We start from the raw sequence: 144179 nt of genomic DNA on the forward strand, positions 1-144179 counted from the left end.
TGTAACAATGTCAGAGCTCCTTGGAAGCAATTTCTCTAGTGGGGGAAAACCAGTGAACAGTCTCATAATGTAGAGTATCTTTGACTGTTAACCCAGAATTCAAGAGTATAAGCCACAGGAGAAAATCTCTTGCATCAGTTAAAGGTCAAAATTTCAAAGTCTTCTACCATACATTAGGCACCATCACATCCCTCAGCCACATCTCCCTAATTTTACCAATGTCACTGAAGATCTGAGACTCCCTGCTCAGTGCGGAAACCTTTGCAGAACTTTGCATGCACCCAGTTCAGAACGGCTCAGTGCAGTTCTGCATGGGAATGCTTTCTGCAGACGAAAAAGGCAAAGCTCATGTGCAAGTCTGCCAACAATGCTCTGGTAGTCTGTGTCTGAGACCAGAACCTCCGCTTTCATTGACTTTAAGAGGGTGAGTAGCATTTACAAAGGAAGCTGAGTCTGGGGTAAGAAGGAGAAGATCACCTCAACATTGGATAGGAAGAACTCTACCTCAGAGTCAGGACCCATACTGTAAATCATAAAGACACAGGAGTCCAGGATTTCTTCAGTTTTCCTCTTTCAAATTCTCTAAGTATGCTACTGTATTTTTTATTCTACTCCTACTCATAACTTTCAAAAGTGTCTTCATTTGAGCACAGATTTTGAGATATGCATCTAATTTTTGAAGGGAGCATCCTCAACAATTTGCAAGGCCTCATCAGGAGAAATAAATTGGACATATCCCTAACCATCAAAGAGTTGAAAACTTTAAAAACACAAAAATACGTCTGCATATATAAATATAAAAAACCTTATTGCACAAAGTCCCTGTTTCAAAATACAGCTGACAGCACAGCATTAAGCAAATATACCAATAAATCTGAGTGTAACCATTCTTATGCAAAGGAAAAAATAACTCCTGCATGCTCAGGCTAATAAAACACATTGCCAGATATTTTAGAGCAAATCAAGAATTTGTTGCTATTGAGAAATGAAACATGCAATCTTTGGAGCTAGACTTGTCACTGGTGAACAGTAAAAACTTAATAATGTCCATATTTATGATGTAATCTACTGCTGTTTACCCCAGAAATCACTGCACATAAAAAATGACAGGGACAGAAAACAAACCAAACCAAACAACCAACCTGAGAAATCTTGCTGTATGCTTCTATCCCCTTCTGTTCTTCAAGGAGCACAATGGAAACAAACATGAAAATATTAGATTTCTTACATTGTTATTGCAATAATGCAGAGATAAATGATTATAAAGAGAAATGAAACTCTGTCCTTTTCACTTTTTTCTCTGTCAATATTTCCAAAATGTCTTAATTTAAGCAAAGGGAAGGAAGGGTTATTTTGTAGAGGACAAATAACAGGAAAGGAAGAAGAAGAAGAAATAACCAAGAAAGGAAGATGTCTATGTATCTTTTTTCTTTACCCCTATTTATTTTTTGTTATAGTACTTCATAATAGCCTCTACCATGTCTGTTCTACTCTTAGCTTACAACTAATTTCCATTAGCATTAATAACTGATGTGTGCTCCCATCAAAAGAAGAATACACTTTACTTTCTCAAGTCTTAAAACAGAACAACAGGTTTAAATGAAAAAAAAACCAGCTTGGACAGGCTTGGAGATAAGTGAAGCAATACATACATGTCTATAAAGGATAATGAGGCATACTCAGCATACCTGAAAAGATTTCACACCAGTGGTAGAAGGCCTAAATAAATCATGCAAATGAATAAAAGAAGACTATAAAATCTTTATAAAGCAACACAAGGAGAGCAAGTAGAAATAGCATATAATATTAAATTATTGCATTAAAAAGCAATCAACTGAAAATACCTGGAGAGCTTATAAACATTTACAAGATAGCTTATTCTTATGAAGGATGCTGGGGAATGAATATGTTGCAATTATCAGTCAAAACTAATGGTCAGAATTTCATATTTTTTCAGCCATGAATTCATATTCTGCAGTATTAATCCAATCATTTACATTCTTTGTTTCCCAACTTTGTCGTCTGCATTATAGCAGGAATATTCTCACATGTATATCAATCTACAATTAGATAGATTAACATCTGCAAAAATACACAGGTCTATAGAAAGATGAATAAATACAGATATTGGTATTTCCCAGTTTGGAATGTATAGGATCTTTCTCTCTTCACACCTGAAACTGAAATGTCCGTATTTTTAGATCCACTGCCCCACATCCCCAAGAGTGACATTCAAAAAACAGTATAAAGGTATATATTTGTGTTTATAAGTATGTGTTTGCATACACTTATGAATATATACACACAAATATATTCACTTATACATGAACATATATATGAACCATAAGATAGTACCACCAGAACGGACATAATTCTGACTACCCATTACACCTATAAAAGTGCGGGGAAGCCTTCTGGTTGCAACCATGGTACAATATATTTACACAAAACACCTTTTTCAAAACTAAAGCAACGCTGTACCAGCGGTAACTTAATTACGTAGCAGTCAGATTCCAAAGAAATTAGAGCTATTTTAAAATATGAAAAACAAGCATAACTTTCAAGCTAAAAAAAGCCACCTTGTAGAAAAGAGATACATAAAAATATGTGCTAGAAAAGGCCTTTTGAAAATGAAAAGCTCATATTTCTGACTCAGTGAGGGAACAAGAGGCTGCTTCCATGCCCTGCTAGCAGCCAGGGTGCCCTGCTTGCTGGCAACTGGGAAACCCCCAGAATCCTGTGAACACCCCACCATAAATTTCCCTTTGCTTTTATTGAAGATTATGATAGAGGAGACCCCAAAAGCTCCAACTTACTGTTCTTCCATCCCTTGGAATGAAATAGTATTGAATTTCCTGCCTGTGAGGAAGTCCATCCATAGAAGGAGCCTCCTAACCCTTCCATCGTGGGACTCCTATTTTAAAATATCAGTGGTGCATTTTTACCTATATGAGGAAATGATCACACACTATTGGAAATGCCCAGTTAAAAATAGTTCCTGCTTTTAAATATCTAATGTTTTATTGCTAAAATACAAGTGAGTAAATGTCTACAGAAACAGTGGCTCATATTGTGTTACTGCTCACGCCTGGCCACTTTACCAGTGGAGACCGATGCACAGTTCTGAGAGATGTCACAACAATAACGTGTCAATGTGCAGCGACTCCCTTCTAGATGGGAAGCCTGCTATGTTAGGTGCTGTATGTTCACCATACACACCAAGGAGTCCACAGCTTTAGCTGTGCATCCTTGAGGAGGGCAGGAATTATTAAAAGGCAATTTAAGATATACAGGTGAAATAGCACGAGATCCCCTATTGTGGAACAAAGCTTTCTTTTTAGACAGTAGTTCCAAAATTATTTAAGTGTTTTTGTTATTATTTTTATCATGTTGCTGATCAGCACAAAGAACACAGATTCGTCTTTATAACCCTATATTAACAGGTAACATGAGCATTATCACAGCAGTATTTTCAGCTTCAGTTAAAGAGTTCTAAGCCAGTGCCTGTTTTTACAGGTGCCTCATATTCCTTTTTAAAATTTTTTTTAAGTCTCCCATCTGTGACAAGCAAGTAGCCACTTTCATTGATTGAAAAATGTATTTTCTGCAGCCTGCATTACGTAAACAGATGTGTGCACAACTATGTGCCTCTGTATCTGTTAGCGTGTGATTAGATATGTGGTAAAGATGGAAGCATTTGGCATCATCTAAACAAACATTTTTCCATAGAGTTCCAAAACCCCAAACAACTCAGCTTCAGTGTGCACATTCTAGGGATGGCAGGTACAATATGACAGACATGGGGCTATAGCTTGATAACAAATCCTGGCTCAAGTAATGAGGCTGTGTAAGCTGAGTAGTATAATCTGGTTTAGCTGTGCATATTACTAGCCAGGTGCAACCAATGCTGAGCTGATACTACCACATGTGTAAGTCTCAATATGAATTTCCCAGTGTCTGTTAATCCAGCTATTCACCCTCTATTCCACATCCCTGTTTCTTTGACTTGGGCAATGGTATTTGTATTGCTTGGGCCAGCAAACTAAACATCCTCTTAGTCCTGTTGACTAAAACAAATTTGAATTTAACCCTCCACCTTCAAGGAAGAATCTGTGCAGGCAACACCAGATGGTGTTATTCTCACCAGACCTCTTTTGATACAGATGGTAACTCAACACATTTTTTAAATAAAAGACTTCTAATACAGTCCTCCAGCATTTTCTGATTCTTACAGAGTACATCTATGCATGTCATGGATCGTGAATGCAAAAGCATGCACGTAATATGATCACTTTGGTGAGGGTTACCAGATACACGACATTCTAACAAAATGAACTTAAAATACTTAATTAGCATGAATCTGAATACAAAAGATTAATGTGACAAAAGCCAGGCCCAGGACACTGGAGGCAGCTTTTATGCCTCCTGCTCAGACCATCCTGCGCCCAGGAGGAATTGCAGAAATTCCCAACTGCAGGCTTTGAGATGACAACCTGCATTCTAATCCAGGAGGCAACCTGCAGCATGCTGATGTACTAGCCATCAGATTTCGTTCACTTTAATCAGTCCTACAGTCCCATCAACATCTTTTATTTGCATTTAATCACTTTCTCTTGTTGCTACTTTCATAAAAAGAGAATGTTTTGATTGCTGACACAGTCCATGGCAGCTGCTATGGGTTTTGCACAGCAATGTAAACAACTTTTAGTTATTCATTATTTACGGGGCAAATTTTAGCCAATGTAGCACAAAGCTGCTCTAGGGTTTGTTTGTCAGTATGTCACAGTCAGGTTTCTGAGTGTCACAGTCATCTACCACAGTGAAGATTATTATTAAAAATATCAGTAATAGTCCCTGAATATATGCAATGTTAAATAGCATACTGAAACTTTTTTTTTAATTGCAAAGGGCATACGGAAATATGCCATGTGCAAATGCAATCAGAAAATTTTCATAGATACCAATACAAGTAAAGGATTAATCCAGGGGGACTCATGTGATTATTTTGGCAAATAGTATACTGCAAAAAATAGCTTTTAAATACAAGTTCAACTTCGCAGATTTTTCCAACTGTAAAAAAGGAATACAAAATAAACCATTTAGGCTTTTTGTTTCAAATGACCTTTCTTAAAAAAGGTTTTAAAAGAGTAAAGCAATAAGAAGATGGAACGAAATATTTAGTTTCATGACAAATTAAATGTTTCAAGTCAACCCAAAACATTTCCAGGCCAGAAACCAAACAGAAATATCCCGGAATCCCATAACGCTCATGAATAACACTGAAATAGGTATGGGTTATAAATATGAATAAATTTTTCAAAATGTGACACCAGTGCTATTCTGAATCCATTATCTTGATTTACAAATTGTAAACTTGCATTGGTGTTCTATCCAGACTGTAGTTTGGCTCAAGTCTAACGCAGCTTTCCCCTGAGGTATTTGAAGAGCTTATTATAGCATAACACAAAAAGGAAAAAGCCAAGCCCAAGTTTCAGATAATTATTTTTAGAACAAAATAAGACTAATGGTTTATGATGGCCTAAAAGACGATTTTGTCTGACCCTCTGACTGCCTGTAATGGCTTTATTCTGGACTGCTGGTGAAAAACGTTATTATTACCAGCTACTCATGAAGCAGAACACACCTAATATTTTACCCCAGAAGTTACCACTGCACGCACAAAAGCTGTAACCATGGAAGAGTAAGAAATAGCATCAAATCCACTCAAAACCTACCTGTCGCCACTGCTGTTCAATACTAGAAGGTGAAAAATCCTGAGAATCTTGGAGGGAAAGCACTAAGGTGTCAGTAGTGGCTGGAAGAAGTGGCTGGGTCAAGACAGGGATTGACAGGAGACACACGGTTAAGCAGAGACAGCTGGGGGTGTAAACAGGAGGAAATATGTCTCTTTGTGCCACTAAGAAGGGTCACTATTTCACAATATTGAAGCAGCAAGCTCCTGCCAACACAGAGTAAGAACAAAACATATAGAAGGATCCTGTTTCAGGAATACCCAGCTAAATTATAGCTAGCAAATCGATAACTACTTCTAGAAAAGCCAGCCTCCATTCATGTGAAAGTATCAATGAAAAAAAAAAAAAAAAAAGAAAAAAAAAAGAGAAGTTACTATAGGGATGGCATATGGTAAAAAGAAGAAGCTTAATGCAAAGAAAATGCTGTTAGAAAACAAATGGATTATCCAGGGAAAAGCAGTCTGGACTCCACTGTAATAAGTTGTGATACGCTACTGTGAAGTTGATGTTAGAACTCCAGACCCACGCAACACTGATTAAAAAGTACGGAAAAGAAACTCCTTTAAATATAAAACTGCAAAGAAATACTGTGGGCATATTTCGAGGGTATACATTACAGGAGGAAATGTAGACTTGAAAGACAAATCTGTGAATCAAGTTTCACCCCAGCACCACTACAAAATTACTCAGCGAAGGTGAAATCCTGCCTGGGTGTCCTCAAGTCCACCACACACTTCCTAAGGAGACACTAAATCCTTCTCTCCAAGTTGGCTCACAGCATAGGATTGCTGCCTCTCCAGCTTGTCCCTAGCAGTGGAACAAAGTGAGTGAGGATTTCACCTGCAGTCTTTTTGTCCAGAAGACGTTCAGATCAATGCCCTGCTTACCAAAACCAAAACCAATGCTCATGCAGAACTGGTCTGATAGGCTTCAGGAGGTAGACGCTCCCCATTTCATATCTTTCCTAGCCACATACACTACAGCTGTAGTGGCTCTACCTTGCTAGAAACCACAGCCATTTTGTCAGGAAACTAATATAATTCTAAAAAGTAAATGCAATTATTTAAAAGACTGCAGTGCACATACCACCACCTCTGGTGCCATTGAATGTTTGCTAAAGAGTTTTGTAAGAAACACTGTGCCCTAACATACCAATCTTATTGCACCCCTGAACAGATCATTAGAGATAAGGCATGAAATTCAAATAATTTAGGTCTTGATGTGAGACAAGTCAATTCCATAAGAGCTCTGCCTGTCTGGCAACAAGGAGACCAAGAAAAACAAATACCATAGGCAGCCTGGAAACTGAAGAGCCTCCAGGGAGCTGCTGAGGAGGAGTGTCTTCTGACAAGGCAGCAGGAGAGCTCAGGGCCTATACATGTACCAAAAAAGTTGAGAAACAATTGAACTGAATTCTGGGCACCTATGGAGAGCATGAAGTAATGGGAACCTCAGAAGGTTATCTAGCTAGGAATGGCAAATAGCAGCAAAACAGAGCTATAGCAACAGAGCCCAAGGGTGTGAGAGCTGGGGGGTCATCAGGAATGTCACGCTGTAAGGACACACACAAGCCAAGAGGGAAGCAGCTTTGTCCAAAATGAATTATTGCATACAGGGAGTGGAATCACTCTGTGGGTTCTGCCAGTGAAATTCAGGCTTACAGTTTCACTTCTGTCTCTTAGGGCATGTCTACATTGCATATTTGGCCTGAAGCCTGAGCTCAGGGGCTTTGGGCTGGCCAATCTCCTGACTGATTGCTGTTTGAGTCCAAATTAGCACACAACCAGCATGCCTCCCTGCTGAGAGGAGGGAGCCGAGAGGCAGTAAGGAACCATTTCTTAACCCACTTCTCAGCTGGGTTCAGAGTCCTTTCTTCGCTCCACTGCAGTCAGTATGGGTTAGCCCGAATTCCTGTGGCACGTGGAAGGGCAGAGGGAGTGCCTTCATCAGGTGGAGCTGAGACTCACTGAGAAGCTGGGCTGTACTCTCTGTCAGCTGCCGCTCTCTGCTCTTAATGCAAATTTCTGTGTTGACATTGCATCAAAGCATCTGAAACCACCTCAAGTCCAGGAAGGCTGGATCTTTGCTTCTCAGAAGTGAAACTTCAGTGTCACTGACCAGGCTGAGGGCAATGACACTATTTATTTAACAATGTGGATGGTTGGTAAATGGTGACATAAACATTGACTCAGGCCCAAGCCAAACTAAGAATGCAAACCTGGCCCAAGTGGGGCCCAACTTACCAGTTAGTCTACTCTGCCAAAAAAGCAGAACAGCAATTAAAGAGGGATGAACTGACAGTGGAAAAGCACAGCTAAACAAAGAAACATGTCTACAGCACACCATTACTGCCACAACAGAGGTAGTACTAAGCAAGCCTATAAATACTCCTCAAATCATGAAGATACTGGCTGGACACAGATATTTAATTCATATCAGGATATAGCACAGCTAAATTAGCATTGACTGCTTCCACGAACTATTTAATTGGGTAGAGTGCCCAGCAGCGAAACTGCACACCTTACAGCCTTTCCAAACAAACCTCTCCAGCCTCTTGCTTCATTTGCCTTACCTTTTGATGTTCTACCAAACAAGTTAACAGGCAAGAATGTTCCCAACAACAAAAAAAAAAAGAGCAATAATTAAACATTGGAAGAATGCTGATACAAAGTAAATATCAGATTACTATTTATAACATTTTTCTAAAATCCTAACTACAAGAAACAGAGTGTTACAAAAGGGTTTTGATAAGTAACGGGATTATGTGAACATTTGAATCTGGTCAAAAATGCATCTTATTTTAGGCTTTAAAGGGTTATAATGAACTGTGTTTTGGGTGCTTACTGACCAAGAATAACGCAGTGAATAACAGTAAAATAAAAAGCCAATTTCAGAAAATCATGATTTTATACAGGTTTTAATGAACAGAGAAGAGGCAACAGTCACCGAATAAGTTATTTTTTAGACAGTATTCACTTAGCTGCAGCCATGCTAATTAATTACAAAATTAACAGAGAGGTGACAAGAGACTGATTAGGTTTTAGTGTGCCTATCCTGGAATATAATTAAGGAAAGAAAACTGTGATAACAAGTAACTAACTTATACAATGAAATTAGATCTTGTCTTTTAATTATAAGAAATGGTATCCTCACCACCCTGTCCAATCAGTATCCAGGGCAATCACTACTACCAATCACTGCAAAAGAAGAGACAACACACTATGGCTACAAAAGTTATAGAAAGTAGAAATCTTTGTCAAAGAATACACACCAAGTCTACAAATAGTGTATGTCTTCTTCACTGGCCCCAGAAACTGAGTATTAAATACAGATATTATAGACCAGTAACAACATTTGAAGAATAAGAATGAAAATACTATACCTGAGGCTAGCAATTGTGCTCTCACTTGCTACAGCCAGAACAGACAGCAAGGAAGTATTGTAATGCTAAGAAACGTATCTGAAGGAAATTCGATCTGCTGTTCTTAGCCGATGTCCAATATATCACGCCTCAGTCCTATTTAACTGACTAACATGAGGCAAGTTATACCATGATGGTCTGTCTTGTCAGAATTAAATGCAGTTAACTACAGTACTTTAAGATGTTGGAAACTGGCTTGACTTTTAAGACTGGGCATCTACTCAGTGAAGCTTTCGCTGCAGATGAGGGAAACACTAATAAAAACAAGCAAACAGTGCCATGACATTCGAACCAATAAAATTTAACTTCTGCAACCAGATTTTGCAAACTCTGACAGAAGATTTTTTCAGTGTTTGGGACATTTATAGAGTATTGCTCCCATATGGACACTAATGCTAAGTAATGTTTAAACACAGCCTGCAGCCTTTTGCATTGCTAGAAAACTCACAGTACATAATTATGGAAGATCTTATGCATACTCCTCTGATCTATTACTCAAGCCTTTGTTTCTCTGATATATCCTCCCTGTTAAACTGAAATTAACCACGAAGTACAACTATGCAAGCCTTATCTCCTTAGGAAACCAGACTACAAAGAGGCATCCAGATTCATCTGTTTCTGAAATTCTCCCTCCATTTGTGTTTCAAGCTTTTCAGTTCATTCTTGCAAATCCAGGCATCTTGAATATTCCCCTGAAAACAATGGAACTGGGGTTCTGATCACATCACAAACTCAGAAATTTCAGAGATTCATTAAACGCCAAGGAAAATACAGCACTGTGAAGCAAAGCAAACATTTGAAATGCTAGCACTAAAAATTCCACTACCAAAATATCCCAGTATATTTTCAGATTGATGCCATTCCTATGTTGCAAAATCACAACTATTTTAGATTTTTGCCTTTTATTTCTTTTTTTTCCCAAGGCTATCAACTCAATAATTTCTCTCAGGGATTCGTTCATTTTGGCGCTTTTTTAAAAATGTATCTGCCTTTATACAGATGTTGGATTTCTCAGTTTTGCTTACACATTTAGTGCTTGGATGATTTGCTCTGATGGTGCCGGTAATCTGTGAAACTGAAATATGTGACAAAAGCTCATGTAAAAAAACATTCAGAAATAAATCTGAAAACTGGAACCAAGGCAAGGGATGATGACATGTCCATATGCATTTTACAGAAACACAAAAGTGTTGGTGGCCTTTAGTTCATCAGCACTCGCATGTACAAAATATGAGAGCTAGTTTAGACTTTAACCTCACCCATTTGCTCCAGCAGCCTCTATGGATCAAAGGGGATCCAACCCTAGAAAACAGTTAGGAAGACTAAAGACAGTAGGATTTTCGACAGCAATACTAGAACAGCTGGTGCAAAGACCTGCTGCATCTCAAATGAGCACAGAAAAAAAATTATTAACCCCCTTTTCTGTGTTTACAGAGCGATGAGGATGGGGAATAAAATAAAATTCAATCGAGGAAGTACCCATAAATAAAAGCAAACATAAAAAATACAAAACCCTCAAAGGTGAGATTCTGTCAGGAATAGGCTTTCTGGAAAGCCAAGATCTTCAAAATCATCACACTTCTTAAATGAAGGCACACTGAAATGACACCTGCATATTTAGGTTTAGGGCAGTGTGATTATGACTTCAAATCATTAAAATGAGAAATGAGTCATTTAGAACACTGATCAATGAACATGACATTAATGAAATAGTGCAGCTCATATTTCTTTTTTCTTTCTTTTGACATTAAGAGCCTTGACAAGCATCTAGAGACAGTGTACACTCTATCAATATTATCTGGTGATGATGATCCTTCTTTCATAAATGCATGAACTGAGAGATCTGAGTATTTCCATGGCAACTTTAAGTCTTTGTTTGCCTAGTGAAGAAATGCATCATCAAGAATACGAATGGCAGATCAGCCTTCTTTACTCGCATGTAGGAAGAGAGATGGAGAGAATGACAAATATGAAGGCTGTCATACTTGAGATAAACATTTTTTTAGTAGTATAAATTGGTTTCTAGCTACTGTACGTACAACAGTTACATGCTCTCTGTTCTATGCAACTTGTAACTCCCATCCGTTCCCTGGCCATTAATACAGAAATTAAAAATGTGTAAGACCTCCTCAGTCTTGATTTGCTTTTACACACTCAAATATAGCTTTAAAACTCCAAATGTTAAACACTTAAGAGAAAAAGGATTATGGTATCATTAACTGCATCCTAGCTCTCTGAAAACCCTTTTGTGTCACGATCCATTAGCTGCAGCAGTGAAGATTCAGATGACTGACTTCACTGTACACTGTGCTTAGGTTAAAGTAAAGGACAAATATTTTCTGTGAAGAAAGGTCCAGGGTTTTTTGAGAGTCAGAGTAAGTGAAATATGAATGATTGAGAATAAGAAATCATTCAGTTATTGCTTTAGCAAGGAGTTTGGTTTTTACTTAGAGCCAATAGAGTTTAATATATAAGCCAGTTACAATAAGCATGTAATGGTACAATGGGTCTAGATGCACAGAGTGAATGCACATTCATTACCCATGTACTAAGCTGGATCATGCCCCACAGTACAAGTTTTAATCTTGCCATGTACAGCGACAGTCTTTGACTGGAAAGGAATGCCTTGCCAAGCAAAATAATGTGTTTAGTAAATGAAATGTTCTAGCATTCATCATTCTTACTGTGGTAACATTCTGTATGTGTGCATTTCTTTAGATGAGTTCTACCTGCAAAAAGAGTCCTAGCAATTTTTAATTAATTTTCTGGAAATGTGTGATGAGCATTTTCAGATTATTCTATTAACAGTGTTGCCTCTTATTTGATAAAGCAGACATACACCAAGTGTATGTAATTACTTGTTTAAATGTTTTTTTTTGCACAGTTTTTCTTATAAGCAATTTTAAGCTTGGAGGAAAATCTGTTTTCTGTCAAGTTTTCAGTCCTGTTCCCCATCTCACTTGTTTATGAACCTGATTTATTATGGTTGACTCCTTAATGATATGCTTCATGGCTCTTGTTAGTTTATTTTTTAGTGAGAGTAACAGCTTTTTTGAATACTTGAAAAAAATTAAATGGGAGCAAGCTGTCCACTGATTTATGCTCTCATCTTTCTGCCATGCTTCAACCAGATAGTAATCATTTAAACCAGGTACTGATTTAGTTCATAAAAGAACTTGAACAGCAGGTAGAAATACTACTCATTGTGAAAAAAATAAAATGAAGTCTAAAAGCTTAAATCCTACCCTTTAATAAAAAGGGAAGCCTACCTTAGGTACATTTTATGACTAATGATTTAGGAGATTGGGGTAGTACTTGCACCATTATGGATGATCACAAAGGCATGTTCATATAAAAAATAAATCAGCACAACATCATACTCCCTTTACAGCTTGAGAGATGCAAGCAGGACACTACAGGAAGCAGTCTCTGGTGGGGAAGGAATCCCCAGATTTCAGCTTATGGCTTAAAGGATACTTTTCATATTCTGCACTACCCAGAAGCAAAAATGTACAAATTTTTCTGGATCAACCAATTTTCCTCTTCCTACGTAAATAGAATGAGAATCACTATTTCTCTTTGACCTAAAGAAGCACAAGAGTTCTGAAAAGAGGGGAAGAGAGAGACTGATGATCTACAACTGTCCTGTACCAAAATAGATTATAGCCTGTTGGACAGAGCAGATGAGGGCACACACTTTGCATCTTTCATATGATTCAGTTTGCCACACAGGGCAAGAGCTCCATCCAGGACAGATTTAAAAGGAAACCTAAATGGGAGATCTCCTTGCTACTGCTTCTCTGACTTGCCTTTGGAGCTTGCAATAGCTGTGCAGTTTGCTTCCCCTCACATGTATTACTGAGGCTGCATCTTTCCCATTGCAATTAGAGAGGTAACAGATTGCAGGGAAGACCCACTGTGGTTTGTGCAGAGCCTTCAGTTCACTGAGCTCTCAGCAGGCAGGTGAGCCCTCACAGCTCACCAGGTGTTTCAGTTCTGTCAAAGCACAAGCACCAGACAAATTTCTGGCTACCTGGCAGCAGAGCTCAATGTGATTCAGCAGCAGTAGAGAAAGTGTCAGGGGAACTTACAAACCTTGGTCAGAATACAATTAGGCACCTTCTTGATGCACTGGAAAGTAGAACAGAATTTTAGGAACTGCAGTTGGAACTTAATTTTGTGTTCAAAGGGATGTTTATCCTTCAAGCCACTGTCAGGTCCTTACTTTGTAAAATAGTCCTAAACAAACCAGAAGTGACCACACTGTTTTGGTTTATGTGTTTCACCTGGGGTCATTTACCTTGCTTATACCAAAAAGAATTTAGTGCCATCTATTTGTCCTGTCAGGCATACATCCTTACCACCAGACTATAGCTGTTTACTGTGTCTCTTCCACCTCCTTTTTCTGCATCTGCTGTGTAGACATTTCCACCTACCATGTGGACCGAATTAGAGACATGCTTAGTGACAAAGGCAAAATGTCTTGCTGTAGACCCAATAGCTTTGCTCTAAGCTTGGTTCAAGTTCTGCTCACCTGAAAAGCTAAATCCTGGTTGATTCAGCTGTCAGTGAATACCAGATATTACAGCTGACCACACGTTTCTCTGGATGTCGTTAGCCCTGATGGGCTGCCTAGTCTAGGATGGATGTTTGAACTCTGGAAAACCCCACCTGCTGCTGCTCCTAACCCCTTGCATGGTGATTATGGACCTTCTTAAATCCTTCTGCAAAGTATTGTCCTCAGGGAGCTACATTTGGTCTGAAACATCCGTATTACTGAGTTTATTGCACAGTCAATTGAAACCACTGCCTGTTGTTCCAGAGAATAACTTTGTTTCAGACTGTAGGCCTCATGGGTCTATGATGCTCAGGGGAGTGAGCAGAGATAAGCAGAAAATAAACAGTTTTATCTGAAGTTGATGAAGTGAGCCGTGTTCACATATATCTGTGTCTCCCAGGAAGGTCAACATATCTGCATTTATGAATTCTTCATGAAAAGATTTGGGCAGACCGGGGGAAATCTTTGTACCATCACACTGCTGATGCAGACACTATTACCATAACAGCTGTGAAAGCCCTGTGAAAGGGCTCTATCTAGCAGAAAATTACCATCAGCTCAATTAACTGCTGTTCAGTAGTCTCTGCAGATAGGATGATAATCAGCAGTTGTTGCTGGAGACACAAGACAGTTCATGCACTTATAGATCTGTTAAAGCCAAACACAAATACTAGCAGTCAAGAGAATCAAGCAGATTGCAGCTGCTCCTTAGAGAATAAAGCCTTCAAGATCTTGTGCAGTGATGGCTACTTGCTAAAGAAATAAACTAGTGCGTGAGCTGTATATATAGCTCACATGAAGCTGCAGGAACATGTCCTCATATTCCTCACTCAGAAAAGTCCAGACAATCATGTCTCAGCCTGAAAACCTCTTAGAAACAGCTGATGAAAATGACTTTTCATCATCATCAAAAAAGTATTCACACCTCAGCAAAAAGCTAAATAAGGACACTGTTCTGGGAGTGTCCCAAACACTGAACTATTGTTTTTAATCCTCTTAAAGATGCACAAACACAGAAATCTCTTAAAGTGCTTAGCAATGTATTTGACAGAAACAATCCATGCCTGTACAAAGGTAAGGGAAAAGGAGCTAAGCAGACATGCCCACACTCATGAGCAGAGAAAGTTCATGGACTGGGTCAGCAAAGTGCGCACACAGAGCAGATCAGCACATGAGGGAATAGGCATCCTCCCTGCTTTCTGACAGTATGGCTGGAGATCGTAACTCAGGAGGCTCATACACAGTCTAGGATTCAGATCCCATGAGGCACTGGGACCTCACGTGTAATGCTAAGCTGGCCTTTCCTGGCAAATCCACTCAAGAGAGACAGCATGAAGGGAGATCATCTTATGAAGCAGATTCTAGACTAACAGCAAACTCTTTTATTCTTTTGGTTAGATTTTTATTGCTTTTTGTTTCTGAAAAAGGTCACCTAAACCCAGCAAACTCCGCTACATACACACAGCTGGATCTACCCACTATGTCACTGTTTTCTAGAGTAACTTCAAACAGCACCCTAAGCAAGGATGAAAGCACAGTACTATACGTAAAAACAGCTGGATCCACCCAATACATCACTGTTTTCTAGAGCAACATAAAACAGCAGCCTAAGCAAAGATGAAAACAGTTCTGTACATCTGCTTCCTTGCCTTCTCTCACATTTTCTTTTTTCCCCTTTCTTTCCCCTTTTATTTTTCACTCATATTTTTTCTCCTTTTCACAATTTTACCTCCATTGCCACCTCTAACTCATCTTCCCTACCTGTGCTACTTCAAGAATAGTTTATGCTACCCTGTCACTAGTTCCATGTCTATAGGAGGCACAAACTTTCCTGTTAGGTGTTGGATTCTGCTTGGACTTATGTCAAAACAGCAATCTGGATTACTGAGATATAATGAGAGACAAAAAGTGAAACTAAACTCAGATGCATGACTTCAAATACCAACTATGGTTTGTTGGTTGGTTTGGGGGGTTTGGTGGATGGGGAGATAGGATTGGTTTTGTTGGTGGGATTTTTAAAACTCTTTTCTGTAGTTATTATAGGTTACTGTTAGGAAAAGCAACTGAATACACATCCATGGGTCAGAAATATACAATTCAGGGAAAATATGGCATGCAGGACCAAAAAAAAAAGACTGCGTTTGAAAAATCGATACAAAATATTACGAAATCTTGGAGGGGGAGATTTAGCTGGTTTTAATACCCTGATTTAATTTTTCTACCTCTATAAAGATTATTTTCTAGGTCAAATTCACATTGTGAACATCAGAAACAGCAAAAGCACATAAAACTAGGTGCCATGAAGAACATTTGTGTAACTTTGAAAAATGTCAGAAATGAGCAGAAAATAAGTTTTGCGTGATGAGGCCCAGAAAATCTGTTTGTTCCTGGTAGCTACTCCTTAGCATCCATCAGCTCTTCTGTAAAACCAAACATCAAAGGTCTGAAATTCCACAATGACTTTTGATGTCGGCACAAGTTCAGTAGTTAAAGTTGAACACTTGTCACATGAGGAGCTTATGCCAATTATAAAGCATAAAAAAGAAGTCACACACATGCAGGCATATGTTTGTTATTAAAACAAGTCCACCAGCTCTCCTCTTCTGAATGTTTGGCTTATTTTATGAGAAAATAAAGATGAAAAATAGCTCTGGTTTTCAAGGTAAAATGCTTGAAAGACACAAATAAATATCAGTAGTCACTTTGCCTACATGTATAATCTTCCTGGGCTCCTTTTCAACTGAACTGTGCTGCTACATTTTCCAGCTTAACCTTCACCTGCTGTGCCCATTTTTCTGTAATGGTTATTTTTCCCTCTTCAGATACAAAAGCCTGGTTTTCTATCTTTTAAACCATTGTTCAGTAGCCAGATTGGTTCCCCGTGGCAGAAAATGGAATAAAATAAGTTTCCCTATGCGTTAAAAAGATGATGACAGGTTGTCTAAATTTTGCCTAGCATGCATCTCTTAACTACCCCTTAATACTGCTAAAACTTCATAAGGCTATAACTGTCCCACAATGAGTGAACAGACCCTCAATTGGTCCAAAGCAGCATAGCTTTTCTAAAAATCATTTTCCAAATGTTTTCACAGGCAAAAGCTATAATGTCTTGAAGTTTATGGGTACATAAAATATGGGCATGAGGAAAGATATGCTGAGAAGCAAAAATGCAACTGAATCAAGCCCAAGTGCTGCACTTCCCAACCAGGTGATGGGGCAGAGTAGGGAGGCCTGTGTTTACCTGAAAAATTATTGTTAATGTACTCACTTTTAACTTCAAGTGAAATTGTCCAAAATGTCATAATAATTGGGAATCCAAACCTCACTGCCTTTCCAATAATATCTTGTGAACTTCACAAAAAAAAAACCTGCTTTCCCATGGGGAATATTCATGCATTAATATCTCATGGAAATAGTGTGACATTCTCCTAAGATAGGCAGACTGCTGTTGGAAATACAACTGCAAACCCTTCTTCCCAGATTCTGCATCAGACAACAACTTTGCCACAATGACTGCCATAGCAAACCAGAGCCATGGCTCCAACCTGAGCAACCCTTTGAACTTCAGGGAGCTTCCCAATCTGCTTCCAACAGGAGCACCTTGAGTCAGAAGTTATGAGAGCTGACAATTGTTTAATTTAGGAAAACTTGAAATACATTTTTTTTTATTTTCCTGAACTGAAAATTTTCCCATTTTCATTTGAGTGAAAAAAATCTGAAATGTCACTTTTTTTTCCAAATTAGTACAAACCATACTGGAATTCATGTCCCTTCCAGCACCCCTCCCCATCATGAAACTTCTGAGTTTCGGCTTGTTTTTCAGTGCCTTTATGCCTTTGAAAAATCAACCTTTAAGCTCTCTCCAACGAAATAGTGAAAGTAAGCATGTGCAACTATTTAGTCAAACACCAGATGTTTATGTATTCTCATCATATTCAACACACAAATATCTGTTCAAAAGTTTTGGTTCACAGTATTGTAGGAATGACTCTTCCTCATACAAATGCCCATATTAGAATGCTGGAAACATAATTCAGGCATAAATAAGAGCATTTATGGTTATTCATTGTTTGTTACTTGGTGTTCATTATTCTTCCTGTAAAACAATTTTGTTTATCAAGTAAAAAACAGCCTATGATTTCTGTGACTGACCACACACTACACATAATGAACAGTGAATGAAGCATGCAACCTATGTAAGTAACAACTTGGAAACTTATTTCCCCAAATTGATCTCTAAACACAGAAAAAAAGTTATTCACAGAAAGTTGGAAGTACAGAAAAATGAGAAAATTAGCTGCTAAACACATACTACCAGTTCTTCCACTAACTTTAGCAAAAAGAACAGTGAGGAATTAGCTCTGCCACCTCTCCCTATCACCAGGGCATGCCTTGCCACCTGGGCCGAGGAGAGAATTTTCCACAGCTGCCTCTGGTCTCCCACTGCTCCCTGGATCATGGGAGCTACTGGGCTGCTCAGGAACACACCATTTGTGCTGGAAAGTATCCTAAGGCTTTTGAAATCCCAGCTGCCACAGGCAGCTACTGGGAAAATAGGATCCATACAATCTTGGTGCAAAACTGTATCACCACAAAATAACACAAAAGGTTTTTGTGCTACGGTAATTGGATCCTATCTACAGCATTCACTTTAAGACAAATAGGAAGATATGAATGAGACTTAAATTTTTTTTTGGTATGCACCAACAGCCTGGATTTTGTTAAGACCAGAGATATAGATAAGGAATGCAGTGGCCACAGTTTCCTTTCCTACAATCTGTTTTGAGTGGTTCTCCTAGTATTTCTTTAGCAATGAACTCGGGTCTGCTCTTTGTTTTCTGGACAATTGCATCAAGTAGGCCAAGATGAAGATAGAGGCCAGGTACAGTGCAGTGTCCTCTCTGTGCAAATCATCCAAGAGCTATATATTGAGGGGGCCATGACAGTGACATCTCTGCACTGCTCCACTTCACAGTGACATCCATAACCTGGAATATTTATGCACTCTTATGCAGCTTTCAGTACTGCTGGATAACCTCGAGAGCCTGCTGGCTTTTATCAACAGATAAAGGGTGCTGAGCAGTTCACAGGATTATGCCCTATCAGATAAAGAATGACCAGCCATTAGCTAATATTTCTGACTGCTACCTAAGTCCTTTTAAACATGCACACCCCATTTTCAGGAGGGGAAACCACAGCAATCCCCTTGCAGGAGGCAAAAAGCAAGCAATGAAACCATGAGCTCATGAGCTCCTCTGCCTCAAATAACACCTGAAAAGTCTTTGGGGGTAAAGAAGGAGAAGCAGAAATAGCATGTTTCTGTGGATCTTTGGAAGCCTTCCAAATTTGGCTTTTCAACTGATTCAGATGCATTGCAGTGTATTAGTTACAGGGTTTAGCAAGAACATGTCAGGCTCCAGAGATGCAGTAGCAAGCTGTGAGGCTGTTTGGCTCACTCTGTGCTCACCTGTCTCACACAAGGAGAAATAGAGCACAGCCACTGCTCCAGTGAGTCAGCGCAGGCTCCTTCTGCAGGGGGTCCTGGCAAGCGTCCGCACAGCAAGCAAAGCTGAGGTTAGTGTGTCAGAAGTTAGGCTGTTACTGAGCCTTATATATCCCATAGGAAACACAAGCAAATCTTCTACCATTCTGAGAAATACACATAGCTGTCCACGCCACAAAAGCCTCAGAGGATTACTTTATCATGAATCAACAAGTTCATCCCAGAACCAGAGTCAGAACAGCTCTATGTCAGTTGCAGCTTGTCAGAGACCAATTTTGGCAACAGAAGAGTACTCATCCCTGCTTGAAAGACACCCTCAAACAAAGCATCAGTGTCACATCAGAGGAGGTTTTGGTTGTGGGCTGGACGGAACAGCAAAACTTTCATACAGGTTTTCTCAAGTATGGTATTGGCTTTTAAGTAGTTGCGCTTATTATGACACCAGAGAAAGTATAAGAATATAGGAAGCATTTTTGCTGCTTCGTATTTTGCATACTTAATACTGGCTGTGGTCCCTTGGGAATTTAAAGTTTAAGCCTTAGATTGTCAATGTACTAGCAAGCCAGGCATATATCTGCAGCAGCAAAAGTAACACGAATACAATATGAAACTGCAAACTCAAAATTCAGGTGATAATCACACCTGGTGGAATACCATAAAAGATATATGTTAAATATATTATTCAGCAAATTTGACAGATTTAAGAAGTTCAACTGCGATGTAATATATTAATTATTTTATTGCTGAAATAATTATCTGTTGAAATATTATTATGCATGTATTTTTGAACAATTGTAATAATTTATTCAAGACCAAAACAATTATTATAAATCGAACTACTGCAAGAACTGGAACATTATAGGTCACTGAGCCTGTCTGTGGGCAACTACACTTACTTTCTAGTGTTTGAGAAGAGACTTTCAGAAATGTATTAGAGGTGTGTTCATTTTCAGAAACATCCTGCTATGAGACACAAAGTACTGATCCACTGTCTTCCATCATTAAGGGCAACTTCCCAAAAAACATCAACACATTTTCATTGTTGAGTACTAAAACAACTTTCCCTAAAGGATGTTATGCTGCTACTTATTCACTTAAACAGCAATTCTATATTTTCCTGTGGTATTCTACTACTCATATTACTGTTTTCTAAGGTGCTTCTAAGAGCAGAAAAGTTCCCTGTGGACTCAGCATTTTTATTAGTTCCTAAGGAAGCCACTAAATCGGAGCACTTAGTGTAGAAAATTAGATCCTATGCCCTATTTAATATGTGTTTATGTTCCATTGGAGTGAAGAAATGTACTACAGACAGTGAAATTCTGTTCATTAGCTTGTATTTATGATCAGACTGCATCTGTAGCCTTTGCGCTAGCTGACATACTTGAAGTGTTTTCTAAAATAATAAGTACATTGGAGAAAAACACAGTTAGCAACATGAAGCCAAATTCTGAGACAGTTACACAAATCCTGGCCTTATTTACTCAGTTAACTTCCTAAGAGTTGAGCTGATTTTAATTAAAAGCAGAATTTGGGCTACATAATTAGATGTTACATGTATGTTAACACATAGAAATAGAGAGTAGTACCAAGCTGTCCGATATTGTATAGACTCCCACTAGCAAACCCACATGACAAAACACAATCTGTTATGTCAGGAAGATTTAACAGCACAAATCCAATCCAATCCCATTGGGATTAGATAACGCAAGAATCTCAGTAAGGCCTATCATTAAAGAGCCCTTCACTGCTGGAATGCAGCACACCCTGACCTGAAACATGAACCACTGCACCAGTGCTGTCCTTCCCCTCTACGTCCACGTTCATACAAATGGAGTCAGATCAGGCTCATTTTCAAGAATTAATTTAGACTTGTTCTAAACTCTTCAAGGTGCAAGCTGCTTTTTTGTTGTGCGGCTGAGAAGCATACAGTAGCCCCAGCAAATACTAGCAGTTCAAGATAAATGTTCAGGAGAAATACTGCCTACTGGGTAAACTAATGTCACTACTGATTGCTACAGAAGACAGACAAATCTATGATTTATTACAGATGATGTTAAACATGTTACATCCACAAAGTCCATCTACCAAATGTAGAAAGTGCCTGAAACAAACTGACCAGGAAATAAGTTTATTAAATGAAAGAAACAACAGAAACTATCATGCAGTTCCAAACACAGGGTGGGTGAACCACATGAGTACCACGCAGAGCCAAGCACAGTGAAAGCACAGCCTATATATAGTAGTAGTACATTTGGCTATCTTCTACATTGGCCAGCCACTGCAGGGAAGACATCACAAGTGCTTTGTCAGCTGATCTCAAAATTTTTATGACAAAAAGAACAAATCTAAGTCTCAGGAGCACAGCCTATCACCCTTACAAGACATGGCTTTACTATTACCACTCCAAGTATCTTGTCATATTTCTGCCTTCTTCCTGACCTAGGTGCCATTTCACCACCTATCCAAGCTCTGTCTCACTCCACTGTTTTCAGCTAATCAACTTCCACTCCAGCTCTCTCTGTATTTATTCTCATTTATCCTTCATTCACAGCCTTCCTGACCACGTCCTTCAAGTTTACCCCACCCTCTACCCCTCCAATCTCTGGCTCCCTCTTGCAGTCTCAACCTCAGCTTCAGAAGTGAACTTCCCTCAGGATCCAGCCTCAGCTTCCTCCTAATTTGCACAGCCCTTAATCCTGGTCTCCTTATCCTTGTCCCACCAGTTCTGCTGATTCTTATCCTCTCTGCACCAGAATAAAAAGTTTCTATCTCATATGCTGTCCCACATCTGTACAGCCAGGAGAGGTGAACACAAGGAGAATAAAAGCACAGCACCTGGATGCCCTGAGGCGACGCTTAGGGCAGCACTTGACCTTAGGTGAATTCATCTGTTTCTACTGAGCAATTTTGCACCATTTTTTTTATATTTAACTTTGATCAAATTCATACAAGGTCAATTTTCATGAAGGAACAGCAAAAGCTATCCCTGACCCCAGAAACAGCTCTGCCAGATTTTGAATTTCTCCTAAAAACATAAAAGTGTATCAGTAGAAGAGAAAGTAGGCAAAATCCTTTTACTTGAGTGAATAAATATTAGGAAGTGATTTCAGCTGAAATACAATACAGACAAAGGGACACCCTCCACCATCACCCCCCATGTTATTAACTGGTCAAGAACACATGGTGGAATTCAGAAAGTTTCTAGCCATCAGAGAATCAGAGTTATAAGAACAACTTCCCAGCAGGTTCCCCAACCTCCTCACATCCCAGGATGAAAAATTATAGGATGTGCTTTCCTTAATGGCTTTGTGGAAAAATCAAACTCAACTGCTTAAGACTGCCTTTCCTTTTTTCCAAGAAATTCAGCCTGTTGCAAACACCCAGCATGACACTTTTACACTAACAGATAAAGTAATAAGCCACTTTTAAGGAATAATTATGATGAAGAATCTTAAACAGCCTTAAACACCACTCTTGCCGTAAGGTCTGCCAAAAAGATGAAGATAAGAAATCCGCAAATGAAAGAAAGACGGGAAACAAGTACGACACGAAGCCATCAATGATCAAACCCAATACTGTCAAGGATGTGATGATGCTGTGACACAGTTAAGGTGTATCCCAGAAGCACAATATATAAAGACGCAGATACACTGATCAACAGGCAAAAAAGCCTACGATGGTTTATCTGGCCTCAGGCACAATAAATAATACTTCATTGTGGAATTCAACACTAAGCAGTAGATCACACTGCCTCACTGATTGGAAAGGGCCAAGTTCAAAAGAAAAATAGTGGATTTGTCTGTTGCTTCTTTATGTTTAACAAATACTTGAGTGTTGCTGGGTGATACGGAGGTCGTGCTCAAATGTCAGATATTGGAAGATGTGGGGGACCTTGTAAGAATTAGCGGAATGGTGAAAGCCCCAAAGGCATGACCATGAGAAAGCTGAGAATAAATCTGATATGCTTACATTAATATCTGACTAATTTGAAACAATTAATTAGTATTTCAAACAGAAAACACTCTCACTAAAGATTTGGCCAGGGCATAAGGTATCACAACCAGCACATTAGAAGACCTATCCCCTCACTAGTAAAAAGCAGGTTTAATATTCCTCATGTTTTTTAGACAAAACAAATAGGTACCAGATGTTACTTTCCTCTTTCCAGTAAGGAAAATAACTGAAAGTTGAGTATACATTTGTGTTTTAAAAAATTATTTTCTAATCAGAGATTTTTGTTTTGCTTGTTCTTAAGAAAGCTATTCATGCCTCTGGAGTTCAAACACCTAGCATCCACTGTGCAACTGTCTAAAATTTAAAATCCCTGAATTCCACCTGCATGTCATAATTTGTGGGGGAAAAGCTTCTGAAGTGGTCAGTTTGATTTTTTAAAATGGCTTGTTCCTCTAAGGTTTTTCTACCCATTAATGAAGCAGAAGCCTACATATGCCAGCACATGCCATTTGCAGTGAGAAGCTGATACGCACAAGTGTGATGCTGGCACTATTTAGTAATACATTTATTATAGTTTAACCTAGTAATGACCAGACAGTCTATCATCTATATACTGGTGTGCACAAAAACCCTTTGCATATCCATGTGTGGCTAACATTAAAATTCTCATTTTCAGTCCTCAGATGTAAATGAGTATAACAATACTGTCAGCAAACACTATGAACGTACCATTTAATCACAGAGGTCTACATATTTCACATTAAAATATTTTGCATTTTGAAAGGAGAGAAGACATGCAAAAGCAGCAGCAGTTCAGATATCAGTGGACAAGAGAGGGGCTAGACTGCAAGCACAGGCTTCACCACCCACCCAGCCTTCCCTACAGTCCTTCTCATCGCAAATACCTCTGTGCGCGTGCACTGGTCTCCAGAGCACTCCTGTTCTGCAAATAACACAGGCCCTCAAGCCTTTTCATGTCCGTATCGGTCCTGACTCTTTTTCGCTTAGACTGGGGTCACTGCAGGGAGAACCCCCCGCTGCCTGCACAGCGCACAGCACACTGCCTGTCCTCTTCCATTTGAGAACCTTGTGCTGTTCCCATTGCCACATATGGGTGCAGAATAAAACAAGCTTGCTGACACTTCTGTGTGTATGTCACTTGTGATGATAGTGTGGCAGGAAGCTTATCACATTCTGAATGTACTTGTGAAAATCCCAATCTCTATGTGCTGGCATTTATACACATAACATTTTTTAAGGAAGCCAGTTTAATTACCAAGGGGAGGTCACAGTTCTGTGCATACAAAATCATCTTTTGGACATACAGAACTACACCGCTTTTTGACCTTCTTGACTTCAGATGCTACAACGCCACAGCAGAGCTTGCTATCTCATCCCTGACACCACCATCTGGAGCCCTTTTCTTCCTTTGCTGTTACTCAGGAGACCCTCCAGTATTTTTAGGAATATCAATTTACACTTTTCAGAAGAATATCTCTGGGAGTATGCCAAAGAAATATTCCACAAATCTAGCAGATGCATTATGTGAAGACACCTTGCAGCCATTAAATGAGGTGACTGCTCTCAAGCCCGTCAGTTCCCACTTTTTTTCACATCATCATGATTTTTCAACCTCTCAGTCTATACCCTTTAACAAGGTTTTAAGTACACTAAAAACAGCCTAACATTCTCTGACTGTAGTCTGCCTTAAATCTTTTCTTATTTCCCACTGTAGTTTTCATTTAGCCTTACTCTCATTTATAATGGTTTCTTGGCATCCTGTTTCCTAACAACATACTATTAGCACTTCTCTATTGTAATCCCCTCTTTAGCTGCCTAACCCAACATTAGTATTAGCATCAGCATTATCGTGTTATCATGTAACAGAGCTGCATGAAAAATTACAACAGTTGTGCAGCAGTTACAGTGTAATTACTTAGTGCCACTCAGTGTGAAGTGCTGCAGTAATAGGTTGCATAACCAATTAAATTTCTGAATTCTGTTCACATAAGAAACCTCTGAAACAATGTCACCATAGAGGTTTCTCAAGCCTGTCTGCGACTGAATTACAGCAGTGGTGTGCAAAAGGAAGCCAAAACCTGAGACCTGCTCAGGCTGATTTTTTGACTATGTCCCATAACAAGACGAATATATTATCATGGTCTTGTGAACTGCTACAGTTATTAAAAGTGATGTTAATAACCATATGCTTGGGAAAAAAAACCAACAGTGTTAGATGGCTAAATTCACACTCTTCGGGGGTTGCCTTCAGCATTAGATGCAAAAATTGGACGGGAAAGAGTAAACTACTTTTTCCAGCAGACTTTTATAATGAGGTTACTGTTTATGAATACAAATTGTATCCAAATGAGAAATGACTAAACATTCTGATGCCTGTTCTCTTGACTTGTGCAGTGTCTAGGCACATCTGGAAAAGTACTGCAACAGGCTGCTTTCATACATAGACAGTTTTCTTTCTTGAGCAATGCTTTCTATTTTTCTGCCGTATATTTGTTAATACATACCATTGAAAAACAAAAATAGAGCATTAATTATAACACAAATGCAACAATAGACATTTGTAACCAATTTGCATTAGTTAAGATTTATTTTCTTTACAGAATAAAATTCACTATGAACTTTGTAATACGAGTCCAAGAGTCACATGCATCATTCACAAAAAACTTAACAAAATATTACTCTGAAAAACTTGAAAGGTGCAAATTACAGTTATCTTTGGGAAGACAGAAACTCCAGTATATAGATTTTCATGCCATGGCAAAGTACCTGCATCTGTATTTTGATTAGAAGACGTATACATATGGACACACACAAACCCACAGAGAAGATATACGTTATACAAAATAGATACAAGTCTAAGTAATAATTCACAGACCTTAATGCCTCCTAAATTCTTAACCTTAGATTCTCAGTAACAGCCATGGAGAAAATAGTGGGGATTTTACTATCCATACCAACTAGATGCTTGTGATCTTTCCTTTTAAGTTCAGCACTTGTCTGATGCAAATTACTGCAGCATTTCCTGGGCAACTGTCAAAGGCTGTGTAATAGATTAATCCACTAAAAATGCGGTGGCTTGCTCATATGAAGTTGATTTTTCCATTTTGATACATTGGATCAGCTTACCACTGGTTACTTGGTGCAACTTGTGTTCTGATCTATAAAATTTTATAGTAGGCTATAGTGACAAACCAATCTTTATCCCCATTTCGTTCAAAACTATGTTCAAGATAATAACACCAGTTGCGTTTTGAGAAAAAACGTAGTCTCTGTCCTGCTGCCTTATGGAGAATTTTGGAAATGCTAACATACCCCAATAAGTCTCACAGATTGAAGCATTGCTGCTGTTACATTTCTGTGATAAGAAGTTTGAAGCTATTTTCTTTTTTTTTTTTTCTCTTTGGGAAGAGACAGGAAAGAAGTAGGAAAGTTAGTATCTACTAAATAAAACTGAAATCTAAAGCCTTAGGATTTTGAAACCTCAAATGAGGCAACGTGTTTCATAGGGGTGTGGTTCTGCTTTGTTTTTTTGTTTTGACTTGGGTATTTTTTGGGGGGAGGTGGTGATTTTTTTATTTTGCAGGGGGGGTGTTATTGTTTTGTCCTAGGGTGTTATGACAAATATCAGTAATGGCTAATGGCTAGAGGAGAATTGCAGAAATAATAAAAAAAAAAAGAGTGAGACTTCATGGCAAGTTCCCTAAAAAAAGGTATTAAGTTGAATCTCTGAGGTAACTGATGAAAATAAAATCCCCACAAATGGATGAAGAACCAATTTAGTCAGCAAGTTAGTTTGAGCAGAAAATTGTAGCCTCTACACTTTAAAGTGCCCATTTCTCAAGGCAACCCAGTCACCACTCTGACCAGACCAGTAGACTGGGTCTGAAAAATTAAGCAAATTGCTTTAGCTTATTGAAAAAACTGTTTTCTTACAGAACAGAAAGATACAAAAAGAAATTATATTGAATTCTAACTACTGCAGATTCAATGAGTTTGGATAGGTCTCTTTACTATTTATTTCTGAAGAAATATATTCCTAGCTGAGTTCTCTCCTTGTTGTCCCCATTCTTCAGTATCTCAGCATTTCTCCAATTTTCACACAAACCTTTACTTCGTTTGTTCTTCAGTCTCTGTGTTTTCTTGAAAAGCGCCAAGCTAAAAGTCCTTCTAACACCTGTTTGTCTTTTCAAGTGTACTTCTGCTCATTTATGCCTGTAACCAGTCACTTGGTGCTTATCCAATTTTCCTGTTCGCAAATCAGTCCCAGATGATAGTAGACTTTTCTGTTCTTGATACTAAAGCAACGTGACTAACGTCCAGCATCCAGCCTTTACAGATCTGCTGCCCTTGGTCATTATCATAGTGGTACGCCGTAATGAACTTCTTGGATTAGCACATTGTTTATTTAGTACTTTATTACCTTTACAGTATTTAGAAAGGATTTCCAGAAGCTTGGAGGCTTTGCATCCTACAGACTCCTCTGGTAGCTGTAGAACCTGGTTGGTATAATCCTTATCTTGTTCTCAACTACCAAATTTTATGCCCCCTCTGCCCTGTCTAGGCAAGGCCTATGAGATGATTTATCATTCTTGTTCCATTCCCACTCAAAAACGAAGGGTCCAGATCTCCAGACTTCTGTATGTAAGGTGGCATTTCAAGTTCCCAAGTGAAAGAGTAGGATCCAAGCTCCTCTAGGGAAATTCACAGATGCTCATTTTGTCACTAACTGTCTCTGGATGCATAAAGTTCCACTTTTTTGCATACCCAGAACATACACTCTGTGGATGCTACCAGGACTGCTCTGCTTGGTACCTAGCTCATATTTAAGCCTACGCATGCTCCTAATAGGTTTTCTTCACCCACCTCCTGAGGAATTGCAGGTAGCAAATAAGTTATTACGCTGACTGGAGACACTCCTATGCAAACTGGTTTGAAAACATGGAGACCACAACTCTTTCAAATACACAATGGGAATTGCCATTATCGAGGAGATAGTTCAGTATACAGCTTAGTTTGAAAAGGAATGATGGAGGGTCAGGTCCCAACCTACCATCTGCCAAGACAGTTCATCACGTATCTATAGAAGCAATGTTCTAATGCACATGGGAAGAGCTGTCGAAGCCATGGCGCTTTACAAAAAAGGAGTCAGTATTTATTGGGCTAATGGCAGTACAAAGCAGCTAAAGTAGTACAAACAAGAAATCAATGTCAAAGAGAGTGCTTATCTTACATGGCATGAGTGTTTCAGTCTTTCATCCTTGTTTCTTTCACTCCTGTTGTAAGAAAAAAAATGCACCAAGATGAAATATTTTCCACAACAATTCTGATGCTCTTAAAACTCAATCTTGATTAGTACCAACAATCTGTGAACATTTACATACAAAGACTAGCTATAAGATTAACTTAAAGTAAAAAACAAAGGTTGTTTTCTCCCCACAGCTTCTACATCCATCCTCTATGCTTTAATAACTTTTTCCAGCATTTGCAACTATACACAGTGGATCTGTGTATAAATTATCTCATTATGTTCTATTAGACTGTATCTTAAAAGCTTTTAAATGATTACAGATAACACTTCTGGTTTGCTGTATGAGAGGCACAGTGTTTCTAAAGGGTTCCAAAGAACAACCTGAAAATTTCATAAAGTTATGAGAGAACTACTACTATTTGAAATCACAAAATTGTTCTATGCAAGCTGCCATGTGTTAACAACTATCTCATCTTCCGCAGCCATTAGGCAGCCCTAGGTCCAAGTGAGGTAAAATGTTCCTCTGACTTGTTTGTACCCATACATCTGACCAGCAGCAGATACCAGTGGCAGAGAAACTCATTAATATTGAAATCCTAAGTTAAAACATTTATTCAGTATATTTTGCATTTTTTGTGTGATTGCATTTTGCTGACCTTAGTGCCTTGAAAATGGGAGATGCCTTTTATTTTCACTTGGGCTTGATTTGCCATTTCCCTTTACCACTATTCACCCCTGTGCAAAGTGAGAGTATAATGCCTTACTAAATCAGAATTAAAATTCAGGAGGCACATTTTACAGGTCTAAGGAGACAAAAGAAACCAAAAAAAAAAAAAAAAAGCTACACAAAGAAAATGAGCCCCATCAGTTTTGATGAACTCCAAGAACTTCCTGGTATTATTCCACAATTCAACATTTGTCATTGGTGCATATGAAGATATTGCTCTGCTATTGACGCAGATATCTGTCAATGATCTTGTGGGTTTAGCCTCTCTTGCTTCCTCTCTCCTTTGGTGCAAAAATGAAAATAATATTAAAAACAAGACCAAGAAAAGCAGCTTCCTCTCACATTGAAGAGTTCAGCCAGAAGCTCCCCAGAGGCTTCTATGACAGTTCATTTAAAATATAATTCAACTAGAGCAGTTAAGTGTTACTGTTGAACAGTTTAAGTGCCTTTGCTAATTTTGCTGGCCCTGGAGGGTTTATATCATATATTTCATTTGAAGTAATATACATTTCAGAGAGCAATTGGAACATTCCCTAAGGAGTGCAGGGGGACATCTAAACAATGAACTTCCTTTACGTTGTGGTTTAAGCCCAGCTGGCAACCCAGAACCACGCAGCTGCCTGCTCACTCCCCCCCTTTCCTACCCCCCGCTCCCGGAGGGATGGGGAGAAGAATCAAACTCCCACAGGTTGAGATAAGAACAGTTTAGCAACTAAGGTATAACACAAATCACTGCTGCTACCACCAATAATAATAATGATAAGGGAAATAACAAGGGAAGAGAATACAACCACTCATCACTCGCCAACTCATACCCAACCCAACCCGAGCAGTGATCTAACCCTTCTGGGTAACTGCCCCCAGTTTATACACTGTCTGTGACGTGCTGTGGTATGGAATACCTCTTTGGCTAGTTTGGGTCAGGTCTCCTGTCTCTGCTTCCTCCTGCCTTGCCCTCCTCCCTGACAGAGCATGAGACTCAGAAAGTCCTTGGTCAGAGTAAACATTACTGAGCAACAACTAAAAACATCGGTGTTATCAGCGCTGTTTCCAGGCTGAAAGTCAAAACCACAGCACTGTACCAGCTACTAAAAAGGAGAAAAATGCCTGCTACTGCTGAACCCAGGACAGTATTCACCCCTTATTCCATACCATTTACGTCATGCTCAGATTCCATATTTTTTTCAATATACCATCTCTCTTGTCTCATACACGTATACACAAAGAGAGAGATATCATTCCTTAGTACATAGACCAATCCCTATAATGGTGCTGAGTTCATCTGGTCCATGATGTCTGGCTCCATCTCTTGTAACAGTCTTTCAGAGCAGGACAGACGGTGTGCACTGTTGGATTGTTGCCGGCTGATGACACCGCAGAACTTTCTTATTAATTGCTGGAGACATTGCTGTTATCTTGTTGATCACATCTGTGGGGATCTGGCGACATCCATCTTGCCATTTTATTCCCAAAAATTGAATCTCCTGTGCAGGTCCCTTGACCTTACTTCATTTTATGGCAAAACCAGCTTTTAGCAGGATTTGGATTATTTCCCTCCCGTTCTCAAAAACTTCTTCCACTGTATTGCCCCACATGATAATGTTATCAATGTATTGCAGACATTCTGGAGATTGCCCCTGTTCCAGTGCAGTCTGGATCAGTCCATGGCAGGTGGTAGGGCTGTGTTTCCACCCCTGGGGCAGTCGGTTCCAAGTGAACTGGAAGCCCCTCCAAGTAAAAGCAAACTCTGGCCTGCAGTCTGCTGGCAAAGGAATTGAGAAAAATGCATTGGCAATATCAATCGTGGCATACCACTTGGCTGCCTTTGACGCCAGTTCTTTCTGAAGTTCTAGCATGTCTGGTATGGCAGCACTCAGTGGTGGTGACTTCATTCAGGCCACAATGGTCTACTGTTAGTCTCCACTCTGTTAGACTTTCACACTGGACATATGGGGCTATTAAAGGATGAGCGGGTACTACTGATCACTCCTTGGCTCTCCAGCCTACGGATCACCTTATGAATGGGGATCAGGGAGTCTCGGTTGGTGCAATATTGCCGCCAGTGTTGTTATGGTCGCGACTGGCACTTGTTGTTCTTCAACTTTCAGCAACCCCACAACAGAAGGATCCTCTGAGAGACCAGGCAAGGTGGACAGCTGCTCAATTTCCTCTGTCTCCAAAGCAGCAATACCAAAAGCTCATTGGTACCCTTTTGGGTCTTTGAAGTACCCCCTGCTGAGGTAGTCTATGCCAAGGATGCATGGAGCCTCTGGACCAGTGACAAAGGGGTGTTTTTGCCATTCCCTCCCAGTCAGGCTGATTTCAGCCTCCAGTACAGTCAACTCTTGGTATCCTGCTGTCACTCCAGAAATATAAATGAGTTCCACTCCTTGACAGCTAGATGACATCCAGGCAGAAAGACTTAATCATAAAATTAGCATTTGTTCCCCTAAACTGGCAGTTAGTCACAGTGACATGCTCGTGTGCAAGTCCAAACACCTCCAAGCTGGGCTGTTTTATTTTCCAGAAGCAGAAGATAGCTCCTATGAGCTGTGGCACTTGTTTTCTAACTGCTGGACTCTTTCAGAAACAATCCAATGATGGATCACACTCTAGCTTCAAAGTAGCACTAGAGTTTCAAGGGAGCAGTCCCATTACTGCATGGATTGACAGCTGCCTTTTGGAAGTGCACATTGCACAGTACTGCAGGGCCTGACTGGCAGCCTTGACCAGCCACGGGCAATAATGGCTGGGTAGACAAATGTAAGGATTTCTGTGCAAGTTTTACTTTCCTGTCCTGTAGCTAACTTGACCTATATCAAGATAGTCTTGACCTCCGCTTCAACTATATAGCTCTAGGTAGTTTGATATCATGTAAAGACTGAGAAATATGACTGCTACTGCTAAACCCAGGACACTTTAATAAATACACACCCTTCAACTTTTAATTACCCTTGCAATAATCTCCACATTCAGTTTGCTCCTCTTACCGGGGATTCTGTACCAAACTAACACTCACTTAATAGTGGATATACTTGCTAACACTATTAACACACTTTCATATTTATGATCAGACACTCACATTAAAATGAAATAAATCTTTTTCTTAGCAAAGTGCAAAAGCAACCAATCTTCCTAAATCTGTGAACCCCATGGCTGAAAGTCACACACAGACAGCACTATCTCAGAGACAAAAAGGATGAGAAGATCCAGGAGTGGTTTGCAGATTCTCCGGAAGATCCATCTTCCCACTGCAGCATGACAGTGGGTTGGACATGTGGTTCAGTCCCAGAACAGCCCAGCAATAATGATCTTGGCAGCCCTAGTTATTTCACGTATTCTCGTAGCTAACCATTCAGACTACCTAGAACTCCCTCGGTGTGTCTACAGACACCAAGTGGACCACCATGACCAAGAGGCTATTGAGCTAGAGTATAACAAGCATCATACAAGAAGACAATATTAGCTGGGTCTTCTTAGGTGGGTACCGAGTTACTCATTAAAATTTATGGCCATCTGCTGTACTAGACCAAACAATCGTTCAAACAGCTGCTGAATTTATGACTATGTGAGAGACCAAACACATGGATTAGACCAGGAAATATCAGAAGAAATAAACACAGGTTGGTAGTGCAACACAATAGCCAGAATCTCCTTTTCCAACAACACCACCTAAGACCATATCAGTTTCATATTGCTGTATTTTCTTTAATATGCTGAATACCTAGAAGGTAAGTATCCTACAGTTTTAGGCCTAGAGGACTCCTCTTAAGAATAGCAATGAGATAGGGAAACATTTATTGTGTTTATTAGCTTTTGGAGCTCAGTATTTCTCATATTATTTAACGTGGAATCTGGTGCCACCCTGCACAAGGTGGCCATAAGCTAAAAGCTGTAACACTAGGATAAGTATTTAAGTGTGGGAAGGCCTGAAGTGTTAAATGCTGCCTCTGAAAAGGGAAGGCCATCTGGGTCATTGGAGCCCATTCCTGTGAAAGAACTGACAGATATACTAAGTGATAAAAGTATTGTAGACATATAGACCTGAAGAAGCTTAAATCACACAGGTAAGATTACTTGTACATTAAGAAAAGAAGCTAAATAATATCCAGCTAAGGACTATGGCAATCTAACATTAGATTGCTCTATGTACTCCGTTCCATTATAATTGCATGTAAGTAGATCTAAACAGACAAAAACAAGATAAGAAATTTGTTTTCCCTCTTTCAGTTAAAGCAACCCAGTAGATCAGTATTCAAATAGAATATTAATACACACAATAGATTTCATGTTTTTCTCTGTTTTTCTTTTAGAACCAGGGGAAAACAGATGGGCTCTCCTGCACACACTCTAGATTTATTGAACCAAAGAAAGAGAAAATGCCAACAAATGCCCTCTAGTATCTTTCTGTGCTTCTCCTCAGACCACTGCATTTTTCCTTTATCCCTTTAAAGATCTAGCTTGACAAGCCCAAAGTACCAAAGTCTAAGTATTGAAAGCATATTGAAAGAGGAGGAATCCTTTTTTTATTTTTTTTTTTTCCATACAATGGTTCTGAGTGGTACTGGCTTTTGAGATTAGCAAGAGCCAGCATTTTTGTCAAGCAGCTGCACCATTTCTGTTCAATATCTCCCTTTCGCTACAGGTGCTATGGGTCAGAGCAGATGAGACCAGAAGCTTGAAGGCTGAGATACCATGAGAATGGCTGTTCTTGCAGCAGAAGTGAAATTCATTCAGAAGTCACAAGAGATGTGGCAGCAACACAACATGTCCTTTCCAATTTTAAAAGTTGATTTCTTATGGATGTGGCTGTTCCTAACTTCTGGGAACCTGAACTAAAAGTTTTAGTCTTCTAAAAAGTGCATGATATCAGCCAGAATAAAAGAAGTCCCTTGATTTACTTTATTCTTTTTACAGTTTAATACCAACTCTATGTACATTGTATTAAAAATAGTTACTTTCATTAAATAATGGCAATTTGCTCACTGAAATAACTGGGGAAAGCCCTGTGTACTTCAGTGAGCACTAACTGAGGCCTACAAAATCAGATTCTATCATCCTTAAAGACTTGACCTTGCACCACTAAACATTACTGGGAATTATGCCATTGGCTTCAAAGGGAGTAGGAACAGGCCCTAAATAAGCAAAACTTCTAGTTATTACTCCAACGGGAGTAATCCTGTCAGGCCACAGAATGTGCCTATATAAGCCAAAAATTCAACAGTGCTTCTAAATTATATCCATACACTTAGTATGAGAGTGTTCTGTACTTATATATATACAAACCATTCTAATGTGTATATCAGGTAATTGTACAGAAGGGCACAGGGGACTTCCAAGACAGCTTATGCATGAATCTTGGCCTGTGTGCCTGATGAGTTCAGAGCCTTTCCTGGTTATCCCTGCAAAATACACATGCACAGACAGACAACAAAGTCTCCTCACAGACCAGATAGCCGCAACACGTCAAAGGAGTACTGAAATTCAGCTCTCCCTATCTTCTGTCTTCACCTGATATGAAATGAATTGTAGAGGGGCTGGAATGGCATGGTTTGTTTTTTTTTCCTTAGCAGTATGATTTTGACATCACCACTGAGTGATATGCTGACAAGTGATACAGACTGCATTTGAACCCACTGCCTTAAGCAGAAAAAGGCAAAACAAAATCCATATATAAATACATTAATTGCCTCTGCAGGATGGAACCTGGTATCTTTGCAATAGTGTTCATTGCCCACTTAGCCATACAGGGTAGACCACAGGATCATAGAATGGTTTGGGTTGGAAGGGACCTTAAAACTCATGTAGATCGACCCCCCCCGGATGGATGGGGACACCTTCCACTTGTTCAAAGCCCTGTCCAATCTGGCTTGAATACTTACAGGGGTGGGGCAGCTACAATTTCGCTAGGTAACTTGTTCCAGTGCCTCACTATCCGCATAGTAAAGAATTTCTTCCCAGTATTTAATCTAAATCTACCCTCTTTCAGGTTAAAGCCAGTATGAGACATTATGAGACAAATATGGCAAATATCAGTAAGATTCATATCTGAGGTCTATGACTGTACGTATTTGGGATTTAAACTCAAACAGTGGGAAAGCTGCTATCAGTGCTTTGGACAAGGTTCCAAAAAGCAGCTAAAATTTGGGGTGCTCAAAATGGATCCCAATTCTAATAAGCATGGTTTAAAACTACTGCAATGGTTGATTATTTTTTTTTTCCCCCACTGTTATTTTTGCCTCATCCTCCCAACCCTGAAAAACACAAAGGTCAGAAAGCTTTATTGAACAGGTACCTAAACTGCATTTAAGTTCAGTTTCCAGAATCGACAATACTGAAACAATCTAAACCTAAAACACTTTTGAGAAGTCAGGCAGTAAATTTTGTTTTTCTAAATCAAGTTAACATTTCCTCCACTTTACCAACTTCCACAAGGCTCAAAACAGCTGCAGAATTTTGAACATTCAGCTTTCTTTTGGATTTCCTGATTCACTACAAACATAACCTTATCCTGCACAGCAAAGGAATCGAGGATGGATACGGGCCAGGATAAACTTTCAAAATATCTCATTGTGGGTTTTTCCTCCTCTTTTCAGAATTCATGACTGTATTTGAAAACCACAGATATGCAAAAGAATGTCTTGTCTTAGTATAAAACAGCAGATTCAGGTTCAGTTTTTAGCCCAAAGGAGTTCAAACCTGGTGTTAAGTTTTGTCATGAAGGGCAGTGATATACAATATGCTGAACAAGTAGAGGAAAATTTCAGCAACACAGGAGACAGACAACAAGTTTATATATTTATGAGATCATTATATACCTCTTTTCAGAAAACATGCCAATTCATTAGGGACAGAAAAGAACTGCAAGAAGCTTGAGTTCAGCAACTCAGGAGTTAAAGTTTAACTAAATAATGAGTTCCAACAAAGATGATGATAGAGGCTACTAACTCTTGAGAGACCTATTGCACCAAAACCCATCCTTTTCCAGAGATTTCTGTTAGATTATTGATTTTGAGAGAGTGCAATTTTAAAAGGAAATTAAATCCTCTTGGAGACGACAGTTCTAAAACTGGTAGATAAGGATTATTGTAAAGGGAATTGAACATTGGGAAGTGAACATGCATCCACCCTGAACAGAGAGGATCGTACAGAGCAGTCTGGGAGGCAAATAAAAAAAAAAGCAAAGATCTTGCTTGATGTTATCAGAAACATGGTGAAAGAAGGGTACTCTCATCTGGGAGGTTTTAAAAACAAAGAACATCATGGACATGTGCATATACTACTCAGAGGAGAGCACCTTCTCTCCCTCAACAAAATACTGAGCTCTCCACCCACACCAGTTTTATTAATCAAGATCTTTTGGCTGACACCAGGAAACTGCCAGCTCAAATCCTCCCTAGCCCTGGATATATTCACTTTGCTGGTAGGACAGAGAGCGAGGACTTCCCCCACTAACTCTCCAGCTGAACTAACTGGAGGCCTCCCATGGCAGGAAGTCAATTTATAGACTTCTGACACACAGCAGCTGCTGTCGAAAGCTCCCCATGGCTTTCGAGGCTGCATTGACTAGTCTGCTACCACCAGCTCCCTGTTTTAACAGGATTTAGAAAAAGAGAAATTTACGCCCAAGGATCTTGAGACTTCCAGGGCTTTCTATTTTCTACATCAGAGTGCCTGCATGGAGACCAGAAACACCTCTGTGGATCTGTAGCTCTTGCACTTCATACCACTCCCAAGACATCTGCTCTATTACCTGTTTAATACCTGTGCTAAAGGTCATGCTTCACAACTAAATGCCATTTGTGGGAGGAGCTGAGGGAGAAAGAAACAAAGCACAGATAATGGAAGATTTCTGTATAGGCTTGTATAACTACCACAAAAAAAAACAGAGAGGTTTAAACTGTTATTTAAATCCGTTATTTTCAGAGCAGGCTGATAGTTAACATGGAAGGAAGCTGGGATTTGGCCCATTCAATAGTTCTAAAACAAGCCCAAACTGTCTCCTACTTTTAAAGAGACCCCTATATTAGTAAAGAACTGCTTGTCATCCATGTATGTCACTAGTAGTCTGCATTTTGGATTACAGACACACACACACACATATGGCATTTCCACCAGTACCCATTGCATTACACTTTCAATAGTATCCTGCCTGCCACATTATTTCTTTTGGAATGCAAGGATGTAAGAAACTGAGGAATTCCAAGAGTTGCCAGTGGCCTTCTTAAGTCCTACAAAAGTCAGAAAGATTTTATCAGCTGGCATTTTTTAGTATTCCCATCTCAAGGAACAGCTGCTTCCCCCCTCTGCTATCTTCCTGCCAGGAAACCAAAGGCAGCTAGTTAACACAGAACTGCCAATAACCCAGAGTCTTTAACCTGATAAAGCAGTCAGAGAGGATATCATCAAATCAGGTATTAAGAACAGTGATAAGTAAGTGTGATTGCTATACTAGGGAAATAAAGAGGAAATCTCCCTGAAATAATTTAAATCAAATTTGTGGAACACTGCTCAAAACGTATAATGTAGGGCAGAAATTTTTCATGCAGGCATTCTCCATTAGGGTTGTTATTCTCTATGTTATGTTCAATCTGTTGATTAGGTGACAATCTGTTTTCTTTTCTCTCCTCATGCAGCTGGATCTTTAAATACCACAATTTGCTTCAGTAGTATACTAACTCTGGACAGGCTCTTTGCAGAGCACCTTTTCCACTAAAGGGGAAGGGAAGGAGAACACATCAGCATAACTGATCAAACAGTTTCCTGCAGACTAACCTAAAATCTCCTGAAAACATCTAAGAGTCAGACATGATTGAGGCATACACCATTACACTTTATCAAGTAAATGGCCAGCTAAGATTTCCAGTACCTAAAGCTTACAGAGAAATGCCACCATATTTTGCCAGAACAAATCACTTGCAAATATATGGCCAGAATAAACCTAAATTTATAGTTACATACTACACCCTGATGCTGTTGATTCAATTTCTTGCTATCCTAGAAAGACAGCAAAGCCTTTGAAAAATCTACAATCTTGTTTTCCACAAACACCTCTATTTTATTGACCCAACATCTGCTCTTCTCTTTACTGTTGTTTTAAGTCTTCCAAGTCCTTTCTCTACCATTGCTTTTGTTCCCTTCATCCTTCACTTCTTTTAAAAACCAATTGTCAGATAGAATCAACTTTCTTCTTTTCATGGCTCTGATAATATAAGAAAGCACTTTTTTTTTCACCTGCTTCTACTTCAGCTTCTTTATGCACGAAAATGAGTACACAACTTTCCCACTATAGTCACAGTGTCTAATACTTTTTGGATGAGACTTGTTCACAGTGCTATTATTGTAATTTATTACATCCCATTCTCCATAAATACCATTTTCCTTGCCTCAAACCAAAGATCTTGTTTTCCTGGCATCTAGCAACCCTGCAGTATCTTTGTTGACATCCTGCCAAGATCTTCGCAGGTTCTCAGCAAATCTGTTAGTCTCTGCTGGGGCCAGCTGCTGTCTACAACCCTCACATATTCTGAGCTTCATTCAATTAGAAACACCTCTGAATATATTAGGCCCTCCTGACCTCAAGGGTAATCAGATGAAAAAAACACTTCTGCCAACCATTGCAGAAACTTTAGCTCGTAAGCCCCAAAATTCAATTTGTATAATATCACAATGGGTGAGAAGGGTTACAGTCAGAAGAAGAAAGGAATTTTCATCCAAGTCTTCTTAAAGATTCAAGCTTGGCATCATGTCCAGAGACATTTATCCCACCCTCCCAAAGAAACAGATGAAATCTCAGAAGCTGATGAGATTTGAACTGTTACCAACTTTTAAAAAATGCCTCAGAGCTGTCAGCATTCCAGTTCTGATCCATCACAGACTGCAACGTGTTCACATGATTCAGCATTGTTTCATTCTATGTCAGATTTTATACACATCAAGAGATTTTCTTTGTAAAATTGCAGAAAAAGTTGGATTGGCTTCGTCTTTATTAGCCAGCTACACTCATCTATCTGTTGTGAAATAACACAACATAGTATTGAAACGCACTAAACGCCAGGCTGTCTGAAAAAGAGGTAACCATTAGGCTACCTAGTATCTGCAAGTTATGCTGCAGATAGACCTGCTGAGTCAGGCTCTGGAAATGAAAGAGGCAAAACGCAGCCCTCAAACTCCAGATCATGCAAGAACATAATGCAACTTTGCTTGTGAAAATGATGGAACTATGAAAAGCAGTGGCTCTGGCTGTTGCTGGAATCTAGTTTTAAGATGGTGCATTTGTGGCCTTTAAGATGGTGTTTGTCTTCAAGGTATCATTCGGTACTCTCTTTAACTAAGGTAAGTCCAGTATAAACCCACGCACTGTAGTTTTTCCATTCCTTGGCTTCCAGGGATGGATCAGGCTGCTGTGCGCCAGCCTTTCTAGAAACCAGGTTTTCTCAGCTCTACCTTACCCTCTAGTTATTGTTTTGTGAGCATATGAAAATGAAAGAGGCCATAAATGTAGCCACTGAAGGAAAAAGTAGAGGCACCGAACTAGTGAAACCGCTTGCTGCAAGAGATGGTCTTTGGATGTTCTGGTTTAATGGCTCAGAGTGTGTGGATGCCACACAACAGTGAGGTTGCTAGTACTATTGTTTGCTATTATGGAACAGCAGTTATTGTGCCCTCCTGCCTAACTTGTCAGCACTTAAAAGTGCATACGGACAGCACCTTCCCTTAGGAAAATTGTCCAGCTTTACCTTGATTTTTATCTTTTAAACACAGTTTAATGAAACTTTCAGATTAGCCATAATGCTTCACCACACAATCCTTTGTCATCACACTTTTCTCTGCCTCTCTACTATTTGTCTCCAGCTTTGCCTACATATTATCCCATGTCCTGTGCTCCAACACCCAATGAAGTTATTCTCTAGGTGCGAATTTCAGGAATAGGAATTACTAGGTGAGAATGTCAGTGGAGAATGTCACAAAATCTGCATTTGTATACTCATCTCCAGATCTTTAGAAAACTCATTGTTTTACTCTTTTGCTAAATATTTTAAACCAAAATGCAGTGTAGTTAGTGATGCAAAATACATCATTAGTGACATTATCAGTAACAATGCATAAGCTTAATGCACAGCTTAACAAGCCACATACCGATACATGGTAAGCATCAGCTCTTGAGCCCTGCTGTGTAAGCGTACCCCGTAGGCATGATGACATCATTTGTGCTAAATACCAACTGGACTTCAGACCTCAGCTCTCAGCCGACTGAACACTACCACAACATACTGTGGAAGTGCCAAAGGACATGCACATGCTCAGCTGACTCACAGATCTTTGCTAACATGACTTACCCTTCAATCCACATTAGATCCAGCTAGACAACATTTGTCTTCTTGGAGAAACAGACAGGGCAAGTGGATTAAGGGGAAAAGACTATCTTTCTTTAGTGCTGTCATACTGATATCATGAGGGTCAATGCAAAAGCATTTGTAACCTAAGTCAGGTGCAAGACTGAAGTAATTACTTTTGCAGAGGAATGCACGTTGTCACTAGAATACAGTGTCACTAGAATTCAGTTAAAATACCCTATCTTACTTCAAGCATTCCACAGAGAACTGTATTTTCTGAGTGCCTAGGAAACAGAGGGTTTCTTCATCATGATTATCTATTCCTAAATTAAAAAGCTCAAACAACATCTCTAGGGCAAAACAAGTATACCCAGAGAGTAATGTGGTAGTTCTTGTATTTGCTTGTGGAGTTCTGAAATTCTGCACTGTGAAGCATTTAGATGCAAGATTGCAAGCTCTTCAAGGAATGCTGAAGAACAAGTCTAATAACTGTCTAAAATAAATTTCACAACTTCAAGAATTAACTATTAGGCCAGAAGTTTGACCCTTTCATCTATCGGCCAGATATATACAAGGTCTAGTGACTTCATTTGAGTCTGACCATGCCAGTGTTCACAACGGTACTTTAATAGAATGCACATGTGCATTTCCACTTAAAGTTTGTTTATATCACCTTGTGACAGTAGCGTAAAAAAGCAATATACGGTAAATTCTGCTGTGAAGCTAGAGAATAGATCAGAATTTTGGAGTTCAAGACATGTTCATTTTCACAAGGATTTAATTCTTCTGGGCCATTCATTCTGCAGCTTCTAATAACATATACATCTTTTGCCACCCTGCGGGATGCATTCACTCTCAGCATAGGTGCATATACAACAACAGAAAGGACACAACTATTTAAAAATATTATCTCATTTTTTGGATTGATGCTTTGACCACTGGTAACTATTTTCCAACTTTTCTTTTATAATGCTAGGGCTGCTCTACTGGCCAGATACAACAGAGAGACAGATGCTTAGAAATCTATAAATATAATTTTTATTAAAAATGTATTAAAGAAGTCAAATTAGTGACTGGGATTGGGGTGGGAGACAGCAATGATATTCCATACAAAAGATGCCCTGCTTAAGTAAATAGCATGCTACATGCTGCAGATTAACAGCAACATGGCTAAGGAAAATCCTTTTTTAGAGTTTAGTCCTGGGAAAATTTTAGGGTTTAGTTTTAGATTTTAGTCCAGGAAAAGCATCTTAGTTATTAATTGGGATTGTATATATGCAAAACCCTTCATCTGGAAGAATGTCAACCATGGCAATATTTTTCTCATCATCTCTTTTTTGTATATTTTTCTCAAATATTTAAGCTCCAGCATTTTGTAAATTTACTCATTGGGTGAAGCTCTGGATTCATTTTTGTTCCTGTGAGGTGTGACACTTTTTTCTGGGCCAGAGTTTTTCCATTTGATTCAGCGATGTTCATATGCTAAGTTTACACACACGCTTAGATGTACGTTGGATCAGGATTTAAGAGAAACTGTGTGAATATGGTTGCATATCCAGAACAGAATTTCTCCCATGTGTCCTGATCCAATCAGAATGAAAATGCTCAAGTTTCAGATCAATTGTTCCAAAGATTTTTAAGCGTATTAGTAGGATGTCAGCCACACTAATTTAAGTCACCCTGCTGTGCAAAAGAAATTGTTAAAAAAGAAAAAAAAAAAAAAAAAGGCATGCTCCCCTGCAATCAAAGTACTATGAAGTAATCTAGCGTAACCAATTCATAAAATATCAGTCCCATAACTATACGATGTGAAATGTAGTGTTGATAAGATGATTTTTAATTAGAATTTAAAGCTCATTTTGCAGTTACTCTATGAGACCCATTTTCATCTTTAGCCACCGAGTATTGAAAATTAAAGATTTGCTGTATGCATTAGTTAATAGGTCAAACACAATGAAACTACAAATGCAGATGTGAGTGAGAATCCCTTACTCAGTGGAAAGAATCAGTTTTAGAAAAGACTATATAAAGAATAGAACTGGTTGGAAAGCTTTCATTAAAACAAGTGTTTCTGCCCTATTCTTTTGCTTGACTTCCAACCACTCCAACAGATGAGGAAAACACTGGAGGCAAAGCTTTTCAGACGAAAAAGTTATCTGGGAAAAGTTATACAATTTGAAATGAAACAAAGTATTTTCTAGTCAGAAGTAGAAATAGGAGACACTACCATTCATTCTAAAAAGTGTAAGCAAAAATAAATTTTTCTTACCAAGTTCCTTGAGCCACGCCCAATCCATTCTCTATGAGTAAAGAATAGAGGAATAAAATGTTTGGTTGAGGAGAGTTTGAGATGCTGGGGCTTATTCCAATTGAAGGTTTATCTGTACGCTAGTTTTCAGTGAATTTTAACTTTTAAACTATGTTTTATGTGTAATTCCATGATTAATTTTTTGCAAATATAAAAACAGTTGGGTGAACTATTTCAGATTAGATTTAAAGCAAAATCAAATCAAACTTCAGTTCATTTTTCTTTATTCTCTTCCACTTGTACTTACTGCCAAGTTTTCAGAGGGCTGAAAGCAACAAAACAAGGGGAAGAAAAAAATAGTTCAGGGTAGTTGAATTTATCCACTCTAGACAATATGAGAAATCATAAATGCCTACTCCTTCCAGATTTCCATCCTGCAATTGAGAGAGGTTTAGGCAAGACTGGGTCAATTTCAAACATTTACTTACATTTAAACAAACATCAGGGCACCATGAAGTAGAACTTAGTTACAATGTCTATCCTCTTAAACACAAACCACTTAGTAATATAATCTGTTTGCACATTTCAGAATCATGTGCTCAAATTCCCTTTTGACCAGAAGATTTACTAATCCAGCCATTGACAAACTTCAATAATATGACTGGTCACAAAGTGAAATCATATTAAAAAAGTGTTTGCTAAAAACCCACAAACATCTCAGGTACATGCAAAGAAATTGAAAATGTTGATAGACTGAAGATTTGGGTTTGAACTTTGATATAATAGTTATAACAGAATCAAAGTTTCACAGCGTCAGAAACAGGAACTCAGAAATTGACCACTGAAGAGCCTGCTGTGACTTGGAAGGAGACAAGCACAGGAAATCTCATTTGGGGAAATGTGATAGTTTAGTGTTGTAGAAAACAGTTGGAGAAACTCAGATGACAGAAGTGAGAACATCCACGACATGAAAAGAAATCTATCTTCTTTTTTGACCTTCCCTTCCAACTGTGTAAATAAAAAATAATGTAAATTAATGGGAAAACACTATTTTCATTCTTCTCTATTTGGATCCAAAAGACCAATGTTTGGGTTTGGTTTTGTTTTTCTTTTTTTCTCTCTCAACTGTTTCCTTATTCCTTACTTTGTTCTGTAAACCCTCTTTCAAAAAAAAAAAAACAAAAAAAAAGTGAAAAGAAAAGCAAAAGGGGCGTGCTTTTTGACTAAAAAGGCTTCTTAAATGGAATAAAGAATGAAGTTTTGTATCCAGAAAGCCCTAGTTAATGGGAAGAGAATCTTGCATCAATGAAAAAAAAAACAGAAAAAGAAAAAAATATCCATAGGCAAAACATCAACTTTTGCACTGGCTGTCATAGTTGGGTTTGGCACTGAACGCTCCACTGGGAAGTGCTAATTGTAGGGATGTTATGTCAGCATCTGCACCTGCCTTCTACCACAACTCCCAGCTGCTTCAGTGAAGAGAACAAAAGGCAATTCCCAAATTCAGCCTCTCAACAATCTTGACATCTAAGAATAAAGAACATTCACCTTTTATGAGCTGGCACCAAGCCTATGCACTATTTAAATTTCACTTTAGTCTGTTAGGATTTTTTGTAACTACTCTTCTGGGTCTTTCCATAGATGTGATTTCTCTCTTCCCCAGACTAAATTCCTGTACTAATAACTCAAGCAACCAACAACTCTTAGGAATATCTCATTTGGCTGGTTTGATTACATCAGAACATTGCTGACTGCTCTAAGAAATCATTTTAGCTCTTCAACTTTAAATATAATTACTAAATATCGAAAACATCTAGGTCAGCAGACCTTTTTGGCTTTGTGCATTGACTCCCATCTTTCTTTCCAATTTTCTTCCATTTTGCAACTTCAAATGCCTGTGAGGGGATTTTTGTCAAAGTGTGTCAGTGGTAAAATCAGGGCACCAGCTTGTTAAATAAACAATCAGCCCCTAAGCCATTCCAGAAAAAGGATGAGATTTCTCATACTTATGTCTTTTGTGAGTTAAGGTTTATTTAGGTTTTGAATCCCTCAAGGCAAGCATGCAATGTGTAAAGCCGAAGCCCATAAGAGAAATATTTTACTCCTATTGCTTTCTGAGAAAGAACAAAGCTTTTAAGAAAGATCAGAATGCCACACTTCATTAAAAAACATTAGCCTGCCTTGACTAATAAGACTTCTTTATTTTTCAGTTGCATTCAATTGTACCCATTTTTAAAAGGTGACTTAACTTCCCTATAATCAAGATATTTGGAGACCAATGGCTTTTAATGCTCGTGCTCTAATAGGAACATCCAAATAGAAGAGAATTTCTCTTTTTTTCTTTTTCTTTTGAGTCTAAGAATGCATAGGCATTATTCAAAAATATTCTAGGCTGTGTAGTTAAATGCAACTGTTCTGGAAGGGACAACAAAGAATTAATAGAAGGAACTAATTTCTCTTCTGTTAAAACATCTAGGATCTCGCATACTGCAGGTTTTACTGAATTATCTATACATAGATACATGCAAACATATAAGCAATGTTAATTTTTCATACGAATGCAAAGGTTTTCAGAAGGATGCAGAGAAACCTGACACCAGAAACCTTTCTCTGGTTTAGACTTTGTTAAAAACCTGACACTCACGTTAATGGAATGGCTGGCTGAAGTTCACAAAGCCTGAAAACAACTCCAGACCTGTTTTCAAGGATTAGTGGCTTCTTATTGCCATAAGAAACGGGTCTGAAGTTGCTTCAAGTTGGAGGATATTCAGAGTCAGGATTGTACAGTAAGAGAGAAAAGCAAAGATAGGCTATGGTTCTAGATCTGGACATCACTGAGTTCAAAAGCACTTGGATCCTAGCTGTGTATGAGTTCCTCTCTAAATAAATGAAAGAAAGATTACTGAAACACCAATCTGGTTGAAATCCATATGTGAGATGAGCTGAACTAAAATATTTATTTGATTAGTGGGGTAAAATTCACAGGGGTGGGGGGAGGGAGAGGGGAAATTAGGGTTCCATTGTGACTTCCAGCAGAAGAGCTGCATCTCTTACTGTGTTCAGCGGAAGTTAACAGTGACCCCACCACAACCAAGGCACAAGTATATTAATAATGTTACCCCGTGATCAGGAAAGTAATTTTTTTTTTCATTTTGTGGTAAATAAAGCAAATTGTATCTTGTGCAGTTTGGGTGTACTTATAAAGGAGCAGAGAACACAAGTGGTTCTGCAGGAAAGGAAAGCTACATCTATAATTCTATTTCATTTCCTTATTAAGGAATACCAAGATTTTCCAGAAGTTTCCCCAGGGTCTCTTGTGACCACTGACTAGCTCTATACTGCATTAGTTTGTGAAAAACAGAAAGAAAGTTTTTATGAAGTTCACCACAATTTGTTACTGCGCAGCAGGAACATAATCTGGACTTCTTGCAGTGCTGTAACCCAATTTAATTTCCCTGTCAGACTTCTTGATGGATGTGTCTATAGAGTTTTCAAACGGGAGATAAAACTTTTACCACTGAAGGCAGAAAGTACTTTTCTTTTCATTTGCTGTCCAGGGGTTCAACCATCACCTGCTCAGCAGGGCTTCACTCATTCAGCTCTCTTGACCAATATATTTAAGCTTTATTCATTTAAAATCAAAACATAGAAATAAAACAGAAATAAAAACCTTGCATGGGCAAAAGTCTTCAATTCACAAGCACTCTGGAAATCACAGACTGTACCATTCAGTATGTTATTGCTTCATTTTAACTCACAGCAATACTGACCTTAAATACTAGCCAAAGAAAAACTATTTAGCCAGGCTGCACTAAGGCTCCGAGTGTGGTGTATGAGCCAAGAGGACTGGGAAAGAAACACATGCCATCTGCACAGGGAAATGAAGAACTTCATAACCCTAAATCACAACCAAATCAGAAATCCCACAGAAGTTGATATAAACTCAAAGAGACCATAAGTAGCACTAAGATTTTTTAAAGGAAATAAATGAGTGGTTTAATGGATTAATAATAAGCACTTGTACAAGAAGATTCCCTGAAAAAGAAATAGATGCATTCACTCACAAAGTTTTCCTAATATATTCCCCTTTATAAGGCTGCTAAAAATATTTCAGCTCTTATTGCCACCTTGATCAAACTTGGAAAAAGCGCAACCAGACCTACATGAGAATGAGAAAATCCCCTCTGGAAATATATTAAGGCATTTTAATAACAATAGGCTTATGATTATTCTTCCCATCTTGGCAAGTACTGTTTTTCTAAGCTTAAATGCAGGTAAGGATATTGTGCTATTATTTAAAAATGAGTATCTAAAACTTGTATCACAAATACTTTAACCTTTTAGTTTTTTTAAACTGAAACTTTAGAAGATTTGTGATAGATTGAATAAGCGTTGATAATAAACTTGTTACAAGGGAAAAATAGCTAAAGGCACCAGAACCTGACAAGAGCTGGAGGACAGAAATATCTGGATACATACATTTTATACCTTAAGCATCATATGTTGATTATCATCCACCATTCTAATTCCAATGCAGAGTGAGCAGATATGAGAGCCTAGTATTCTCTATGGAAGACAAGACCGGCCAAAAAACAATATCAACATCTCTGCAAGAGTTGTTCCCAGGCCCAACAACAACAACAACATGAAGAACAACTCTTATATTTATCTACTAAAGCAGAAAGCAAGCAACTGGCATCATAAGTAGAAATCACAGGGTGGTCAATAGTTGTGGTCACTTCTATCTCCCCTCTTGCCAACTTGGCACATCAAGTAAAAGTCCATCGCATGTTTACATACTGCATGCTTCTTTCCTTAGTAACATACACCAGTTTTTAAAACCACCAAGTGGTGCCCCACTTCATGAAATTAACCCCTTTATGCATGGAAGCTTAAAGCAAAGAGAATCTAAAACACTGCCTCTTCAGCAAGCAAGTAATTGCCTTCTGGATTGGGAACTTTTTCAGAAGCCAAAGTTAGAGGTACTATATATGGAAATCAAGACTAGAGACCAAAAATAATCACGTGTTTATATAGAAACACCGTTATTTAAAAAAAAAATTACCCAGAAATCAGCAGAAAATGCATGCCTTATGCAGAGAACCTCCTGACAAATATATGGCAGATGCTCCGATTTTCCAAACTAAGCCAAACATTCCAGAAGTTGAGCTCTTGCTGTGCAAGCATACTCACCATTTACAGTAACATTTTAGTGTTTTAGTGTTTCCATATAATATACCTGAGTGTGTATGTAAGGTGTTCCTCTTGTTCTCAAAAAAGTTCAGGGTTTCTCATACCATATTTGGTTCTTCATGAAAATATTGCCAATATAGAATCCAGCATACCAACAGCTGGATGATTTTCAAACTAGTCTTCTTGAGACAGAAATAACACTGAAAAGGTGGATAGGTCACTGGCTTCATTGCATAAGAGATGATGTTGCAAAATTGGAAAAACCTTAATCAATTTAAGTGCCTCAATAGACTTTGAACATCAGTCAAGATTGAAGAAACTATGAAAAGACTAGTTGCAAAAACAAGACAGCACTAGTTAAAGTATTAAAAGTGGAGGTTTCTCTCTCATAATACCAAAGGGCAAAACTTAGTTAAAGCTAAAGGCAAAAAGCCAATATGAGATGGCAACTCCTCAGTTTTCCAGTGTAAACTGAATTAGGTATGTGTAACCTTTCTGCCCATAACACATACCATCCCCTCATCCTCTCCAAACTGTCCCTCTGCATATTGTTTTTGTCTTTGTCATTTATAAAATACTTTGTCCTTCACACCTATTGAAGGTTTCCACTCTAGAAATACAAACTTGCTCTTAATTCTCTTTCTCTAAAGTGCACTTCTCTAAGGAAGCCACCTCACAGCAGAATTGCACCTCATTAATTCCCCTCTTTATTATATAGCTGTCTTAATGCTGAATCTGTTTAGCTTTCCTCATTTAGGTAAATGGGAAAGTATATATCCTGCATGAATCAGGATTATAAAGCAGCTCTTCATTCACAGATAGAGCCCTTTCAGAAATGAAACATAAGTTTGTACTATGTAAGTGACCCATAAAATATAATTTAACTAATGAGATTTTGCTAATCAGGATACACTTAATCTGAAGAATGGACACACAGAATTGTATAGAGTGAAGGGGTAAATTAAAAAGACGTCATTATTTTAGCTCAAATGTTGATAAATACTCAGTTTAGAACACTACTAAGTACATTTACAATGCCATAAAACCAAAACAATTACAAAAAGTCTGTAACTTAAAATTAAATTAATTTTTGCTAACTTTTTTTAATAAGCATCTAAGTTACATTCAATCTAACAGATAAAACTTAGTGTACTATTTTCTGCACTTGCATTTCAAAAGCGAAGAATTATAATAACATACGTAAAGCTCAAATGCAATGAAACTGTATTTATGAAAAACACGTTTCAGATTTGAGAAGCCTACAAAAGCAGCTTTCTGAAAGTAAATAGAGTACATTAGCTAGTTCGATATTCATCAATATACATGATACGTTTAGTATTTTTAATCTTTTCACATGGCAAGTAGCAGTTAAAAATTTAGCAGGTTTATTACACTTCACATGGCTGGTTATTCCATAATTAAGACCAAATTCATATTTTTGCTTTCGCAATGCCAACAACTATCATAAGAAAAAGCTACATCACAAATTACCCTAACAGCAGGATTTTACAATAGATGAGCATGGGAGTCATTTATAATGCATTTGCTGCTATTAAAAAACAAATAAACATTTACAGTCTGCGTTAATTAACTTTAATGCTGAATTAGTAGTATTCCTTACTCTTTTTAAATAGATGGAATATTGCAAGTATGGCAGTAAAGTCACGCTTCAATGCAGCAAAGGCTGACACATTTTAAAAACCTCTCTCGTTCTCCAAAACACATGGGCCTTTGGACATCTTGAGACCTACACGCATTGGATTCAGTACTGATAACCTCCAATGTACATGAACACAACAGAGCAGTTTAAGAAGGACATTCTCATGCCAGAAATAAATTATCATATTTTGAGCATAGCATTTAAGTACAGCAGCTTAGTAGGCTTACCTCACCACCATACAGTATATATGCTCTAGAGCTAACATCTTCTGGTGCAGGCTAGGAAGTGGATATACTTAAATACCAGGGTACATTCTGCCAGCTCATCTGCTCATGTAAGTGAAAATTGTTTGGCCATGACTACAGTCTTCATGAGTTGTCACAAAGTACACAAAGCACTTACATCTTGTATCAATAAACATTTCACCTTTTGTGTTGATTTTTTGCCTTGTTTTGCTGCTGCCAATCCCAGCATTCTGCGGCAAACATAAGGACATGCCCAATTTGTTCTCATGAGAAAATAAACAGAGCAACAAATCTGAAGTCTTACCCTTACTGAACTCAACAGCAACCTCAGGATCAAGCATGTGTGAAGCAGAAAAGCATCTGACAGCAGAATCTCCAAAAGACCCATTAGAAATGTTATTTTTCATCATCTTAATAAATATGCTATTCACAAAGGCCTGGGCCATGGCAACACATAGGAAAGTGTCTGTAAAGAGTAAAAAGTTTTACAATTAACAGAATGAACTCTGTTCACCATGCCAAATAGAGAAAAGTTTCCTCAGGTTCTTGAATTCTTTCAGCTCTCATGAATGCCACCTAAGTCATTACTTAAAGAGTGAGATTCTTTGGTGTTCTCTACACAGAGCTATAGTCTTCATCTTCTGGCACAAGATGTCCTAATTATTCATGAAGAACTGTTATTTACCACTTAGTCATACAGTAGTGAGAATTGTTTATAACGCCTCAACAAGTATGTCTGCACACTGTGGGTAATACTCAAGTCCTAAAGTTAATTTTGAATACAAAAAAAAACAGCTTTTATTACAGGCATGAGGTATTGGCTGATAAGCTTATCCGGTAGGAACCTAAACCATATTTTCTCTTAGTTTTTAATTTTATGATTTAAAGACATCCAGTCAACTTTCTCCAAGATAACCATATTTCTGTTGTGCTACAAGGTAGAATAAGATCCTAGCACAGACAAACAAAAATGTCACTGCTTATCATTTCATAAAAACATTACAAGACTGGATCCAAGGCATTTTATTTAATCAAAAGACTAATTTCTTTCATTTACAAATAGTTTAATTTTTTTCAGCCTACCACCAATACCTTTTTCTAAACACTGTCAGTGAAATTGAATACTTTCAAGCAGTTCTTTTTTCTAGATGAGGGAAGGGGCTTACTGCCAGCTTGCAGTGTGTGATTTTATAACTATTATTTCATGAGCACACCACAAGAGACTTCATCACAGACTTAGAACCTTGGAGTCAACCTCTTGCTTGCTCTTTTCTGTTCAGTTTCATGCCTTAGAGGAGGATGTTGTATTAGAGCTCTACTGCTGAAGATCATTATGTTTAGTTTGGATATAATGTTTCTATGCAGAGTATTGCAAGTTTTTAGGGCTTATATGAGACCTTCGGGCTTGTACTGGCCTTAAACACATGGATCAAGTGTTTCTGAACTGCGCCTGTACTGATTTTGTGCATATCCTTATAAATGTTGACAGAAATAGACAAGTTTGCTTCTAAACCAAAGATGTTGCTATTACCAAAACAAATACATTACACTGAATATATACAAATGTGAGGGCATGCTAGCACATTTTTAAATCACCATCTTCATGCAGCTTTTATTGAGTGTTCTATCAGCTTGACTGCAATATACACCACCTGAGGAGGACACCTCCTATTAAAAAAGGATACACACAATTGCTCCTATGGTTAGATTACACAGTGGAGTGCTATGAGAAACAGAAACTGGGGAACTTGCTGTGATCATGTTTCTGAGCTAACCATGGTTATAAATCAACGTTGTAAGTCAATATAACTAAACTAGTATTTGCTGCATTACTTCCCATTTGCTCAAGTGTGAATACATCTAGAGTCCTGTTCATTTGCCTAGAAGACTGATATACAGAAATACGCCATGAATCACCTGACAAAGTGAATTTAGAATTCATTGTAGTTTTCAGCATCACAGTACTACAGATGTAGATCCTGACTTGCTGCAAAGAAGCTGATCAACCCTGTAACCATGATTAACAAACCAGAAGCAGATGGGTGACAGTGCAAGTGACAGAAATGTTCAAAATGCCCAGGCACAATAAGCTGGCACCACTTGATCCTTCTAGGAGATGGTAATCAATGCTAATCTATGCATTAGTTATGAGGTGGTTTAATTCCAATAATAAACATTCTGTGATTGATGAATTTTTCACAGCTGTTGTCTATATAGCTGTTTAATTAGAACATGCTGGCAGAGGCTGTTAATTCTTCATCAAGTTGCCGACTCCAGTGCATTCCACTTTCTGCAAGGCAGGATGACAGTTGGTAGAGTGACTTGGGCGGCTGGGCAGGGGACCTGACATTTGGCAAAGGATCAGCGCATTAGATGACAAGCCAAATTCCATCAGCTTCCTAAAAATACTAGCAGACTGACAAACAGAAAGTGCTTTAATTGCTGGTGCTACAGTCTTTGATTTTCTGTTATTGATGGGCACTGGATCTAACTGCACAGGAATGTCTACTTCATGCTACTGTTGTTCCCCAGAGTAGAGCCAGCCAACCATAACCTACCAGGAAGGAAATGAAGTCAGCTGCCTTAAAAAAAGAAAAAAAAGCTGCCAAAAGTTCTGACATTTGCTTTAAGTATTTGACCTTCTGAATCCATACAACTCCCTTGCTGGAATATTCCATCAGAGAAAGGGAATCCCTACCTTAGGTATCATGTGACATATGCCTAACTGGGGCCTGAGAGATGGAGATTCCCAAATGAGTACAACACAGGGGGAGCCAATACTACTCCCTCATTGAGGCATCTAAGACCTGACTCAAAGAATTACATCCAGAGTCCAGCAGGATGCTTATTTTCGTTCACCCTGTGCCTGCATCAAAAGAGCCCACAGAACTGCCAGTTGTGAATACAGCTCCGGTACCACAGTCCATTAGAAGCTGAGCTTTCCAAACTTACTCTACACATGCCACCAAGTAGGTTTTAGATGCTGCCAAGTTTGGCAATATTCACACTGGTCACCTACAGATAGAGGAAATCTAATAACAGTTCCCTAAACTGACTGGACACGTAGGATACTGACCTAAAAAGACAGTCCTGTTTAATTTACAAGTAGTTACAAAGCTTCCTATCATTAATCTCAGTTTTGATTTATAGGGCTGTTAGAGACTAAACTCTTCACAGTACCAAGAAGTCCAGAAACTAGTCATAAAACTGGATGTCTGAAATCAGTTAAAATTCTTGTGAAAAACAAATAAAACCACTTACTGTACTGCAGCTGCAAGGAGAAGTTACCCTGCCAGCAGTATAATCTTTGATAGTGAATGGCATGTTCATCTGTTCATAATTATAATCATGTTGAAAAGTTTATGAAAAATTAAAGTATAACTGTTTAATACTAATTTTTAACTTTTCAGTTCTGGGTGTTTAAATCTTAATTTGACACTAAACAAACTTTTCGATCTAAACTAAATCTCCAAAAAGCATTGAAAAAAAATTTCCTACTTACAAAAATAAATTTCTTACTCCATTTTTCAAAGCAAAATTACTTGATAAAAAAGTCATGATTTATTGCTCATTGAGTCATGCCAATATACAGAAAAACACCTGTTTAAAAGGACACTATTTTAGCACTAAAGTCATAAGCATGAACATCTCAACTGCTGAAAATATAATTTGAAACTTACTGCTTCAGTATAACCAGTACATTTACCAGAACACCAGGTTCAGTTTTGTAAATGCCTTTACTCCTCAAACATTTTAAAGTAAACTCAGACAGCCTAGGAGCAGTCTTCTGATATGGTTTGCTCTGAAGCTCCATAAGACTTGGTCTTTGCTCCTGGTAACCTTACCATTCTGATACAGAAAGGTGACCAAAAGTCAGTCTGATACATTGTTTTGGGTTTTTGTTTGGGTTTTCTTGGTTTGGTTTGGTTTCATTTGGGATGTTTTTGTTGGTGGTGATTTATTTTTTTTTTCTCCATGATAATTTTCCTCATCAGGCCACTTTGTCAGTTCTAGAGGTAAGAGTCCTTGTTCTACTTGATTGCAAGAGCCTCGCACTCCCAGTCAGCATGATATTACCCTGTGACCAAGTACCCTACTCCATACAAAATGCCAGAAAGCCCTCATGGGTTATGGTTCTTTACATGTGGTAGATGCTTCAATATATGAATTAAATGAAACACTAGTCTCATCAATCCCTCACATTTTGTCCAAGATAGTGTCATAACACCCTTATTTTAAAGCAAAGTAACCAATAAAGGCAGAGTAGATGGTTGCCAGGAGGGGCTTAGATGTCTGTCTCCTTCCTTATCTCATCCCTAAATCTAAAACAAACAAGACAAAAAATTAGATTTTAATCTTTGTGATTATTTTTTTAAAGAAAGAGTTACAGCAAAATGTCCTTTGGTTGCTTAGTAGTTCAATAACCCCAAAGCAGCTAAAGCAACTTTGCTGCTTCAGTTTTCTATTTGTTTCTAACAAAGAAAGACAAAATTCATATGATATGAAAAGCCACAAAAGAGCCTGGCAAAACCTGCAGAAACTAACAGTGCCAAGTCTTACACCATGCTACTCTGCAGCTCTGCTGGATGCCTTGCTTGCAGCAATTCAAATGTTGCAAGCAGTGACATGGAGTTTAACTTATCATTTGTCATAATCTTTTTCTAAAAGGTAAAGGATTGAGTTCATAAGCTCTGGAGAGCGGTTTTCTGTAGTTGCATTCTCTGGTGAGCACTCTACTGAACTTAACTGAAAGTTGAAAAGACAGAGGCTTAAGACAACACAATTTTATAATCAAAGAAGTGATGGCAAAACTTCCCTGGGTTTAGCAATAGCAGGATGATTAGACAAAGTCATTTAGCATTTCATACCTGAATATGAACTGTACAAATGAAAGCAGAGCCTAACCCTGTACAGTTATTCCATAGGTTTAACATCTACTCAGTGCAATCTGTTTGAATACTTCACTCTAAATTTCTGAACAGTTAAGAAAAAAGGAAAAGAAAAAGAGGAAGGGAAGGGAGAAGGGAGAAGGGAGAAGGGAGAAGGGAGAAGGGAGAAGAGAGAAAGAAGAGAGAGAGAGAGAGAGAGAGAGAGAGAGAGAGAGAGAGAGAGAGAGAGAGAGAGAGAGAGAGAGAGAGAGAGAGAGAGAGAGAGAGAGAGAGAAAGGAAAAGGAAAAGGAAAAGGAAAGGAAAGGAAAGGAAAGGAAAGGAAAGGAAAGGAAAGGAAAGGAAAGGAAAGGAAAGGAAAGGAAAGGAAAGGAAAGGAAAGGAAAGGAAAGGAAAGGAAAGGAAAGGAAAGGAAAGGAAAGGAAAGGAAAGGAAAGGAAAGGAGAAAAGAGAAAAGAAAAAAGCTGGGGAAAAAAACAAATATCAAGAATGAAAACAAAACTAAGGAGACCATTTATTTGATAGGAACTGATCCACAACAGGCAGCAAAAACAGTTTCGTTGGTCACCAGGTATTCATTACAACATAAAGCATAACAAAGAAACCTGTGAGTAGAATGTTGTACATGCTTCACAATTTTTCCAGTAAGACCGCAGGCTACAGTTCATTCTTATGTTTCCCTTATTGACCTTCATATCATTTAATACGCACCAGTACCTCCATATCACAACTAGTTGTGAGGCATTGTTTTGTACTTTCTCCTGCATGAACTAGGAGATTACATACATCACCTAGTTTTCTTAAATGACTTAGTAGACAGTGCGCTGTATTTAAATTGAGTCTTGATACCAAAGAAATAACCACTTAAAAAATTAAAATTTAAAATCTACTCTGGGTAGATAAGTCAAACTATCATACTTCATACTACTTCTGCTGTTCTTTATCTCCTCCATAAACACAGATTTCAGAACTCTCACAAATTGTGGGGTGGTGATTATTCAGTAGATTTTGAAACCAGAATCTCCCATATGCCTACTGTTGTCTTTTAAATTTACAATCTGAACACCTGTCCAGAAACAATTTTTTTTGTCATAACACCAGGTTTGCTGCATAATTCGGTGGGTAGGAGTCAAGTTTTACCAGCAGTCATTGCTATATGAATGTGTCTTGATATTTTTTACTTTGTCTAGCTATAGAAGCACGTAAGTATTATAAATAGTGACAGCTCTCAAACAAGCAAGAGCCCCACTCCCCAGAGATACCAGTAACTGCTGTGTGTCACAGTCCCAGGAAAGCCTAGGGACCGACACCCACCTGCACCTTCCCTGGGCTAGAGCTAGGAGCAGCAGCAACATCAAGTTTCCCCAGGACAGGATTTTTCACACCACTTAGGGCCATTTTGTCACCCTGCCCCATAGCATAAGCCAGAATCATGTTACTTGCCACGTACTGTTCGAAAGCATGTCATTCCTCATATCCTTGTATCTCCTTATTTATTTAACATTCTCACTACTCACGCAAGCCAAATCTAATGCTGATGAAAAGCAGGGGGAAAAAGTCTGAGTATGCTATGTATCACTGCAGAATGGTTAGATGTTGATACTGTCTTCACAGATGAAGCAAGGTATAATACATGGGAAGTCACTCTGTTGTTTGTTTTTTTTTTATCAAGATAAGTAAAGGTCACAGCAGTTAAATTTTTAACACAGTCAGGCTCTTCCCTACCTAGTACACCTTTGTCTCTACTGAAACATTAACTTTCTCCTCACAAAGTTCATTATCACAAAGTAATGTAAATTATAGCCTGACATACAATTTGTAGAGAAGTTCAGAAAAAAATTAAAAGAAAAATGAAAAAAAAAAAACAAACAAGCCAAAAACAACATGAAAAAAAAAAAAAAAGCCCCTTCTCTTGCACATCTTCTGTAACACACTTAGGACCAGAGGCAGAATTTTAAAGTCTTCTTACTGTAGCCATTGAAAAACAGAGCTGGAGCCAGCTTTGGTGCTCTGACCTGGCTTTTTTTTTGTTTTCATAGAATAGTTAGGGTTGGAAAAGACCTTAAGATCATCAAGTTCCAACCCCCCTGCCATGGGCAGGGACACCTCACACTAAACCATGACACCCAGCCTCGCTCTGTCCAGCCTGGCCTTGAACACTGCCAGGGATGGAGCATTCACAGCCTCCCTGGGCATCCCTATAGGCCCCCTTCAGATACTGGAAGGCTGCTATGAGGTCTCCACGCAGCCTTCTCTTCTCCAGGCTGAACAGCCCCAACTTTCTCAGCCTATCTTCATACAGGAGGTGCTCCAGTCCCCCGATCATCCTCGTGGCCCTCCTCTGGACTTGTTCCAACAGCAGTTCCATGTCCTTTTTATGTTGAGGACACCAGAACTGCACACAATGCTCCAGGTGAGGTCTCACAAGAGCAGAGTAGAGGGGCAGGATCACCTCCTTCTTTACCCTCTTCCTTTTTTTGTTTTTCCCTCCTAATTTCTGCCAGAACCACTCATCTTTTTGCCTTCTCTCACACAACTCAGCACATTTGTTAGGCAGGCTCAGATGACAGAAAATGCTCATCCATCTCAGAGTCTGGGCAGCCGTGTTTTAAGAGGAAACCCCACGGGACTACCAGTACAGCTGTTCCCTCAAGAAGTATGCTTCTGTTTTCAGTTTTATTTCCTCTTTCAGAATCAGAAAGGAAAGATCCAATAGTCATCCCAATTTTTGAATTCCCAATGGAGGGTAAAACAGCCTCTGAGGCAAATTTGTTAAAAATCTGAGTTGAACACCCACAGAAACAGAACATACTAACAACATTTGTGAGGAAAAGAATTTCTGACTTAAAGATGGATTTTACACTAGTACAGGATTTAGAAAACAAACTTCATGAAAGTAATCACTGTTTGCAAATGCTGAACAATAAAAATTCAAGGCAAAACCAAAAGCCATTAGTAAGTAGATCCATTGAGATTAAAGCACATCAAAACATTACATGAGATCCCAATTCATATTTTTAACAGAGATTCGGACTCTAAACTTTTAAGCTGGGTAGAAAGAGTGAGAGAAATTCTTTTCAGTTGCAATTGTGAAAGACTCCATAGATTTCAAGGAACTTGCACATGTGTAATGCAGCACTTACTCTGCAGTGGGCCAAGAACCTACTGCAGTTGCTATAATATACTGGGTATCACTCCCTCGCCTATAATAAAACTTAGTTTCTCTGACAAGCAGTGCTTACAAACCACAAATAACCAGTGTGGCCCTGGACATGCTCTTTTATAGTCTCAAAGTTTAGAAGAGTCTTCTCTTCCCACAGATATTTCTTAAAGTCACTTAAAGAAATCACCAGTAAGCACGTGTAAAGAAAGGCAATAGCAAAGAGATTGTTAACTTATAAATCTTGAGTAATTCCTTTTGCTTCAATGGAATTGCTACAGTACAAGTGGAAACTGAATTTATTGTTCTAGAATTATCATTAAGCTAATGTGACCATTCCTATTAGTCTATGTTTTCTTTGGAATGAGGCAGCACTATTTGTTATATTATTTTATAAGATTCTATACACAAGTGTCTTTTCCATAGCCAAAATAACTTGTTTTTCTAAGAAGCCATCACTATAATTTTTCTTAATGCAATTTTTCAAATTCACGGCTTCAAGCGTTACCTAAACTAACCTAACATACAAAAAAGCTACTGGATTTTCTTGGTAGAATACAGAAGCATTCAACTAAAAAGATAATGATCACAGTACTTAAAGGTGTCATAGTAAGAAGGAAAAAAGAGAACACAGAAACAGAAGACAGCAACAAAGAACAAAAATAAAAGCAACAATTACTTCTTACAATGCTCTCTTACAACGGAACCTCAGTTCTAACCATTACCAGATGGGTATTACATTCTGCACAAACTGGCAAAGTTGACACCCAAACATTCTCCATATTAGAGAAAAACACTAACAGACTGGCTTTACTGCGCATATATTAAAGACTTACCAAAAGAAAAGGCTACTTTTCTGGAAGGAAGTGCTAACTCAGAGTAAATTTATATTTGCAAGTTTTATTTAATATAAATATATTTATGGAGGTTTATTAGCATACAAAGGAAAAATAATAAATTAAAGCATTTAAATGCCCACATATGCCCACATGCATGTATACAGACTTTTTTTTTTTAAACAATCTTTTCTTCATCACTTTCCCCCACCAGCTCTCTCTCATTATATCCGGTCACAAAAGTTTAGCCTCATCTGTAGACTGTCACCCATGTCACATAAAATACAAAGGCCACAAGCCAAATTCCACTCTCAGTTACACAGATGCAACCTTTAACGTCCGAAGATTTGCACCAGTGTAAACCAATAATAGATTTTGGCTGCCCTTATGGACCTGATTTTGGCAGGTGGATGGAATAGGACTGTAGAGTTGTATTTATTTACCTCAGGAAACTAGAATCCAGCTTAGAAGAGATTTGAAAAGTTTTATGGACCGAAAAACTAATCTCTGATGGAATTCCCTACATAGCATAAAATTGCTATAAAGACGAACCTCGCACAATTCATTTTTATGCCCTTAATCCCTGCTTAGAAGAGGTACAGGAAGCAAACAATCAGGGCATTGCAGAGCTAAGGGGCAACTGTAGCAAAGGCACTGGGGTAGGACTTTGAGCCAGCATTACTTCTTGTCAGCTTGCCTGCTTGTGGAGGGTTACCATTCCCCTGTGGCTTCTGAGAGCACTGGATTACAGATACAACAGCAGGGAAAGGGAAGGGAGGTAAAAATAAAGTGCCCCTTGAGAGTTTTTAATAAGCCTGACAAAGAAATCATGCAACTTGGGAAGATGTAAATCACTTTTCAGCTGAAAAGCTTGTTATTTATAGAATATATACAGCTATTTCAAATTGCCATGGAAGTCATTAGGAATACATTTTTTAATCCAGTAACAAATGCAACGTATGATGTATATATAAATAAAAAGTATAAAATTGGAGTGAAGACAGAATTTCAATGGCAACACACCATCAAATTGCAAGTAACAGTCAAGCACCATATTATCCTTAGAAGGTGGGTTGCTTCTTCTAATTAGTGCTCCAGGAAAGAAAATAGTACACATGGTAAAATGAAGCTGCTAGCCAGTGCACCCCAAAGGGTTTAAGATCAACTAATGTAGGATCACTGTAGTGAAGCAGAGTATACCACATTGGCCAAAACATAACATTACTTCATCAAAACAAGTATTTAATACTTGATAGCCAGGGCCCCTCATGAAAATGGATATGTTAGGTAGAAAAAAATAAGCCTGTATTTTAGGATACGATCAGCAAAGCAGAGGAAGATATCTGTACGACATCAAAACAGAAAGTGTGCCCAAGAGGCACATGCAGACTTAACAGGAGCACTTCAGAGCTTTGCTCCAAGTTTCAATTGGCAAGCAAGCCATGCTCACAAAAGTTTAGTATTGGACTCATTCAAATAAAAACCTAATTAGTAGTACTTTGATGGTGACTGTCACCCACTAAGAAGTGACGTACTCAGATTCAGTGTTTAAATCAAGAGATTCATATGGATTACACAGACTCAATCCTATTGAGAAGGATGGTGTCAAGTTGTTTAAATGAGCTTCTGTAAGACACCTCCTTCACACTGCGGATAAGATCTGGAGGCAAGTTTTCTTGGCAGGGTTTTGCACCAAGTGAAAGTTGTTTAGCTTGTCAGCATCAGGGAACCTTATCGGTGCGACAAGTCAGAGCTGTTTCAACAAGTGATCACAACGGAGCTTTTGAATTTATTTCCATATAGGTAGGAAACGCCTGTAGCTTCAAGCCACAACTTACTAGACCCAGGCAAACAAGAACACTTGACAGCAGAGCCAAGCCAAAGAGCTTAGCTGGGATCAGTGAGCTGTTAGAGCTGACTATACACATTTGAAAAAAAAATATTACATAAAGTGATATGTATCTAAGGTCACTGTGAGAGCCAGGAAGTAGTGCCAAGACATTCTTGCAGTCTTCTCCCTTCCTTGGCTTGCCCTCATTCACAGACACAGAGACCAGCCTGCACTAGGGCTTAGCGCAAGCTTTCACCAGTTTACCCACCTCTGACAACTAACAGGTCACGTTGCAGAGTTGCTTATATTTAGAACAGGTGAACAGCCCAGCCCAAAGTTAATCAATTTAACACTTTTTTAATGGTTTTCATAATTCTAATTAGCTTACTGTTGCAAACTAGAGATGGGTTACCCCAGCCTGCTAGAAGTTACAAATGTTATTTCTCTACAAACATGAACATTTTCCTTCTCTATCCAAGGAAAATTTTTAATGCACAAATTTGAATGCACTTGGCTTTTCTTACAACCCACATGAAGATTTATAAGTGAAGAATGCCCTGAAGTCATGTTAAAATTGACCTTAGTGTGACAGAGACAAGAGTTTAGTGTTATTTTTATATGCAGAGTTATATCTTAACCCCATACCAAACACTGTCATTTCCCCACTTCTTACTGAGAATTCAAAAAGGGATTTGGTATCAATATAATTACAAAAAGTTCAATCCCTAGAATCTCATGGACATCTTTCCCTCCAGTAGAGATTTCCACAAAGACTAGGGAGCCATCCTTAGCCTCCCAGCTACCTGTATCTGGAGATAGGTCCTGGGGATTCTCCCCATAGCCCATGAAGAATTAGACCAGCATTCCTCAATATGTCATGCCATCAGACAGACAGAGGCCAAGGATCTCTCCACCACCAGACTGCCAGCATGACACCTTTCACTAGCAGAGCTCTCCCAACCCACACATCTTTCTAGGAGGTCCAGAGCCAGACAACATAGCCAGAGGCAACAGACACATTCACCTCACCTAAGTGTATGACAGCAGACGCACTACTCAGCTCTGCTTCTCAGTGTAGTCCAGGGCCTGGTTTCTGTTAGTGTAGTCCAACATTAGGGGTAAATATTTACCTCATCTAATTATTGGAACATACGAATGGAGACAAAAAAGAAGCTAGAGTAGCCTTTTCATCACGAAACTCACCAGACAGACATCGTACTTCCTATGGTACGCCACTATTTCTTCCTGCCCATATTTGAGCAATAACTCTAAAGAAAGCAGAACTGGTGGTTACAGTCAAGACCAGTTTTCTGGTCTCAGGGATCTTTTTATGATACCATTTGAGGTTCACGGTGGTAAGTTGCTCACTATGATAGCTAATGTGTATGTGCCCTGTATGTGCTACTAACATTTTCCCCCTCTACATTTTAAAATCTGACAGATACAACTACCCTAAAGTGTTGACATAAAACCTTAGGTGACAGTCTCCATTTGACTCATTATATTTTATGAGATTTTAAAATAATATATTGGTGATAAATGTGTTCACAAAATGACCTGTTATGGGGCAAGTCTTCCTATAGCTCTGAAGACAAGTAGGGCTAACGTCAGCAGTGTAAAGGATAATTAATTTTATCTGTCAGTGCAGCTGCTTCACATAATTTTACTCTAATAGCAAATATCACATATCTTTGCAAAGTTAATCTGAAGGAGTAGAAACAGAATACTGCTTTCAGATGTTGTTTGCTATGATCACTTCCACCCCTAGCGCAGTGAATCCTCTAAATTCATGAATTTAGACCTTTCTGGCACTTCTTTGTTCCTGTTAAAGTCTGAATAAAGTTGGTAGATTTACTGCCTCTGGTGACAAGAGCCTCCTCTGAGCCTTATAATAAAGGACATGGTCTTTGGAAAACAGGGTGAAGAATCAAAGTTTTTTTTTAAGTCTTTGCAGAAGATTTTTAAAGCGACACCCACATCACATCCAGCTTGTTCATACACTCCATGAGACAGCACCTTTGGAAATCTCCTACTGTTGCTAGAGTACAGAGCTGGACACTAGCCTAGCCAGTGAAAATGATTTCTACTATAAAAACAACCTCTTAACTACTCTCACCATCCTGATGGATCTTTTCCTCAGCAGAGAGAAAGTGCTCTTCTACGAACAACTCTATGAGAGGTAATGGACTTATTCTCCTTTTTATCATACAGACACCTACTGTTTTAGAAAACGCTGTCACAAAAACATAGAATCCTTGGGAAAAGCCTTTGAAACGCAAACTTCATAGAACATCCCTAGAGAAGTCTGAAGCTGCGTGATCCCTGATGACTGCTATTGTTGCTGTTTTGCAGGAAGGCAGATAGTGACAACCCCAATCCTCATGCTCTCTGGGCCATCCATGAAGCTGATTGCATTTCTCTTGGCAACATATTTCTTTGCTGCTGTTTAATTACAAGAAATACTGTGGCTAAAGTAAAAAGGAGAATAATTGAACCTCTAGGGATGCAGAGTACAAAGAAAAAGTTTAGAAAGATCCAGAAGTGAAGAATATAGGGGAGAAGCTAATGAGGATTTACCCTGTGTAGCACCAGTAGCTCCACAAAGAACTGCAGAAGTAGATAAGAAAGCAAAAAATGACCCATCAAGGAGCCAGAAATAGAGCAGCACTGAAAACTGCACCAAATGCAAATCTATGTCCCTACTTGGTGGCCTGCATCCAAGTTCATGGAAAGCAGACATCAATCAGCTTTTGACATTGGCATTAAATGATACTTAAGTAGCAGATTCATAAGCAAAACTAGCTTACTGAGAAAGCGACAAACTTTGAAGACATAATTAATAAGCCTGAGAAGGATTTTCAACATTGGGCATTGCTCCTGAAGGATTTAACACTGAGCCCATGAAGAATGATGTTAACATTAAAAAGTTTTCCCACAGGTACATACAGGACCCACTGGTCCAGGTCCCAGACCAGATCAGAACAAAGCCATATTCCAAGAGTGAGATTACTTCCACAGTTGAATATAAGCACTGTCAAAGTGCTTGAAAATTCTATCAAATTGGTTTGGTGAAACATTTAATTTTCACAGCTGAAGAGCAGAAGGTTAGCTAGCACTAAGATATAAAAATGGTCTCTGTAGTTTCACAAGAAGTTTAACATGTAAGAATGGAGTTTCAAAAAAAAACCCAAAGTATATGCAGGTATACATCTCCTGTTACTAAGAGTGGGAGGTAATGCAAACAGGAAGTTTGATCTGATGGAGAGAACAGCCAGATATACAAGAGAGACCAGTTAAATGCTTGTAGTAATGCTACTGTGAAACGCCAGACTCGGGAAGCTGAAAAAGTTATTAAGGAAATACCTGTCCATGTCATTAGGCCTTTTAGAAGGAACTCACAACAGTAGAACCTGTTAAATATATCCAAGGGTGTGATAGTATGACAGGTTTTTTTGTTTGTTTTTTTCCCCTCAATTTCCAAGAACTCTTATAACAATTCTAGCTTAAACTTGCAAGTATGTGGTACAGCGAATATTTCCAGAAATATTATCTAAGCTAATTATTGATGCCCAGGTATCTTTCTTGAACACACACATTAGGAGTCCGGTTTTCCCTCATCAGATGTCAATAGTTTTAATGATGTTCTGGTCCAGAAGATAGACTTTGTATAGAAAAATCCCATTCTTCTACTCAGGCATGCACTCTGATAATTTCTACAAAAAGTAACAAATCTGAACAAACGTTTTCTAGAGCAGGGTCACATTCTAGGGTTGAAAAAAGGGTTTTCTATCCTCTGCTGGTATCTGTAAATGAAAATTTCTGAGCCACGTGAATAACTTTGACTTTCATCTTTTATCTGAGACTGTCCACCAGACCCTAGGCTGGGGACTTGGTCTAACATAAGACTACACATTTGGACAGGAGATATAAGAGGGGCACAAATATCAGTGAATTATATAGGTTTCTTTTGCTCAACTCTCATGGCCAGTGTTTACCTAGACTGATATACATGTATTTAATGCTATATGCAGATAAACCTGCAGAATTCCAAGCTCATGAGATTATTGGGAATTATGAAAAAAAAAAAAGCTATTGCACAAATAAGAACAGTAGCCATTATCCCTTTAAATGTGATGAAATCTCATTTTTGAGGGGTATGAGCTTAGTAAGTGAGAAGATGCTTCTTCTGCAGGCATGTTGTTCTGTACTCATGTTCACTGAGATTTAATGGATATTTCTAAAAATTGGACTCCATACTTCTCAGAAACACACTGCTACTCTGCTGGATATTTGTTAATATTTAGATGGCTCCCATCACAGCAGTATTATAGCACCTGGAAAACATTAATCACAGCACCCTGTGTAACTGTAAACACTGCAGCTAAGGAAATGAAGCACAAGAACCCCTCATCCAAACAGGAAATCCACACTGGAGTAGCAAATTGATCCTAGGTATCTCACATCTTGAGATAGTTTTTAAACATTGGACTATACACCTCCTAAACTTTTGTATAAACTGTGATGTTTGATTTACATTTTTCAACACTGATGAAAGCAATTTCTTTGTTAACTTCATATGCAACAAGAATACATCACAATACTTTCATATGTAGAGCAAACAATAGGATCCCAGAGAAAAATGTGCAAAGTAAAAATTCTTTTCTCAAAACTGAAAATATGACATATTAGGAATTCTCACAAACAATATGACATTGTTTCTCTCCCATAACACACCACTTTAGTGAAATAAACAACCAAAAAAAATGTGTCTGTGACTATGAAAAGACAGAAGTCAAATATTTTTGTCAGAAACCATCATCAGAACTAAAGCATTATGAAAATTTTGATCAACTAAATATGATGTTGGTCAAGCATTTTAGCTTCTCAGTTTGATAATAATAGTATACTTTGATCTCACAAAATAAAAGCGCCCTCTTTCATAACTGGCAGCTTTTGGCTGATGCATCTAGGTCAGTAAAACTACTCAGTCATTACAGAAGGTAGCAGTATCCTAAGCATTTGAGATTTAGTTTTGTCCTCACCAGAAGCCAGGGACAGTACATACATATCAAGTATCAGTGGTGATTGTCAGGAATTAAGAAACTAGATAATGTTCACAAAGTAGCTTAAAAAAGATTGGAAACACAAAAAAAGGAAATAAAAACAACATGAATGAGGAAGCAACAGCTGTGCATAAAGCAGTCTGCAATCTCACAAAGGAAATACACTTAGCCAGACTTGCTCAAATGCACACAGAGTAACATTCTTACTTGAAAACTGCATATGATCTACTAGTGTCACCTTATTTGTGAAGCAGAAGATGCAAAAATATGAGAATTGCAGCTGAATCAAATGCAGCCATACTATAAACACTGCATTATAGCAGAGCCAGACATAGATGTATCTGGAGACTCAATGGAAAAATCAATCTAGTAAGCAGTAGAGACAAAAATTTCAAGTATTTGTTACATTATTCCATTGTTAGCAAGGATCCCTGGCAGTGTTCAAGGCCAGGTTGGACAGAGCCTTGGGTGACATGGTCCTAGTGTGCGGCATCCCATGGCAGGGGAGTTGGAACCAGATGATCTTAAGGTCCTTTCTAACCCAAGCCATTCTGTGATTTTAGACCAAACAAGACCTAAGATTGCAAAGTCAGCTCTAGAAAAATACCTGACATGTACAGAACAGAATTCACCATGAATCTATGATAATCAGCTAAAATAAATCTTGGTCACTGGCTAAGCAGAGGTTAGAAAGATTTTCAGCCCTTTCTTTCCACTATTTGTGACAAAGGAAGAAGAAACCTTTTTACTGAGTTTGTACCTTAGGAAATATTTCCTCCATGGACAAAAGTAGAAGCTTCTTTCTCTTTTACCTAAACCGGAAAATATTACAGATATGATTCTATCTTATCTTCTGAACTGCAGTTTGAACTTGTTTGATATTGTCAATTGCAGACTGTTTTCTGGGCTTTATGGAAAATCATGAGTCTCAACTTCAAGAAATAGAGACTGCTGCCTTTAGGGAGTCTACAATAGACTCTTTCCATGGTCTTATTAAAAAAGTTGCCAGATCACCAAGTCAGGTTTGCTCCATCTTTCAGAAAAGAATTCCCAGCACACATCAAAAATAATTTAAGATCGTTTCAAAGCACAAGAAAGAAAACTCCTTTATAACAGAGGTGTCTTCACACATGGAAGAATAGCTATATTTAACCTTATTCCGTGAAGGTGGGAATCCATGTGCATAATTTAACCCTTTATTTCACAGTTTATAATTACATACCTGTCGTGGTTTAAACCCAGTCAGGTAATTCGTTCGCTCACTTCCCCCCCCTTTCTTGCCCTCCCCCTGCTCTCGGAGGGACGGAGAGGAGAATCAAAAGAATGCAACTCCCACGGGTTGAGATAAGAACAGTTTAGTAACTAAGGTATAACACAAATCACTACTGCTACCACCAATGATAATAATGATAAAGGAAATAACAAGGGAACAGAATACAACACCTCACCACCCACTGACCGATAACTCGCCCCCCAAGCCCGACCAAGCTCTGACCGATACCTCCTCCAACCCTGCAGTCTCCCAGCCCTTCCGGCTAACTCCCAGTTACATCCTGGGCATGACGTGCTGTGGTATGGAATACCTCTTTGGTCAGTTTGGGTCAGGTGTCCTGTCTCTGCTTCCTCCCAGCTTCCCCTCCTCCCTGGCAGAGCATGAGGCTCACAAAGTCCTTGGCCAAACCAAAACATCTCTATCAGCTCTGTTCCCGAGCCGAAAGTCAAAACACTGCACTGCACCAGCTACCAAGGAGGAGAAACATGACTGCTACTGCTGAACCCAGGACAATACCACATGTAAGGGGGGGGGGGGGGGGGGGAAACGGGACCCCATACCAGAATGCATGCTCATTGTTAGTAACAAAATGAGATTTTGCCACTTCAAAGTGTATTCTCCCAGATGCATGGAATCTGCTTTAATGTTCTTTGGAGAACTCCAACAGACTAGTTGTTGTGACTGGGGTTTTTTTCTTTAGTTTTGGGGGGCTTTGTTTGGTTCTTAAAATAATATAATAAATTTTGTTGATAAATAACATGAACTGACAAACTGCATAGATGGTGTTGATAACTGGGTATTTAGAGTGAAAAGGTTTCTGAACTTTGTAATGGGACTGCAGGAGTTACATACTGAACCTTACATATTCATGAAAATATATCATAAGGAAAAAAAACATAAATTACCTGAACAGCACATTCCAACACCGATGGAAACATGCTAATAAGTCTGCTGCGATAGACAGTGAGTATCTATGGTCTTAGATTGAAATCATGTTTTCTGTCCTTTTAACAATAGGTTTAAAGTCTAAAGTCCTATGACAAGAAATGCTACTTGTCCACAGAAAGACCAGTCATCACATGCTACCTAAAAATTACCATTTCAGAGTTTCTTTTTAGTGCCCAGTTAATAGTGCCCTCTGGGTGTCCATTATAGTAATATTATTGTGGTACTGGTGTGAAGAACTTATGTGCCCACCAGGGAATGAAGTCATTCTATGAATTCATATTACCTATGTCATCAATTTTCAGAAAGTAGTACTTTTGAAGCAGTTACGTTAGTACAGATGAAAGACTGGATATTCCCTTCGGAAATCTCAGTGAGATATTTTTAGTCCTATCATTTGGAAAATCAGTACTACAGATAAAGTGTGGATTTGCAAATTACAAAATTCTGGCTGCAGTTCAGATCATCTCTCTTATTCAGCAATACATTTATTCCTGAGGTTAACCTTCAGCATGCTCAACATGCTTCACTGAATAGAACAGACCTCCTGCGGAAGTGATAGAAAAAGTAAACATAAGCATAAAATAAGAGAAGCATTACTACTGCACAGATTGCTTTCAAATTCCTAGTTTAGTCTAACATTTTAAATCAAAGTTCCCTGAATATCATCTGTGAAGCTATCCAGGCAAAATTCTGAAGTTAATTCATTGGAAGAAAGGGGTCTTAGTGATACACGGGTATAAAATTTTTCCTTCATGTTCATACATTCACATATACATATTTAAATACAATCAGACATTCAAAACAGTTTAGAACATTTTTCAGGAAAGCAGGTGGTTTTATTTCAGAGAAATTCTGCAAGCTTGATGCATCAGAGGAGCACTGTGGAAATATTAGGGCTGACCATCTCGGTCCTCTCAACTATATTTTCCACAGATGTCTCATAAACCTTTTGCTACTTTTGCAACAGAATGCTGATGAATTCCTTGGAACTAAATGCTATGCATTAAGGCTTTGAAAGAGCGATCACTGTTTAAAAAAAAGCCTGGAATAAAAATTTTGTTTAAAGACTTTACAGACAACATTAAGATCCACCAAAATTCAAATAACATTTCCTTTTTGCACTGCTCACAGGATGAGCTTACTGAGATTACAGCACTAAAAGTTTTCCCACTTTGAACAGCCTCTTAATCCAGGAGTTACACTTCCTTCTTTGAACTCTGTTTTCATAATATCTGAGTGCCAGGCAGTGCTAGAACTGTGATACTGAGGTGGGAAAGCATACTGACTGCATTGGAAGCCACTAGCCAGTCATCAAAATGCAATGATGTTTTTAAACAGAACCTCTGAATGTGTTACCCTGGAACATATCAAGAGACTTGTCCTGCAGATCTTGTAGGGTAAAACTGCAGAGTCCTAGATGGCTGTAGGCAGGCCAGACAAAAGCTCTGCCCAGGCTGCAAACTGATAATCTGAATATGTTAGCCTAGTGTTGAACACATGCTATGATAACCTCCAGGATTAAATAGACACTCTGCTTCACAAACATACTTCTAGGCTTGTAACATGATCAGTTCAAGCCTGAATCTCCTTCCAAATGACCACATAAAATCTACATTTTGTTTTAAGCAGGAGCTCCACTGTAAAAAGATAGTAGGATTAAGCTTGAGGTCCAGATTCTTAACAGCAATTTAATGTCTAATTCCCCCTAGAGTTCTAAACATAGCACTCAGAAATCTACTTTCAAATTATTCACCTCTAACAAACATGGCTGGAAAATCTGTGAAAAAAATTTTTCCTTGCAGGAAAATTAACACTTCTATTTCTGGTAAGAACAGAGACAAGCAAAGAAACAACAAAAGGGTATTGTAGCTGCTTAGCACTTCTTCATTTTAGAGTGGCACAAACTACTTTACAGACAAACTAATCATTATTTAACTCAGACCAAATCTGGACCCCAGAAATAGGTGGGTACTGTCCAGGGTTCATCTCTTACTATCCAATCCTTTTACATCAAGTAAAATATGATGACAAACCCTTCAAATATGCCACCAGAAACTCGAATTCAGCCTGCACTGTGACTGTTAAATGTTTTTTACAAATGGCTGGTTTTAAATTGCCTTTGTCCCTTTACTCAGTAGTTTTTTAAAGGTGTTACTTCCAAAAACGAAATCTCACTGGCAAAACCCCAATGTATCTGAAGCTGAAACTTAGACATCAGATGTTTAGCTTTTGTGCACTTGGCAATCATCAACCCACAGGTTTCTGTCTGCCAAAAGATTACCCATCACCACACCCTTTAAAAACTGATGAGGATGTCCACAAAACTGAGAGATTCATACATTTGGTTAGAACCTATTTCTGATTGCAGCATCCTTTGTTAATATGCAGAATAGGGTATGGGTACTTCCTTAGGTGCAGGAGCAGATCTGGGGCAGACATGACATTTCCACAGCTTGCTCCAGCTCAGATACAGAAACTGAACTTAAAATATAACTCAAGCTTGAATTCCTTATATGTGGATAGAAAACTATATATGATTCATGTGTTAAACAGGATGTTTAATCAGCAAAAGATGCTGCTACATTCCAGTAATTTCCCTACTGAGAAATAAGGCCATCAGTAAACTGCTAATTGGAAACACCTACTTCAATTCACTTTAAATCACCATTTTATTGTGGAATACAGAACCTACTCCATATGGGAGATGAAGTAGGAGCTACAGCCCAGACACCTGCTACTAATCTATAAAAATTCTTGGGATACTTTTAGAGTTTGCCTGGAACCGTGGGTTATCCCTTATACCCATTTCTTTAAAGGAGGAAAATAAGTTGTCCCTACCTGGTGGAAGAGCTGCCCAAAAGCTGGCGGCTGATTTTTTTGCCCCCACAATGATCTCATGCAGATCAACAGGATGTAAGGAAGTACTGTCCAGTCTTCAGATTCCTGAAGAATCTGCACCATCAGATGTGCTCAGAAAATTCTCTAAAACTATTGAACTCTAACTGGTGCCTCAATGGAGGCTTTTTTATTCCTAATCCATTGACCCATTCCCTCAAGCACATAGCACTTACACAAAGGAAAACCATTTATATTGAGATTGAAGTGCTACATTACAGTGGAAGTAGAAGATTTCAAGTTTAAAAGACACAGTTAAGGCAATACTGGTTGAGAAGCTCAACATGACTCAGCAATGTGCATTTGCAGCCCAGAAAGCCAACCATATCCTGGGCTGCATCAAAAGAAGTATGACCAGCAGGTCAAGGGAGGGGATTTTCCCCTTCTACTCTGCTTTAGTGAGACCCCACCTGCAGTACTGTGTTCACTTCTGGGCCCCCCAACACAAGAAGGATGTGAACCTGTTGGAGTATGTGCTAAAAATGTAAGAAATGCACTTTTACACAAATCTATCTTGGCCTTCTCTGTTTTATTAAATTTTCACTCCTTAAAAGTTAGTATTCTGTAAAAAATGGGACTAATTAAGAAAAAATATGCCAGATTTTCTATGGCAGGACACCTGGTTTTGAAGTCCTAACACAGTAGAGTATAACATCACTGTAACAGGCTCCTTAGAGTGGTGGTTGATGTCCCAAGCCTGGCGAGTGTCTAAAAGTTATTTGGACAATGCCTTTAATAATATGCTTTGACTTTGTCAGCCCTAAATTGGTTATGCAGTTGGACTAGATGATCAATGTAGGTCTCGTCCAACTCAAATATTTTATTCTAACAGAGTACTCTGTCCAACACTACAGAGAAAAATAAAAAAAGGCTGATGCACAAGGTTGGAACTAGATGATCTTAAGGTCCTTTTCAACCCTAACTATTCTAGGATTCTATGATTTTTATGATACAAGTCCAAAACGAAAATCAAAGCAAACAACCCCATACAGTCTTCTTGTTCTAAGTAGCATAGTAAAACAATAAAACTTCAGCAATCATTTGCTGGGTCCAGGAGGTAATCTTTTTATACCTAACAGACAGCTTTTTCAAGCATAAGAGAGTATCTCTGAAAGGTACAGAGGAGGCTGGTAAGCTTGGTTTTGACCAGACCTAACATTTTCAGCAGATGTTTCCTATCTTTTTACAACGCGATATTGACTAATTTGTTACGTTATTCCCTCAGAAAAATACCAGACTGGGTGGTCAAAGAAACAGAATGCGCTTCAGCTTTCTATGTTCATTCAAAAATACTTCACCCTGAACAATAAAACCTAAACACAATAATATCAGTTTCGCCTGCATCTATTTCATTAATTTTCCACCTTGAAAAGTCTTTGTTTTTTTCAATGCTCAGAATTTATGTCTGTATTATCCATTAGTATCAAGTGATGTTTATCTAATAGATGCAACTGTAGAATGCAGATCAAATTCACATTTTTTCTCCCTCTCATTTCAGGCAACTCCGTCAGAAGACATAGATACTGTAATGATCCTCTCCTCAGAAGAATACTAAAGTACATGATTAATTTTAATGGCAAGTTAGCTTTCTATAGAAAAATGATCCAAGGTTTCCATTCATCTGGTAGGAGGAAAAAAGTATTTGGTGTCTCAAAGTCCTTGATCATTTCCATTATGCTGTGTCATTGGAATATATTCCTACAAATACAAATTATTTTAAAAGCTCTCATAGAAATAATAAGAAGCAGTAAGCATATATAACTTTTTTTATCACACAAAGAAGTCCATCTGATGTCACATCTAATTCTCAACATACAAAGCAATACCAAGGCTACAGAAGCTGTACCAATTTATGTCAAGTGAGGATCTTCCCTAGTATCTAAATGTCAACCTAAAAACCACAGCTGGTAGGCTAAAACAATAGTCATACCTGTGTTTGTTCTTCCACAAAGAAGAAGAACATGTAAATATTGGGTACTAGCCTCCTGTTCATGTAAATATTGGGTATTAGCCTCCAAAAGTAGGATCGTACCATATTCTTCTGTAAATCGACATGAATGCATGTGATGCTATAAAATCTGTGGGGAAAAGAAACTCATGAAGCTAAGTCTACACAAAGCAGTGAAGTAAAACCATTCTGGATGACCACGTTTTTTGTGTAATAATAGAAATTAGCAGAGGAAACCATGCACATTAAGATTCAGCTGTTTTGGCAAACTACATCAGAACTGAATGCGCTACCCCTTCTTTCACGGAAGTCTGTCAAAAAAAAAAAAACATCCCAAGGAAAATACTATTCATAAAATTTAGAAGAAATATATGAAAATCATCTAATTTCTGTAAAAACTAATGCTTTGTGATCCCCTCAAAAAAAGGGGATATTTCCCCACATTTGAGTTTCTTTCTAAGTGCAGTAGAATAAATTTGAGGTATTTCACAGATAGCACCGTGGGGTTTTTTCCTGATTTGCTATCTCATTTATTCTCCACCTTTATTTAAAAATAAATAAAATGCCTGGAGCAAATAGGTGGACAATCAAAACTAAACAATATCAGCAAGATGTTGTAAAGACCAGCATAAAGCTCATCCATGACAGTTCCATCAAAAGAGATCTACAAGCAAGACAATGGGCTAAGTGTCTGATGTATGATGGATCTAAGCATAATAACTTTGTTACTCTGCCTTTCTTCCATGACTAAACAGATTAAAAATAGGATCAAGGTAAAGTTTTCCATAACAACATTTTATTTTATTTACCTACTTTTGACTAAAGAAATTATTTACTCCTGATGTAAAGTAGAAAACTGTTTATCTTTTAAACCAAGGTACAGATTAGGCGCTATGTAAATGATTACAAAAGTTACTCTTCTAAAGCTACAGCATTCATTTTTCTTCTCTGGTGCCTACACACTGACAGATGGAATGACATGTTTTGGGTCAGGGGGCTTTTCCACCAAGCAGAACAAGTCAATTTACATTCTCATCAAGATCTAGCAGCTTGTGTTTGAGTTTCCTTTATTATACTGATAAAGTATTCCACTTTGGAAAATACAAACTTATCCTCTTAAAAGCAAACACTTGAGCCTTCTTACATATTTCTTTATAAGGCTCTAGGATGGACTGTCCTAAGCAGGAAACTCTTTGATTTACTTAATCAATACTGCAGCTTGTTTGATGTTGCAATAAATTCCTGCCTAGATACTTAGAGTGACTTCAAGTGCACCTCATCTACACCAGGTGCCAAATTCACCCTTCATTTCTGCTCATGTAATACCACAGACAAGGGACTGCACATGCACAAGGAAGACAGTTTTCTGTGAGTAGTGGAATTACTCAGGCTGTATTACAAAGTGGATAAACAACTGTACAGGAAACAAAAGATGCCAAAGAAAGAACAAGCAATAATTTTGCCTTAAAAACCTGAGCTTGTATGCAAAAATATAAACTAGAATAGAGCAAATATAATTTTCTTATTAAAAAAATGTATTTCGATGAGGTGGTAAATCCTGAAAGTTATAAAGTAAGGCTGAAGAGAGTAAATTAGGCACAGAGTGGCAGTTGACCATTTCAGGGAAGCCTCAAGTCATTGACAGGATTTCATTAATATTTGAAGGGAGAAGGACATCCAAGCATGTGGAGAGTTGTGGGTGTGTCAGAGCACAGAAGTTAGTTTTACTCAGCAAGCAATATCATGAGCACAGAATTTAGTTCAAGATGTAAACTGCTGAAGTGTCACAACACATTTCTACACACATCCAACATACCTTTGTACTATCAAAGTACATGTACCCTGTAAAACACTCCTCAACTCAAAAAGAGAATGACTTAAAAAATAGGGAAGGTTGTTATAAGAACTTTAGAAGGAAAACAAACAAACTGGTAAATGGCTGGCAAAATTCTGAAGGATGCAGGTGGCATGGATTATTAATTCATTCTGGGCTTCTCTATTACAGCACTTAAACACTGTTCCTACAGAGGAACTTACAGATGTTCCCAAATCAATTATAAAGAATAAATTTCCTGATAACTTCATAAAACAGTATAGGATTTAGAACAAATAAATGCAACAAAGATTTTTTTTTCTTTTTTCCCTTGGAAAGTATTAAAGACAATTGGGTAGAAAAGTTAAACAGGTACTTGGAAGTAAAAAGATCTCAAAAAATGTACAATTTGTCCAAAGAATACAGAAAACAGCACAGTCTAGCATGCTACACTGAGGGCCACAAAGTATTGAGAAGCTACATGCTAAAAGCATAACTAACAGAAGCTGTTCTTCGTTTGTTTGGGGTTTGGTTTGGGCCTTTTTTCCACAATAAAATATTATAAGCAGAAATTCTCCTCAAATATTTGCCAAGGTCATCAGATGATCACAGTGAGAATGAAGTATTTACAATAACACTGAAACAGGAAAAAAAAAAATAGTCTTTTCACTGGTGCTGACTCCAGAGGCCATTGAGAGATTTCTCCCACCAGAAATAAAATTAAAGCATTGCCTGACATCACTGTTACTATGTCAAGCCCTAAATAATCTGATCAAAATCATTGAATAAGTCAGATACACTTTTCATATTTAATAAAAGAAAAAAATTACAGCAGCCTAAGCAACTAAGTGCAAGCTGTGAAAGTCACCAGATACACTAAACAACTGAGCCTATTTTCAACTTCCTGCTGCTACAAACATATTACTATAGCTACCTATATTTACTTCTTAAAAACATATTAAAAAATTAAATCAAAAGTTAGAATGTTAAAGTTTGATCCTGTTTACCAATGGAATCAGTGTGAAATTTTGCTTTTTATTTCAAGACAACAAGACCAATCCCAGTGCTCTTCTATAGTAACAGAAGTTTGAAGTGAATAATATGGCCAGGAAAATTCAGTGGTGGATCTTGCAGTTGAAATGTTCAGTCAGGCTCACAAGGACATGAGCATGATAGCCTGAGAAACCTGCAGATCTCAAATATAGTATAGGTCAATTCTTCCAGTCTCAAAGAAAACAATCCATGCATCCCAGACAGACAGAATGCACAAGTCCACCTACCCTTTCCCCCAGTATGCCTTCTCCCAAGCCACACGGCTCCTGCAAGAGGTCAGCTCCTCGCAGGCAATGACACACACCTATTCCCCAGTGCTTCTGAAGTCTAGTCATTTAATCATTGCCCAGCAAGAAAATACAAGACTCTACAAAACAAAACTGGGAAGATACAACTACAGGGAAAAAGAAAAGTGACTCCAGGGCACATATAGGAGAAAAATACAACATACCTAAGTCAACCAATATGATTTATGTTGCAACCCAGAGCACTAGCACAAGACCCTCTCTCCACAAAGCCAGAGCCTGATAGCGATTGAACAGTCTGACAGCTCCCCATGAATCACAATTATAGAAACACCTGTGATAAATGGGTAAAACTCACAGTGCTCGATAACCCTTAACTCCTTTCTTTTCTTATGGGGGCAGGGTGGTTAGGGTAACGCATACACGTTTTTTTGCAAGAAAACTTGCCTAGAGACAGCTGCTAAAAGTTTTGCTTTCCCTGCAGGAAAAATGTGACTTTCCTTTTATCTGTCAACAGGTGTTTGTTTCCTTTTTGCATTCTAATGAATTGAATTTACTGTGGCAAGATTAGCTATGTAAAGAGATCTGCTCTCTCGTTTAGTAGACCTGCAGGCTGTGTGAGACACCCTTGTATTTGAGAGGGGGCAGAGAGGGAAAAACCTCCATTCTTTCCTCACATTGTCAAGATAATAGTTTAAGGCCATTTTCCAGTAGCAAGACACTCATCTTTTACAATAGTTAATAAAAAAATAAAACAATCTGATAAGGTATGAATCTGAGATCATTTACAAAAGGAAGTAAAAGCAAGTAAACGTTATAAAGTGTGGTCTCTATTGCCTCTACATTGCAGAGGCTATGAAGTAGGGACCTAACACACATCCTCCTGCAGGTTCATTTTTAAGATGGTTTAAGACCATAAGAATTTGTTTACTGGGGGGGCAATACACATGCAGCAGAAGAATTAGTCAAAACTCTAGCAAGAGACCAGCAATCAGCAAACCTTACAGCAGCCCAGGATGGCTCTACAAATAACTTTGGATTAAGCGTTTCTGATGTCATAATATTCCTCAACTCCCTCTGTGGGAGGAGACTTTAAATACTGAATGGGGAACTGAATCTGTACTAAGTAGGCAGGGGATGGTTTTGTTTTGTTGCTTGGTTGGTTAGGGCTTTGGGGGAGCTGGGGGGAGTGTTAGGGGATTGTTTGTTTTGAAGTCCTTTTAACAGTGGTGTTTGTTTGTCATTAATGCACAGGAAATATGAGGATTTATTGCTTATGAGTAGCCCTGATCCAGCACTGTAACTCTCATTAAGAATATCACTTACTCAAAAGGTAACACTTTTTCACAGTGACAGTCATTTCTCAACCCTCCTTAAAAATGGCATGAAGAGCTCCTAGCAGATGACTTGCTAGATCTCTGAAAATATTTTGCTCAGCTGCCACCTTCACTCTTCTGGAGTTACACAAGTCTCCTAAGAAGTGGTTTAGCTCTAATATATGGAGCCCCAGACCTGTAATCCCCTTTCTCCCACACATCCAAGATGCCTCAGAGGTGAGTGAGGCTTTCAGTCCCTGCCTACCTACATATTTATCTTGCTTTTTTGCCTGAGGCCCTTTCTGCCACAAAGCCTTTGGAAGCTTCATATGAAAAATCCATGAGTCAGAGTGGGAACAAGAGGAATGCTATCCTTGGGTTGTCTTTTAATGGTCTCCACAGATAGTAGTAAAAGGGCTCTGAGTCCAAACTGCTTAAAATTCTGAAATAGAGAGACTTTTAGCCTGAAATAAGTCACTTAATTCCACTGAAAGAGAGAAACTTTCCCTTCTTGGAAAGTGCAACTCCAAGAGCCATTACATAGTACCAACAATTATGTTTACTATCTGTTACATATTGTGATATATAGCATAAGCATAATAAGATACAATGTATTACTATGGCATACTACAGCTATACAGTAAATATTTTTACAGTGCCTTAAAGGAACCCAATATACACAACAGCACTGTGTTAGATACTATGACATGAGAATTACCATCCTGAATTAGTTTGAAGGTCCGTCAAGCATGGTATTGACTGACACTAGTATCAGATGTTTAAGGAGGGAGTCCCTATGGGGGCAATTATAGACTAATTTAGCCATCAGGGAAATTCCTTTTTCAACTCCATCAATTATCCCCTGAGGCATAGGGATTTATATCTCTTATGTTTTTAATCCTTTTTAACATAACTCTAGCTTATCTTATTACATTTATAAATGTTTAACCCTTTTTCAAAACCTACCAAGCTCATTTCCCTTAGTAGAACAATTTTAAATTACATACATGTCTCCAAATATGAGCAGATAAACACAATAAACATGTTAACAGGGAAACTCTTAATGGGAATTGCACAAAAATCCATCATGTGTATCCTGGAAAAGTCAGCAAGGCTGATCACCAAGAAAAGTATTACAAACATTCAACTTAATATGTTCCAGTAAACTTCTGTGGATCAGATAAAAACTGCATCTAGAATGGCAAAGCTGAGCATCAAATTACAAAAAATAAAAATAAAAATTAAAAAAAAGCAGTCTTTGGTAAGTTCTCAACAAATACCAGTAAGCCTATTTTTGAGTGTTTCCTATTTTACAGTACCCAGTACATCATCCAGCTTCCCAACAAAGAATCACAGATGGAAGTCTATTTTGTCAGACCTCTAATTCAGCGATTTCATGGACAGCAACACATGAGACTGCTGTGGAATTCAGCAAGAGACCCCAGATTCACATGGAAAGCAGAGAAAATGTCTTTGGCATCCCCCCCTGGTGGCCCCTTGACAGGAAGGCTATACACAGCTGAAGTTTCCTGCTTTCTGCAGAGCTGCTGGGAATGGATTGAGGTAAGAAGGCATGGGAATCATAGAATCATAGAATCATAGAATAATTAGGGTTGGAAAGGATCTTAAGATCATCTAGTTCCAACCCCCCTGCCATGGGCAGGGACACCTTACGCTAAATCATATCACCCAAGGCCTCGTCCAACCTGGTCTTGAACACTGCCAGGGATGGAGCATTCACAGCCTCCCAAGGCAACCTATTCCAGTGCCTCACCACCCTAACAGGAAAGAATTTCCTCCTTATATCCAATCTAAACTTCCCCTGTTTAAGTTTTAACCCATTACCCCTTGTCCTATCACTACAGTCCCTAATGAAGAGTCCCTCCCCACCATCCCTATAGGCCCTCTTCAGATACTGGAAGGCTGCTATGAGGTCTCCACACAGCCTTCTCTTCTCCAGGCTGAACAGCCCCAACTTCCTCAGACTGTCTTCATACGGGAGGTGCTCCAGTCCCCTGATCATCCTCGTGCCCCTCCTCTGGACTTGTTCCAACAGTTCCATGTCCTTTTTATGTTGAGGACACCAGAACTGCACACAATACTCCAGGTGAGGTCTCACAAGAGCAGAGTAGAGGGGCAGGATCACCTCCTTCGACCTGCTGGTCACATATATCTTGATGCAGCCCAGGATACGGTTGGCTTTCTGGGCTGCAAGCGCACACTGCTGGCTCATGTTCATTTTCTCATCAACCAACACCCCCAAGTCCTTCTCGCCAGGGCTGCTCTGAATCCCTTCTCTGCCCAACCTGTAGCTGTGCTTGGGATTGCTCCTACCCAGGTGTAGGACCTTGCACTTGGCATGGTTAAACTGCATGAGGTTGGCATCAGCTCACCTCACAAGCGTGTCAAGGTCCCTCTGGATCGCATTCCTGCCCTACAGCGTATCAACCGAACCACACAGCTTGGGGTCATCAGCAAACTTGCTGAGGGTGCACTCAATCACACTGTCCATGTCAGCGACAAAGATGTTAAACAAGACCAGTCCCAACACCGATCCCTGAGGGACACCACTCGTTGCTGGTCTCCAGCTGGTCATTGAGCCAGCTGACCATATTAACAAGCATTTTCCTAGCTAGCCTTAGGAGCTGATCAAGAAATGTTTATAAAAAGTACATGTCCTGCCCACTCTGTGCATGTAACAGGACATGGGGCATATCATGGGATTCAGCAAGGAAAACTGCATGTGCAGTATGATTTACTACCTGAATGAACTTAATTCTGGAAATCTATTATATTCAGATCTGGAGAAAAATCTGAAATAGTTATACTATTAATCCAACATACACATTAAAGAAAATACTACTTTAATTTTTTTTCCTAATTGCTTTGAAACAGTTCATCAATTTCCTAAAGACAGAAAATGGAGTCTCGATCCACATTAAATGATTAGCAACTTTTTCTCCAGGTATGCAAGGCTACCAGAACAGGGGAAGGGTTTTCTGGCAACAATTTAAATACTCTTCAAGGAATAAAGCTCAGCTCCCTTCCAACTGCTGTGACTGCCAAGTTTTTTAAGTGTTTCCTCCTACTTCCCTACTTTTACACAGGGAACTTGATGGATGCACAGCTACTGTTCCTAGAGACCATTCACATCTTCTTAAGTGCCAGCTCCATACAGGGCTATTCTCTGCTCTCCTGTGCACAAACATAAAAGAAAGGAGAGTCTCATCTTTATCCAAACCTCAGTCAACACTTACCAACATCTCCTGACAGGGAGGCAGGTAGGCATAGCAGAGAGGTTGTGAAAAAGAAACACTTATCTCTCCCTGTGTCTTCTTACTGTAAGATATTCCTAGCCTCTTCCAGGGAGAGAGATCAGTCTTGCCCACATTTCATAGAGGATAAAAGTTAACATAAAACCTTCCTTAAAATGCCTGCCTTTCTAAAACAGCATGGGGGTGGGGGGTGGGAGGGTGGAAGGGAATAGAACAAAACAAGCCCATACAACAAAAACCATGTGTGAATAATCAATGTCATGGCTCACCAGATGAACAGCTAGAAGTACTTCACATCAGTCCCAAAACTGAATTTATCCTAAATGCTATGAAAGATGAAAACATTTGTTTCAGGTCAAGAAACCCCTTTCCCTACAGCCAGACAGCCAAAATTATTCTTTCTTGGTTTGTTATGCTGGGGGAAAGAGGGGTGCTTGAGGAGAAGATAGGGGAGGGGGCAGCATTTGAGCGACTTTCAATACAAGTTAAAGAATTAAATACACCAATTTGCCAGTGGCTGGAATGAACACAGTTGTGACAGAAAATCCAAGTTCATGTTCCCATGCTCAAGCAAGCAAAGAAGCAATCTGAGCCCAGGTATCCTATATCACATTCCAGTATTCCATCCAGGAGTCTACCAGTTATAAGGATGGAAGGATGCATCACCAGTACCTCACACCATCCTCACTGGTTCTGCAATAGGCACTCCAGTCCTGACATGTTTTTCTTCAACTGAAACCACTTCCTGGATTAGAATAATCTAAGGATGATTTCATGGGAACCTACACTGGATTTTTCTAATAAACACATTATTAAGCAAAAAAGAATCACCCAGCATGAAACTAAAGCTGTACTGCAATAAAACTGATGGGTGCAACTTCGGAAACAACATCCATGGAGTACCACAGAAAGGATTCTTGTGTGGCTTAGATCTTCTAGGACACATTAGGCTTTACCAGCTGTGATGGTGGGACTGGGCAGGGAGCACAGAAGAAACTTCCTCACACAGACCGTCACTCTCTCTTTGGTACAAAACACTTGAATCTGCTCCCAAGTGCCTGGAGAGTTACTAGCTAAAAAGACAAAAAGCAACTAAAGCAGTGCTGCCATACCACCAGCCCCAAAGAGAAGTGCCAAGAACTGGGGGGTGCACAACAGATGCCAACAGAAGCAAGATCATGGCTACCTGAAATGCCACAGGCAACTCCACAGACATTGTTATCAACAGAATGGTATTCAGTTCAAAAAGCCTTTTAGACACTGCACACTGCAATTTCTGACTATATTCTACATATTTGAAACAGCTCTGACAGCTCAAAGAGAAATGAAAAGGAAGGTGTCTGCAGGCACTCTGGTATTTATTCTTTCTGAAGCAGTAAGAATATTATTTAGGAATGTCATTATTGGCAACATTTCAAGGCCAGTCAGTGCCAGATTTAAGAAAAATCCTATGTAAAATTAAGTATCTCCTTCCCATGGCCGGGGTCAAAGAGGGGAGCAGAGCAGCCACATTCCAATCCCCTGAACAGGGGGTCACTGGAAGGCACAGTTCGCCAAACACACATTTAAAAAAAAAAAAAACAAAACAGAATAACCCTAAACATTATTCCTTTCCTTAGTTATTGCTGCTAGCAAACAGCTTATATCTTGTTGCCGGATGACTTGAGATAAAACACCTTCCCTATGGGATATCACCTGAATCCTAGCTGTTCATCCACTAGAAATATCCTTGTCTTTCAAATACCTGACAGAATGTTGCATTTCCCAGCAGAAAAAAAAAGCCCTTTTTCCTAGTCCGAGCAGGAACACCACACTCCCTCTCAATGCTTTGATAGGCTTTCCAATTTCTTGCCTGGTCTGATAGATGTCCCACATTAACCATGACTCCATATTTCACTGCCTCAGAAGATCTTTGGAGATGCTAGGCACTGAATTAGGGCAACCAAGTCAGCATTTGCCAGCCTAAACAGTCAAGGGAAAACCTTCTCTAGTGACACAGACTGAGTGGCTCAAAGGCAGTTCAGAAGCAATTCTTTTATCCGTTCATTACAGAAATTCCGTAATGCATTAAGTCTCTTTACCCCAGCTTCTCATTTAAGCTCTTAACCCACAATGGATGTAGATCTGAAGTTGTACAATAAATGCCTGCAAGTATCCTGGACAGCAGCCTGTCAAAGAAAATCAAAAGGCCTAGTTGGCAAACCATTACCTTTAAGAAATTTCCAAATAAAAATAGTCTGAGAGCACTTTCTGGAAGAGAAGGGAAAACTTACAACCCAAGTAGAAAGGGCAGTCAGGACACATGGAGGAAGGATGCAGAATTCTAAAGGAAGCAAAGGCCAAAACTGTCCACCAAGAAAGAGGAGAAAAAAATATCACAAGCAGCCACAACAAGTCTAGGTCCCTTGCCCCACAGCCAGACTTGGATTATTCACGCTGGGCAGGAATATGGAGAGCTGTCCATGCCAATGGCACATATCTGTGTCTACCATGCAACCAAGCCATGGCCAAACAGGTTATCTCAGAACTGCTGTTAACTGTCCACAGCATACAAAGCAAGTGAACTGGGAAGCATGTTGCACACATGGGCACTCGCACTAACCTGTCAGAATCAGTATAGGCAGGCCCAAACAGAGGACCTGCAGGAAGGATCTCCAAAGCCCAGAATGACATTTTCCAATTTCAATACAGTTTAGTTTCTGGGATAACCTAGAGAAATCAATGAAAGCTCTGACGGACAAACTGTAGACACTCTATGTAGCTAAAGACTACAGTTGTTACTGCAGACACCAACAGCTAGAGACACATCCAAACCCCAGACAAATCCACACCCATTTCATAGAATCATAGAATCATAGAATAGTTAGGGTTGGAAAGGATCTTAAGATCATGTAGTTCCAACCCCCCTGCCATGGGCAGGGACACCTCACACGAAACCATATCAACCAAGGCCTTGTCCAACCTGGTCTTGAACACTGCCAGGGATGGAGCATTCACAGCCTCCCTGGGAAACCCATTCCAGTGCCTCACCACCCTAACAGGAAAGAATTTCCTCCTCATACCCAATCTAAACTTTCCCTGTTTAAGTTTGAACCCGTTACCCCTTGTCCTATCACTACAGTCCCTAATGAAGAGTCCCTCCCCAGCATCCCTATAGGCCCCCTTCAGATACTGGAAGGCTGCTATGAGGTCTTGTCCTGGGTTCAGCAGTAGCAGTCATTTTTCTCCTTCTTGGTAGCTGGTGCAGTGCAGTGTTTTGACTTTCATCTTGGGAACAGAGCTGATAACAATGATGTTTTGGTTTGGCCAAGGACTTTGTGAGCCTCATGCTCTGCCAGGGAGGAGGGGAAGCTGGGAGGAAGCAGAGACAGGACACCTGACCCAAACTGACCAAAGAGGTATTCCATACCACAGCACGTCATGCCCAGGATGTAACTGAGAGTTAGCTGGAAGGGCAGGGAGACTGCAGAGTTGGAGAAGGTATCGGTCAGAGCTTGGTCGGGCGGGGGGGGGGGGGGGCGAGTTATCAGTCGGCTGGTGGTGAGATGTAGTATTCTCTTCCCTTGTTATTTCCTTTACCATTGTTATTATTGGTGGTAGCAGTAGTGATCTATGTTATACCTTAGTTACTAAAATGTTCTTATCTCAACCTGTGGGAGTTGCATTCTTTTCGATTATCCTCAACATCCCTCTGGGAGTAGGGGGAGGGAAAGAAGGGGGGGAGTGAGTGAATGAGTTGCCTGACTGGGTTTAAACCATGACAGGTCTCCACGCAGCCTTCTCTTTTCCAAGCTGAACAGCCCCAACTTTCTCAGCCTGTCTTCATACGGGAGGTGCTCCAGTCCCCTGATCATCCTCATGCCCCTCCTCTGGACTTGTTCCAACAGTTCCATGTCCTTTTTATGTTGAGGACACCAGAACTGCACACAATACTCCAGGTGAGGTCTCACAAGAGCAGAGTAGAGGGGCAGGATCACCTCCTTCAACCTGATGGTCATGGTCCTCTTCATGCAGCCCAGGATACGGTTGGCTTTCTGGGCTGCAAGCGCACACTGCTGGCTCATGTTCATTTTCTCATTGATGAGCACCCCCAAGTCCTTCTCCGCAGGGCTGCTCTGAATCTCTTCTCTGCTCAACCTGTAGCTGTGCCTGGGATTGCTCCGACCCAGGTGTAGGACCTTGCACTTGGCATGGTTAAACTGCATGAGGTTGACATCAGCCCACCTCACAAGCGTGTCAAGGTCCCTCTGGATCGCATTCCTGCCCTACAGCGTATCAACCAAACCACACAGTTTGAGGTCATCAGCAAACTTGCTGAGGGTGCACTCAATCCCACTGTCCATGACAGCAACAAAGATGTTGAACAAGACCAGTCCCAACACCGATCCCTGAGGGACACCACTCATTACTGGTCTCCAGCTGGACATTGAGCCATTGACCACAACTCTTTGTGTGGGGCCATCCAGCCAGTTCTTCATCCACCGAGTGGTCCATCCATCAAATTGATGTCTCTCCAATTTAGAGACAAGGATGTCGTGTGGGACAGTGTCGAATGCTTTACACAAGTCCAGGTAGATGACATCAACTGTTCTACCCCTGTCCATGAGTTCTGTAGCCCCATCATAGAAGGCCACCAAATTGGTCAGGCAGGATTTCCCCTTAGTGAAGCCATGCTGGCTGTCACCAAGCACCTTGTTGATTTTCATGTGCCTTAGCATGCCTTCCAGGAGAATCTGCTCCAAGATTTTGCCAGGCACGGAGGTGAGACTGACTGGTCTGTAATTCCCCGGGTCATCCATTTTCCCCTTCTTGAAAATGGGGGTTATATTTCCCTTTTTCCAGTCATCGGGAACTTCACCTGACTGCCATGATTTCTCAAATATGATGGCCAGTGGCTTAGCAACTTCATTTGCCAGCTCCTTCAGGACCCACAGATGGATTTCATCAGGTCCCATGGACTTGTGCACGTTCAGGTTTTTAAGATGGTCTCGAACCTGATCCTCTCCTACAGTGGGCCCAAGGTCTTCATTCTCACAGTCCCTGCATCTGCCTTCCAAGACTTGGGTGGTTTGGTCAGAGCCTTTGCCAGTGAGGACCGAGGCAAAGAAGTCATTCAGAACCTCAGCCTTCTCCAAATCCTGTGTAACCAGTTCTCCCGAGAGATTCCTGAGGGGGCCTACGTTCTCCCTAGTCTGTTTTTTATTTGCTATGTACCTGTAGAATCCCTTCCTGTTATCCTTAATACCCCTAGCCAAGTTTAATTCTAACTGGGCCATAGCTTTCCTAACCTGGTCCCTAGCTTCCCAGACAACATCCCTGTACTCTTCCCAGGCTGCCTGTCCTTGCTTCCACTTTTTATAAGCCTCTTTTTTCACTGGAATTAAGTGTTGTTTTAACTGGTATTCATCCCTCATACCCCAGTGCTGATGCTACTGGGAAATGCATAGAAAGAGCTAGTTTTCACCTGCTGTAGCACTGCCACCAGAAAGGTGGAAAAAGCATGGGTTTGAGAGAGATTCCTGTAAATATCACTTCCAAAATTCAGTACTCCAAGGAATTAAGTCAGAGTGCCAAAACAGCTGGTTTGTTGGCATTTAGATCTAATCCAATACCTCCCGTTCCAGGAATAACATCAAATTTTAGTGGATAGACAGTGTTACTGCAGTGTTTGTGCCCAGCAGTTTTTCATCCACAAGAACATCAGGGATTTTGGTTAACTCTGAAATATACAGTCCATTGAACTTCACATTCACTCCACCTGCAGTCTGGTAATAGTAATTTATTGCAGGTGTATTAAAATGACCTGATCAACGTGCTCAATAAGGTTTTAATTTTAATAGCATGACAAGCATGGTATTGTAAGTCCTATCTTACAGCTCTCTTGGCTATTATAAAGAGAATTTTCATCTCATTGGCTTCTGAAATGCAAAATACTTCTTTTGGTTTTCTTCCATAAAGCTGTTTCAATGCACTTAAAATTTTCATTATATTTTTGAAGGATGCCTCTACTTAAATTTTAATTGAATTTCTATAGAAGATTCCTTAACTGATCCTTCAATTATACTTGTGATTTCCATAGATTTGTCTCCTCTTCCAGTTCTTTATTCATGCTTTGAAATCTCTCAAAATCACCTAAACATTTGCAAAACTTTAATCCACTTTGGTAAATAAGATTCTCCTGTTCTAAATGAATATCTCTGAGCAAGCAAAAAAGAAAGAGTGGCATTGGGTTTTGATTGTAAATCACACTCAGGATGATTTTAAATTTGAAATACCACATCTAATTGTATCATGCATCTCCCTAAGTTACCTTACCTTCAAATCTTTACTAAACTGAGCAGTAGGTGAAAGCCTCAACAACAGAAGCAGAATTCATTGCAGTAATTTAGTCAAAAAGCCAAGAGTAAACCAGGATGAATGTATGATGAGCTCTGAGGAACAAATACTTCAGACTGGTAGTTTAAGAGAAAAGGCCATGAGATACATGGCATACGATACACAGAAAGTGAACATCCGATGAGTCAAGGCAGACTGTTGATTTATCAGTGGCAATCAGTAAGAGAAGCAGGAACCATTACAAAACTGAATAGATTTCTGTTCTCCTCTATGTATATCACAAAATGCAATGCTGCAGGCTGATATTCAGTAGAATGCCACTGGAGTCATTAGAAAGAAGATGTTTAAAAATGCATTTTTTTAATGACAAGTTATTGTGCTTAAAAAACACTGACTAGAACCAGGATATTGCTGTGTCAGCCCACTACTGTGCAGAAATATCAAAGACAAATACCTGGAACAAAACTACACAAAAAAAAAAAAAAAAAATAGGAGAGAGACTAAACAGAAACTTCCCAAAACAGAAGATAGCAAATGAGATCTAGACAGGGATGCACTGCAGATGAGATGCCACGTGCCCATGCACTGAAGGACATAAATTTGCACATCTATATTTCTCAAGAAAACGATAAAAATAAAAAAATGTGAAGTGCCTTGAGTTCAAAACTTCTGGTTTAGTTCATAGCAGGGGATGCAACAAAACAATTAAAATAAGCAGCAAGCAGGAGTGCTGCTCTCCTTTCAGCCACAGCAATTCCCTTTCTGTTGTCTGATTCTGGAAGAGTGGAGATATCACAAAGAAAAAATTTCTTCATTTCCAGTGCAGCACAGGGGTCACAAAACAGGGTTCCCTCTCTGACTGCTGCCACAAACCTTTTTTGGACTAAGGCACAAATCAACATAACTGTTATTGATTCCACTCCTGTTTGCAGACGCAGGAAATCCTAACAGGTGAGAATGGGCTGATGTCAGAAAAGCCACGTGCTTCCTCCCACGTTACACCTCAGGTAACTATCACAGTAGTCTCTTACTTTTCAATGCTTCTCATACTCTGACCCACTATTAACAGTGCAACCTATCTTTATTCAGGGGAATTGACCTAGCTTAATTAAATAGATGTATGGAGATGTTCATTAAGATGGACAAAGATATTAACATCTCCTACATTACTGGAAGCTTCTTCTAAAGCATCTTTTGAATTCATCCCTCCTTTCAGACAACAAAAAACTCATTCTTAACAGAAGCTGAACACGCTAGTCATGCTCAGAAGAGGAGTCTTTTTAGTCTTACTTTCCACTAATAACAACCCGGGCAGAAACTGGCATTAGCAGCAACCCAAATGCTCTATATACTAATACTTCGTCATCAGGAAGCTGCTGTGACCATCAGAAAGAAAGGAGCTAAGACTCAAAGTTATATACTCCATTTCCAAGGCTTAACGACCAAGTAAACTATAATAGCCCAGAAATTTCAACAAAACACTGCACTGGTCTTACCAATAACTAAATATACTGTTAACCACTTAAGGGAAAGACTGAATGTTGCAAATTCAAGCCATTACAGGAGTGAATTGTCAGTTTGGGGGGGGGGGGGGGGAGGGAGGACAGGACACAGCACAGGGGTATCCCAACTACAGGACAGCTGGATGGCCGAATTACTGCTGCATGGGCACTGATTTCAAGGCCTCCAGGCCATGGGTGCTACTGCAAAACAAACAGCACTTACAGGTGAAAAGCTAAAGCCCACTGCTCCCAATATGTCAGGTCATTCAAAATGAAATAAGCTCAGCTGTTTTCCCTCTGGTTCAGAGGAAGATCAGGTCACAGATTAAATCTTCCCTTGCAGAACAACAGCAACATGTAACCAGGTTTTATGATGGCAGAATAAGAAAAGCATTCACTAGGGAAGTAGGGAGGTGAGGAGAAAAAACAGATTTATCAATCAGCCATAACATGGGCAGTGTGCTGCCAGAGGTGCCTGTCTCTAACAAATGAAAAGTCTCAAAAAACCAAAATCCACAATAAAAAATGATGGGAACAAGGATCCTGGGAGGGCATTATTATTCAGGGAAAGATTAACAGTAAGCTATAATACACCTAAAGTTACTCTTTTTATATTTCAGATGTTGTAACTTTGTCAGAGAAAGTTCAAAATTACAGATTAATCACAGGGAAAGAAAGATTCTGGAATATTCTCACATTTCTCACTTTTGGGTCCTTAGCATCCTTGGCACACTAAGTAGCAAAATGTGATTTATCTCAACAGCAGATTGTCTCACAGCAATTTAAAGAAATGTAAAAATATAACTTAGTCATTTTCCAGCACCTTATGTAAAGGTATAATGACTTTGGATTGTCCATTTCCCTCCTTTCTTCTTCCCTGTGAGAAGAGTTATGCGAAAAAGCCTCTGTCCCACTGGCGGGCATGTCTCTTTTACAGTGTAAGCCCCTACTAACTTCACAGCAGATGTACCAATGGAAAAGTTAATGCAAACAAAACCACAGGATTTCACCTCTGATTTCTATTCAGCCTCCAATTTTGCACAGATTTTATCGTTACTAATAAGGACAGAAAAAAATTTACTAAAGGAGGCTCTTTCTCCAGGTGAGATCAATACACCATACTTTTTTGGGTAGCTAACTCAGACATGATGGTTTTTTTCAGCCTCGCCTTTATTACTGCACAGTCCAAGGACTGAGCAGCTACATGCAGGCTGCTGTCTGGGAAAAGCTCCAAATCTCTCCTTATCTCTGAATGCAAGTGCCTTTATACCATGGTCAGCATATATAGGATGCTTTATTTCAAGGTGGCTTTTTTTGTTAATGCCAACATACTTAAATACCAGTACCTCCATCAAGAAAGTCTACCATTTCCCCACAGACACATTAGGCTATCTATGAGGAGCCAGAAGCAAGATGCAGTCTTGTGTAAAGGATGCTCTGAGAATGAGGCACCTCTGGAATGCCACTGACACTCAGCTTTGAGACTTCAAAAGAGATGTAAGTGGTACATATGCTGTCTGGCCTTGCATAGGGAGTCATCCACACTAACAGACGTATGCTTGTGAAGAAACAGACTATGGAGATGATACAGTCAGTTTCCTTTTAACTGTATCTAAGTCTGAAATTCCCACATTTTACAGATTCCGATGTGGGCTTTTCATACTGAAACAAGCATGCAGTACAATCTTCCCAATTCTATCCCATAGTGTCCCATAGCGTATTTGGCAGGGAATGGGTTGGTTAGGTTTTTCTGGGGGTAAAGTTTGGTTGTTTTTTCTTTCTGTATGAATGCATGGAAATCAAAATTGATTTTTTTTTTATGCTTTTAAAGAAAGTCTAATTCTCAGAGCTATGGAATAAGTGATCTCCAGACCCCAGAGTAACATAAAGTCTCAAAGACAGAAACCAAAGGAAAAGACTTCCACATTTTTACAATTGTATGATTTTAAATCCAATTTGCTAAGCAATTCAGAATGCTCTAGTGATGAGTCATAAAACATGGGGTTTTTTACTAGAGAGTTTTCATCAATCATGCGTGTTTACAGAGAGAAATGGACAAGCCAAGTGCAGTAATTTTCTGCAAGAGTAGTACATTAGCTGGTCTGCACATGTTCATTGATACACCTGTTTTACATTGACCTCAGTCATTCTTTTGTCAAAGTGGTAAAAACCAATACCAACTCCATGTCGTGTCCTAGCACCATTATAGTCCCTCAGAAAATCTCAAATTGATGCCTGTTACCTACCACAAGAACAGAGCCCTTGCCTAAGGGGGGAGCTATGGGAACTCCACCAGTGGAAACAATTGCTAATATACAGGCTAGATGGTAGCTGCCCCTTGGACCTCCTCTATGGCAGGCAGTGCAGGCAGTACAAGCAGCCTCCAGATTCTTAATCTGAATCCTAGAAGCATCTGGAAAAAGCCACATTTCAGCAGTGCATTAGAAAGGCACCATCATTCCTGCTGCTTATCTGCAGGAATCCCCGGGGAGTGCTTCTTCCTGCATAAACTGTAATTACAGGGGCCTAATCAGTAAATTCCATGTTATGTTTCATCTCGTTAAATGTCTGTTACTTTCAATCCTTCCCTCTCAGAACAGATCTGAGTGAATGTAGAAACAAAATAAGTGAAGAAATAAGCAAGGGCTCTCCTTTAAATGGAGTGGGCTTATTTCCAAGGCCACACAGAGAAAGAGAGGGACATAGTACTGTAAATGAACTACGGCTTCAGTCACCCAGTACATCTGGAGCAACTGTTTTGGCACCATGTATTTGAGCCAACAAAGGTTTTATTAAACATTATTTATATATACCACTTCTTTTTTTCATGACCTACATAGAGGCTACTATGATATAGTGGCTGTATGTGGACTGGGGAGAAGTTTCAATTATAGAAGCTTTCTCTGCATTTTAAAAAAATCTTTGTTAGTTTTCCGTCTGCCAGTCTAGTGAAGCAGCCAATTTGGAAAAGCACCTTGTATGAATACCACAGCAGGCTCCAAGCACTGCTGGCATCTTCCATCATTTAGCAAGGCATAAAGTCCCCAACTGCAAAACCAGCCTGTCTACAACATTATGTTATGCAATACCTGCTTGCATATATTCTGCATTACATTGAAGCCCTGAGGAACAGGCCTCTCTAACATGTTTATCTGCTGCAGTTTGGAAGGCAATTCCTTCCACCTCTCAAAAACAAACTAGAAAGGGAAGCTAATACTTATTGTGTTCCCTTATAGATATCCACCTTCCAAACAGAGTTTGTCACAGTTCAACCAAAACACACAGCAAAGGAAGGAGAGGGGTGGGGAGGGAATTTGACTGAAGATTTTGTAGATTTGATTTTTATACATTTACTTGATAGGGTATTTTAGTGTCACAGAATAAATTCAATACTCAATTCAAACAGAAACTACTTTCAGTGACATCAGATACATACTGAGATAGATTTGAGAATTTATTTTTTAGTAAGTTTTTAGAATAATCTGCCCATGTTGCCAGTGGTACTGTAACTCTCCCATCTTTTTCAGGGAGTTACACATTAGTCACAGTCTTGAACCCATCTGTGGAACAACCTCTGCTGCCTGAATAGATTTGAACTGACATCTTTCAGGTGAATGCTTCAGTGTCTCCTATGAAGCTGCCCTATGAATGTTTAACAGTCATTCCACACTCCTACTGCTAGCAAATCCTTCCCTAATCAGACTGCACCTGTGGCCCCTTTTATTGCTGTCCCATGCCCTTTCCCAAGCCTAAAAGGGTACAAACTGCAGATCTCAAACACAATCTTGCTGAGACACTCTGCTAACCTGAACTTCACCTGGAAAACAGCATGACAAAGTGAGCTGATCCTTAGCAATTTGCATTTAAAAAGTGCTTAGCTCATGTTATGCCACTCAGCACACATTCAAGTTGATGTGTACTCAAGCTGACCTTTATGCGTCTGATATTGTAGAAACAAACACCTTCAGATTTCATCATGCTCAAACTAGAAGTCTAATTCAGATGACATTCAAAATATTCAGTGCTGCAATATGCCAGTAAGTCAGTTACTCACTGTTCCTCACCCAATATATAACATTTCTGATGATCTTTATTTCCCCTGTAGCTTTCCTTTGTCATGGAGCTCCCAGATCAAGCCCATACAGCCACCTAAGCACAGTCAAAATGTGTTGCGTAGACACTGCAAAAATATCTTCCATTTTTCTACACTTTACACACCAGTAGTTGCTGTAGCCTATCTATACACCACAACATGAAGCAACTCATCAGGAGATATTATACAAATGACAATTGTGTACAAATGTTATGCAAAGTAGCAGAAAAACAATCCAGTCAACCCCATCAGATCAGTAACTTTGGAGCCAATCAGCATATACAAATACTCCTGGGGGTCTAAGAGGATCTCCACAATAATCAGAATTTCCCTGGCTGAACTGCTTATAGGAAATATTTCTGGAGTGAGAAATTCAAAGAGATTCCAGAAATCCTTTAATACTATTCTGGTTATTTTTCTATATCCAGCACTTAGCCTGGTATGAAATTGTAGTTGCAACACAAAACCCAGAGAACATTATTTTACTTTGCTTAATTCTGCATTTACACTTTCATTCTGGAACTAAAAATGAAAAAGACTGACATGGGACTCCATCCATCTCTACTTTTTATCAAATTTGTGAAGTTACAAAAGTGATTACTCTGAAGGACTGCAGTGTGGGCAGGCAGAATCTGTCCTTCTGAGCCCATCACCATTTGAACCAACAACTATTAGAAAACAAGTCATCAAAAAACAATGTCCAAGGATCCAGCTCTGCACTCAGATGCTTTGAGGGATATAATCAGGATTAAACCTTGAGAATGTAAAGAAGAAACTGACCTATGGACATGTTGACAACAGCAACTTTCATCAGAAGCACAGAACTGCTATTTGGTCATTGATTATTGGATACTTTTCACATTGATTTTAACAAAATTCAAAATGGTAGGCATGTAAAAAATAAAATAGAGCCAGACTACTGAGAAATTGTCACAAACAGCAACACAAAAGCACTGAATGAAAAAAGTTGTGCTGAGGAATTCTTGACATAGCTCTCCTGATGCTGAGACTCACAATTGTATTTGCCATTATATATGCAAATATGTTTATTTTGCAAATAAAGCAGCCACAGTAACACAGTTGGTTTTGACACCAGCAATAGGTTTCCTGTCTTTCTCCCATGATTTACAAGTCTCCCTCACTTTCAGACATGAAAACAAAAGTAATCAATTTGTTCAAGCTTATTTGAACTGTGCTTAGACACAAGCTGTCCTTCCTCACATTGCATTACTCCAGCTACTGTCAGGCAGTACTTCAGATGCTTTCACTCAGCAATAACAAGTCTTTCATTTTTTGTATTATCATTCAAAATATTAGCCATAATTTCACTCCTAAAAAAGAAAGTAAAAAGATTCTGTCCACCATCAAGAGACTAAATAATGCTCAGGGAAATTGAGTTGCATTTGTTTTCCATTTAATTTCATTGCTTTCCAATGCTGCCATTTGCCAGTAATGCAGCCATTTGACAATAATTTACCTGAACAAGATAAACCCCAGCACATATTTCTAAATGTGTAGAATGCATTTGAATATAACTGATGAGAACTATAATTAATATGTAAATAAATCATAGGTAGGAATCCCATAAATGTATGAGTAACATTAGGCATGGATTGATTTCATATCCAGAGACATTTGTTCCATTTAAAGAAACATAAGTGATGTGTTATACTTGTAAGGACCCAAAATGTCCCTGATAGCCCAAAGTGTGATGGCTTCCACAAGCAGCACATGTAGGTGGGACCTATTTTACTACAGTAGCTTTATTACAAGTTGTTGAACTCTCTGTGTCAAATCAGGAATGAAGACTCCTGCCAATGATAAAGACTACAAAAAAAAAAAAAAGCTAGTTCCCATTCAGTTTCTGCTCAGCACTGTGGCTAGGATACAATTAGAGCATGTCTACATTGTGGATTGCAGGCTGGCCAGGGATGCCAGAGTTACTGGTAAATAAAGCAACAGATTACCAAAAAGTCCCTAGCTGAAGTAACCCCGCAGTCAGCATTCATGGCTATAATGCCAGACTGGCTAGACTGCTGCTAGTATTTCAGCAAATTTGCATAAACCAAGGATGGCATTGCTCTCCAAATGCTGTAGTCTGCTATGGAGGAGTCCCTAACTGCATCTTTTGATTTCCCTACCCAGCAAATTGCAATAAACTGAATGTTAGGTGTTATTAGACAGGAACAGAGTTCAGGAAAAAGAACACAAATTTACTATGGTGGAATCTGATGCAACCGCCTCTTAAATATCCATGTGATATCTTACACGTGCACACTCAAAAGTGTACAACGGCAGTGGAAAAGACTCTCACAAAGAATTAAGGGCTGTTAAATGAAGCTAAGAAATGGTAGGTTCTAAGCAAAGACAAAGAGATTACGGATACATCACACAATTTGCAGTTAAACTATGGTACAGGTAAATTCTTGTCAAAGGATGTTGCAGATATCAAAGCTTATGCAATTTTAAGGGGAAACTTGCACAAGTTAATGAAGAGAAACCCCCAAATGTTCACAAATAATAGAAGTTATCTCTGCTGCAAAAGTCTCCAAGCTGCAAATTACTGAAAAGCTATAAAAAGTGTTTGGATGAAGTATTCCTGCATACTCGCCCTATTGTAAATTCCTTAGGCTTCCACTTCTGGTCATTGCTGCTGCAGACAACAACTGGGCAAGGTGAACCTTGAGTCTGAAACCATACAGCTGTTCTTATGTTTATGCCCTTACAACAGAATCCCTGTAGGGCAGGCTATCATAGCAGTAGTTTATAATTCAGAATGATCAGGAGGAGCTGCAGAGATATGTCAGTATGGGCTATAACACAGAGTCCATACACAGAGTCCATACCCAAAGTAAATTAGTGAGTGGCCAGGAAGCCAGGAAAATTTGCCAGTGCTAAACCCAGCCCTGCTGTGACTGGATGGCTTCTGGCACTTCAGCAAAAAAAGTCGTGGATTTCAGCCATAAATATGCTGAGTTTATGAAAGAGATCAGTAGGAAACATTTTAGGTGTCCAGCTTTGATACAATGAGAGCACAGCCCCAACCTAATATTCTCCATGAAGCATATGTGAGAAACTAGAAAAAGCACAGAGAAAACAAAGGTAAAATTTAAGATATAAGAGGTAAGGCTTGCTTTGTTTGTGTTCATTTTTTAAATCAGACCCTATCTTTGAAGGATTTAAGACACTTCTCATGCACAACTTCTGGCAAGTGTGTTTATAACATATTGTTGACATTTCACACCTATACCTCAGCAAACACTTCAGGCTGTTGGTGATTATTGTTAGACATACATCAACTACAGAATATTTAATTTCAGTAAAATATTATTCTGGGTAAGGAAATCTGAACGAGGTCTACACTACAAAACACTACAAAACACTACAGGAAATTCACTATGATAGGTAGAAAAGACTAAAATTTCCCTCTGTAACTGCTTACTGCAAACTGTTCTACTCTGTCATCTTTTAAAAGCATAATGATCATAGCCATAGAAAGCTGCACATTCCCCCACATCAATACCTACCTGTGAAGATATTTATTAGTATTCAAATTAGTGAAAAGTTTAACAGCTTGCATCATTGTATGGAACTTGATCCTGCACTCTGGCATAAAAACTTCTGTAAAAGAACATACAAGGTCTGTGCAAGTTGCCTACATTGTCAACCACAGCTGTGAAAAAAAACACTCCCCTCTCAAAACCATAAGCCTGATTTTTCAACCGCACTGCTGCTTGACCTTCTCCATAACCAAGACTTCAGGCTGCTGTCACTGGAAACATTATTTCTATGTATATTTTATACCGTAAGCTGTTTCTTAAGTTGTTTATTTTCAAAACAGAATTGAACAAGATGACAACAATAACTGGTACTGTCTGAAGAGGAAGTTTTACTCTCACATAGTCATATAAAAAAATGTGACTGTCAAGTATCGTGTCTATTGCTTACGTGTTATTCCTGCTGGATGCCCACTCTGGCTTTCTCTTGTGCGCTGGGAATTCTGTCAATGGCTTCAGTGGAAGTAAACATGGACCTCTTGGGCAGGATTCACTGGCCACTGAAGTCATCAGAAATTTTTCAGTTGTCTTGGGCTTTCTGTTACATTGCGGTGTCAACTCCTGCCAACCTGTCCAAGGTCAAAGTTAAAATAGTTTTGCCTACAGACTGCAGACCAACGTATTCCATTTCTATAACCTACAACAGAATTAGACACTCCAGTTAGGTCCATTAATTACCACAATAACTGATGCTAGAATCATTTAGTAGTTTAGTTTATTATAGGATCATTATTATTGTAAAGCTAGCATGACCATTATTCCAGCTCTAGAAAGACTGCAAATCCCAGACTGAGATAACAGCATCTCCTAACAACAGGTATACCCAGCTCTTGTCAAAAATTACAGTGGCTTCCCAGGCGTGGCAAAGTCAGAACAAGAGCAGAAAAATGTCCCTCTGATACCATCTTTCCTGGTTGCTCTGAGGTGTTAAGAAGTTTACTAGCTGTGTGATAAGCAGCAAAGATGCTGTGATGCTGCTGATGGTATTGCCCTGTGCCTACTTCCACCTTCACCCTCCTTCTGGTGCACTGGGAGATTTTGCAGCAGTGATCTGGGCTGAAGGAAGCCAAAGAGACCCACCCCTGCTTTCCCATTGCTTCACCTACCCCCAGCCAGCAGTTTCACAGGACCAGAAAAAACTGACAGATTCTGACCCTCAGGCAAAATTCTGTTCCCAAAGCAATACACCCTAAGAAGCCTTGAGCAGCCTGGATCCAGCTCTTATTTAGATATGTCAACTTTTGGGTGCAAAAGGTTAAAATATATACATTACCCAAGTTAAGCATTTAGAGCTAAAATGGCAACGTTTAGATCATGGTGACAGTAATTTGTGGGGCACAAAACACTGCAGTACAGGCCCACATAAACTAAACACAGACCAAAAATTGGGAGCCTGGTAGAGGTTCACAAACATAACCTTAAGATTAGCAATACATTTGCAATCCTTGGCTGTTATAATTCCACTTGTTTCTAGCAAGGGTCCTCAGGAAGGAAAGATCATTATCTCCTCTTCCAAAGGGAATCAGCAAAAGCACTGCACATTAAGGGTTTTTCTACTTCATGGCTAAAACTCTTCCTCCATGCCTTCTTGAGCTCTCTATACAAAGCAAATGGTGACTAACAGGCATTGTCTTGTGTCATGGTTTAAACACAGCTGAACCCAGGACATCTTGGAACACAAAAGTATTTTTAATAGCCAAAGCATTACTATTTCTTTTAGCCTTTACTGTTATCTCAGTATCTTTGATCCACGTCTATTAAGTGAGACATGAACATCTACAGAAAACGGCACTCAACTGCTTGGACTTGGTTATTTGCCATTCCTTACTAGGAGAAAAGAGAACTGCGATTAGGTATGAAGGAGTTCTCCAAGAGAGGAGAAATTTTCTATGTATGAAATTACTGGTGTTTATGCCATGGATCCTACTCTTTATTTTCCTACAAAAAGTAATATTTTCTTTTTCTTGCACTAAATCACACACACACTATGCAACCTGGCCTTCTTTCCAGGGAGCTGACTGCATTTCCATAAACAATAACAGTCTAACGTTTACCAAGCCATTAATTCTTCATGAAAGCATACAGCTGTTTAAAAAGGCTTCTTTATCCCTAGAAAAATTCAAGTGCATTATGAAAAAAGGAAGCAGTTGCATGATTGTAGATCTTGGAGATGCAAGATCATCAGGGCTAGCAAATAAAACAGTCAAAAGAGAAAGAGACAGATTTTCACTGATTTCTTATTTGTTCCTTACTGCACAAAAGTTGTATTACATACAGGTGCAACTGCAGATCAGAAATAAAAACTTTCTGTTTGAAATAAACCAAACAAAAATTTTATTTCAATAAAAGACTTGCAGTGACATTATGAAATTGCAAACCAGTCAGAAATTCTCAAACATATGCTTGCCTACAGAACTGACTCAGTTTGGGTACAAAAGCTACCTCACATTTTATTTCTACATCTTGTCAGTCTTCCCTTCATTATTATACCCTTTATATTCCAAAAAGCGTACCATGCTAAAAGCGTATAGAAGTGTTTTTTAACATAGCTAATACAAAGTCTTATAAGTATACAGCTGAAAGTGACAGAACCTTTCCACAAACTTCACTCAGAATCTTTAGATTTCTCATTCTGCAATTTTACACCCCAGAATTCTCCTTTTCTGTAAAATTTTGAGAGGGAAGTTCTTAGTAAGGGTTTATAGAGGACTGAAAGCATATTATGCTTTTGCTATCAATTCCATGTTACTGTTACAGTTTCCTTCTTCCCTGAATGCTTGGGAGGCACTCATAAATATATGTTTCAAACACTAACCTATTTGATATATGTTACAGTGAGACAGTTGTACTGTCCATATTGCCTCCTCCAACAATCAAGAACCTCAATATACATTCCAAAGGAAATGGAGATGGTTTGGGATAGGATTTAGATCCTGCCAGAAGAAGGCTGAGGTTATCACTCAACAGTCAATGCATGCCTCCAAGATAAAGGGAAGTAGGTGAAATTAAAGAAACAAAGAGGAAAGACAGAGACAGCAAATCTTACCCTGCCCTCACCCCAGAAGGGTTCAATGAAATGTACATACAGAAACATAAAGCAGTCCCCACTTCTCACAGTTAAACAGAAAGGCTTCAGGCATGTGCTAAAGGCTTCTATCAACTCCCCATAGTGGTTCCAGTTTTTCCCCTTTATCATCATGTAATATACATAGTCCAAATTCTGATCCCCTTGCCGATATTGAATAGGGTACATCAACACAAACAGTTCACAATGGAATGGTGCTCAAAGTGAATATATATCCCCACTGGTTATTACATCACACTCCAACCATTTAACTGACTACATAAATACCCTATTCTGGGATAAGTGCTGCAAACTTCTGCATCAATTTAGCCAGCTGACTCTACAAAGCTTCTTTTCAGTTCAACAGGGCTGTGCATGGAGAGACACTTCAAAGTCAAGCACAGTAACATTCAATCCAATGCAACTAACACTTGCAATCAAAGAAATCTATCTCAAAAAATTCCTTAGTCTGCAGACAGTATGGAAAATTGAAGATAAGTGGAAAACATGGTCTTTCTTCCCTTATTTTCTAAATACACTAAAGCCTTCTCTACCAGTAATGAGCTGTTCCCATAAATCTAAATGAAGAAAACCTGTTCACTGAGCAAAGACAAAGCAAGTTACACTATATCGCAGCAAAGGAAGGATCTAAAGATCAAAGGGTAAATACCATTTCCTGCAATGTGTTTTTCCAGGATACAGCTTACTCAGCTCCTGAGTTGCTCTACAGTAGAGAAGCAAAAGCTGTAAAAGGATGGGAGCAGTGCATGTTTAGGCTCTGGCAGGTAAACACCCAGACACCAGAAAAAAAAAAAGGAATACTTGTGTAGTGGAATCAGTGTCTGGAGCCATATAAAATGGCCCCTTTTTTTTCTGTTGTTTTTTCTTTTTTTTTCTAGTATTTCATTTGAAATGTTATTCTTCTACATTAGCTTTTTTAGGCTTACTCAAAGTCAAGCAAATGAGAAGTGTAGCTATCTGTTCAAATTCCTAACTCCATGCCTTGTTTTGCATCAGAGTAATGTTTACTTGATGGCTCCTGATGGCCTGTGGATAAAGGCCACTTCCCTGCTCTATTCATACCACAGCATGTAGGCTCTCCTTAAATCTAAGAAACATTGTATGATGTTATATGATCATGAGGTACAGGGAGAAAAACACATCACAAGAACATCTGCAAACAGGGAAGTAATAGCAATTTTGTAAAAGCTTTGTGAAAAGGCTTCAAATTCCAGCTCTCAAAGTTATCAAACTAAAGCCTTTATCTTCAGTGCCTTATATCTTTTACCTCTATTGATTATTCCTTTGTATTGCCATGCCCCTAGGTTTTTCCAAGAGGTTCTTACAGAGCATTAGATACTGCAAGCACTATAGATTCTTGTGAAAATGATGTGAAACTTGGAGCAACAGAAGTGATTTGGAGTCCTTCTCAAATACACTGAACCTCTCAACAATGCTTCTTACACAGTCACTCTCAGTGGCAAAGATGCTTCCCTGTTGCAAAGAGAAGAGATGGGTTAGGAGTAGATGTGCTGCTGCTGCAGGAGGGTTAAATACCACACTTAATAGTGCTGGCTTTCAGAAAAAACACAGCTAGGTGTTAGAGCAGTTTGAGACTAAGCAGCAAGACCCTCAATATACACTGCTCACAACAGCAGAGAGCCACTGAGCAAGCACCCACAAAGTCAGGATGGTATAGGGAGTGCCCATGGAAAAGGAGGCAAAATTCATTTCTGAAACCATTCATTCTGTTAGGACTACACAAGCTGTTGTGTTTGCCAAGTCAGCCCAGTTCTGTGGTTAGATTTCAAATTCTCTGTGAGAAAGGAGATAGAACATGTTCACCGTGGAAACACTAAGGTTGCCTGCTCACTCAGGTAGGTGAGGTCCACGCACCTAAAAAAGTGTAGAGCCCTGCAAAAGCCTGCTGTAGTCTTTCTCAAGAGAAAGAAATATGATTAAGACCATCTTAATTAATTTATTACCCCCCACCACCACCACCTTCCCCAGGAGGGAGGAACTGATTGTATGCCTCCCCTGGTCTCCTAACACCAGTGAGCAAAGGCCACAGCATCTGCTATGCTGAGGCACACACATCAATGCTGGTCACAATTCAGAAGTCATCATGTAGCCACTGCCCTAACTGGCAGGCTGAGATATTCCTGTAAGCATAGGGAAAATAAGCTATTGCTACATGGTAACTGCTGTGAAGTGTAGCTTTTTCACATGGTGATTATCACAGCCAGCTCAGAGCAAAGAGAGCTCCTTTGTTTTTACCTCAAAGCAAGGGTCTGAGGTTTTTATTTATTTGTTTTCCCTGACAGCTAGGGACTGCACTACTTTTGTTCTGAAAGCCAAGGACTGTTATTTTACATTCCCTTGACAACCAAGGCTCTACGGCAGGGTTTTCCTGACTCAGGAGGCAGACCAGTTACTTCAGTGAAGAGAGTCAGCTTCAGGTGTGCCCCAGAGTGAGATACACTCTGGTTTAGGACAATACTTGAGGACAGTATTTATCCTCACTTGTCAGAGTAGCTAGCAGTGGCAGAGGCCTCTTTTTGTCTGTACTTCACCTTATCAACTGTCTAAAAACCTTGGTTTGAAGATGGCCTGCCCTAGATGCTATCCAGAGTCCTCCCAGCCAGCCAGTGCAGCTACACATTGCACCTCTGCCATCCCTCTCCTGTGACTGCAGTCCACATCCACAAAGAACAGGTAAATATCTCCACCACACCTACTCCTAGCAGTCCACAAGCTGATGAGCCATTTCTGCCAATGTTACATACACTTTTGCCTCTAAAAGGAAAAATGCATCCCTCTGATCATAGTGATATCTTTGGAGATGACAGACTTCAATATTATCAGCCTTCCTCTGTATTCACACCACCAATACCTTGCAGCAGAACGTGCCTCCTCCTCCACTCCCTTATGTGATAAATCCTAACAATCATTTTGCTGCTAAACCAGAGGCATTGCTTCACACTCCCAAAAGCTCCTTCAAAACAAGTTATACTTCATTCTCACTTAAGAGAGGAAGGATAGCTCCTACTAATATTCTGTTCTACTGCCAAAAAGGAAACCACTTTTTCCTCACATTAAACAGTATCCGTACATTTAAACACACTCTACCATGCAGCAATCTCTATCCTTTCTTAGTTTTATGTAGGAGCAGCAGCTTTCAGCCCAGTGGTTTTCATGCAAAAGTTTTATTTTAAAGGCTAAAAGACAAAAAACCACAAAAACTGAGGATAAAGACAGTAAGATTGCAGCTGTACTGAAATGGTATCAAGTGAATGCAAACCAGTAAAGGCAATGACATTGTACATTGGCATTAGGGTGTCTCTGAAATATCTCAAGTACAATTAGTTCTAGTATTGTTTCCTGTCTGAATCTAAGGTTTCTCCCTGGTTTTATTTTTAGTACCTTTTCTGAGCTTTAAACAATTCAGCCAACTACTTAACTCTAAGCATGTGAGTAGTCCCACTAAAGTGAAAATTAAGTGCTTTTCGAATGTGAATTATCCTTAGTTCTCTAAAAGCCATTTGAATTGTATTTAAATGTAAAGAACTTTTATACCTGCAAAAATCTAAAAGTAAGAAACAATTTTCTATTGAAGTTTATAGCAAGCACTTCAACTAGGCAATAATGTTGACACTCATTGGCTTAGTTCTTTATTTTATGGAGAAAACATACAGAAAAACTCACTCCATTTACCAGTCCTTTAGGAGATTTTCATTACTGGCCTTATATAACAGCAATCAAAGATAGAAGCAAAATATTATTTAACAAGGTTTTATATGACAACATAAAGACTGACTGCTAGCCGAGTGTTGATTCAGACATATTTCTGCCAAGGTCACTTCCCTGCCAGAATATACATCCAATAACCATACGCAAATTTTATTTTTAATAAATGACCACTAAATTGTTGTATAAATACAGTAAACTGTGGGTAACTGTAGTTCATAATGAATACCTGTTGTAGCAATATTAACAAATACCTTACACAGACTGACTGCAAGTCAGTGCCACCATCGCTGCCTTTTTGGTTGGTGGCAAACCAAATGATGTTGGAACACATCAGTGGTTTCCATTGGTGAGAAATCTACATCTTTGCTACACCAGCTTTCACACTCCTAAAGTATTCCTCATGTTTGTATTTTTTAGACATTTGACTTTGGAAAGCTTACAATTTATAAAGGAATAGTGACTGACCCAGAACGTCACTGTGGCAAGACTGTTCCCTATACCCTACCCAAAACATAAACATGCTTACATGAAGGCAGTGTAGTTTGAAGTTGGAAATAGGAGTCTGGGATTAAAAATAAGCCAGCTACCAACTCCTTGTGTGACCTTGGTCAAGTCTTTCAACACCCTTATCCTTCAGTTCCCAAACTGTGTAACTAAAAGAGTGATGGAGAGGGCTTTGTGAAGGTTATTGATTGATCACTGTTTGCAAAGCCTGCTGAGATGCCACTGGGAAAAGCATCAAACTGTATGTGTTTAAAGGATCAATGTATGTTATGACATTATTATTGAAATACTAGTAAATACGTTGCACAAAAAAAAAAAAAAATCAGAAGATAGGAAGAGAAAATAGTTGCAAGCCAACCTGCAAAAGAGGACTTATATTTGGTACATTATGTCTGATCTTGTAGCAGCAGTTAAACATAACATGAGGCGAACCTTTTGTATGGAGGGGTCTGATGCAAAGGGCACTCAACACCATCCAGAATTAGGCAGCACCCTCACTCTTCTCAAGGGCTTATTTGGGAGTCACATATTCAACTCTTCACAGTGGTGACCTGTGCAATTGGTGCAATTTTCTTAAGGTAGATCATCCAATTTTTTCAAAAAGCTGTCTTGTAATTTTCGTGTAAGAAAAGCAGTTTTATTTTTATGCTTTTCTCAACCACACGTACATTTAGGTAAATTCTGATTTTGCACCTATGCAAATGCAAGGGGCATTTTACACTTTTCTTAAGTACTGACACATTTACAACTGCAATTTCTCCAGAATGTCATTCAGCCAAGATTGATTATTTGCTGCAAAGTGAGCAGAGGAAAGAGAAAGAAAGGAGCTGTCAAGCATTCTTGCTTTTTTCTTTAGGAAAGAGAAAAGAGAGGCTTATCTTTGGAAAGACAGAGCCTTTTATTAAAGGATGAAATGAGCACTGAACAAACAGTATGTGGAATTCCAGATATGCTGATACTAACAGAAGAAATAGTTAAGATGGCAGAAAAATCTTATGTTTTCAGAGACTTCAAAGGCATTTGTTCTAGATGGATCTCCATTAATTTCCTGGGACTTGCTGATTCATGTGGTCCATTTGCATGTGATGCATTTCACCCATTGCCCCTCTCCCCAGAAAACTATCAGGTCATGGTTTTTCTTAATATATTCCATTTCTCAAGCTTCCTCTTACATCTTAAAATTCAGACCTCCATGTGGCCATTGAACTGCTCCACTGCAAATTATTACTATATTCTATTAGCATTTTGTTATTGATGTACTCTGGAATTATTATATAATCAAGACTTGCAATAAGCTACATAGAATACAAAGGTGCCTTTTCTCAACTATTTCTCTCTCAAAAGCAAATCACAGAGAAAGCCACCTTGATTTCCTGTGACCAAAAACTTTGCAGTAACTGCTTTGATAAAGCAACAGGATTCTTTTCATTTTTGCTGTTATAATCCTTGTAAAGTAATGGCCAAAGACCGGGTTCTGGTACCTTTACTGACACAAAATAGCGTTGAAATCTGAGAATCTTCCAACTGACTTTGACAACTTGCAGAGTAAGGCTATTAAATTAAACAAGTCACATCTGCGAATTCTAAACCAAGACCTCAACTTATGGTTCAATGCCTTTGCCACTGCTGTTAGAAAACTTATGTATTTACTTACTAAGCTTAGACATTTAAATAGATTTATAGCCTATTCTAACAATAATAACAAAAACTTGAGGCTCCAATTAGTCAAAAAACCTATATAGCATATGCTTCTATAGACCTAGATATTAGCCAAGATGTGGGTATTTGCAGCATAATTGTCCCTCTAAACCTATAACCTCACCTTTAAAAGGACATGACAATTCTTTCATCTGTGATAAGAACTCAGCCTGCTAAACAGCAAAAGCTGTGGTAAAAATCTCACCCCCTCCACCTGTCTCATACAGAAACAGCCAAATGTGCTCCACTTAGTTACAGTTTTGTTAGATGAAGTAATGTCCATTGGGAACTGGACAGAAACTATTACACCTTTTTTTCACAGGACCATACATACGTGGCCTAACGTGTTTTAAACTAGAGATATATAAACAAAGCAGAGCCACCAACTCCCAATATTTGACCTTGATTTTATAAAATGTACCCAAAGGCAGATTCACTGAAATTGCAATTGACTTTGCAATCATTTTGCCTTTTCTTCTGGGTCACTGTAAGAAGCACAGTGAATTGCTATTATGCTTAACTAAGTTTAGAATATCATGTCTACTTCTGAAGCTAATTGACTCTTTCCAACTCTAAATGAACCACTGAACCTTTTCAGGAAGCTTTGCAGTACTAGAGCACAGAGAGCTAACTTGCAACAACTGGGTTTTGCATTGTATGTTTGATGCAGAGTGTGGGCTTCAGGCAAGGCCAGGAAGTTCGAAATTTTTAATGTACATATATGTATTATTTTTAAGATGTCAGGATCCTTTATCATATACACTATTTGAAAAGCTGCCTAACAGTCACCAGAAAAACAGCAGGCAAGATACAGGAAAAAGCTGGACACCAAACCACCGTGCTATGAGATGAATGCACATTCACAGTAAGGCCTATGCAATTGCTAGGAAGACTCGAGTGCCCCAGCAACATCCCTCCTCCTCCAGGCTAAAAGCCACATTGCACTTTCCAACTCTTGCCCACAGCCCAGTCTATATGTACTCCATGGGGAACATATAGCTACCTGTCTATAGCCTCTGAATCTTTCAAATTCAGGTTTAGGGGTTAACTAGGATGTGTTCCACAGCCCCCTGCAAAGGGGGAAAGTCCAGCCATTTAGTAGAAGGCTTTAATGTTACGTTTAGTGTAACATGACAGAGGAGATACTATTACCTTGTAAAGCAATGGAAAAGTTCCAGCACAGTTTTGAAAGCATTTCTTTTCCACACTAGCTTTCCTAGGCATGCTCCTCCACACACACATTCCCTCCCCCCACCCAGGGTTGCGGCATGCCTGCCCTTTACTCACAGCTGCTTTTAAATTCCTTAATTAGAACACAGGTGAAGCTTAAGGCACCATACCATGGTTATTTCAAATATTACAACCTGTGTGGGTTTTAAACACCACCACTGGTCCCAGAAATGGCTGTTAAAAGTACTAATGACTGGGATAAGGCACTTTAAGGAAATACATTCATGTCTCCCTTTTCACAATGTTATTTTTCACTCTGCGTATTGTTTGGCTAAAACAACAACTTCAAAGTCTGAACACATAATAAGCATCAGATAAAGGGAAAGGAGAAGATATGAAAGCTTAACTCCAAGCTGCTGTGAGTTCATCCCATACCAAACTAGACAAAACACAGTAAGTCTTAAGGCTCTTTGAAAGGACAAAGTTTATCGCAGGTTACGATTTGGCCCATTTGGCTGACATTTTACTTCTCCATCCGAGCCTGGAACTTGGCAGACAACACAAGTTTCTTTTTCTCCTCAGTAAAGTATCTGATTTTCTTTCCAAGTACTCAAACAACTGGGCCTAAAGTTCACTTTTGCTGTATAGACATGAACTGATTTGACAAGACAAATTACAAGAAAACAGACAAACAAAAAGTTCTAAATTTAAAGCACGATACGAAGTCACTGCTAAAGCTGAATCACCATTGTTCCCCTCACAAGAAAGTTATTTCCTGTAGGCAAGATCAGCAGTGTCAGACTCACCTACATGCAGACAGCAAGAGCCAGCAGCAGATAGGATTCCTCAGCACCAGTGCAGAAATGGGCTATGCAAGGCTGTGGTAGAGCTAAAGACCATTATCACAACTTTGATCAAAAAGGGGAAGGGGGCCTTGGGCTGTGCTTAAATAGGACTCCTAGGCCCAGAGTCCTAAATTATTAAGGTAATTAAGGCCTCCAGGACCTGCACTTAGCAACCTGTTTCAGGGACTTCCAGAAAGCAGGTGTGAAATACTGGGCCAGATCTCATCTTTAGCCTCCAAATCTGGCAACTATCCCCTCAGTTTCCAGTGACTCTCACTTTTAAAACAGTTTTCCTCTTTTCTCAAATGGCCTTGCAATTATGCCAGATTTTGTAGGCATTGCTTAAGCCTAACAACTAACACCTGAATTTGACATCAAACACAGAATCAGTTAAAAGAAGTGGGGAGATGGAAAACACATCTTTGGTTATACAGTTCATCCCACACCAATGGAAAGTTATTCCCAAAACTTTTCTGCTTTTTGAAACCAGTCAATCCATGAGATTTCCACTAGCTCCCTTGGGAGGTATTCTACGCCATATGAAGTTTCCTGATAGTCAGATTAAGTTTTCTTTTGCCCAATTTCATGCATTTATTCCTAATAATACACCCTGCAGCCATCCTAAAAATCCTTCTCTCTTCTTAACATTTGGACCCTTGCAGTATGCTAAACAGTTCACATATTCTCTTTAGTCATTGTTTCCTCATTCAGATATTTCTTTTGGAAAATAAACTTGGCAGAGACCAGAAGACAGCTCTATTACCATCAAACCTCCTGTGAATGCAACTGGAAAAAGAAAAGCTCCTCAGTTAAGTACTTCAATGTGCAAATAACACACACTGGAGTTAACAGCAATCCCCAGAGTGGTGATTCTCAGAAGCTCTATACGTGGAAATCTCACCCAAGGACAGAGAAGGAGCTTGAACCAGCTTAAGAATTGAGGAGGAAGATAGTGTGTTCTCATCACTTAAGCACGAGTTGGATTATCTTAAGCTACTCCTGGCTCTGCCATCAAACTACTGTGTGGTCTGCTGTGACTTTGTTTCCCTATGTATCAAATGGGTTTATGGGAATTTGGCTTCCTTTCTTTCCTCTTAGTATTTCTTTTTTTCAACCAAATAATTGAGGGGAGAAGATTACCACAGGAAAAAAGGTCCCTGCAAAATGCCTTGAGCCCTAAAAGCATCAGCTTATGTACCACATAAATAGTTAGAATACTGATAGAATTAAAAATTTCCTCCTGTTCACTTGATGAGGAGGAAGCAATACACTTCCCAAACTCAAGGAGAAATTCGTGACAAAGGTGTGCCAAAGGTCTGTAGGGTGGGACTGACGTTCCAGGTTTAACTGGGAAGTCAAAAGGAGAATGGCAATCTGTCACAGGATGTGATGGACTCTTTCCTTGCTCTCCCTATCCAGCACCTGGGCACTGATGTAAGTGGTAACTAAAGTGTGACAGGAGTACCTTTTTGGAAGCATTCTCAGTGCAAATCTCAGCACCACTATGCTACGTTGGTATGCTACTGACAGACTAATTTAGAGATGATGAGAAGCATCATTTAATTACTCCAGTTACTAAACAGCTTCAGCACCCACAACACTCACCAGAACCTAAACCCCAAGATAACTTTAGAACTGAGTTTGCAGCACCCATCCCTCCTCATTCATTAGTTCCTACAGATAGTATGTCTACTAACCACAGCAGCATTAGCACCCAAAACCAGCTAGTTTTTTTTCTCATGACCAAAATTACACAGTGGGATTTGGATGTATTGCAAAAAATTGCAGCTGGCTTTTCAAACCTGCATGGGAAGAAAACTAGAATTTTTCTGCAAGCCAAAAGGAGATTTCTCCACACTATTTTCCAGGGCTCAAAAGCTAGAATAGAAATAAGTTTTTACGGAGATTAACCTTATGAGGTAGAAGCACAGGGACATACAATCTGCTACCTCCAGTCTTTTTCCTGAGCCCCTGCTCCTGGCCATGAACAGTCGGACATACGTACTGAAATGCTTTTCAGGAAGCAGGTACACTATGCCAGAACTGACTAATTGTGAATGGGTTTACTACCCAAAGGAGATAAGAAACTGTGCTTGAGAAACTGTTTCAGAAAAAAAGAATTCTTCCTCCTCTGCATCAGCCTCCCTTATTGTTTTGGTTCAACTTCAGTCGATCTTTTCTAAGCCTATGATAGAGATTAGAACAGTATATGGAAAACCTGGCAAAGCTATACCTCCTTCCTGACAGTCCATATACCTCTTTGTGAGTTAAAAAACACGATACATGTTACCTGAGCTCATCTACAGGTTATTTCATACAGTTAATGAAAGTGATTCATCTAATGCCGTATGATGAAAGTTAAATCAGAGCCAAGTCCTCAGTACAATCTCCTCAACAACATGACAATGACTCCTTTTCCTGTATTATTTTCCTATCTTTACTGCATCCTGTAAGACTAAGATACATAATTATAAGGACATCTCTTGCTCTCATACTAGTTTATCTCTGTTCATTTCACAAATCTTGACAAGAAAACTTCTGAATTGATTTTGAAAAAATTGCTCTCTCTACCAAAAGGACTTTCAAGATTAATTCAACAGGGCTCTTGACTGGCCTGAAACTCAATAGCAGCCCACTACAATAAACAATTTTAATACCTCTGCCCACACTATGTCTAACAAAAATGTTATTATCCTATAACTTTATACCCAATTATTTATACAAAGGAGAGGAAAACCATAAAGAATACCCCTCAACTGTGGATAGATTTTCAGCAGAACAATTTTACAGAGTTCTTTCTTCAAAGGAATATGTAGGAAGAAACTTATTTGTCTCTGCTCTGAAATGAAAGTACACATGACTACCCCTCTGATCAATCACATCCTTTGTATTTATGTAGTTTGGTATGGTTTGTGTTTTCATGATGTTCTTTTTATTATAAAGAATTCAGACACCTATGTGTAGTCAAAACTAGTTTTTGAATGCACACACACACACAAAAATCCTGGTATCAATCTATATCTTGTCTAAAGAGGGAACTATGTTATTACTATGCAGTGATCAGTAACATTAAGTAAATGAGGTGCACATTCATCCAAATTCTTCTATGAAACTACTTAGATTTACAAATATGAAAGTAAAAAGGCAAGGTCTTTTGAACTGGTAAATCAGAAGAACTTTGCTGAACCTATAGCAGTTAGTATTGCTGGGGTCTTGGCCCACAGGACCATCCATCAGTGTTTTAAACACACCTTCCTATTATATATATAAAAATGCTGTATTATCTTAATATGTGTCATCAATATTAAAGGACTTTGTTATATAAATTTTACATAAATATATTTCTACTGCCATTAGTAGAAACACAACAGCAGAAAACAAGTATAATAAACAAATCAAGTCCCATATGGAAATATAAAATTTCAATGAAAATTAGCCTCTCCACCTCCAAAAGTTAACTGGCCCATCCGTAAAAGCATTATTTACCAAAAGTAATAATTTTAATGAAGAAGGAAAGAACAAACCTCTACATTAGAAATTAAAACAAACAGTAGTAAAAGCAGTAAATTGAGCTAATAAGGTCCAGCAGAAACATAAATCACCCAGCCCAGCAGACAATATTTGTAAAAGGCTAAGTGGTAACAAGCCACAGAGACAAGATGAGACAAAGTAACCATGTCATGTAGAACAGATGCTCCAAAACAAACACAATGGCAAAAATAATTACATGTTAATCAAAGCCTTAGTACAAGAAAAAATAAAAAAAAAAATGTATATTGTCAAGTTTCACAATTGCTTCTGGTTTTGGACAACAGAATTTGCACTTGCAAAAATCCCCCTGCAAAGAAAGCCCCAGAGGAGATGCAGGTAAAAATTACACCAGTAATTCATACATGGATTTCTCTAGCTAGCTGGCTGAATTCAGATACTCTAGCAGATACACAGTTGAATATCTGAATTCATGAGTGAAAACATTCACCTACTCATAAATAATTTCCAAGTGCATCATTTGCTGCCACAGTCTGCTTCTTAGAAGAGGACTGCTGAGTTTCACCTTACCACTCTATATTCTCAAATTAGAAGACCAAAGGTAGTTATCTAGTGCGCTTTCAGTCTTCATGTGTTAGAAGAGGTTACAGAAGCAGTGCTAAACACGCACAAACAAGGAAAATTCTTATCCAGTAATAGATGAGACATAATGCATGAGGCCTGAGCAATACATATCCAAGTCAGGAATTAGCACTCAACATGAATAATGCTCTCAAAAATGGAATCTCAGAAGAGAAAAACATTAGAACAGTGCAAAATATTCTCAGTTCAGTTAAAGACATTAATGAGTGTATACATAAACATGAAATTTCAGAGGTTCTGAAATTTAAAAACACTTTCAGATGGTTACAGTCATGTTTCTCTAAGATTATGAAACACAGGCAAAGTAAAACTGTGGTTCAGGAGGCAATAACTCAGCTCACCAGAAGGGTTGCCAACCACTGCAACAGCCTGCCCAGGGCAGTGGTTGAGTCACCATCCCTGGAAGTGTTCAAAAACTGTGTAGACAAGGCCCTCAGTCACACGGGTTCGTGGTGGCCTTGTCACTGCTGGGGAATGGTTGGACTTGATGATCTTAAAGGTCTTTTCCAACATGACTGATTCTATGATTCTGTGTCTCTGTGATTCTTCAGTTTCTGAAACCAGAAACTGGACTAGCCTTAAGCTCTGATGCAACATTTGATTTTTAACCTAAGGGATATAACTTCTCCTTTTGATAATCCTGCTCTCATGAGTATGTACACTAAACTATAATAACAAAGACACAGACCCCATAACTGGAAATATAGATGACTGAAGGTCTTCTGAGGTCTGACCATAATAAAGGTGAAGCAACTCACACAGCTGGGGAAAAAAGCATCATGTGACCGTGCTTATGCTCTCTTTACATACACACTCTTATAAACACATATACAAACATTTTAATATGTTTAAAATAGAGGAGAACAGGATTTCATTATTAGTCTAACCTGTCCTTAGCAAAACTTTCTCAACTGGTTGAAACCAACCAAACAAAAAAACAACAACAAAACCCACCGCCAACAACGAAAAACAACACAAACACAAACAAACAAACAAGCCACAAAACTGCAGGCCTGTCTGACAAACATGTATAAAACCAGAATCAATCCAGTAAAACACTGAACTTTGATGTGCGTGCTTTTTTGAATTAAGGTGGAAGAGAGCCCTATTCTGCTACTTTTAAATGTTGTACTTACAACTGAATGGCAGCATTTGAAAAATCAGATCCCTGTTCACACTTCTAATATTTTAAGTGGCCTGGGAAAATATAAATAAAACTAATTAAATGCCATAGCTAATTCATTTAGTCACTTCTTGCAAGTGAAATGAAAGTACACATCTAGTGCATGAGCTTGTACATTAAAAGTCATCTCTCTATAATAAAACTTTTTTTTTAACCTCCTGAGCTGGTCCCAGCTGCTTTTCATACATCTATAACAAACTTTGTGCCAAATGAACTGCTTATATATTTTTCTAAACAAGCCCCACTTTACTTTTTCCAATCAGTCCACACAGATGGCAAGTAAGGAAAACACTTTAGTGTCAATCTGGTGGAGACCATCACTGAAGTGGTTTTGCCAAGAAAAAACAGACTAAACATTAATGAGGCCAAATAGAAAAGCTTGTTTTACAGGCTGAAAGTACTAGATTTCTCTGGACATACAAAAATTCAATAGTCACTTTAAGGTGCTTACAAAAAAATGCTTCTCCAATTTCCTGCAGCATATATCAACCATATTCTAATTGGGGTAGAAATGTTTAGTCCACACAAGCAAGAATGGGTACTACATTTCTAAAACATTAGCAAGGAAATGTTTTGGGATTTTTTTCTTTTTTCTGTCGATGTACACAAAAGTTTCAGCACCGCTTGTAATGAGGATATTTTCCATTACAAAGAATGAACTTCACAGAATTTTCCTACAATGTTACTAAATAAGTTTCTCTTATTGAAAGATCTTACTATTTGTTTTTTTGAACACTATCTGAATTAACACCACATCGGTATACATGTAGCAACTCCAGCCTAATTTCTGTTATACCTGTTTTTGTGAATGCAGCTAACTGTGCTGAGAAAAAGGAAAAATTAGGGAAGATTGAAAATAAATATTCTATTTGACAAAGTGCTAGGTTTTGCCTACATGACAATATTAAAGTTTGTGTTATCTAGTATGCCTTGCAGATGAGACGCAATATCCTCCATGTACAGCAGTGTCATTGCTTAGCACTTGCCAAGACCTGACCAGATACAGCTATTACTGAAGCACAATTAATCGAAGTGTACCATATAAATCTGTTATAAATATAAATCTGTTGCATCAGGAGGTTTCACGGAGGTTGGTTAGATCCTTTATATCCAGGCTTCGTCAACAGTGAAAGTTAAGTAAGAAGTACAGGGTGTACAATAAAGTTTTTAAACCAAGGAGTCATATTCACTTTGAAGCTTTATCACAGGAAACCGGTCATCAGTTATCTATATACCTCATACTTGGAGCTTTTTTTAGAAAACAATCTTTTAAGTCAATCAAACACTGGTTTTAATGGTAAATTTGAGATTCTCTTTCCTATGAAGGGAAACAGCTGCTTGACAATTTGTAGCTGTGTTTTAAACACGTCTAAACTGCCATGAGAAAAGCATTCATGTGCTACTCATGTTAATATTGCCTTCTTCAATAACAGGTGAAGCTGCTATTGACTTAGGATAGACATGTAGAGTATTTTGAACCATCAAGGCAGAATCACAGTGAGCAGTTTCCAGTGGTCAAAAAGATCCAAAGATAAATGTCTCACTATACTACATTTCTCACAGGTTTCATCTTTTCTTCTTCAGCTTTTCTTTTGTAATGCTCTTTCCTCATCTCATCTTTTTTTAGCACTTTTTTGTAAGTATTTTCCATGATACCTAGCCAGTTGAAGATGAACTGTTAGGTTCCATTTCCTCTTCTGTATACCTTAAGCAGTGGTCCAGATTTTAAAGGAGGCCAACATGTTGGACAAGGAAACATCTGGACATCCAAACTGCTGTGTGATGAGCACTGCTGAGATTGTGGCAACGTTTCAGTGCAAGAGCAGGTCTTTAGAAGAGTCTTATCCTAATAGTGAAAATTATTTTTAAGTCTAAACAGCTATGAGCAGAGTGAATTATTTACCCTGACTAGCTCATTATAAACTGATGTTGGTTCGTCTTATTTCCCCAGAAGAGCATTTAGTTTATCAGTGTATTCACCAGACACTGTAATTTTATGCCAAAGCAGATACAAGTCTAAAGAAAAGGGTCTAAATATATAGATATAGATAAATAATCAGGGATCAGTTTAAAAGATATATCCAGAAGACAAAGCTTCAAAAGGTGCTGTTAACTAGATTGCTCTGTGGGAAGGATATTCAGTAAACAGATTATCTCTAATAAGCTTATCCTCTATTAAACCACTAAGGAGTCGATGCTGTGATAAGACTGTTCTCAAACACAATGAATTATAGACATACAATTATTGAAAGGAGTAGAGCAAGCTTTCCTTTCTCCCATAGTGCTACTCAGTGACTCCCTGTGCTCACCCTAACTGCTGATGAACAAGGATGTATAGACTGGCACACCAGATTTGATCATTCTTATAAAAGGTGATCAAATTAGGTATTAGAAACTTATTAAGACAAAACAAAAAACTCACTGCTTCTAAAGCTACCTGTAGAGATTTCAGCACTTTCACAGAAGCATGGGAAGAGCAAACCTAGTGAAAAATCTGCCTTAGAGCAGAAGTGTTTTCCTACAAGTATTTCATTTCGGAACAGTGATGTAACAGTTTCACCAAGATCTCTCAGGCATCAATAACTGTATAGTGATTGCTGCAATAACTGCAATATTCATCCAAGAATTGCAGTATGATTTTCATTTCTCTAAAAATATAAAGAGAATGAAGCGATCAGAGTGAGGGGGCAAAAATTACATGAACAGAAGTTACAAGACAAATTCAGTCATATCTATGGCATTTACAACCATTTCTTTAAACTGAGATATGCATTAAGGCTTGTGTAAGTCTTCTGTGTAAGCCAGCTTCTAATTTTCATAATGGTAGAGACTACATTGTTTCTGGGACTCTCAAGTGACCAGAACACAGAGAAGTCCCTAGACACACTCCATTTGAATTCTGAATACAGGAAGCATCATCCAATTTGTTAAAAATGTTTCTATAATTGCAATAACAAAGTCAACACTGATAAAACATCATTTGCTGCAAGCTATAAGGAAATCATTCCATCATTTCCAGCACATACCAATGCATAGTCGATTTATGAAAAGGTGTCCTGGGTTCAGCAGTAGCAGTCATGTTTCTCCTTCTTGGTAGCTGGTGCAGTGCAGTGTTTTGACTTTCGGCCTGGGAACAGAACTGATAGCAATGTTTTGGTTTGGCCAAGGACTTTGTGAGCCTCATGTTCTGCCAGGGAGGAGGGGAAGCCAGGAGGAAGCAGAGACAGGACACCTGACCCAAACTAGCCAAAGAGGTATTCCATACCACAGCACGTCATGCCCAGGAGGTAACTGGGAGTTAGCCGGAAGGGCTGGGAGACTGCAGGGTTGGAGGAGGAATCGGTCGGTGCTTGGTCGGGCTGAGGGAGGGCAAGTTATCGGTCAGCTGGTGCTGAGGTGTTGTATTCTCTTCCCTTGTTATTTCCTTTATCATTATTATTATTGGTGGTAGCAGTAGTGATTTGTGTTATACCTTAGTTACTAAACTGTTCTTATCTCAACCCGTGGGAGTTCCATTCTTTTCGATTCTCCTCTCCGTCCCTCTGAGAGCAGGGGGAGGGCAAGAAAGGGGGGGGAAGTGAGGTTACGAGTTACCTGACTGGGTTTAAACCACAACAAAAGGTCAGGGAGCAAAGAAATTCTCGAAACAGTGAAAAGCCTGTGAAATAATAAGGATGTCTAGTTAATAAGAATAATAAAAAAAAAAAATATTACAAATGCTGAAAGAGCAGTGAACAGGCACAATAAAGAAAGGAGGCTGGTGAATAGAAAGAGTTGGGAAAGTTGAGGCAATAACCCGCTAAGAAGTAAATTTTTGAGTCATGTTACAAATCAGCATGTCCTACCAAATCTAAGTAGGAATGTGCCAATTAGCAGAGCAAACATTACAGTTCTGAGAATATCGGGCTCTAATGGTGTGCCTTGGAAGGCTTAAACCACAAAATTCAAGCTGTGGACTCAGACGATGATACCAGGGCTCCAGCCAGTTTTCAGGGTACCTTTTCAGGGTCTGATTAGGCACACAGCTCTAATGATGGCTCAGAGACTGGCTGTCATGCAGAGCGGTGAAAAACAGCTTAGTGTTTCCATAAGTTTTCACTATGTATTTTTCCACCCTCCAGAAAAAGCATGTTTGCTAAACACAAACCATGTAACCTTGTTGTCGTGGATAATGCATTAATTATACAGCTCTACAATCAGCAGCTTCAAGTTAAAAATAAATAAAAAAGTTCACAGGTTTGCAGGCTGTCACAAGAAAAATCCACAAAGTGTTTCTTTCTGTTTATTTAATCTGCTTGTGAAGTTGCTGTGGAAAGAGAAAAATAATGATGCATAGAAAAAAAATCCTCCTGAGAATCCAGTCATTGATTAAAAAAATGTTAATTAAGAATCCATGCCTTCAGAATGATATCTAATTTGGCATACAGGGAAAAAAGCATCTAAGAGAGAATTAAAGGCAAGTCCCATGATAAAGATGCTTTGGTTTGGATTAAACTGCTAAAAGCCTCAGACTTTAAACACTGTAGAAAAAAAACCATACTCTATATATACCAGAGGGAGTATTAGCATTGTAGGAAAAATCTCTATATGTGATAGCTTATAATTGCAAATACGGTGGAAATAAAAAGTTTAATAAATCACTTTTCTGCCAATGTTTTTGCCTTTCAGAGTTCTCTCCTTTTTGGCTAATTGCTTACTTAAACTGCAGTGTAACAAATCTTTATTCTGCAACTTTCACTGTCTGGCAAATCATTGGAGAATGAAATCTTGATCTATAACAAACTCAAAACACAAACATCTATAAGTACAACACATACCGTCAGGCATTTAAATCCCATAGCTGGTAGGTCAGATCTAATCATTTGCATCATAGTCTTTACCTTGAGCACACATAAGAACCCCCTTCCCTGCAATGGGAATTTATCACTAAAGACTATCAAGATCCAAGAGCTGACTGTTTACTCAGAGTGTAAGGAAAAGGTGAACATGCTGATGCGTATGGGAAGTAGATTCAGGCTCATGAGTGAATATAAAGTGTCCATATAGGCAGATAAGTACTACAAGCTGAAAGTGTTGAGCAGAATTCCACTGCGCTCCCAAATCTTACATTAACACAGTACTGTAACAAGAAGATTAATAGCCTCCTGCACACATTGGTTACCACATACCACATCATGCTAAATCCATACACATTGTGCAAGCAGAAAAGGAAATGGCTGGTGCAGAAAACATTCCAAGGGTTTCATATTTGTGGAATTTCTCTTTTGCACTAGGAAATTCCTTTATTTCAGTAATTCACAGACGTTACACATGCATCCTGAAAGCACAGACTCAGCCAAAACAAATGAGCATCTTTATTTAATATTATAGATACAAAAACATTTCCAAATATGCCAGCATATGCTTAGTACCAAATAGAAATGTGGCCCAGATTTTTTTGCTTCCTGAAAAGTAGGCAACATAGCCATAGAGGACTGGCCAAGGAAACTATGCAATGTATTGATTCCACATATTTCCTCCATGTGGTTTCCTGTGGAAGTCCTATCAACAAGTGTGTCTGATTTCTCACAGTGATTCATCACTGTGCTAGCCCAGGAGGCCAGAATGATGTAAGCTAAACTGGTATTTTCAAGTAAGTATAAGGAGCATTGGCACAAAGCTCTCGGCAAATTTCCTATATTGGCTAGCTCTTTTACACTCTTCCAAAATCCCCAACATAAACTTCACATTTTAAACACAGGTAAATTTTGCCTGCTGAACATTAACTACTGACAAAATAACAACTGCTGAGTCTGCTAATGCTTCTTTTGAGGGTATCAGTGTCCTCTGGGGAAGCAACCAACCAGAGATGCTAATATTGTTCATAAAGCCCAGGAGTAGCCAAACCAAGCCCTCTGAATTCAAAGAACCCTAAACTTTGAGCTCAGGAAAAGAATCAAAATAAAATCTTATTTCCAGATCTAGATCCTTCCTTTAGTGAGCTTAGCCCAAACCAGATCCAATTGTTTTTGCTTTTACCAACAGTAGATCCTGATGTAGAAGCAGGGCCCTGCTGAGAGAAAAATGAGGTTCCAGAATTTGGGCAAGTCTCTGCCTTTAAGGATTTAATTTCTCAAACTCATACAGTGACTTAGCAGGTCTGTCAGTAGGTATAAAAAATTCTCACAATGGCATTTAAGGAAGTGAGAAGAAAACTCTTAAGATAAGGAGCCCATAGAAATAAAGCATCTTCAGTTCAAGAGAATGCAGCTAAAATACCCTTAAATTAACCTTGTTGGAGGAGATAAAAGTGGAAATCTCCAAAATCCATATGCAAAAATGCCAAACTGGAAGCTTTTTAGGACTCTCATACGCACCTACATTGTTTTGCAGTATTTGTGGATATATACAAGAAATTTCAGTGTAAACCCAGCCAGTATAAAATCCTTCAGTACTGCCACAATGATGATTTTCCAAACATCCAAACTAAAAAAAAAAAACTTTATTTTTTTAATTTTTTTTAATTATCATTGCCTCTTCTTTCTCACTGAAAGCTGTGAAACTGAGGCCTAAGTTTCCATATTCTGCAACTAAAGAGTTGTGGGCATAAAGAAGTTTCACTTTGAACATATAACAACACTCAGGAGGAAGAGGAGTCACACCCATAAACCCCTCAAACATGTCAAACTTTCCAAAAAAGAATAGACATTAAAAACATGAGCAAGGAAGTTAAGATGTTTAAATTATGAAATCCAGGCCCCTTTTCATTTTTAACCCAGTTAAGGTCTCCATAACTCTAAAGAATATTTTATAATTCTCTTTGCACTCCTCTCATGTCTTACCTTATCTATATTGTTATATCAGCAGAGATACAACCATAGGTTACAATATTTCCTGAACATTTTAGTACTAGGTACTTTCAAGTAAGCAATTATTTCTTCATGGTTTAAATATATATAAAGAAAACAATCTTAAAGCTCCCTGTTAACTCTGAATTAGTTCTTTTTCTTTAATTCATTCAGACATCTAAAAATATTATATGGGATAAACAGATTTAAATGTATGTAAATTTATATATACATATTTACACAAATACAGCTGAGGTTGAGTAGATGTGATCCAGCAGAGTGTATAGGAAACAAAATATAGCTTCCAGCTTCCCCTACAGCAATAGTTCCCAATGGCATAGGAAAAACATGAACTAGTGTCCTCTCCTCCAAATTATGAGCATCATTTCTGGTGATACGACCCTGAAAACTGTCCTTTTTCAGTGCGAGGACACCCACTGCACTGATAGCAGTATCAGCCTGGCTTCTTACTGCCTCACATTTCTGACCTGTCCCACCTTACCTGAGTTCATTGGTGTGGAAAGGGAGGGCAGCCATGTAGGTGCCAAGGTGCAGGAAGGGGCAGCAACAGCCCCAGGGTGCTGCTGGTCCTACCTGCCTCCATAGCCCAAAGGAGAAGGTCCCAAGGTGGTTGCATTGAGGCTGCTGACCAACTTTGAAATGTGTTTTCTCCTAAGAATCAAAGTCCTCTAAGATTCTACAAATGAGAAGAATACAAGGATGTGTTTGGAATTTTATGCTATATAAAGATTTCTTTTCTTTTATAAGAAAAATTAAACATTATTTTTTAAGTGGTGTGTTTTTTAATTGTTACAGTACTGCTCATTGAGTTAATTCTTTCAGTTGCCTCCCATAGCCAAGGGGACAAGGGACTACACCAGCTAAGGGAACAACAGGAATCACAAAAGCTTGATCATGGCTTAAACGATGTCTGCTAGCATAAGACAGATCGAGTTCAGAAATTTCTCTAATATTTAATGGAAGACAGCACTACCCTCACTCCTCTGTGAAAATCCCACATGCATCTGCCACAGGCTTACTTGCTGACACCTGTCACACCATCAGCAGCTTCATTTCATTTTGTGTCTCCTATCTTTACTGCTGCTTTTCAGATGGACCATCTAGGGGATCCCTAGTCTACTACTGTTGTTATGCTTCTAAAGTCATTCTGAAATCAATCATTCTGGAGTCAAAATGATTCAGACTTGGTCTTTCTTGGATTGTTTTGGTGTTTTGGTTTTTTTATTTCTAAATTTGTTACCTAAACAGCAATGAAAACCATTACCTCTGAGCTCATCTCAGATCCAAGTGACAGAAAATCTTCTCATAGGACTGTTCTGTGACTGTTGAGACACGCATACCATACGAAAAATAAAGGAAATGCCAAACCAATTGCTGCTTAGTATTTTTTAAATGAAAATTCGTGATTCAAAGGAGGATAAATAATTGCATCACCTGTTCTCACCATTCCCCTGCTTACCTTTTCCCAAACCTCAGCAAATTTGTCACAAGCAGAAACAGCGATGTTATTCTGTGAATGCGAACACACTGAGTCAGTAAAATGTAGTGCAAATCCTTTTTCTTCTCCATGTTGTTTAGAATCAAAAAGGGAAGAAGGCATGTGTCCTTCACAAAGGTGCTTGCTTATCTAATGTCACACCAGCAACACGTCTTCTGTTAGCAGTAAACAAAACTCTTCATATTAAATAAAGCTATTAAAGAGCAAAAGAAGTAACTGTTTACATAACACTTAGCCAAGCTGAGAGGTAGAAGCATGAGGCAAAAAGATGGCATTCCTCCTTTCCCAGCAACAGACTCTCCTCTTTCTGCCCTTCACTAGCCAAGCCCACAGGTCTCTCTGCTGCTGGGTCTTGTCACACAAAGGAAGACAGTAGAGCAGTCAGTCCTTTTAGATTAAAGAAGACCACTGCATGTGACTTGCCAAAGGTCATGTTGCACCTACAGGACACTAAAGGACTAAGTAGTCCTTTCCACAATGCCAGAACTGGTGGATGGGACTCAGATTTGCCTAATGCATTTGAACAATGCAACCACTCGTTCCAGCCTTGACACAGCATGGCCATCACAGACAGTTGATCAAAACTCTTCAGATTCAGACTCTAGAAGCAATAGGCAATGGCACTTCTCTAAGAGGCAACAGCAGCAGAAACATCTCATTTTCTTTTGCTTGGGTAACTACGGTTATATCAGATGTCATTTCGTGTTACATAATGACTTCAGAGAAGGTAGACTGTCTGGGCACATAGTGAACTCTGCAATCTGTTCTTGCCTTTGGAAAGAGCAGAATTTGTGTCAGCAGACACAGAAAAGTACAGGACATTTGAGAGAAAGAACACCACAAAACTGTCTGCTCAATCTGGAAAAGCTGTAAATTCATTCCTTAAACAGCTTTTTCCAAAGAAGCCAACAGCTTTGCTGTGCCTTCAACACACCTTCTGAGAGGCAAACTCAATGGCAAAGAGAAGCTGCTTTTAATCATACAACTCCAGAGCTTTGAATAAGAAAAAACACCAAGTGATTTGGAAACCTATGACAGAAAACGGGGGCAGGAGTGGCCTTCCCCTGTGAGTCCTACCACAAAATCCTGCCAGTGGGAAACTAAAAAAGCATTAAGGAAACAAAATGAAATTGAAAAGATGAAATTAAATGCTCAAGCAGAAATGAAAAATTGAAAACAAACTGCTAAAGTCAGAAAGTGCAACAGGCCACAGATTTTTTTCAAAGTCCTCAAAAAATGTTTTGCCAAAAGTATTTGGTCCCAATAAATCTGCACTTGGGGGTGAAAAATGAAGAATGACCAAAAAGAAAGTTATTGCAATACATTGATGATAACTTTCTTCTCCAAGTGATAGAGCAGCCGACAAGGAGAGGTGTTATGCTGGACCTTTTGTTACCAGCTATGAGGGGCTTGTGGAGAATGTGAAGCTCAAGGGCAGCCTTGGCTGCAGTGACCATGAAATGGTGAAGTTCAAGATCCTTAGGGCAGTGAGGAAGGCAAGCTTGCTACCCTGGACTTCATGACTTTGGCCTCTTCAGGGATCTGCTTGGTAGAGTTCATGGGATAAAGCCCTCAAGGGAAGAGGGGCCCAAGAAATCTGGTTAATATTCAAGGACCACCTCCTCCAAGCTTAGGAGGGATGCATCCCAGCAAAGAGGAAGTCAGGCAGAAAAAAACAGCAAACCTTCATGGATGGAAAAGGAGTTCCTGGAAAAAATTAAACACAAAAAGGAAGTTTATAAAGACTGGCAGTAAGGACAGGTAGCCTGGGAGGAATATATGGAAATTAATACTTATCATTAACCTATTTTGAGGAAAACATCTTCCCATATTATCTAGTTCTTTTTTACAGTCCGATAGTACATGTCCTAAGAGTCACTGGAGCACAGCAGAGCACTACTATTTACCGCTAGTACAACGGCAGTTTACAGCTCTCTGTTTAGACTGCAAAAACAATCTTGATGCTGCATGATCTGCATTTTAAGGCTACAAGTTTCGGGGTGCTGGCACATACTTAATCACATATTAAATCAGACAGTTGCATGTTCCTATCTGTGCCACAGAAGCCTCTAATCTTTGTTAGGTAGATAACAGTTTTATCTGACAAATATTTTTAGAACACAGCAGCTGAGCTACCATTTATTACCATTTCCCAAGAGGGATTTGACCTTAAGACCTCAAGAAGTTCTGTAGCAGGTACTATTTCCACAGATCCTGCTTCAGCTGTGAATAGTGTTACAGAACTGGCTTTTCAAAGAGAAGTTTACCTTCTATGTTTCCAAAATCATAGGAATGCTATTGGAAAATACATCTGTTACTTTTAAATCAGGTTATTTAAGATGGTTTTAAATTTTTATCACTCCATATTATACTACTCTATGTTTTCATTTAGTTCAAAGCACAAAAGTATGCCATAATTTCCAAAGAACTCAAAAGCATCCATGGAATCAAAAAGCAGATATTAAAGTCAAATATAATACTGTTCAAGTGAGAGGAGTGGGAATCAAAAATACACCAGCCTTGATTTCTAGTGTGATTTTATCACTGCAATATCAATGACCTTGATGACAGGGAAGAGTAGCACTGAGGTGTTACTGCACACACAACAATCCCAGGTTAGACTTACTATGTCACACAGCTTACTTATAAGGAAAATTTCTCTCCCTCAGTTTCCCAAGCTGTAAAACTGGTATAATAAGTATTTAATTTCTTAACTACTTTCTGACCATGCTCAGTAATGTTAAAAGTAATTAAAATACCATGAGTTTTAGCAAAGAAAAAGTATCTAATGCCTCTATCACTGATAACCATACCCAGTTCTGACCCTCTCATTTCCAGCCTGTCACTTATCCTTTCAGTACCTCCAAATTACATTTTAGTATATTTTATATTTCAACTAAACATAATAAACTTTTTATTATTGTCACCCAGTGATAATAATCTCTTGCACTGGAGTTCTACAGTTTGTATGGAATGGAATTTTCTGAAATAATATATAACTGTTTCTCAGATGTAAACTACTTATCTCCTGCTCTTCTTAGCCCAGAACATGCAGTTCTTCAGTAGCTCTCTCACTGGAAGATTTTGCATGTCCTGCATATGCCAGTTGGCTAACACTTACTCCTGTGTTGGGAGTTAATAAAGCACTGACTCTGCTGGGGCTAAGCTCTTCTCCACTGAGCAATCTAAGGTTCTACATGTTAGGATAGCAGGCTTAGTTCTGCCATTTCCAGTATTTCCCAGGACTATCTGGGACACAACTGTATTGTGAACTCCCTTTTCTGGTTTGTTTTTTTGGCATCTACAGTTACAGCTTGAGTAAGAGCAAGTTGGTGCAGATAATGAAGCCAGTAAAGATAGCAATAAAAATATGACTCAAACATTAGCCCTCACTTTTCTTTTTTGTAAAAAGAAAAAAATAAAGCTTCAGGCAGAGTTAGACGGTTAGATCATTATTATTAAATAACATCAACAAGCCCAGGTACTTTTTGTTCATGTATCACTTGTGCCTTGTTTTTGAGGAAGGCAAAACAGGGTTTTATTTTTACATTGCATATAAACAATGAACACTACTACCCTGAACAAAGGTAGAAGCTTGGGAGTCACTTTTTGCTCCTGATAAATTCAAAAGGCAGCACAGCAGCTGACTGACTAGCTCAACAAGTCTGTTTTCCAGAGATACAATTAAATGGTGTTGAAAAATCATGTCAGTACGAATTACTAGGAACTTTGGACTTTTGAGCTCCCCAGTTTGATCCCAAGCCTGTGGCAGGTGATCCAAAGTCTGTCTTTGACTTCCATAATGTATCCACTAGACTCCTCCTGAAGAGTATGAAAAAGGATTTGGCAACTGAAATTTAAACATGCCTGCTTTTCCAAGTCTTCGACTATATCCTGCCCTTAATTCATTTTTTCTTTGCTTACAGAGCTGGTGTGAAAACCTTATGGCATGTCTACGCTATACAATGCAGAAATCCCTACACCAGCTGGTGCGAGTACCCAGCATAGCACCATGCTGAGCCATTAGCTTGGGTCCTGGGAGTAGTAGAGATATATTAGCATGGCATTATGCCCAGGCTAATGAGCTCAGGCTAGCTCTGCATTATACTGCTTTTATCCAGAGCTAGCTGTATAGCCCCACACTGCAAAGTGTAGACTTGCTTCTGCACCATTGAATGTTATCTGCTCCATGTATCACTATCCTGTTCCTGCAGACCCACTGCTGCTGTTTGAATGACGTTTCTTTGCCTGAATTCTAAACACTCAGGTATACAAAAATGCCTGCTCCTAAACTGAACCTTATCTATCCACACATTGCAATCTACAAGTAAACAGAGCACCTGCATCTCACCACTTCTATTCCATAATGAATATATCACATGCTTAAATTCTGCCTGAAATACAGAGATTTGAATGAATCCCACTAATCATCATTTAGCTCTTATGCTCTTAGTTTTGTGTGGAGAGGAAAGAATTCTGCACTTTAGTTTCATCACCAAGGTCAAAACGTTGTTTCTTAAAACAAAACTTGTATATTTTCTCTCTGTTGGCAGAAGCTCTTCTTTTGAATAGAAGGGATTTGATCAGTGAAATATAAAAAATTTCACTGGCAAGACAGGTTGACTGACAGCCATTGCAATTAACTAGACAATTTCAATTGTTACGTACTTCTGTGTCATCGCAAGGGTGATTATTAGGGGGGCATGCACATACATGTACATTAACTGTATTTGTTACTTAGCAGTTATACCATGTCACCTCTCTTAAGAGACCTTTTTCTTCCTGCTTACCTAATCCAAATGACCAAACATGTGTCTTTGATCTGCCTGAATGGATAAGTATCTTACCAAGGGTATGAGCACATGAATAGCTAAGCAAAGCTCCTGACACAGCAGAAAGCATTTGCACACACCTAAGACAAAGTCTAAATGCTGAAATGTAAAGACCAGAACAGAAAACACTGAATGGAGCAAACTTGTAATTACCAACAGGAGCAACATCCTTTCCTCATCAATCCTCAGGCACGCTTATATTAAGCCATAAAGGGTTAGACAATTCTGGAGGGATAGTCTTTCAGGGTTTTTTGTTTAATGCTTTGGAGCTAAATCATGCTTTCCTTTCCCAGGGGTGCACAAGACAAAGAAAAGGCCAGATGGAGCCCTCTTCCCCTCCCTACCATACCTGGGCAGGGGCCAGCCTCAGTGCGGTGCCCAGGGGAGTGCGTGAGCACTGGCAGCCCAGCCGGCAGCCCTGAGGAGTGCCCCCAGCCTGGCCGCGGGGCTCTTGTCAGCTCTCACCCACAGACAGGCACAGCGGCAGAAGCAAATGTTCCCTCTGTCGTATGGCCCTGCGTCAGGGCACCTCCACCCTCACTGCAACACTTAATACATTCAAGGGCCACAATTCATCCTCTTCGAAGCACTGACATCCTTCTATACAGCCGTTATCTGGCTGCATATCTTGAGCCAGTTTTGCCTCCAAGCACAAACACAGAACCATAGCAGAGCCCCCGGGGGTGTGCCAAAGGAGGATGATATGCCTGAGCTCCCAGAGCAGCAATGGCTGCTGCCTGCCATGCCACCCAGGGATGGGGTTGCAGGTTCCCAGCAGGACACTTTAGAAGGTGCAGCCAGCAGCTGGAAGGACTTCAGAAGAATACCCTGTGAGAGAGGGACAGCATTTGCAAGGGAAACACGAGACAAGCTTCCAGGGCTGCAAAACATCTCCCTGGAGCCGTAATAAACAAAGCAATTTAAGCCAACAGGGCTTTATTCTGATCTGTGAAGCAGCTGCACAAGCAGCAGCACACTGCAGGGCTGACAGGAGAAACAGGGATTCAGCACAATAAGCCGGGGGTGCAACAGCATATTTCTCCATCACAACTTTAGTCCAGTGTCAAAGGTGCACTGTAAAGTTCACTGGCTCCCAGTTACCCTGCTCTCATAATCATAATGGAGCACATGTGAGGGGACATATGCAGAAGAGGACAACACAGGTAACAGAATCAAATCATATTAATGAGAAGACCACCCAGAAGCACAGCAACAAGAACTGCCCAGGCACAAAACATGGCACTGCCCAGAGCAGACAGGAACAGCAGTCATTATAGGTACATCACATGTCACTTTATGTAGATATATATGCTCCTCACACACAGCCAACCAGACCCACTGCATGCTGCAGTGAGATCTGGGAACTCATGAGGCCCTTAAGGACTGCTAGAATCAGTGTGATCTAAGTACAAATGTGAGCAGCACTCAGCGTAGCTTTCTTACACCAATCAGCTGCAGTTTGACTTAAGGAGAAACCAATATATGGAGAAAAACTAACAAAAAAGCTAGAAAGGGCTGCAATATTTTATGTCATATGATTATATTTTTCATTTTGTTTTGTTTTCATGGTACCTAACAGAGACATTGCTTTAAGCCAAAAAGAGAATCCCAGAGTCAGTGCTGACTGTAAGAGAATAGACACCCTCATTTTAGCATTGATTTCACTAACCATGTTATTCTCAGCAAAGAAAAGTGCTGAAGACAAGTTACTTGTTGCAACTAGTCTCTTCTATTGCAGAAGAGGTCACAGCTACTCTCCAGGTTCTCTCCCTTTCTCAAGGGAGTACTCTAGCAGTACTATTATTTTACACCTAAACCAGATCAGGGTTAATGCTTACTTTTCCTCATGTGAAACAATACAATAACAGCTACTGCAGTGTTCTCCAGCAAGAACCAGTACCTCACATCGCAGCTATAAAATTCACACCTATTCCTCCTGACCCACAGCACTGGCAGTGGAGGGCAGTTGCCTCCAGGTCTTGAATAAACACCCTAGTCTACTGTGTCTAACCTCTCGTATGTCTAAGGAGGATGGGGATGTTCCACAGGCCCTTTCAAGGACAGTTAAACCAAATGGACAATACACATTGCAGGAGAACCTGAGAGGGAGCCATAGATCTCCAGGAGAGTAGCATACAAAGAGGACAAAATTCTGATCACCCAAAGTTCACTGAGAAGGGCTTTGGCCATTGCTGTATTTGCTAAAATTCAAAATAAATCTTTTCTCACTGTTGACAGCATCATCACCATTTCCTGTCCCCGTTCCCAAAGACCCTTAATAGCAAAGGTATTTCACAGGCAAACGTTTCTTTTTTTAAAAGGCAGAGCTCATCTTATTTTAGAACCCAGCATCTATGCCAAGACTTCACGCTGTGCTGAATGCATTACAACATCAACCAAAAGTGCAAAATACATTTTAAAAATGGTCAGGCAATACACTGAATAGTTGTGGTTTCTGAACACTTGCCAGTTTTAGTTAGAAGGGTTTTTTTTTCCCCTTGTGTAACTTATAGGCAAACTGAAAAAGATATGTGTAAAGTGTTCTTGCAATCTACTATATCAAAGCATGTAGGTTTGCAAATGCTTTTATTCACTGAAGCACACTATATACAGAAATAGCCTTTTATTTCCCTAACCCATAATGTGCTGTTATTCCCTTTCAACATGGTATACCTTATAAAGAAGTTATCTTTGACGGTTCCAAATACAAAAGTCTAGAATAAAAGAATCTGGTTATTTGGGGGAAGAGGATGCTGTGACAACCAGGGTAAAAGATATTAATCTTTTATTAATTTTTAAAACAGGATAAACTACTTCCCCTCCCCCCCCCCCCAAAAAAAAAAAATAAAGGTAGTAATCACAGAGAGCAAAATCTTGCCTGGGTTGAGTCAGAATAATGAGTGGCATTGTTGTTAGATTACCTGCAAATACTGGTTTGCAGACAGTACTGCAAGCACCATGCAGACAGAGAATTCAAGAATCAGATCCAGTTCTCACAAGAAATCATGATCTGAACCTTTCATGAATCTCAGTGTAATCCTGACTTGAGTTTGAAAATAGGTTGGGACAATTTTTTTTCCCATTAAATTTTAGTTATGGGCACTTCTGGTGAAAAAAGAGCAAAGAGAAAAGCCGGCAAACCAGCAGGCAGCCTTTGTGAAAGAGACTGAAACACGATCAGGGCTCTCCCTAAGGAGAGAAAAATAGCTGCAGATGAGTCAAGAAATCTAGACAAAAGCAAAAGGCAGTTTAAAAGATTTTTAAAAGCCCAGCAGCAAGTACTACTGGAACCCTGATTTCATTAAGCACATCAAAGACGACAGATCAGAGGGTGTGAAACCAGAGCTAGTTGGTCATTATCTGACAAAGTTTTTTTCAGAAGAAAATGTCAATCAGTTGAAATCAAAGCTTTTGGCCGGAATATGAACATTAACTTTGTCTGGAACCTTCTCTTGGGTACAAGATGGCATTTTTGACAAGAGAAATCACACCACAAGAGCAGCCTACAACCCCACCACTAGGTCAGTGCCCTGGAACAGCGTGTAAATCCCTACACCAGAGGTGAGGAAATTCCCAAGCTAATATTGACTGTTGATGGTGAGTCCCCCTGATTTCAGATAGCAGCCTGTGGATGCACCAGCCCAGAAGAGCTTCATTCTTGCGAACCTGCACCCAAACTAATAAACCCAACTGCTCTTCTAATCTATCTCTATCATTTTCACAAAACCAACTCCACAAACCCTGTCTAGTATCCCTGCATCTACCTTCCAGCAGGAACTACCTGGGCTGTCTCTGCACCCAAAATCACACCCAAACCACTCGCATTCTCATGGCTGGGACATATGTCTAGAAAAACCCATACATCTTGATATCACTAATTGTTTTATCTAAATTTTGTCATTTCAAGAATGTTACTAAAATGCAAATTATAATCACTATTCTCTTATCCCCAGAAAATTTATTGAAATTCATAGAAACAAAAGTTGTGAAGCTGTAAAAAATATTCTCATGACCAAAACAAGAAAACCAGAATAAGTATTTACTTCATTTCTCATTCAACATTTTGTTCAAAGATATATATTCATGCGAACGCTTTGTGAACACTCATTTTACTAACACGCTGTTCTCCAATGGAAAGATGTTCCATCTGAGCTCTACAAGTTAGAATGCAGTCTTTGGTCATATCACAGATATATTTTTGTTTTCTCTGCATATTTTTAGCTTGTGTCTGGTTACCAGTTTTGGTTTTATCTTTCATTCCAATTGTCTAGAAAGCTATACTAACAAACCTTATGAAGTTTTGCTAAGCAGAAGAGAGATATGGTTCATAGGAAAGCTGAGACTGCATGTAAGTTCAGTACCAAAAATGGCTCCCAGGTGCATGCAAACACCTCAGGAAAGACTCAGTTTGTGTACAGAGAATGAACTCTATAAATCTGCATATTTCTACCCTTTCTTACTCAAAAATGCCTGGCTCCCATGATTCTTCAACAGCTAAAATTCCTGAGGATTCACATGCCTTAAGCTGATCCCAGGTCTTGGAACAATGGCTTCATTAGCCATTTTCTTAGGTACTGAAACTAGTACAGCTACTAATTTTTGTAACAGATAACTCCTGCAACTCAGCATGCTAATTATTTGCTTTATAAATAACAGTTTGACCATTAATCAGCTGTAAATTATGCCTCATGATAAAACTAGGTTTGGATCCTTCTTGAACAACTATGATAAAACTTACAAGAAGTGAAAGCAGATAGCAAGTTCGATTGCAAAATTACTGCAGAAACAAAAAAAAAAAAAAAGGAAAAATTATGGTGCAATTTTGATTAAAATAAAATTCAGATGGAATGAGATAATGTGCAAATGATTTGGTGAAAAATATATCTCCAAATATGATTTAAGAGACATTTCAGTGCCATGGTTACACATTCGATTTCCAAAACCATGAAACATTCCGTTACTGTAATAGCTTTGATTGGCTCTGATTCTGACAGAAAAACTACTACAGTATTGTTACAGTGATAAATTTTGCTTCAAGAAAGGGCTATTATATAAGAATGACTCAGATATTTATAGATAGCTTTTATTTATTTATTTTAAGAGGTTATAATGAGAGAAGCTGGATTGAAAACAAAGAAAGAAAACTGGGGTTAATCAATTTAATGCTCTCAAATAGCCTAAGTTTTTCATACTTAAAATTGTTTCAGGGTTCCAGACAAACACAGAAGGAATATGAAGTTTTTACTGGTTTCCCTTTTTTGTGTGTGTGTGCGCGCATGTTTTCACCTCACTATTATGACTATTCACAGATTGTTTTCTTCCTTCCTTTCTTCCTTCTATCTCCTGTCCCCACTTCTCAGCCACCTGATAGTTTGGAGATGAAAATATATTTTCCTGTTATCTTTTTTTTTTTTTCTTTTCATTACTATTCACATAGGACAATTGCCCAGAAACAAACTATAAATATATTAATATTTAGCTAGCTAGCCACCCATCTATGTATATAGATAAACATTACATAAGCATGTGTCTAAGTCAAAATTGATGACAAAGGTCAGGAAATACCAAACAATCCCACCACAATAAGCCTCCGAAAGAAAATCCAATAAATGTAATACTACATATGAAGTGCAATAAAGATTTAATGCAGAGACTCGTTTTCATTTAAATTTCACAAATGTTGTGGGAAATACCTTTCATCACCCCTCTTGAAATCTGAGAGCAAAACCACTACTTTGTGCTAGGAAGTTCAAGTGTAAATTTGTAAAATAAATCTTCTTTAGTCCTTTGGGGGCAAATTAGGTTAGTAGACAAAAGCAGCAGAAGTGAAAATACAGCTACAAATACATTTAGCAATAAATAAAGGTAACAAACAGGAAGGTGTACAGTTGCAATCAATAGTCTGGTAAAATTATATATTCTTTTCTTTTAGAATATGATTTTAACTGTTCAGAATTAGAATCCATTAGTGAAGAAGTTAATGGATTTGTGACAAGCCCAGAGAACAGGCTTCATTGCGTTAAATTCCCCATCAATCTGCTTCGGTTGGTATTTTCTATTCACCAATAATGTGCCTACCTTTACAATTTAAAGGGAGACTCTGTAGCTGGCCCAGTACAGCCCTAATGTAAGAAGTCAGGCATTAACCTAGCAACAATTAGTGCTCATCTTGAAGAGGCCGGAAAAGATAAAGAGAGAACATCCTCACAGTTTGTATTGTCTTCTCCAGATTGCCAAGCATGTTTTAAGATACAGCTGAGCATAAAAAGCACAGAATACTTGGTGAAAGTCATAAACCTGCTCTACAGACCTGTCTCTAAACAAGTCTCCTTCTGAAAATTTCCTATTGTGTGGTGTCAGGTTAAGATGGCAACTGGTAAAAGATACTGCCAGAATGCAATTCAAAAGGTCATCATCACAAGCCAGTACACTGTCAGAAGCCTTCAGTGTACAAACACCCAGTACAGCCCTGGAGGTCAGCGAGTCCTGGGGAAGTCCCACTGATGCCTTTTTTCCAAGCTGCTGAGCTGTCACACTGTCTGTCACCAAATGGTCAGAGCAACAAGACCTTTGTTTAGCAACTCTGCCACTTTTCATAGGGCTCTCACTCCCAGACTGTGGCATGCTCACATTTGTGTAAGTCTGGGTATGCCTACACCTCCAGTACTAAACTTGCTGGATTAAGCCCATCTGTTGTTGCCTCCTTCATTTTGTGACTCTTTGGAGCCTGGACAGACAGCTTGCAGTACCTCTGAAACGATGGTGTAGGCAAAATCACAATCTGCAGAGCCTGGACCAGATTTATAGTGCCATCACCATATGCCTCCAGTCAGAGCACACAGCATGTGTATCAAGACCAAGAAAGAGTTCTCTCATTAGACATTTCCAGGCACATCTTAGGTCATTTGGATATGCTTTTATGGCTCCCAACATTTATTATGGCTAGACTGCTGGCAACAAAGCCCTTGCATTCATAAGTGGATGAGTGTGGAAACTGTTCCACTAATGTATCCACACAGATACTCCTAACTACCTTAATAACAAGATATTATCATTTTTCATCCCACAGAAGGCTTGAATTAGTGGATATGCATCCCACCAAGTAGTCAACAACCTACTTGGCTTAAGTAGTAACTTAGAACTCCTCACCGAACATCTCATACTCATACTTTTGCACACAAACCTGACTCAGCATCCCTCTCAACGCCACGCTCAGCATGGCAATATTGTGGTACCCTGGAGGATGACAATGTTCTGCACCAGAGGCTTTGGGAGTAAGTTTGTAAGATGATTCAGAATATGAGTAATTCCAAAAGAGCCTCTAGATTCATTCCCATCTGCCCTACTCCCACACCACACTCAATGTGTTTCTTCCCACTCACTAATAACAGCTCTTGCCTCCTACATGCTATCAACACCTGACTGTCTTTTCTTACTGCAAAACAGTAAGCTCTTATAATGCATTCAAAGCACAATTTTGTCTGACACTTTTTTTTTTCTTTTCCTTTTCAAGCTGTTTCATTTGTAGAAGCAAGTAAGCTTGAATGTCTCCTGCCACATCTGCTATCATCCCTGTGAGCGTGGTGAGGCACTGGAACAGGTTGCCCAAAGAAGCAGTGATTGCTCCATCTCTGGCAGTGTTCAAGGCCAGGTTGGACAGAGCCTTGGGCAACAAGGTCTAAAGTGAGCTGTCCCTGCCCATGGCTGGGGGGGGTAGAACCAGATGATCTTAAGGTCCTTTCCAACCCTAACCATCCTATGATTCTATGATCCATTATTCAGTATACAATGCCAAAGCCTGCTAAAGGTTACACTTCACACAAAGGGATTGCCTTTTTTCATATATACTGAACCTGATGAGAAAACCATGAGGTACCATGATAGGTACCTCTCCATTCATCCCTTCAGTACCTATTTGATATCCTGTGGCAAGCAAAAAGTTGGGAATCATTTCCTATGTGGGCAAATCTACCTACCTTCAGCCCTGCAATCAAAGCCCACAGATGTCAGGCAGTGCTTCCCTTCCTCTCCCTCCCTCCTCCTGCCTTGAAATGCTTCCATCTCTTTTTCTTACACTTATGTCTTTATAGTCCTTATAGCTACCTTACAGCCCAATAAACCAGGTTTGAATGAAAAAGTAAGACTGAGAGAATATAGCTAACACTCTCCCTGACCATGCTCGATACAAATGTAGAACATGTTTCGCTTCTGGAGTCACATTGTCATGGCAATCGCAACTCCTCACAAGCCACAAAGGAATCTAGCCAGAACATTTCCATGCTGTTTCAGGCTATAATGAATCAGAAAGTTCTGCCAACAATAAGTTTTTACCAAAAAGAAAAAAAAAAACAAACAAACAAAAAACCCACCCAAAATAAAACCTAGTGAGCCTATTTCCAGGCAGGAAAACTCTATTTCTCTATTTTTAAAGTGATCACTTTTCCTATCTAATAATTAAACTTGGCGAGGAAAAATCAGAGAAGATAAAGAGGCTAGGTCTGAAAAATTTCTGTGTATGGAAAAAAAAGTTTCAAAATCCTCCATGCTGACTAACACTGTCATGCTAGGAAAAAAAAAAAGAGAGAGAGAGAAATACAGGACAGGATGAACTCTAACCTTAATATTACTGCAACTTTATCCACATATTTTACTATGGTTTCCCAAAGAAATGAGGCTCACAGAGTCACATCAAGCCAGATTGTCTGTCTCTGATTACAAATTCCCTCTCCTCCAGTAACTTCTGAAGCCATTGGCCAATTTTAACCAACTCTAACAGAAAAGCAGAGGTCCAAAGAATAAAAACCTCCTATTTCTAACAGGCAGATAAGAAGAGCAAGGCCTTTCCTTGCACTGCCACTAGAAAGAAGGCATGTCCTAGAAGTTCAGGAGCAGCTTTCTGTTACCCGTTTCACAGAGTTCTGTTAGAGGATGAATAGGCACAATGTTGGCAAACAGAGTAGCTGCGACAGGCACTCACATTACATTATACATAGGACCTTGACTATCTCCCTTCAATTACAGGCAGACTAAAGCAAGGGATGGGAAGAAGAGAGACATCCAGCCTGCTAAGTCCAGCAAAAAGCTGCCACCAGTTTCAGCTAGCTGGGGACAATGGGCCCTCAGTAATAAAGCAAACAACTTCATGCACTTTCCAAGGCAAGCCAGAGCTGGGGAGTGATAGTCTTGCATCAGGCTTCCCAAAAGCTGCCTTCATGTGGGCCCATGCTATTCTGCAGCACAAACTCAGCAAGTGCACTTCCTGAGCATGACATCTGTGCTTGCAGGAGAGGGAAGCCAGCACTTGGATGTACACAGGTGTTCGTGCTGTAAAGCATGTTTCCAGAAAGCTGAGTGTACAAAAAAGAAGTGTTCTTTGTGGACACTTTTGGGAGCTTAGAGTCACATTAACAGCTGCACAATGAGGGGAGAGTAAGCAAGAAGATCACATAGGTCAGTTAGATGCAGAAGTAAGTGGAAAATATCAGCTCCAAATTTTCTGTAAAACCTAGGTTCTTAAAGAGCACAAGACTTCACCAGTCCCCTTATTTATTTGGAATTATGCAGGTTTTCCACAACCAGGATTTTCCAGCTCTCCTATGATCAGTGTGCAGCACACTTTCTATGAGCCAGTTGTTTCCTGCTTGGTTAAAGGGATTCATTATTATAAATTCCATGTGTTTCCAGCCATGATCAGCTGATCTTATCCCTGCAGAGTTTTATCAGGTGCAGGAATTAATAAGCTTTACACTCCTGTACACAGGGGAGAAGAAATACAGAGAGAATGAGCATCTTCCACCCCAGCTTCTTCCCACACTCACACACCCGTGATGGACAGCACAGGGCATCAAACCCTTTTCCTGGGATCAAGGCCTCCGCAGGGTGCCCCGGCCCAGCCCTGACCCTGCGCGGCGGGGCCGGGGCGCAGGGCGGAGCGTTGGCCAGGGTGCTGAACCGCGCTGTGCAGCGGGCGGGGGCGGCCCCCAGACTCCTCTGATGCGAGGAGCAGAAGGCTCCTCCGGCATGACTTCATCTTCTCCTGGTCTGTAATTCCTCACTGCTACTGCAGGCTTTCCCAGTGATTCTTTTTACACTTGAGCCTTCTTGGGGGTGGCGGAGAAGGGAGTATTCCACCTTCTCATCCTGCTGCCCCAGCAGGGCATGCATCAACCAACACACCCACCACAGTCACTCTATGAACACAGCAGGACTATTAAGCTACAAATCATTACGATATTTCTTAAGCTGATACTTAGGACTCAACCAAATTAAAAGCTCTTGCTTCTAGACACTGTACCAAAACAGAATGAGAATGTTCCTCTTACCACAGTATGTCAATGTTGGCCAAGAACATTCCTTGAAACTCTTCAACCCCAGAGGTATTTTTGGAAGTCTGGCTTGACTTCTTCAGTCTCACTACCACAGTAGGTCCTCATGTATTCAAGTAGAAGCTGGCTCTGGACTAGACATTCCATTCAAGATACTTCTGTAAAGGCCACAACTGTTACATAGCTAAGTCCAAGCCACATAGTTTAGTAGGCTCATCACAGCAGCATGAAGCCCTACAAAGGCCACAAAACACTAACAACCTGACTGCTAAATAAATGTTACTGGGATGATCTCCAAACTGGTGGAAAGATTGCTTGCAGTACTTGAGTTACCTAGCATTTAGGAAGCTCTGATGTTTCCATAGCATGCTGCAATCACACGTGTCATTTCTCCCTTGCTTGCCAGAAACAGTTGCAGAACAGGCCAGCAATCAGGCCACAGTATTTAATTCAAAGAAACAAAGCTGGATGATTGAAAATATGTGCTGAAGTAGTAACCAGTACAAAGAGTCGTGCATGCACTTTTTCCTCATTATATTGTGATTTATATGCTTATATCCATTTATATGCTTCTTTTGAGTGGTCTCACACTGGATATTTAGAAAAGTCCTTTCTTACTGATTTGCACCTTCATTTACTACCCCTGTGTTTCTGTGTTTCCCTGCTCCACCATCCAGATGTCTCTTTCATCCCTGAGATATAGCACTGCTCCTTTTTTATTTCAGAGTACCCAAGCCCTGGGTTTCCCTCTCCTACTAACTACACTAGACACAGGAAAGCTCCTTTGAGATTATGTACCTTTTGACTTTTGCTACCATATGAAGCAAAACATTCCTTCATCCACAACTTAATCTAACTAAAATACCCCTGCTCACTTTGTTCACTTGGGACACTGGCTAACCCCTTTTGGGGCTGCTGTATCTCAGAGAACCTTTTGTACTCACTTTTCCTGCAGCCACTTATATCCAGAATTTGACTTCTGTCAGAATTATGCAAGTCACTTAAGTTTTGTAAAGAAAGCAAAAAATATCACCAACGCTTCAGCACACCTTCCAGTGAAAAGGCACAATATTATTGCAGCCTGAGAAGAGTAAGAAAAGCTCCTTGTCAGCAGTACAGAGGTGGGGAACAACATACCCCCTGGGAAAAAGCCTCTACACCTCTGGCTCATTCCCCCAGAGAAAAATGTGCTATAAACCGTGATTTCAGAACTGACACATCCCACCCTTTGTGATCCTTCACCTTTTGCTGGCCATCTCATTTCAATGTCATGCTATCTGCATGCCAGAAAGAGGGGCTGAAAGTACCCTTTGGCCACTGAGAACTGCTATGCCACATGGACTTTACACCAACGCAGACCTTGATAGAAGCGACTACTGAAGTAGTGCAGTTCTGGTGTCCTCAACATAAAAAGGACATGGAACTGTTGGAACAAGTCCAGAGGAGGGCCACGAGGATGATCAGGGGACTGGAGCACCTCCCATATGAAGACAGGCTGAGGAAGTTGGGGCTGTTCAGCCTGGAGAAGAGAAGGCTGCGTGGAGACCTCATAGCAGCCTTCCAGTATCTGAAGGGGGCCTATAGGGATGCTGGGGTGGGACTCTTCATTAGGGACTGTAGTGATAGGACAAGGGTTAATGAGTTAAAACTTAAACAGGGGAAGTTTAGATTGAATATAAGGAGGAAATTCTTTCCTGTTAGGGTGGTGAGGCACTGGAATAGGTTGCCCAGGGAGGTTGTGAATGCTCCATCCCTGGCAGTGTTCAAGGCCAGGTTGCACGAAGCCTTGGGTGATATGGTTTAGTGTGAGGTGTCCCTGCCCATGGCAGGGGGTTGGAACTAGATGATCTTAAGATCCTTTCCAACCCTAACTATTCTATGATTCTAGGATTCTATACTCAGCTGAAGCATCACATAAAATTGTGAGTGTAGATGCTAATCTCTTCTAAAATTTGACAAATAACACTGATTTACAAAATTGATACATCAAATAAAGAATGGAATTTAGCAGTTTCAAAGTCTTTTTTGGCATGCTTTCTTAGTGACAAAATTTGTTTTATTCTGAAAACTAAGAAATGTCAAGTATTTAGTCTTTGGAACATTAGTTCCTGGTTTTAATTTTCACTCATTTTGCATGTATAAAAGATCTGTTACATAGTATTTCAAAACATAAACAATATCTCTTCCACAAATACCACTGCACAAGAAAATCAACTTTTCCTCTGAATTGTATTCACAGACGTTGTGCAAACCTAGTAGGAAATCTACTTCAGTATCTGAACCTGAGTGGCTCTTCCAACATTTCCTAGGCAACCAAGAGTTGCTACAACAGATCTAGAAGACTATTATTTTTCAGAAGATATTCAAATATAAAAGACCAGATAGACTGCACTAGGTCTGAAGGATTCAAAGAATAGAAAAGCAAGTGTGAAGAAAGCAAAGGCAACTGATTCCTATCCGTTGAAGAAAAAGGCCAATTACAACATACAGTATTCACTGGACTAGTCACAGATCTGTTCAGTTAGATGAAACAAAACAGCATCACAGGAAAAAGCATTTTCCAAGGGAATTTTAAGACACACAGAAGCCAATGATACGTGGCAGCAATAAAAGCCTCCAAAACTACAGGAGGAGCTTCTGCTGATTATACTAACAAGGAGTTAATTGAAAATGTGAGAACAGCAGACAAATTATTTATCCAAGATCTTTTAACTCCATACCATAAGGAGTAGGAACTCTATCAGGAGATGTATTAGCTCCAGCAAAGAATTTATTAGTATTTTACATCTGAAGCCTCAATTTGGAGGATTGCTCTCTTTGGCATCAAGTAGAGTCATGAAGGCAATAAAGTTCAGAACTTTACAGAAAAATCAATTTACAAAATCACAACAACAAAATCTACTATGTGGTTTAGAAAATAGCTAAACACCTCTGCTACAAGGATGTGATAAAGAGCAAGGTATCAAATTGGGTCTACGAAGATTGCCAAAGTAGCAATAAAATAGTCCAAGTCTCCCTTCACTCCCATCTCTCTTACAGATAATCTGAGGCATCTCTTAACATTTGCAGTGGGTATAAGGCAAGGATTATAAACAACAAAACTTGGCCGTGTAATGAACCTTCTTAGGAAACACAGGTCCTTTTTTCCCTGAAAAGCATCATGATAGTTTAATCTCTATTCTTCTAACTTCCTGTTTCCCAAAGCTAAACCAAGAAAAGCCCCAACCTGTCCATGAAGACTGGGTGCTTAAAAATCAATAAATGTTCTAAGACCCAGGTTTTCGTTTTAAAAAACAACTTTGACAGGAAGTGCTTAATCCCCTCATAATAATACCAAGGCACTCAATTTCACTCAGAGATACAGTTGTGTAAAACCTCAGGAAAAACTGAACCAATTACACTCAGTGGAAACAGTGAGAGTCCCAATGCCTGCAGAGCCTAAAGCTGCTGCATATGCAGTATGAGCAAAAACCACAGATTAATTTTCTTTTTAATGTTGAGGCTACACTTCGCCATGTGAGGGGATCAGCTGAACTGAAGTACATATACACCCATTCCAGGAAGACTGGCTGAATGGCCCAGCCTTTAGAGCATGTCAGTTGCAGCATGGTAATGTAGTACTCCCTTGTCACTGAAATTGCTCTCTAATAAATGCTCAGCACAAGTGTCAATAACACCACCTACATCCCAAATAAGATCAGTCAGAACTGTTGGAAGAGCTGTCCAGAAAACAGGACAAAATCACCCCCAGCAGCAGCAGATGGAACTTCTCTGAAATGGTGGCAAGTGTATCTCACACAGCAGTTACAGAACCAATTGCCTCAGGGATTATACATTTGCTCACACAAATCCTACCATAAACATCTGAATTGGTTGTAAAGATACAAGGCAAACTAGATAATTTCATTTCAATCATGCCCCTCTTCCTCTGCCTAATTTTGGCTCCTTTCTCTCAAATTTGCCAAATTTAGGCGTTTTCTAAAAACTGTAGAATAAAAGCAGGTCTTTTGGTAAAAAGCATGTTCTTCAAATCCCAGTCTCAGTGTTTGAAACTATACAATCCTAAGGCTTTGATCCTACAAAGGACTCCATGCTGTACGGTTCAAGAATTTTACTGCTTCTTAAGGAGTCCTTAAAAATGCCTTTGTTGTATAAAATACCTTTCTTCATATTCCAGTTTCTTTACCATGCTACTGCTGTCTCTATATTTCAATAGAAAACTGATCTCTGTATTTCCTTGCCAGTGGTGTGGAACCCATAACAACTAGCAGTTTCTCCTTGTTTCTGCTGTGCCTCATTTTTTTCAACCCTGACAGTTCCCGCTTATAAAGTAGGTACCTTTAGTCCTATGCTTGAATCAGTTACTCAAAAATAAATTAAGTGCTACTTTTCAATGGGCTTTCATTTGAGGAAAAAAATAATTGTATTCTCATGTTTTATTTGATGCAAAGCAAGAGTATTTTAATAAATAATTAATTTTGGCAAAACACAATATTTATTGGCCTAATACTTTAGAAACACAAACAAAATGAGATAGGATGTACGCACATACATATGTACACAGCTATATTGTATTTTCAGAATTTTCATTATTCCAATATTCCTTATCATATCTGATATATGGAAGTTTCTACCTGCACCAGTATAAACGAGAGCTTTCTCGCTAATGTATCTCTCAGTAAATTAGCTGAGGAAATGAAGAAAAGAACATATCATATACTCCTCACTCTTTAATTTGGTCAGTTATGCAAATATAAGTAACACCAAAAAAAAACTTCTGAAAAATTATCTTCTGCAGTTCTGTTTCTTTTTAATTTACCCTGAGAAAAAAATCAGCACTTACGGACACAGAACTGCAGGAATGCGTCTCTATTGGGTATATCTATTTGGGCAAATCCTGTAAGTTTTCTATGCAGATATATTCCCAAAGCACTGCCCAAGAGAGAAGACTGAAATACAGAGAGGCCACAAACACTCCTAGGTGGGATCCTTGAAACCCACAAGTTACATAAGTACTTTATAGCATTTAAAAATCATAATGATAAATTCAGCATTTGTGGAAGTATACGTCAGTCCCTGGGCACCACCTGTATTCTGATATCGGGCAACAAGTAGGGTCCACAGGCAGAACAAGCATGCAAAGAAGAGCATCAGTGAACATGGACCTGGAAACAGGCTCTGCAAACTGAACATGGCACTCTGAAATCCTCAAGACGTCGCTGGGTTGGGAAGCACATGCACTCTCCTCCCTACCCCCAAAACATAAAATGCATCACTAGACTCATTCCTAGTATTTATTTGGTTAATGAGCTCAGTGAGAGGAGAATTAAGTCCCTGTCAAAAATGCAGATTTGCAACAGAAACTCCATAAAAAGTAAATTAAATTTAAAAAAAAAAAAGACGAAGAAACGCAGTAAAAATCAAATGTTTCTTTCCTCTGATCCTGTCTTCCTTATTATTTCAGTGTTGGATGCAGAAGAGTAAATAAATCTCATTTTATATCTGTGACACAATTCCCAGCTGTGGTTTCCTCAAGTCCTTTCAAAGCAGCTTTTTGGCAACTTAAACTGATTTGGCACCATCACAGTCACAGAAAATATATTTTATTCCTGAAAGGATTATTTAAAGTTTAACTGACTGTAAGAGTGCCACATCCGCTGAGACTCTTAGAAATTGAACCCTGAGAGAAACGATTCTCTACTGCCTGATGTACATCCCTCACACACATTACGGAAATCTCCTCCAGCATCCACAGTTTGGAAACTGTCAGCTTTTTTTCTTTCCTTCCACCCTATAAAGCAATTATCTCAGTGACGGAGGGAACTGGAAACCAATAGCTTGCCCAGGTCACTTAATGAAATGACAGAAAAGGTATGGAATTTCTGCAGTGGCTGTGGAGCATAGGCTTTGCACTGACAAAATCCAAAGATACAGAGATAGGTATATTGTGGCAGTTTTCATGGCTGGGACACTTGTTCATGGGAACCATACTGAACTCCATTTTTAAGTCTCACTTAAGCTCAGGAGCCATAATTCAGCTCTGAGTCTGGATCCCCATACACTGAACCCAAACCACTGCTATCGGGTGAAATCCATTAAAATCCTCAAACAGCTTTTCCATTGAGACTGTGACACAAAAGTGTTTCCATTTCAGTATCTCCTGAATAAGTACAGTGCGCCTCCAGCATTTCCCACACATTTACCAGCTGAAGAGAGAAATCCTCAACCCCATCCTGAATTTATCATCACAACACCTGCTCTCTGTCAAAGCTCACTGAGGACTCCAAACAAACCATCCTCAATGGGCCTCCAACCACTTTGCAATTTTGTGTTGCTTTTCAGCATGCAGCGCATACCCCAAACAGTCTAACCCACAACCAGATGGTCAATTCACAGGGGAAGACTCCCACAGACTTTAAAAACAAACAAGCAAACAAACAAATAAATCAGAATTACCAGTATGTAGTGTCTGGTTGTGTTGCAGCCTTTAGGCCAGGACCTTAAAAAATAGCCTGAGAACACATTCACAATGTAGGAATCTGTTCCCAACCTAGAGTTTATTTCTGGCAACAGGTTGAGTGGGGAGCAGAGTGGGGGGATACCTACTCCACAAATGCATTATTCATAAAAGCTGGGGATTTTTTTTTATTACCTGGGGATTTCAGTTTTATTATGTTCAAAGGATTGTTTCAGTGAGCACTCCCTCCCCTGCAGGCAAATATGCACGGTTTTTTTACACTGCAATATAAATTACAGTGAATATCTAATACCAGCAAAACCTCAACAAAATCAAATAGCCAAAAACATTAGGGACAAATTGCCCTTGCACAATTTATTCCATTGTTTAGTGGAACTCCATAGAAAATCTGAGGCCCCTAGTATACTGGATCTAAATTGATTTATTCTTACTCTCACAGGGGAAGTCCATAAACTACCTCTTTGCATGCCTACCTTAAGAAAAAACAAACAAAACACAAAACTAACAGGCTACATAAATGGCTATTTTTCCTCGACTCCTGAACAGATTGGCTTCTACAAAGAGGTGAGGGGCATTAAGACATATGTAGCTCCTCTTATAAATCTGATTAGTGAAGACAAGGAATAACCGCAGTTTAAAACACACAGAGAGAAAACAATGCTTGTTTTATACTCTCAACAGAACACATTTCTGAAGCTACCTCTGCTTGTTGTAATCACATTTCCAGTCTGAATCACAAATACTCCAGTAATCTATCTTGTTCTGAACAGCCAAAATATTTATTCTTATTTGACCTCCTACTAGGTGCATTCATGGGAAAACAAATGGATTCTACTTGGGGCATGTCCATTTGTGCCTGTATTCCAGAAACCTGAAACCAGGCCAGCGTACTTCTGATTGAATAAAGCTGAGTTGTCTGGGTTAAATCTGTTGTCAATATGCCTCGCTTATATAGTGAAATAGTTTCTTGTTAAGTAAGACAGAGATTTACTGTAAGCAAGATACAGACTTCAAATGCATCAGCTTGGAAGGGAAGGATAGAAATGTATTAATTCTTCAAGAAACACCAGATAAAAGTACTGTATACCTTAGCAGGAAGCCCTTTTTCTATGAATAATCATGGTCTTGAGTCAACAGACTTTGCCTGCTTAAGCTATCTCTCCCATCAGAATCCAATTATAGCAAAGCTTACAGAAAACAGGTTTGGCACACTTTAATATTTTGGTATTGATCTAATTTAGCTCTGGTTTCAATTACAACAGGGAGCATTTTATCAAGAGATAGACTTTGTTTGTAGGACTTTTAATTGCTTTTTTCCTTATTGTCTCTGATCTCACTACCTGGGTTTTTTTGCCACTCTTCTAGCTGCAGTTTTAGAGGCTTCACCCATTTTCTTATGAACTTCTTTACGAAAAAGAAATCAAATCCAGCTTCTCTAAGTAAAAAGGAATGAACTCAATACATCGGGGGTTTCTGTAGCAACCATTCCACAGTGATGCAACTGAATTTGACATCAAAGAACAAATGTATCAAGTCATCCTGACAACTGAAATACTTGCTGTAAGAAGAATGCATACATGTATCTGGAACAAAGGCGATTATCCTAAGTAAAATGAGCATTTTATTTAGTAATATATGTATACCATATCATCCTACTTGAGGCATCTTTTCTCCCATCAATGTGCATAACTGCCACAAAAATTAGCTGAATTTACCCACAGAAACTGAGAGGAGAATAGACCTCCTTATTTAGTTTTCAGATATACGGAAGAATTATCTCATTTTCCATTTAATGACATACAGAAGATATATGGAAGTAATTTTCTTTCTTCCTGCTGAATTTGGCTTTAAACTCTGCAGCTTTACTTCTTACATTCATTGAAGCAAATGTAATCTCTACAACCCAGAATAGTTACATATATTTATAAACTGTATCTAAGAAATTACCCCTGATT

Source organism: Pezoporus wallicus, unplaced genomic scaffold (genome assembly GCF_028554395.1).
Source record: "Pezoporus wallicus isolate ANWC-B61680 ecotype Strahan unplaced genomic scaffold, APGP_CSIRO_Pwel_v1 contig_360, whole genome shotgun sequence".
NCBI classification, from domain to species: Eukaryota; Metazoa; Chordata; class Aves; order Psittaciformes; family Psittacidae; genus Pezoporus; species Pezoporus wallicus.